The following is a 144,179-nucleotide window of genomic DNA, read 5'->3' as shown; positions in this document are numbered from 1 at the left end:
TTGATACCAGTGAATGGCCCCCACGCTCGCCTAAACTAAATCCAATAGAACACCTTTGGGACATTATGTTTTAGTCCATCCGACGCCGCCAGGTTGCACCTCAGTCTGTTCAGGAGCTCAGTGATGCCCTGGTCCAGATCTGGGAGGAAATACCCCAGGACACCATCCGTTGTCTCATTAGGAGCATGCACCGACGTTGTCAGGCATGCATACAAGCATGTGGGGGCCATACAAACTACTGAGGACCATTCTGAGTTGCTGAAATTAAATTTCAGCAAAATGGACTAGCCGGCTGCATCATTTTTTCACTTTGATTTCGGAGTGTCTTTGAACTCAGCCCTCTGTAGGGTGATAATTTTCATTTCCATCAAATGATGTGGCATCCTTTCCTTCCTAACACATTACCCAGTCCATACCAGTATAGCTCCTAACACATTACCCAGTCCATACCAGTATAGATCCTAACACATTACCCAGTCCATACCAGTATAGATCCTAACACATTACCCAGTCCATACCAGTAGAGATCCTAATGCATTACCCAGTCCATACCAGTATAGATCCTAACACATTACCCATTTCATATCATCCTAACACATTACCCAGTCCATACCAGTATAGATCCTAACACATTACCCAGTCCTTACTAGTATAGATCCTAACACATTGCCCAGTCCATATCATCCTAACACCTTACCCAGTCCATACCAGTATGGATCCTAACACATTACCCAGTCCATACCAGTATAGATCCTAACACATTACCCAGTCCATACCAGTATAGATATCCTGTATGATATTTTTTCAACATTCAGATCTGATGTGTTTTCAAAATGTTCCTTTGATTTTTTTGAGCAGTGTATATAGATGTATATGATTTAGCAAATGTGATTAAGTATGTGGAAGCAGCGCTAAGTTAAATTTTTTGTTGATCGTTTATGTTAAGATATATGACATTTTGTTTATATGCCCTTATACAGCTTATCCATTGATCTACAGTCATATGAATATGTTGTCTGTTTGTTAACCAGGAAGTGTTTAAATAAAGTTGCACTCACTAAGAAGAAAAAAAAAAGAGAAAAGAGGCAGCAGAGACTGCAGTGTGTGTTCCTGAGGAAACTAAAGCATGGTGCCTGTGTGAGTTTTTCCTCCATCAAAGATCTGCTATAATCCGGTTATCCTATCTCTTAAGTAAAAAATGGCAACAGGTTATGGGCCCAGGAGAGAGGGAACAAGCCGATGGAACAGGCTGCTTTTCGATGGAGATGAGAAAAACTATGAGCTGTGGGAGACAAAATTCCTAGGCCATCTGCGCTTGATGAATCTTAAAGAAACAATCCTGCAGGAACCATCAGAAGGAACAGACCCTGTGCAAGATAGGAATAAGAATGAGGAAGCTTATGCTGAGTTAATACAATTCCTGGATGATAAAAGTCTATCTCTTATAATGAGAGAAGCAACTGATAATGGAAGAAAAGCGCTGAAAATCCTGAGAGATCATTATGCTGGCCAAGGTAAGCCACGTATCATAAATTTATACACAGAACTAACATCTCTTCAGAAGTCTGAATGTGAAAGTGTCACAGACTATATCATACGCACAGAAACAGCGATTACAGCACTTAGAAATGCAGGAGAGACCCTCAGTGATGGACTATTAGTGGCTATGATTCTTAAAGGCCTGCCTGAATCATTCAAACCATTTGCAATCCACATAACACAAGGTAAAGAAGATATGACGTTTACTGACTTTAAAACCCAGTTAAGGATTTTTGAGGACACTGAAAAATATCACAGCAGCACAAGCACTGATAATGTAATGAAGATCAGCACCCCTGTTGTACCAACAAGGGAGAAAGACATCATTGTCTGCTACAGTTGTCATCAGAAAGGTCACAAAGCTAATGCATGTCCATGCAGAATAAATAAAAGGAAAACACAGTGGTGTAATTATTGTAAGAGCTCCAATCACAGTGAGACATTGTGCAGACGAAAAGCACGAGACAATGTAAAGCAGGTAGTGGATGATACAGAACAAACATTTGCTTTTAAAATAAGCGAAGACCAGTTAAGCAATCCCAAAACAAAAAGCCTAATGGTAGATACAGGAGCAACATCGCATATTATCACAGACATCAAGAAATCTAAAAGATTTGACACCTCGTTTATGCCAGAGAAACACTACATGGAGTTGGCAGATGGGAAAAGAACTTCCGGTGTAGCACTCAAGAGAGGCGACGCTGAGGTGTACCTAATGGACAGTAAGGGAAGACAAAGGAGGACATTGCTACAGAACGCATTGTTTATCCCCACATATCCACAAGACATTTTCTCTGTTGAAGCAGCAACAAGAAATGGGGCGTCTGTTGAATTCAGACAAGATGACAGTATTCTGATCCATAAGAATGGTACAAAATTTGTTATAAAGAAATACAACAGGCTTTACTATTTGAACACCTATAAGGAATGCGATGACAGTTGTTACGGTTGTTATGATATTCAGACATGGCATGAAATCCTAGGTATTGTAATAACGATAATGTCTTGAAACTACAGAATCTAGTAGATGGAATGAAGATCCAAGGTAAGGTTGACAAGTCCAACCTGAATTGTGAGATTTGTATCCAAGGAAAATTTGCTCAGAGTAGAAACAGGGAGCCTGACACCCGTGCAAAATACCCACTTGAACTAGTACACACAGATTTAACAGGTCCTATAGAGCCAGTTGCAAAGGACGGATTCAAATACGTCATAGGATTCACTGATGATTATTCTGGTGCAGTGTTTGTATACTTTCTGAAAAACAAGAGTGACACAGTTCTAGCCACAGAGAAGTTTATCGCTGATACTGCCCCCTATGGGATCATCAAGAGAATGAGGTCAGACAATGGTACCGAATTCACATCGAATGACTTCCAGTCACTACTCATAAAGAAGAGCATAAGACATGAGACTTCAGCACCTTATTCACCACATCAAAATGGAACAGCTGAAAGAAACTGGAGAACACTGATAGAGATGGCAAGATGTATGCTAATAGAGAGCAAAGTATCAAAAGAGTTATGGACATATGCAGTGATGACAGCAGCTATGATTCGAAATAGATGTTTTAACAATCGTTTGAAGCAAACGCCATACAACATACTGACAGGGAAGAAACCAGACTTTTCAAAAATGAAGATTTTTGGGTCAGAATGTTTTGCATACAAACACGATAAGAAAAAGCTGGATCCAAAATGCACAAAAGGAATTTTTGTAGGATATGACAAAAATAGTCCCTCTTACCTAGTGTATTACCCTGAAACTGGCAAAGTCTTCAAGCACAGACTAGTAAAATTCATTGAAAAGGATGTAATCGAGAAACAAACTCAGACTGAGCTGTTGGACAATAATGATGATTTCTATGAGGAAAGGAGTGTAATTCCTGTATCAGGTCCAATGACTAATGAGACCCCAGATTCTTTAGAGGAGATTGTAGAGGACAAAGATGAAGACCATGGTACAAGATACCCTACAAGAAATCGAAAAACTCCTCAGTATTTAAATGACTATGTACTAGAATCTGTTGGTGATGATCAGATACTGATGAACATAGATTACTGCTATAGAGCACATGATGTACCTCAGACCTTCAGAGCAGCTATGGAAACACCCCAGTCACAAAGTTGGTTAAATGCAATGAAAGATGAGATGGAGTCACTAAAGGAGAATGATACCTTCAAATTGACCACATTACCAGAAGGCAAACATTCAGTGGGGGGTAGATGGGTGTATGCAATAAAAAGCAATGCAGATGGAACTGAAACGTACAAAGCCAGATTTGTGGCAAAAGGTTATAATCAAGTAAAGGGAACCGACTACATGGAAACTTTTTCTCCAACTGCGAATTTTACTTAATTACGCATTTTGATGCAAATGGCAGCACAATATGATTTAATCTTGCATCAAATGGATGTGAAGACAGCTTACTTGCATGCCCCAATTGATTGTGATATATATATATATATATAGACCAACCAGAAGGTTTTGAGATCAAGGATGACACAAATAAAAAGCTAGTTCTCAAACTAAAAAAGTCACTGTATGGTCTTAAGCAATCGGGAAGAAACTGGAACAAGATGCTACATGATTATTTATGTTCAAATGCATTTATACAAAATTCTGTAGACCATTGTGTTTATGTCAAACAGAACAGAGATGAACAAGCAATATTACTAATATGGGTGGATGATCTCATCATTGCTGCAAGCAATGAAAAACTACTCAATGATGTGAAGTCAACACTTGCGACAAAATTCAAAATGAAGGATCTTGGAAAACTGAGCTATTTTTTGGGCATTGATTTTAGACAGACTAGTGAAACGGTGAAGATGAATCAGAAGAGATACATTTTGAAAATGATAGAAAGATTTGGTATGTTAGATTGTAAACCGAGATCTACTCCTTGTGAACAAAAATTAGATTTCGACGACAAAAGTGAACTTGCAGATGTAAAAAGCTATCGGGAGATAGTAGGCAGTTTGATTTATGTGGCTACGTGTACAAGACCGGATTTGAGTTGGACTATAAGCAAACTGTCACAACACTTTTCACAACCAAGTGTACAACACATGATCACGGCCAAACACGTACTGAGATATTTGAAAGGAACTGTCAATTTTGAACTATGCTACAGAAAATGTAAAGAGAAGTTAAAACTAGAGGCGTATAGTGATGCCAGTTGGGCCTCAGACCAGATTGATAGGAGAAGCACAACAGGATATTGTTTTAGCCTGACTGAAAATGGACCTCTGATTTCTTGGAAATCAAAGAAACAACCAACAATTGCACTATCTTCATGTGAAGCTGAATATATAGCATTAGCTGCAACCACACAGGAGAGTCTATATCTTGCACAACTGCTGAGAGAATTGGACAGTGAATGTCAGTTTGAGCCAGTGAAGATTTTTGAAGACAATCAGAGTGCGATAGCTCTCGCAAAGTACCCAGTTTACCATCAGAGATGCAAACATATTGACATTAAATTTCATTTCCTTAGGTCTATTCTGAGTGAAGGCAAGATAGATCTTGAGTATTGTTCTACGGATAAAATGGTAGCTGATGTTATGACTAAACCAATAACAAAGTTTAAGCTTGATAGGTTTGTGAGTTATATTTTTGGAGTATAGAGAGTAAAATGATGTAACTGTACTAAACTATTTTTCATAAGCAGTATAAGAGCAAGTGGGGGTGTTAAGATATATGACATTTTGTTTATATGCCCTTATACAGCTTATCCATTGATCTACAGTCATATGAATATGTTGTCTGTTTGTTAACCAGGAAGTGTTTAAATAAAGTTGCACTCACTTTTCTGCCTAATCCCTGATCCCCGCCCCCTCCCATATATCCCTGCCTTCATCTCCCCCAAACCACCCCTCACTTCCTGTGTTGGTGATGTAAACCAAAAAGAAAAAAACAAGCCCAAAAATATATACCATATATACTATTTTAGATGATTGAGGGGGAAGAACCAGGAGTTATGCCACGTACACACGCAACGATTATCGGCCGACCGATCGGCCGTCTTTTGTCCAGTGTTGTTGTGTTGGTTGGAATGTGCTCTAGACTGCACACAAATTTTCTCGGCCAACAAAAACCAACTTCAGAAGTGATGTCATGTGCTGGTTTACTTTCCGTGTGTTTTTTCTTCTCTGAGCATGCCCAGTCTTGCTCATCAGATTTTTGTCTGCCGAAATCTGTACTGACTGACGGAAAATCGGCCGTTCTGTTGACGGCCAACAAAAATTTAATAGCATGCACGCCAGATTTTGTTCGGCCGAAAAGTCGGAGTCGGTTGTCGGAAGCATCATACTAACAAGCCGAAAATCGGCCGATCGAACGTTGGCCGAAAATTCACGGCCAACAATCGTTGCGTGTGTACGAGGCTTTACTCTTAGCTGCCTCCCCGATTTTACCCTTTCCGTCCCACACCTATACATCCCCCCCTTCCCCCCCTCCCTCATAATCACCAATTCGGGCCCAATATGGGCATTCTATATCCATAAGCATATTCACTATTCCAAGATACTGTGAATACAAAAACATTTTTATCTTCCACCAATTAATCCCATACCATAAAAAGGATGAAGGGAGGAAAAAAAAAAAGGATATATGTGATGTCGTGGAATCTTTTACTCTCAGGTATTCAGGAGTCAAGGAGTTTGAATCAGAATGATCTGAATTTTATTTTTCCACGTTTGAGATAAAATATACAACATGACGTATATAAAATAGGTTGTATCAAAAAATATCGTTTGACCAATCAAAGGTTAGTAGAAAAAACTTCAGCAAGCTCAGAGTTAATAGTTAATAGTCCTGTGTTTGCAGTTTTTTTTTTTTAAGGGGGTCTCCATCAAAGATATAAATATATTGCGGTAATGATTATAGACACGCCATTTGCCGTTGAATCCAGAGAAGTTCCCTATTTCCAGATCAAATGTTTCAGCAGTCATCAGATTTATTGCAAGTGTGCATGTAAAACAAAGATAAAGACAAACGATGAATATTCTCATTTAAGAAAGCCATTTTGTTATAAGCAGCCATCTTGCCACCTCAGTGATTAAAATGCTGACTCTTTTGAAAGCTCTTTTTATTTTCCAGGCTCTCCCGATAAATATACCGGGGGTCTATTTTAACCAATTAAGCCCCGGACGATTTGGCTGCTCAAAGACCAGGGCCTATTTTGCGATTCGGCACTGCGTGAACTTAACAGACAATTGCGCGGCCATGCGACGCTGTACCAAAATGAAATTGACGTCCTTTTTTTCCCACAAACAGAGCTTTCTTTTGGTGGTATTTGATCACCTGTGCGATTTTTATTTTTTGCGCTATAAACAAAAAAAATAGCGACAATTTTGAAAAAATAACAATATTTTTCACATTTTTTTTATATGAAATTCCCCCCCCCCCCAAAAAAAATGGAAAAATCTAAATTTTTTAACATTTTAGGCCAATTTTTTTGGTAAAAAAAAAATCGCAATAAGCGTATTTTTATTGGTTTGCGCAAAAGTTATTGCGTTTACTAACTAAGGGAAAGATTTATGTAGTTTTTATTGTTTTTCTTTTTTTTAACTAGTAATGGCGGCGATCTGTGACTTTTTTTTGCTTGACTGCGACATTGCAGCAGACAGATCGGACCCCTGACTGACATTTTTGACACTTTTGGGGGTACCAGTGACATTACTACAGTAATCAGTGCTATAAATATGCACTGTTACTGTAAAAATGACACTGGCAGGGAAGGGGTTAACTTTATTAGTGATCAAGGGGTTAAGTGTGTCCCTAGGGGCATGATTCTAACTGTCAAGGGGCGTGGCTCATGATGTAACCACAGAGACATATGATCCTACATAGCAGGATCGTATGATCTCTGCAGTTACACCAGGGAGAATGACAGGCGGCTTTGTTTACATCAGCCGCCTGCCTTTCTCCCTCTCCAGCAGACATCAGAGCCGCCAGTCACACGCGCCGGGATTGGCGTGAACGAGCGGGGTGGGAGCGCGCCCCCGCCGCGCACTCGCTCCCTACAGGCTCCTGGGCGAGCGACATAGTACTACATTTTTTTTATTAGGCCACATTAAAAGCAGCACACTTTTAATGAAGCCTAATAAATAATTTGGAACTTGGAACGCAGCTAATTTCTTCTATGGATAGATGCCTTGGAAGCAAACACTCCAGCCATGAGCACCGGTCCTCAGCAATCTATGTGGAAACAGACCAGTTGAGCGTAGGTAAAGTTTCATTGGGACTCTAATACTAGCAGAGCTGCAGAGTTTGGTCCTGGCAAAGCCAAGACCAGAAGGGTGAAGGCTGTGTAACCTCTCCCGTGGGCACTCCCAGAGGAGGTGGCAGCGGAGGCACAGGGCTGCAGACTAAAGAGGGGCAATGCCTTTTGTGCTGACTGTACCTTCCCCAAACATACGCCCATAATTTGGGCCTCAGCCTGGGGTGGAGCTATGGCTGCCAATGGCAGATATTGACACAGTTTGGCAAACATTTGAACTGGAATAAGTGTGATGTTCACTGGATCCCCTGTGGAATTTAACAAGCATTGTAAACTTCTGGTGATAGTTCCTGTTTAATGATCACATAGCTACATTATTTTTGTATTTGCCTGGGGTTCAACTATAAAGCTTAAAATAAACATAGAAGATGATTAAAAATATATATATATCCACAAATAATTTCTCCTTGGAATCAATAAATCAAAGCAAAATAAACTTCTAAATCTCCTTTTGATTGACAATTGTCCTTTTGTCCTTCATGGTTTCTGCTGCTTGCTTACCATAATCCTAAACTTATTGCAAAGAAGAATACAGGGAGAAGAATGGAGATTTAGTATCATCCTAATCTGACATCCTAATCAACCCCGCCACCGGCAGGCAGGGTTGAATGGGAACTATTCTCTTAGCGATCGGCCAAGGGTAGAGATGAGAGGAAGTGGAGAGCCAGCACGATAATTACACAGAGTGGGGATCGACTGCTGTGACCGCTTTGATTTGAATCGTCATGCCCCCGCAGTCACACACAGTCCTTCCTCCTGGACCAGCTCCTTTGATAGACAGCACACTGGTCCAATGCCGGGACTTGTGACATCTATCATAGGAGCCGATCCAGGAGGCGGGGCTGCGTGTGACTGCGGGCGCCGCGCAATTAAAATTGCAAAGCTGTCACCACGGGTGATCCCCAATCTGTGTGATGATCTGGCTGTCTCTCCTCGTCCTCTTCTCTCTCTGATCCCCTGCACTGGTCAGGCTGTGCTGATGGGCACTGATAGGCTGCATTGAAGTGCACTGGTGAGGCTGCATTGGTGGGCACTGGCAAGGCTGCATTGATAGGCACTGGTGAGGCTGCATTGGTGGGCACTGATGAGGCTGTGCTAATGGGCACTGGTGAGATTGTGCTGCTGGGCACTGGTGAGGCTGCACTGAAGGCATTGGTGAGGCTGCTATGTGTAACGCTCTGGGGTTTGGTTTAGTGAACTGGATTTGCAGCTGCAGAATTTCCACTCAGTAGTCTTGTAGAGATGTGTTGAATCACCTTATCCAACTCTCCTGACTCATCATAGTGGCTCAGCCTGCTTCAGTATGCACATACACAAACACTCAGATAAGATGTTGCTGGAGTGATAGATATCTATGCAATAGTATTGAGGGGATATACTGAAGGAATAGGCTTGAGTAGTGATAGCAATTAATGATAGGCACTCAGGTAGTAATGTTGCAGGAGCGATAACAGATGGTGATAGTTAGTATGCAGGAGAGCTAGCAATCATGTACAAGAAGATGGTGGTAGGTGATAGCAGATGAAGTGTACAGGAGTTGCTAGGTTAATGCAAAGATATAAGTTACAGGTGGTAGTAGGCTCAAGAGCTAGCAATCTAGGTAACGCTGCAGGTGATAGGTATTGAAGAGCATGTATCATAGACTTATCAACAGTTCTTAATATGCAAGAATAGATAGCATGTGGTTTGATAGGAAGGGATCCCCTGCGGAGTACTTATCACTAGCTGGTAAGCGAGGTAAAGGATCAGGTAGCGAGGTAAAGGTTCAGGTAGCGAGGTAAAGGATCAGGTAGCGAGGCTCCGGTCAATCCAGGTATAGGGAAGATAGCTGGAGGATTCGGCAGCGTCAGACAGGGATGTATAACGAGCGGTTGCACGAACACCTTGTGAGTGCACAGCGTCGGTTGAAATAGCCGCTCAGAGCGCCGCCTAGTGATGACATCATCAGATGTTAAAGAGACATGCAGCTATATGCGTTCCACCTACCTGAATGGTGGAACGCAATGCGGAAGTAAGAGGCTAGAAAGGTACTGAAAGTACCAGGATCCTACACTATGATTGGCACTGGTGAGGCTGAATTGATGGGCACTGATGAGCCTGCACTGATGAGGCTGCATTGATGGGCACTGGTGAGTTTGCATTGATGGGCACTGGTAAGGCTGCATTCATAGGCACTAATGAGGCTGCACTGATAAGCATTAATGAGGTGGCACTGATGGGCACTAATAGTCTGTGTTCATGGGCACTGATGAGGCTGCACTGATAAAGTTGGTAATATTTATTTTTGTGACCTTATTGTGAATAAAACATTTAACAGTGTCATTTCATGAGATAATTTATGAGAGCATGATTATGGGTGGGGCAGGGTAGTGGTTGGGTGGGGCAACTGGTGGCGAGTAACCCTAAGGCCTGGCTAGTAGCTCAGGACTTGAAATTTTGAGCCCTAATCCTGATGAAGAGATCACATGTACAAAATATTACCATAGGAGGTGCAATGGTTTAGGAGGGAGGAGTGTTAAATGAGGGATTAAATTTCAAATAAAACACTTCACTTGAAAGTAAAAGATTTAAGGAATTATGTGTGGATGTTAGACTTCTAGAAAATGGCAGCTGTATTAGTAGGGAGCAATGGAGGCCATGAGCATCTCAGTATGTGGCTTCCCTCTTCCTCTCAACCAAGAGGTGAGTACCCCCTTACCCTTTAACCGGGAACACACACAATGTGTACAGCGCCCCCAGAGGCATAATTGCCAAGTGCATTCACCCAGGAAACTCGGGAGACACTGAGTATAGAAGGTCCTCCTACAGGTTTTCCGACAGGTGATGAAAATTGTTTACATCTCTGGGAGATGATCTGCATGTAAGCAGGCTTCCATTTTCCATACACATGTCCAGCACATGCAGGTGGGCTGGACATCCTCACCTACAGACTGAGCTTTAGGCCAATGATTGGCTCATGCGTTAAGCTCACATCTAGTTCATGTGCAGAGATGCAGGCCATGGGCCTCACTGACTTATCCTGCTTGTCCTAAATTCTGTTAACCCCTTACACCCACAGCATGCTTACACACAGGCCTGTGTTTTTTCATGATGCAGATTAGGGCCTGGGGAACTCATCTGACCACACAGGGCCCATGCCATATGGAAGCCCGGGTCACCTGTCACATGATACATGAACCACAGTTTAACTGTAACAATGAGATTCATACCTTAGCGACCGGGGGGAGTGCTGTACCGACTGGGAGTAATACCTCAGCGAGTGTAAGTGAGTGCCTGTGAGTGTCAGCGAGTGCCTGTGAGTGTCAGCAAGTGCCTGTGAGTGTCACCAAGTGCCTGTGAGTGTCACCAAGTGCCTGTGAGTGTCAGCGAGTGCCTGTGAGTGACAGCGAGTGCCTGTGAGTGTCAGCGAGTGCCTGTGAGTGTCAACGAGTGTCAGCGAGTGCCTGTGAGTGTCAACGAGTGTCAGCGAGTGCCTGTGAGTGTCAGCAAGTGCCTGTGAGTGACAGCGAGTGCCTGTGAGTGACAGCGAGTGCCTGTGAGTGTCAGCGAGTGCCTGTGAGTGTCAGCGAGTGCCTGTGAGTGTCGCGGAGTACCAGAGGGTGAGAAAGTAGAGTTAGGAAGCTAGAAAACAGCCACACAGGACAGATTTAAATTACTGAATCCCCATTAGATTTGATTAGTGGGTACAATGCCCGGCGGGTGTGGAGATGCGATTCGATGTACATCTTGTGGCATGTATACTTTCCTTGATCAGGCGATCAGCTGCACAAAATGTAAGTATGTTGCTTCCCTGGAAGCTCAGGTCCTGAATCAAAATGTAAGCATGTTGCTTCCCTGGAAGCTCAGGTCCTGAATCTAGGGAGGCAACTGGCAACACTAAGAAGACTCTTCATACTGAAGGAGAGCTGGGATCGTACCCGACAGGTGCAGGCAGGGAACTGCACAGAGGAGGGTGGAGATACAGGGGTGTAGGCTTCAGAGCAGAGTAGATGGGTGACAGTTAGGAGGGGTAGAAGGGAACAAGGCAAGGAGGCCGGTCCTGGGCTGGAGCACCCCAATAAATTCGCCCCTTTGTGTGATGTTGGGGAAACCAGTCAGGGACCAGCATTGCTGGAGCAGAGCGATGCCCCTAGCTGCCAGGGGAAGAACTCCTCCAGTGAGGGCAGGAGAAAGGGAAAGGAAAAACAGGATCTGGTGGTTGGGGACTCAATTATTAGAAGGACAGACAGGGCAATCTATCACAAAGACCGTATGTACCAAACTGTCTGCTGTTTGACGGGCGCTCGGGTTCGGCACATCACGGATCGGGTGGACAGATTACTGGGTGGGGCTGGGGAAGACCCAGCTGTCATGGTACACGTGGGTACCAATGACATAGGCAGAGGGAGATGGAGAGTCCTAAAAAATTATTTCAGGGACTTAGGAGCTAAGCTGAGGAGTAGGACCTCCAAGGTAGTATTTTCAGAAATACTACCTGTACCTCGAGCCACACCAGAGAGGCAGCGGGAGATTAGGGAAGTTAACAAGTGGCTGAGGAGCTGATGTAGTAAGGAGGGTTTTGGGTTCCTGGAAAACTGGGCCGACTTCTCAGTCGGCTACCAGCTCTTTAGTAGGGACGGATTGCACCTAAATGGGGAGGGTGCAGTCGTACTGGGTGAGAAGATGGTCAGCAAGTTAGAGGGGCTTTTAAACTAGGGGATGGGGGGGGGAGGGTACAGATGTAGAATTAGCCAGCAGGGAGCAAGGTTCAGCGGGCACAAATGGGGACATTAGCGGTATGGTGTTCAGAGTTCCTAAATACAAGGTGGGTATGGGGAAAAATCACAATAGCAGCCTAAAAACAACATCAAAACGAGGATATAGTATGCAACCAGACAAAATTACGAGGTTTGTATACCAATGCTAGAAGCCTCACCAACAAGATGGGTGAACTGGAGCTGCTGATGTATGAGGAGGACTTAGATTTTGTGGGGATTACAGAGACTTGGTTTGACAGATCTCATGATTGGCTGGCGACCATTCAGGGGTATTCCCTTTATCGCCGAGATACAGAAGGTAAAAAAGGGGGAGGGGTATGTCTGTATATTAAGAACAGTGTACAGGTAAATATGAGGGATGATATTAATAATGGATCTATGGATGAGGTAGAATCCCTATGGGTAGAACTTCAAAGGGAACGAAATATGGGGAAAGTAATATTGGGCGTATTCTATAGGCCCCCCAACGAGAGGGAGGAGGGGGAGGTGGACCTCCTTTCACAGATTGGATTGGCAGCAAGGATGGGAAATGTCATTATAATGGGGGACTTTATTTATCCAGATATAGACTGGGCAGAAGGAACCGCACATTCATCCAAGGCTCGGCAGTTCCTAAATTTTTTGCAGGACAATTTCATGGGTCAGATGGTAAATGCACCGACAAGAAACAATGCGGTACTAGACCTACTGATTACCAACAATACAGACCTGCTCACAGATATAGAAATACGGGACAACTTAGGAAACAGTGACCATAGGTCAATTAGTTTCAGTATTAATTACAGTAATAGGAAGCAGAGGGGTAATATAAGGACACTGAATTTCAAAAGAGCCAATTTCCCAAAACTGCGCTCGCTGCTAGAAAATATCAAATGGGATAGAACCGTGGGAACAAAGAACACGGAGGAAAAATGGGAGTGCTTCAAGAGCATACTAAACAAAGGGATTGACCAGTGCATTCCAAAGGGAAATAAATTTAAAAGAGCAAAACTAAACCCTGGGTGGCTAAACTCCTACATAAAAATGCATATTAGTGCTAAAGAAAAGGCCTTCAAAAAAATACAAGGTTGAGGGGTTATTGGCAGCATTCCAACATTACAAAGAGTGCAATAAGAAATGTAAAGGTGAAATCAAGGCGGCGAAAACAGAACACGAGAGACATATAGCGGAAGAGAGTAAGAAAAACACCAAGAAACTCTTTAAGTATATAAAAAGTAAGAAAGCGAGGCCAGAACACATTGGCCCCATAAAAGATGACAAAGGGAATCTGGCCACAGAGGACAGAGAGAAGGTGAAAGTGTTAAATAATTTCTTCTCTTCAGTCTTCACAAAAGATTCGGGGGGCTACACTAACCCAGCTTGTAATGCTAAACTAAATAATACACCTCAGGAAGTGCCGCCATGGCTAACAGAAGATAGACTTAGAACTAAACTAGAGAAACTTAACCTAAATAAATCACCTGGACCGGGTGGCTTTCACCCGAGGGTTCTTAAAGTACCTCACTCCCCTGCTGGCATGGCTCCACCATATTTAAGGGCTGACTCAGCCACCTTGCCATCAAGTTTGCAGATCAGCCCTCCTGGCCTCCACCAAATAACTTCTAGAAGTTTCTCCAAACTTCCAGATCCAGAGGGAGTTACCACAGACCTGCTTCTGTGAGTCATCCTGCCTGACCTGCAGTAAACTCTGACCCAATTTCAGAGTCCCAAAAGAACCATGAGTCATAACATAATTTGCCTGCACTAGCACTGGTAGTACACTAGGGGATGCTACACTTAAAAAGTATGTGTTACAACCAACCTAAAACAGCCTTTTCTCAAACTGAAATTAATCGGGTTGGGCTGTTGTTGCTGTATTTAAGCTAGACTACATGTAAAAGAAAAAAGTGCCAGAGCTAAATCTGTGCTGCCTTTGTACATTTTCACTGAGCCTGTATGTGAATATTGTACCATTGTGTCCCCCAAACATGTTATTTAAATGATTTGTGTATTTCAATGTTGCCCTCAAATTCCCATGAAAAGTCTATCTTCCTACCGTACAATATTTTTTAACCTCTTTACGACCGCCCGCTGCAGATGTACTGCGGCAGGCAGCCGCTCCTGCGTGAATCGCCGTAACTGTACGGCGGACGCGTGCAGGAGGCTAGGGGGCGCGCTCCTACCCCCACTCGTCAGCGGGGAAGCCGATGCAGCGGGCAAACGGCTCCGATTGCCGCCTGGCACCCGCGATTGCTCCCCGCTAAGAGAGAAGGATAGTCGGATGTTGTAAACACAGCTGACCGTTATTCTCTGTGGAATGATCACAGAGCGCCTGTGATCCTTCTATATAGGATCACATGTCTCTATGGTCATTTCACAAGCCACGCCCCCCCACAGTAAGAATCACTCCCCTAGGCTCACATTTAACCCCTTGTCATTAGTACAGTGACAGTGCATATTTATAGCACTGATTACTGTAGTAATGTCACTGGTCCCCCCAAAAGTGTCAAAAATGTCAGTTAGGGGTCCGATCTGTCCGCCGCAATGTTTCAGTCCCACAAAAAAATCGCAGATTGCCGCCATTACTAGTAAAAAAAAAAACAATAAAAATTACATAAATCTTTCCCATAGTTAGTAGACACAATAACTTTTGCGCAAACCAATCAAAATACTCTTATTGAGATTTTTGTTAACCAAACATATGTAGCAGAAAACAAATTGGCCTAAAATGTTTAAAAAAATTTGATTTTTAAATGTTTTTTTTTTTTTTTTTTTTGGGAATGTTATATAGCCGAATGTGAAAAATATTGTTTTTTTTTTCAGAATTGTCGCTCTTTTTTTGTTTAGAGCGCAAAAAATAAAAAAATCGCACAGGTGATCAAATACCACCAAAAGAAATCTCTATTTCTGGGGGAAAAAAGGACATCAATTTTGTTTGGGTACAGCGTCGCACGACCACGCAATTGTCAGTTAAAGTCACGCAGTGTCAAGTTGAAAAAAAGTGGCCTGGTCATTAAGGGGGCAAATCCTTAAAGTGGTTAAAAAAAAAAAATGTTTGCATTGGTGTGGGCCCAATTTCGCATAAATGTATTTCTTTTTTCTTTTTTGCCCATTAGCCGTAAAAAAAAGGCCAGAATTTAACAACAAGAGAAATCCTGCTGTCCAATTTAATATAGCAGGGCTAGGCCCAAATATACTGGAGACAAAGCCCTGGATGAGACCTTGCTATAAAACTGCAGTTTGCATGCATGTATTCATAACCAGCCTTGCTCCCGCTGCCTCTCCTGGGGCTCTCTGGTCCCATTGTGCTGCCTGAGACAGAGAGAGAGGAACTGAAGTCTTTCAACTCACTCTGTAACCCTGGAAACCCGGAGCAACGAGTATTCGTCACTTCCGGGTTCCGCCCCTTTCTTTACCTGGCCACCAGCGGCCAGAGAAGCAGCCGATCAGACCGATCTTAGTCTGATTGGCTGCATGGGGGGGGGGGCAGAGGAGAGATTTGGGGTCTAATAGACCCCAAATCTCTCCATAAAGAGGACCTGTCACGACCCATGCTATCACAAGGGATGCTGTTCATCCCTTGTGATAGCAATAAAGTTTGTGCATAAAAAAAAAAGTAAAAAAAAGTCTAAATAAAAATATTTTTTTGTATAAATAAAAAAAAATATTTAAAGCGCCCCCCCCCCCCCCGTCCCGCCGTGCATACGTACAGATGCGAACATATACTTTACTCCCGCATGCATATGTAAAGGGGGATCGCACCACACAAGTGAGGTATTGTCCCGAACGTCAGAGCGAGAGCAATAATTCTATCACCAGACCTCCTGCACCACTCTAAACTGGTAACCTGTAAAGGCGTTTAAAATGTCGCCTATGGAGAATTTTATGCACCCTAGTTTGCCGCCATTCCACGGGCAGACGCAATTTTAAAGCGTGACATGTTAGATATCTATTTACTCGACGTAACATCATCTTTCATATTATACAAAAAAAAATTGGGATAACTTTACTGTTTGTTTTTTTTGTTTGTTTTTTTTTATTCGTGAATGTGTTTTTCGCAAATACCGTATGACATAAAAAATTGCAACACACACCATTTCATTCTATAGGGTCTCTGCTAAAAAAAAAAACAAAAAAAAAAAACATATAATTTTTGGGGGTTCCAAGTAATTTTCTAGCAAAAAAAAAAAGTAGATTTTCACATGTATGAGCAAATGGCACTTTTCCACTGCAAGTACCGGCTAGTACCGGCTCGGCTCTACTCGGCCCTGCTTGGCCTGGTTTGCTTTTCCACTGCTGGTACCGCATGGTATAGGGTTGGAACGGTTCGGTACGGTACGGTATAGGTTTGCTTTTCCACTAAAGCAGTACTAAAGTTAAGTGGGTGGGATAACAACGGGGTGGGTGGGATTCTCTGACCAATCAGTGGCTAGTAGTGACTGCATGCAAAGGATTGTGGGATATGGTACCAGTTTGGTACCTGTTGGAACCACAATCGAGTAGGTACTGTTTTTTTAGGGCCGTACCGTACCGTACTGTTCGGTTCCATGCAGTGGAAAAGCAAACCTATACCGTACCGTACCGAACCGTTCCGACCCTATACCATGCGGTACCAGCAGTGGAAAAGCACAAAAGGGTGCCGAACCGGTACGGTTCCATGCAGTGGAAAAGCGCCAAAAGTGTCCGAATAGGCCTGGGAAGGAGGTGGTTAATAGGGAAAAAAAGCTGCTGCCTCCACTTAAGGCCCGTTTCACGCTTGTATGACTCCAAAGTTGCGCCGACTCTAGAGTGCTACTTTGGTGCAAATTTGGATGGGTGCAACTTGGATACGACTGTGGTTTTGACCAGTTTTAATGGACAACTGTTGCACACTAGTTGCATTTGTAATGGAAATATTGAATTCTAGTGTTTTTTTTAACTGAAATGGACATTATTCTGATTATTCATATGACAGTGAAAGGCTGTGTGGACATTCTGATACACCAAATGGGTGCCATACACAGCTGTCCCAATTCCTCTTTTACTGAGATGCTAAGGGGGAGGGGGGTTTTGGTTTCACTAGGAGAATGTTTAAAATGTATTGATCAAGTAATTTCCCCATCCCTTTCCTTTCATGGTCAAACCTAGCTGGGGGCTGGATGAACCACAAAGGATGCTGACCATCTGGTTTTTTTGACTATATAGTAAAGGTGACCATAAATGGTAATTGAACCTTTTTAAGTCCTTGACCATACAAGGTATGCAAAGGGAGGGGGTCTTCCCATGAGAGGGGGTAGATATAAGCCTGAGCTGGGGGTCTCATCCCTTCTCTATTGCATTTGAAGGCTGACTAGGACACAAGATGGTAACGTAGAAATTCTGTGTGTGTGGGGTAATCTATATCTGGTCATGTATCCTTTGTCTCGTGTATGGTTCTGTGTAACTTTGTCCATTTGCAACACTATTTGTAAAGATTACTGTTTCTTAAGATCTTATCATCTATGTCATAATTGATTCATCTAAAGTTTATTTTCTGTAAAATAAATAAGATCTTTATTTTTAGCAGTTATCATTCATTATTTATTTTAATGGTAGTGGCTTCAACAACATTGGCAAGATTTTTGTATAGAAAAAGGTTATTGACTAATAAGTGGAAAAAGAGAGGGGACTAGGAAAATTTCCATAACAAATGGTGCCCCGTGTGAGGAGTTTGTTGAGACAGAGCTGATCTATTAAGTGCTAATTGTCTTTGTTTTACTCATCTCTGTCTCAAGATTAGCAAGCTCTTAAAAGAACTTTCATTTTTTTGCCTTTCTTTTTCTCCTATTGTCTATACTAATACCTTGATGAGACTGATATGAACAGTATAATTAAAATAAAATTGTACTGAGAGTGAATGAGAAAACATCCTAACTGCTAAGTTGCGCCTCATTGCAGGAGGGTGCAAGGGTGAATGATAAGGGTTCAGATTGGGACGCTTGGAGGCAGTGGCTATACAATCGGTGTTTTTTTTCTGCCAAAAAGTAGTTTCAGTTGAGCCCTGAAAGAGATTTTGGTCAAGACGCTTCCCAATCTTCGTGATTGAAACGCAACTGTGGGCCGAAGTCGCACTGAATAATCTTGATGTGTATGAAACTATCTTTCTTTGTAATCTACTAATTGGGGATTGTAAGCTTTGTAATTAGACCTGTGAACACTGTTTATATTATAACTGCCTTCTGTACTCCAAGCACTCAAAGGGCTCTGATCATCCAAGTTTGTGCTAATCTTTCGTGAGATAACAGAAGTAATAGTCATTGGTTTTTTTTAGAATACTTTGGAAAAGTCCACGGGGGAGATTTGAACTCGCAGGAAGTTCAGGAATCTCCAGGCTAACTTTGAAGGACTATAGTCAGCATAGGAAAAATTCTATATTGACAAGTAGTGAAAAAGGCAGCAACGGTGACAGGGGCGGTACCTGTCAACCCAATCATTGTCCAGAGATTAGCTACCTCTGGGGGCAACCGCTTAAGGTTGGGAAATCAATTTCAGGGTCCATAATCCGTAAGGATGGGTAATAAAATCGCTTCAAAGAGGGCGTCTAACCGTGGGGAACCCTACCACTTGACCCCGAAGGAAGAGATGATTTATAAATATGGGCCTTGGGTTGTGAAATATATTCAAGATTGGGATTGCTGGACTGGGAAGAAGTATTCTAAAAGAGGGACTTTTAAGCCTAAAGCCTGGGAGGCCTTGTGGTATAGTCACTACAGGAAGATGATACGCCCAAATGAACGAGATGCTTGGAGTGCATGGATGGTAGAATCCATGAATAGGGCTAATGATGTGAATATTTTTACTGTGAGAATTAAGGCGAAAACACACCAAATGCCGCTAAGGATTAGAGAAAAGCAGGAGGCGCTACTAGAGCCAAATCCCCAGAGTAGTGAGAGTGATGAACAGGGAGAAGATGCAGAATTGTCAGGATTGGGGCCTTATGCAATCGCCCAGGCCTTATTAGCAAAGTACTCAAAAACTGATTCAGACTGGAGAGATAAGCCCCTCTCCTCTTTTTTGTCACTTGCAACTGCTATTGAAAGAAATATAGCTGATTGGGAGTCACTGAAACCTCAAAGGATCTGCATTGTCACTGATCAACCGAACAGTGCAGATCTCGGCCTAAAACCAAAAAGGAAGCCTGTCTGCTTCAACTGCAACAGACCAGGACACTTCAAGAGGGAGTGTAGAGCTCCAAGACAAATTAGGCCACCACGACCTAAAAGGGAATCTGTAAGGGAAATCTCTAAGTGATGTGGAGAGCTCCCGGTGTTACCTGTAATCTCAACAAATGATAAAGGAAGTGCTTATGTAATTGGACCCTTTCAAACTGAAGCCTTCCTGCTCTTGAGCGATTCAGTTCCTTGCAATTTGCTAGGAAAAGATTTGCTCTCCCAAATGAAAGCACAAATAAAATTTACTGAGGATGGAGTGGAAGTAAATATCCCTTCAGATCCTGACCAGCACCAAATAGAAACAGCATAATCGCCTTATGTAAATTGGAACCAGACACAAGTTTTGCAGAGAGCTTGCCCAGTGATTTATCCAAAAGCATGAATCTAAAGAGGAGAACACAGGAATTATGATCCACTGCCCCCTTGTTAAGATAAAACTAAAACCAGATGCTATCCTCCCTAGGTTACCTCAGTATCCATTGAAATTGGCTCAATTGGAGGGAATTAGAGCATATTGGTGAAAGTGAGTTCACCAGCTAATACCCCATTGTACCCTGTGAAGAAAAAAAAAAAAGACATTTAAGGTTAAAGCATGGGAGGAGCTGTGGTATGCTCATCATAAAAAGATGACACGCCCAAATGAAAGAGATGCTTGGAGTATATGGATGCTAGAATCATTGAACAGGGCAGAGGAAGTGAATGCTTTTGCTCTGGGATTTAAGGAGAAATCTTTCCAAGCAACACTTCAAAGTAGGGACAAGCAGAAACTGTCCAACAAGTCACAACCCCAAAGTTGTGGCAGTTATGAACAGGGGGAATAGTAAGCGAGCGGGAAAGACTCCGCTGATCTTTGCAGCCAGGTGGATAAGTAGACAGTATGAACATTTGAAATTGCAAAACACATCCCTAAAAGAAGCTCTAGATATAGCCAAAAGTAACATCAGTACTTTAGAAGTTTCTAAGTCAAATTTTGATGCTTGCTACCTTCACCTAGTAATAGAAAACAAGAGATTACAGGAAGAAGTTCATCAGCTGGTAAAAAGACTGAAGGATGCAGAAAGTGAAGTAAAATCCTTATCTGTCAGCTGCCAGGAGCAGCTTGCTCAGTCTTTAAAAAGAGTGGATAACAAAGCAACTGATTTGGTTATGTCCGAATTCAGTGGGACGTCCACACCTAATGTATGTACCAACAGGGATAAATTCATGGAAGGTAGGAGTTCTCACAAAATTGCCCCTATATCTTGTAAAGTATTTGAAAAAGCGTCTAATCCAGTTGGAACCTTTCCTGTCGTAGCCATCGAACATTCTCCGTCATCTAAAACGAAGCCTAATGTTAAGAGACACTGTACAACTCTAGATAAGATAAAATGTTATGTATGTGGACTATTTGGCCACATAGCTCGATTCTGTCTATCACGTCCCATTGAAAACGTAGTGAAACAAAATCTGTACAGGACAACGAGACGTGATTTTGAAGTGTACTCCGCACGCTTTGCAACATGGCCTAGGTGTAATAAGTATGAACAGCCTAGATCATGGGTCCCATTCCAAAATCCTAAATTAGAGAACGCGCCCATACAGGATGAGAATGATGAAATGATTCGGGATGGGTCTTTGAAAGAATTTCAAACTTACAAAACAGATTTTAGAGTAAGTTTGGTCTGTGAAATACATGAACTGTGTGTTGTGTCCTCTGAAGTTTTTTGTCACAGCTGCTGACAGCCCACGACCCCCCTCCTTTCTAGTCAGATCTGTCAGTGTGTTGTCATGTAAATTGCCTGGTAATTCATTACAGTGAGAGGTGAGATCTCTAATAGTGAACTGAGATGTGTATTCACTAACGTGTTTTGTTTTCCAGAGAGACAGTTCTAAAGAGTGTCATTGTGAGGTATGATTTGTGAATATATGGTACCACCTAAATATTTTTTTTATGAGCTGCTCATTTTTGACCATGGTGAAAATTTTTTTTTTGGGAATTAATGGTATACCTTAAACAAAATCCACGTGGCAATTAGTTTGAGCTCAACAGTTTTTGGTTTTTGAAAAAGTGCACTGTTCCAACTTAGGAAAAATGTTTAAGTCTTTCCTTATGGAATGTAATGTATTGTATAATTGTGTGTTTCATATGCTAATTTTTGTCACATGTACCTAATCATCGGTTTATTTTTAGGAGGAAGAAAAATGTAATATTTATTTGTAGTTCTAAATTTATTGGTGTTTTATCCTTCAGATTCGATAATTGGGTTTCATGGCTTTCAGAACCAAAGGAGATCACAGCCTTCAGAGACAACTTTATATAAAATTAATTTTTCCTTTTTAGGTTTATTTGGATGGGGCTTCTGATGTCAGTCCATTTGGCTGTGCTTGGTTCTAGACCTTGTGTAGTGTATGTTCTGATCCGACATATGTAGAGCCCTGGTATTAATGAGTTTCTTTCCTAAACTGGTAAGCAAAACCAACTAGTTAAAGTCTGCTATGCCATATTTCCACTGACAATATGATTGGTCATCTTCAGTCTTACTTAGGTTCTATAGATGAAAATTTGATTAGGACTGCAGTGGATAATTGTCACTCTAAATACCTATATTAGGTTGAAGAAGTGTTATGAATCTCTGGCAGTGTTACTGCATTTATTGGTAAGGGTATTTTGGAATTGTCCAGAGTTTGAATAGATCTGTTCAGTAACAGATGGTACTTGTAGCTCCATGGATCTAACTTGTAAGGGTCTGCTGTTATACTTGTGTTTATGACTGGTTCACACCCTGCTGTTAATTGAATTAGTTACACACCAAGCCAGTCCAGTCTTTTCAAACTTCGCTCATTGCCTCAGGGAGTTGGGCTAATGTGACTTTGTTCCTAGCAGTCTCTCTGTGTGTCCCCAAGTGTAATTTAATCCTTATTTCCTGCCCAGTGACACCATACAACTATTTGCCCTTAAAGTTTCCTGTTTGTTTTTACATGGCTATTCATTATTGGCCATCTGTGCCCAGTAGCAGAAGTTTCTTGAGCTGGATACACACTACGCAATTTTTTATTGATTCAATTTCTTTTGGATTGTCCTTCAGATATGTGGTACAAGGGCCTGCCTGGTTGCATCCAATTTGAGAGTGTTTAGGTCTGGCCTCATATTGTATGGTTTTGATGACTCTGAAGAAGCATTGTATGGGAAAATTGTATGTGAATTGTATGGTGTGTTGCCAGCTTCGGACTTTGTGCCTTGACCATTCAAAGGGCCCTCACTTTTGTTATATGGGTGGACATGCTGTATTCTCCTCAGTTGGTGCCCATAGGTGTCCTTCCTGTCCTAGACTCCTTTTGTACCTTAACTAGTATTCTGTGTCCTGCATGCCAGTTAGACCAGCGCCCCAGTGCTGTACTATGGTCCTGCCTTCCATGTGAGTCCTATCGGAATAGTGTACGCAGTTTATGTTGTATGGGTGAAGGATAACATTGTCTGATTACCGGATTGACAAACGGGTCACAAGGTGTGCAGCCTTTGTAAAGAAACAGGTGTACATGTTGGAAGGTTAATTTCAATCCGGATATTCAGACTATTCCCATAGTTTGGTTGAAGAGAGGTTTATTGGAGACTGCAGGAGCTGGAGGCATGGCACTGGGTGCTTTAAACACTATTGACCAGAAGGTACTCAGGAACACATTGGGGAGTCTGGAGCTACATGTTGGTGAAGGGGTTAGGAAATCTCACCTACTCTGTCCAGCACCCAGGTACAATGAGAGGTGTTCCAGGACCCAGGAAAAGTGTTTGCCTCTTCCTCAGTGGGACAATTTCCACGTCGCAAACACAGGCAGGTGGGGGTAGTATCCAGGTTTACTATGAGTCATATGGATTGGTGGATGACTCCGTTCCATGGCTGTCAAAACCAGATTTGCACTGTTCTCATCCCTGATTGCAGGGACTGAACATCGTGCGTATACCTTGGTCAATTTGGGTACTATCCTATCCGACTCTACAGTGTTACACCCCAGAGTCCATTATGTTCTGATGGTTTATGAGTCTGGACCACCTCAGATGATTGATGTTGACGGGTGCTGGAGAAAGGAAAGTGTTGTGTTATGTCAAAGGAAATAAGACAGAATCATGAGTGAGCAATTCTGGAAAAGGAAGGGGTCATGTATCATGGATGCCGAGGTATTGTCCCAACCTGTCCTAAACAAAGTTAAAATTATTTGAGACCAGGGCACTGGTGCTGCAATCAAATATTTAGTGATGCACTGTGTTCAGCAACAGGTTAAATTATACTCAGCAGGGTACACTACCTCGGGGATCTATTGCACATCTTCTCTTGTCCTTGGCATGGATATAGCAGGAACACCGGGACGTACCCCTATTACCCCAGAGAAAATACTTCATATCAAACATGACATCCCTTTACATCTGCAGAAACTTCCTTTGGGATTTGGGGCAGAGTTAAAAGTTTGGTAGTTAGACGTTGGGCAACAGGATTTGAATAGCGTCCGCAGTTTCTGCCATGTGTTAATAGAAGGGCCCTACTTAAGGGGTTAATAATCCAAGGGGAGGCGGTTGTAGAAAAAGATAATAGCTGCAGGGGGAAATGATCTGATGGAGTTGGCTACAGTAAAGTTCTTGGTGGAAGCAGAGTAGGCTTCCCTGAATAAATGAGTTTTCAGGGATCACCTAGTGGTGGATGGGGAGTAGGAGCTGGCTGGACATACTGGAGTATGGGCTTCTATAGATTCTGGAGCAGTACTGATAGTGAGCCTGGGAGGAGGTAACAAGTGAGCTGGAGATCAGGATGCCTTAAGAGGAGCAGAGTGGATGATTTGGGTGATATCTTGAGATCAAAATGGATTAATCCAAATATCTCAGGTTACGTTTTTTTTTAATGGGCATATACAGTCCTAGGGCCACAGCTTTAGTGAACTCCACCCTGTAGCTGTCCTGATTTGGGTAACTATTAGGAGACCAATGTGGGGGATTGTGCGAATTTAATAGAGGACCCTAAAACAATATAAAGTTACAGGAAAAACAAACTACATTTTTGAATTTTTGTTTTTCGGGAGAAGCCTCTAAATTGGAGTAATTAAGTGCAGTCAGGTTTACCTAAATTATAAAAGTTTTTTTGATCAACTTTTTGTTAATCTCTCCTTACTGTGTACCTGACCTGCAAATTCGTTCTGCTGATCACTAGTGCGGGAGAGGAGTTGCCCTTTTTGTAAAGTAGTTGCTGCAACGCTTTTTGTTTTTTCTTCTTTTTCAGTGCAGTCAACAATAGATTTCACGGCAACTATGTATTAGTGAATTCCTTTTTTCTTTTAATACAGATTAAATGCTCTGTAACTATCCAAAGTTGAAGGTGGTAAATAAAAATCTTAGTTGGAGCAGCATAAAATCTGTAGTTTTTATATTTTTTTTTTTTTTTAATTTTTATATTTTTAATTTTTTTCTTTTCATTTTTATTTGTATTATCCTTTCTGCTCATTTTTATTACTTATCTATCTTTCTTCCCTTCATCCCTTTTACTAATTTTTCATTACTTACCTATCTTTCTTCCCTTTCCTAGTTTAATATTCTAAGTTGTTCTTTTGATTTCTATCTTCTATTCTCTTAGATAATGTAACTAAGGCACCAGCCATATAATTATTTGTTGTGAATTATAACATTCTTCCCGACTCAGCTTCAAGAGTCCGGTGGGAACCCCCAGAACCATAATTAACAACCAATGAAAAAAGAGTATCCCTATAAATATTTTACATCCCTCAACCTGCCTACTGCTTTGTGTGCAATTTGGGTGGGTGGTGCGCTTCAGAAGTGGAAATATAACTTAAAAAGGTGTAGCTTAAAACATGGCTTAAAATTGTGAATAAATAAAATGCAATACTAAAGACGTGTTCATGTGGTAAAAATGTGTTGTCGATTAAATTATGCCGTGGTGATCAAATTAATTCCATCATATAAATTAAAATGTAAATAAACCATTACAATATATCTTCTATACGAAAAAATTGCTGAGTACTTCAATTTCATAAAAAAACAGTGAATAAATAATCCGTTGACAAAGTATAAATATATAAATAGAACTTCAAAACCAGTTAAAGGTGCTTTGTGCTTTCTGAAATAAATAAAGTGCACTGTTCAAGGTGTCCATTCATAAACATCAAAAGTCAGGTGCAATTCCCTTCAATAGCTTCAAAGAATAATAAACGTGCTCTCATGCAAAAAATAAAGGTGTTGTGACTTGCTGCCTCCACCAGGTGTCACATCTAGGTGTTCTATATTCTCACCTCAATAAGGTGTATATTACGCCTGTATATAAAGCTTAGCCTCCGGGTAACATGTAGGCTTTTGCTAATTCCAATCTCCTGTTACGACCTCCGGGTATTTTCCTGTCCTGTCCTTTCAGCTTTTGGGGTGTTAAGCTTTCTGGCGTCCTTAACTCCTTATCGTAACCTCGGGCTCAGTTAAAATAGAGGGCAATCATGGTGCAGTATATCAAATCAGGTTTATTGTTAAAAACATAGTTGCACTTACAATTTGTAGATCAATCATTCGCAAATAATATATGAATGCAGCGTGGGGAGCGATATCGCTCCGATCTCCAACGTCACTTCCGGTAGTCTGGCGGCTCCTCCTACGCGTTACGTCACATCACGTGACTTCCTCAGGGAGGAAGTCACGTGATGTGACGTAACGCGTAGGAGGAGCCGCCAGACTACCGGAAGTGACGTTGGAGATCGGAGCGATATCGCTCCCCACGCTGCATTCATATATTATTTGCGAATGATTGATCTACAAATTGTAAGTGCAACTATGTTTTTAACAATAAACCTGATTTGATATACTGCACCATGATTGCCCTCTATTTTAACTGAGCCCGAGGTTACGATAAGGAGTTAAGGACGCCAGAAAGCTTAACACCCCAAAAGCTGAAAGGACAGGACAGGAAAATACCCGGAGGTCGTAACAGGAGATTGGAATTAGCAAAAGCCTACATGTTACCCGGAGGCTAAGCTTTATATACAGGCGTAATATACACCTTATTGAGGTGAGAATATAGAACACCTAGATGTGACACCTGGTGGAGGCAGCAAGTCACAACACCTTTATTTTTTGCATGAGAGCACGTTTATTATTCTTTGAAGCTATTGAAGGGAATTGCACCTGACTTTTGATGTTTATGAATGGACACCTTGAACAGTGCACTTTATTTATTTCAGAAAGCACAAAGCACCTTTAACTGGTTTTGAAGTTCTATTTATATATTTATACTTTGTCAACGGATTATTTATTCACTGTTTTTTTATGAAATTGAAGTACTCAGCAATTTTTTCGTATAGAAGATACAGTGGGTACGGAAAGTATTCAGACCCCCTTAAATTTTTCACTCTTTGTTATATTGCAGCCATTTGCTAAAATCATTTAGGTTCATTCTTCTTCCTCATGAATGTACACAAAGCACCCCATACTGACAGAAAAACACAGAATTGTTGACATTGTTGCAGATTTATTAAAAAAGAAAAACTGAAATATCACATGGTCCTAAGTATTCAGACCCTTGCTGTGACACTCATATATTTAAATCAGGTGCTTTCCATTTCTTCTGATCATCCTTGAGATGGTTCTACACCTTCATTTGAGTCCAGCTGTGTTTTATTATACTGATTGGACTTGATTAGGAAAGCCACACACCTGTCTATATAAGACCTTCCAGATCACAATGCATGTCAGAGCAAATGAGAATCATGAGGTCAAAGGAACTGCCTGAAGAGCTCAGAGACAGAATTGTGGCAAGGCACAGATCTGGCCAAGGTTACAAAAAGATTTCTGCTGCACTTAAGGTTCCTAAGAGCACAGTGGCCTCCATAATCCTCAAATGGAAGACGTTTGGGACGACCAGAAACCTTCCTAAAGCTGGCCGTCCGGCCAAACTGAGCTATCGGGGGAGAAGAGCCTTGGTGAGAGAGGTAAAGAAGAACCCAAAGATCACTGTGGCTGAACTCCAGAGATGCAGTCAGGAGATGGGAGAAAGTTGTAGAAAGTCAACCATCACTGCAGCCCTCCACCAGTCGGGGCTTTATGGCAGAGTGGCCCGACGGAAGCCTCTCCTCGGTGTAAGACACATGAAAGCCCGCATGGAGTTTGCTAAAAAACACCTGAAGGACTCCAAGATGGTGAGAAATAAGATTCTCTGGTCTGATGAGACCAAAATAGAACTTTTTGGCCTTAATTCTAAGCGGTATGTGTGGAGAAAACCAGGCACTGCTCATCACCTGTCCAATACAGTCCCAACAGTGAAGCATGGTGGTGGCAGCATCATGCTGTGGGGGTATTTTTCAGCTGCAGGGACAGGACAACTGGTTTAAATCGAGGGAAAGATGAATGCGGCCAAGTACAGGGATATCCTGGACAAAAACCTTCTCCAGAGTGCTCTGGACCTCAGACTGTGCCGAAGGTTTACCTTCCAACAAGACAATGACCCTAAGCACACAGCTAAAATAACAAAGGAGTGGCTTCACAACAACTCCGTGACTGTTCTTGAATGGCCCAGCCAGAGCCCTGACTTAAACCCAATTGAGCATCTCTGGAGAGACCTAAAAATGGCTGTCCACCAACGTTTACCATCCAACCTGACAGAACTGGAGAGGATCTGCAAGGGGGAATGGCAGAGGATCCCCAAATCCAGGTGTGAAAGACTTGTTGCATCTTTCCCAAAAAGACTCCTGGCTGTATTAGATCAAAAGGGGGCTTCTACTAAATACTGAGCAAAGGGTCTGAATACTTAGGACCATGTGATATTTCAGTTTTTCTTTTTTAATAAATCTGCAACAATGTCAACAATTCTGTGTTTTTCTGTCAGTATGGGGTGCTATGTGTACATTCATGAGGAAGAAGAATGAACCTAAATGATTTTAGCAAATGGCTGCAATATAACAAAGAGTGAAAAATTTAAGGGGGTCTGAATACTTTCCGTACCCACTGTATATTGTAATGGTTTATTTACATTTTAATTTATATGATGGAATTAATTTGATCACCACGGCATAATTTAATCGACAACACATTTTTACCACATGAACACGTCTTTAGTATTGCATTTTATTTATTCACAATTTTAAGCCATGTTTTAAGCTACACCTTTTTAAGTTATATTTCCACTTCTGAAGCGCACCACCCACCCAAATTGCACACATTGTATTGACTGGTTCCTGGTGCCAGTACTGTGGTGCAGCAGCAGGAAGGGAAACATATACGACCTCGGATAGCGCAGGAACCACTCATACATATAAGATTGCCTACTGCTTTAACCTTAGCTTTACCTGTTAACATTAATAATCCTTAATGGCCACACAACTGCAACAATCTTGATCCCCCCCATAACTGTGTTCTGACATAAACTCTTTTCTTTTTGTATTCATGCACAACTGTCCGGAGGCCTTCCCTACCACCACCTGAAGAAGCAACAACTACCACCATGCCATAGCTTGAGACAAGGGTGCAAGACTGAACTTTCCTTAACCATGTTGAAAAGTGCCATCTCGCGGTCCGATCCAATCTTTGCAAACATCACACAGCATTCCCTTGTTATGGGGTTAAAAGATGCCAGGATCCCGCCATCGATGTTGGAGTTCCACTCTTCCAAGGCAGAGGAGTGAGTAAACATCGTTGCACTCATGGTCCAGATGTGAGTTCTCAGAGACACCAGGATTTCTATGACGTTTCAGTCTCAAGTCTATGTTGATGTGTTCATAAGAACAGATAAAGAGTTTCGTCGTGTTCAAGAAAAGAAGTGGAGGCCGCCGTGGTGGTGGTGGGGGGGGGGGGGGGTTGGACCTTCTGGGCTGTTGTGGGTGGGTACAAAATTTTAAGTTCAAAGTTATGAACTTCAGGGGGATATGTAATGGAAATATTGAATTCTAGTGTTTTTTTTAACTGAAATGGACATTATTCTGATTATTCATATGACAGTGAAAGGCTGTGTGGATATTCTGATACACCAAATGGGTGCCATACACAGCTGTCCCAATTCCTCTTTTACTGAGATGCTAAGGGGGAGGGGGGTTTTGGTTTCACTAGGAGAATGTTTAAAATGTATTGATCAAGTAATTTCCCCATCCCTTTCCTTTCATGGTCAAACCTAGCTGGGGGCTGGATGAACCACAAAGGATGCTGACCATCTGGTTTTTTTGACTATATAGTAAAGGTGACCATAAATGGTAATTGAACCTTTTTAAGTCCTTGACCATACAAGGTATGCAAAGGGAGGGGGTCTTCCCCTGAGAGGGGGTAGATATAAGCCTGAGCTGGGGGTCTCATCCCTTCTCTATTGCATTTGAAGGCTGACTAGGACACAAGATGGTAACGTAGAAATTCTGTGTGTGTGGGGTAATCTATATCTGGTCATGTATCCTTTGTCTCGTGTATGGTTCTGTGTAACTTTGTCCATTTGCAACACTATTTGTAAAGATTACTGTTTCTTAAGATCTTATCATCTATGTCATAATTGATTCATCTAAAGTTTATTTTCTGTAAAATAAATAAGATCTTTATTTTTAGCAGTTATCATTCATTATTTATTTTAATGGTAGTGGCTTCAACAACATTGGCAAGATTTTTGTATAGAAAAAGGTTATTGACTAATAAGTGGAAAAAGAGAGGGGACTAGGAAAATTTCCATAACACATTGTGTAACATTCAGGTATGACTTTCATGCAAATTCTGAGGGTTAACACTGAAGTTTATGGACCTGAAATTGCATGAAAGTTGGACCAGAGTAGTGCATGAACTACTTCGAAGTTGCTGCAACTCAGGGGCGTAACTACAGGGGTTGCGGGGGTTGCAATTGCAACCAGGCCCCATGCTCCAGGGCCTGTGTGGCTCCCCTGTACACCTAGGGAGGGGCGGGGGCAGCATGTAGAGAAATCACTGTCCTCCTTTTTCCTCCTGTAGCTGCAGGAGGAGAATGGAAGAGATTGGTTCTTCTGTATGCTGCCCCCGCCACTCCTCCTATCCAGTTCACTTGTGTTCTGCTGTCTCTGGGCCCCTGTGTGCTCCCCTGCCCCCCCCACTGAGCTCCCTTCTCTCTCCTGCCAGCTGTCACAATAGAGAACCTCCTGTCACAATAGAGAACCAAGAAGGGGTTGGTAAATATGTAATTTACCAGCTCCTTCCTTTTCTGAATGGACAGAGTCATAGTCAGTGGCATTGTAAAAAAAAAAAAAAAAATAAAATGATAAAAAATAATACATTCAAAATACCAAAAAATAAGAACTACTGACACCAGTGGGTGAACTTCCAGGATGGCAAAGGTCACACTTGTGACCGAGCCCTGGCATTCCACCCCCGTGGGGAGTCCCCAAGATGGCAGGGTGGGAGCCCACTGCAGAACTTGTGAAAGGGTCCCGCTGCGGAACCGTAATACAGGGCCCTACAACGAGAGTAAAGGGCCCCAGGATCAGTGGGAAGAGCAACAGGCTTGAAGGGAAGGGGTCCGGGGGGCCCCTTCATGGTTTCTTGCACCGGGGCCCTGAAGGTTCTAGTTATGCCTCTTTAAGTTGTGCATATATGAATGTGTGTATGGAAAAAATTGTGCGCAGGATCTGTGATCAAAATAAAGCTGCTACCTTGGAGCCAAATGGGGATAGAAATGTGTATAAAAAATCAGGTGCGCTAAATTGATATATGTCACAAATCAAAAGTGGAAGTGACACTATAATGAGTGTCACTCACACTCCTGGGGTGTGTACCGTGTTTGTTGTACAGTAAAAACTGTATGAACAATGTGAACAAATATACACAGGGGTGCAAGGGGTGTATGTTATACGTGGTGATGGACACTCAAAATAACTGTGTTAACATAATAAAAAAGTGAAAATCCAGGTGGTGAATATATAATGTACATAAACGAACAGGAAAACAAAACCCTCAATGGGGTTGTGACACACAGTTCAAGTGGTAACACCACTGTAAAAGTATACAAAAGAAGACAGGAAGGGTGTATCAAGTCCCAATTCAAATTCCCAAAGGGATGTGGAGAGATCCCAGGAAAGATTCCACTTAAACTTGTCAGGTGCAGAAAGATCCTACCACCTTCCTGTCTTCTTTTGTATATTTTTACAGTGGTGATATCACTTGAACTGTGTGTCACAACCCAGTTGAGGGTTTTGTTTTCCTGTTCGTTTATGTACATTATATATTCACCACCTGGATTTTCACTTTTTTATTATGTTAACACAGTTATTTTGAGTGTCCATCACCACGTATAACATACACCCCTTGCACCCCTGTGTATATTTGTTCACATTGTTCACACAGTTTTTACTGTACAACAAACACGGTACACACCCCAGGAGTGTGAGTGACACTCATTATAGTGTCACTTCCACTTTTGATTTGTGACATATATCAATTTAGCGCACCTGATTTTTTATACATACAGTGGGTATGGAAAGTATTCAGACCCCCTTAAATTTTTCACTCTTTGTTATATTGCAGCCATTTGCTAAAATCATTTAAGTTGATTCTTCTTCCTCATGAATGTACACATAGCACCCCATACTGACAGAAAAACACAGAATTGTTGACATTGTTGCAGATTTATTTAAAAAGAAAAACTGAAATATCACATGGTCCTAAGTATTCAGACCCTTTGCTCAGTATTTAGTAGAAGCCCCCTTTTGATCTAATACAGCCAGGAGTCTTTTTGGGAAAGATGCAACAAGTCTTTCACACCTGGATTTGGGGATCCTCTGCCATTCCTCCTTGCAGATCCTCTCCAGTTCTGTCAGGTTGGATGGTAAACGTTGGTGGACAGCCATTTTTAGGTCTCTCCAGAGATGCTCAATTGGGTTTAAGTCAGGGCTCTGCCTGAGCCATTCAAGAACAGTCACGGAGTTGTTGTGAAGCCACTCCTTCGTTATTTTAGCTGTGTGCTTAGGGTCATTGTCTTGTTGGAAGGTAAACCTTCGGCCCAGTCTGAGGTCCAGAGCACTCTGGAGAAGGTTTTTGTCCAGGATATCCCTGTACTTGGCCGCATTCATCTTTCCCTCGATTGTAACCAGTCGTCCTGTCCCTGCAGCTGAAAAACACCCCCACAGCATGATGCTGCCACCACCATGCTTCACTGTTGGGACTGTATTGGACAGGTGATGAGCAGTGCCTGGTTTTCTCCACACATACCGCTTAGAATTAAGGCCAAAAAGTTCTATTTTGGTCTCATCAGACCAGAGAATCTTATTTCTCACCATCTTGGAGTCCTTCAGGTGTTTTTTAGCAAACTCCATGCGGGCTTTCATGTGTCTTACACTGAGGAGAGGCTTCCGTCAGGCCACTCTGCCATAAAGCCCCGACTGGTGGAGGGCTGCAGCGATGGTTGACTTTCTACAACTTTCTCCCATCTCCTGACTGCATCTCTGGAGCTCAGCCACAGTGATCTTTGGGTTCTCCTTTACCTCTCTCACCAAGGCTCTTCACCCCCGATAGCTCAGTTTGGCCGGACGGCCAGCTCTAGGAAGGGTTCTGGTCGTCCCAAACGTCTTCCATTTGAGGATTATGGAGGCCACTGTGCTCTTAGGAACCTTAAGTGCAGCAGAAATCTTTTTGTAACCTTGGCCAGATCTGTGCCTTGCCACAATTCTGTCTCTGAGCTCTTCAGGCAGTTCCTTTGACCTCATGATTCTCATTTGCTCTGACATGCATTGTGATCTGGAAGGTCTTATATAGACAGGTGTGTGGCTTTCCTAATCAAGTCCAATCAGTATAATCAAACACAGCTGGACTCAAATGAAGGTGTAGAACCATCTCAAGGATGATCAGAAGAAATGGAAAGCACCTGAGTTAAATATATGAGTGTCACAGCAAAGGGTCTGAATACTTAGGACCATGTGATATTTCAGTTTTTCTTTTTTAATAAATCTGCAACAATGTCAACAATTCTGTGTTTTTCTGTCAGTATGGGGTGCTATGTGTACATTCATGAGGAAGAAGAATGAACTTAAATGATTTTAGCAAATGACTGCAATATAACAAAGAGTGAAAAATTTAAGGGGGTCTGAATACTTTCCGTACCCACTGTATATGAATGGGTATCATTGGAAAACACGGGGGAACGACGTGTCGTACAGCTCTGATGTCCAAAGTTGCATTACAAATTGCACAAGTGTGAAAGGGCCTAAACAACTACTTAGGTAGACTTATGATAGGAAATGTCAGTTGGTGTGGCGCTGCTTGTGCTGGGTATGCTCGTTGTGTAGCTAAAACTCTGTGTGCCTCATAATAATAAAAAAATAAAATATGTGCTATATATGAATCATATGCCAAAATCAGGTGCTAAATCACAAAAAATTAAATTGAGTACATAAAAAAAATAAAACCAATAATGGTAACTCAGTGAAAAAAACACACGTGCATACAAACAATGTGATAAAGCCCTTCATTTTGATATTGTACAAAAAAACAGAACCATAAAAACCCAAAAGTTCAAAAAAAATATATATATAAAAAATATGTGCTGTCATAAATCTTTTTGACATTCGTGCAATGTGCCGGTGTCTCCACTCGTGCTCCCCCTTAGACAATTTATGACCGCACATATCTTTTATATATTTTTTTTTAACTTTTGAGTTTTTTTAGTTCTAGTTTTATGTGCAATATCAAACAGAAGATATACTTACTTAATTCTCTGATCCTCCCAACACAAGACCGGTTCCTGCAGTCCCCCCCTCTAACCCCCTGACCACCCCCCCGCGGTCTAGCAGTCTTGTGCGATGGACTGTTCCTGACGTCATCAAGCCAATAGACCTACTCTGGACGTGATGGCATCAGGAACAGTCCACCCGCTGGATCGTGGGGGAGCACCGTTTACCACTGGAGCGGAAGATCGGGTGAGTATTAAAATGAGAGTATCGTACATTGTTAGAAGATTATACAAGAGAAGGAAACATTCTGGGACTGTGCTACAAAGTAAGTTAATCCAGAGAAGAATCAAGGGGAAGTGAGATAGGTTCATTTTATTTTTTTTTTACTAAATTTTCTGTTTATTTAACATTTTTTTTCATACAGAGTATAACAAAAGAAAAAAAAAAAAGAAAAAACATATACAAAATTAAACATCGCACATTGAACATATCCTTTCATATCTTATTTATACTATAATAAGAATCCAGTAGGATCATATATTCATAAATTCAATACATTTTTCTCTCTTGGATATAAATAAAAGTATCCGGTATGCAGTTTAAACGATAAAAAGAAGAGAAAACCCCACACCTCCAGGGTTCCCTAGAGCTCTTATCTATTCATGGTCCTACTGATTATTGTACGATAAAAAAAAAAAAAAAAAGGAGAAAATTGGATTTGAAAGAAAAAGAAAAATTTGAGAAGGGTGGTGGAAACAGACGTTATTAATTTATAAATTGCAAAGGTCTCATTAATATGTTCCTTCTTCTATCATCTACTGTAGCTACTCATCTTTATTCTTATCTTCTTGACATGAAAAATAAGTTCCATCTATCCCATATTGAATGATATTTTCCCATTTTATGATTAGCATTTAATATAAGATTTTCAAATTTATTTACCTCTTCCACTTTATTTATCCACATATTGATGTCTGGGGGTATCTCGTTTTTCCATTTTAATGGAATGCACATTTTCGCTGCGTTGAGTAAGAAAGGGATTAATGAATTTTTATATTGATTTCTTGGGATGTCGGATTTGTGGAGAAGGAATAAGGCTGGTTCCTTTATCACTGGGTAATCTGTTAAGGATTGTATTATTTCATGCACCTTTTTCCAGAATTTTTCCAATCTGGAACACGACCAGAATATATGTAGCATTGTCCCCCTTCCTTCTCCGCATCTCCAACACTCATCCGTATTTATTAATGACATTTTATTCAATTTTACCGGGGTTTGGTACCATCTTGATAATATTTTGTAGTTTACCTCCTGTATTTTTGTACTGATGGATGTCGAAAAGGTCATCTGGAATATTTGCCTTCTCTCTGTTTCTGAGAAGGTACTATTCAGTTCCCTCTCCCAATCTGTCATATATGTCAAATATTGATTTTCCCTCTGGTTATTCAACATCGCGTATTTTTTCGATATGGGATGTGTTATTGTCCCTTTTTGTACAATCATCTCTTCAAATTTTGTATGTAGTAAAGTTATTTGATTAGGCCTTGGTAGAGACCTGAGGAAGTGCGCTAGCTGGATCGCTCTCCAGCGATCCAGTCTGAACTCCCCCTGGGGATCCACCAACTCCCTTTCTTTTATCCAGCCCTCTTGTGTTAAAAAATGGTCCACTTGGAAGATGCCCCTTTCGATTAATTCTTTGAATTTTTTGTCCTTGTAACCTGGCGTGAAATTGGGGTTACCCAATACCGGTGTTAATGCCGAGTTTCTGTTGATCAATTTATATTGTTGAAATGTTTTTGCACAGATTTTAATTGTGTGTCCTATAAGTGGGTGTGATTTCATAATATTTGGCAAACTCTGGCTACAAAACGGAGCTCTTTTCAAAGGGATTTCACATTGTGCTTGTTCCATGTTTGGCCATAGCTTTATTTCCCTATGTCTACACCAATCCATAAATCTACCTAAATGTATGGTTTGGTAATACCTCCTCATATCAGGGACAGACAGCCCTCCTTCTTCTTTTCGTAAAGTCATAACTCTCTTGCTCAATCTTGGATGCTTGGCTGCCCATATAAATTCCTTCCATATAGTGTCCATTTGTTTAACCACTTAAGCCCCGGAAGATTTTACCCCCATTCCGACCAGGGGGTATTTTGCGATTCGGCACTGCGTGACTTTAACGGACAATTGCGCGGTCGTGCGATGCTGTACCTAAACGAATTTGGCGTCCTTTTTTTCCCACAAACAGAGCTTTCTTTTGGTGGTATTTGATCACCTGTGCGATTTTTTGATCACGCGCTATAAACAAAAAAAGAGCGTCAATTTTGCAAAAATAGCAATATTTTTCACATTTTTTTATATGAAATTCCCCCAAAAAAAAAATTTAAAAATCAAAATTTTTTTACTTTTTCGGCCAATTTGTTTTATGCTACCTATGTTTGGTAAAAAAAATCGCAAAAAGCGTATTTTGATTGGTTTGCGCAAAAGTTATCGCGTTTACTAACAAAGGGAAAGATTTCTGTCATTTTTGTTTTGTACTGCGACATTGGGGCGGACAGATCGGACCCTTGACTGACATTTTTGACACTTTTGGGGGTACCAGTGACATTTCTACAGTAATCAGTGCTATATATATGCACTGTTACTGTAAAAATACACTGGTAGTGAAGGGGTTAACTTTATTTGGGAGGGAGGGGCTGTGTGTATCCCTAGGGGCGTGCTTTCTACTGTGATTGGCTGGGGCTTGAGCTGTATGGACACTGATCAACGGATCTACATACTAGATCCGAGTGATCAGTATCCTAACAGCAAGGAGAATGACAGGTGGCTTGTTTACACATTCTCCCTCTCCCCCGCCGATCGCCGGGGGTCCGTGACCACGCGGGAGCGGGAGCGCGCCTCCGGGGGCGCGCGCTCGCTCCCTAGACCCTCACAAGCTAGTGACGTAGCCCTACGTCACTTTGCCTGTGAGGGGCTGACTGCCGACGTAGATCGGCGTTAGGCAGTCGGCAAGTGGTTAAAGAATTTCTGTGGTATATATATCGGTAAAGTTTTTGGAGGAGATATAAGCATTTTGGTAGGATAGACATTTTTATGATATTACACCTGGCTAGCCATGAAAACATTCCCTTTCCCCATTTCTGAAGCAGGGTTCGAATAGATTTCAGCAACATAGATTTGCAAGCCTAGATATTTGATTGCTCTATTTGTTCATTTCAGACTAAAATTTTGTTTTAATTGTTGCAGCAATTTTTGTTCTATCCCTACTCCCATCGCTACTGATTTGTTTACATTTATTTTAAGGTTGGATATTTCTCCATATTCCTCAAACTCTCTTAAAAGATTAGGGAGTGAAATAATTGGGTTGGTGAGAGTGAACAGCATGTCGTCTGCGAAGGCAGATATCTTATGTTGGTGTTGACCGATTCTAATTCCTGTGATGTCTGAATTTATTCTTATTTTACAAAGGAAGGGTTCCAACGTCAAAATGAATAGCAGGGGTGAAAGGGGACATCCCTGCCTAGTTCCATTATGAATCCATATGTCTTCCGACAAGGTGCTGTTCACTCTCACCTTCGCCGATGGGTTTGAGTAGATCTGTGAGATCCAATTCAGTACTGTTTCGTTCATGCCCACATATCTCAATACTGCCATCATGAACTTCCAGCTCACTCTATCAAAAGCTTTTTCAGCGTCTGTACTTAAAAATACACTTTTTAACTGTTTTTGCTGCGCTACATATAATAAGTTAATTTTATTATTTAATAAGATAAAAGATTTGGGACTTTTGGAAAAGACTATAAAGGCTGAATGCCCTTTCCCTTTATATACAGTATCTCACAAAAGTAGGTACACCCCTCACATTTTTGTAAATATTTTATTCTATCTTTTCATGTGACAACACTGAAGAAATGACACTTTGCTACAATGTAAAGTAGTGAGTGTACAGCTTGTATAACAGTGTAAATTTGCTGTCCCCTCAAAATAACTCAACACACAGCCATTAATGTCTAAACCGCTGGCAACAAAAGTGAGTACACCCCTAAGTCAAAATGTCCAAATTGGGCCCAATGAGCCATTTTCCCTCCCCGGTGTCATGTGACTCGTTAGTGTTACAAGGTCTCAGGTGTGAATGGGGAGCAGGTGTGTTAAATTTGGTGTTATCGCTCTCACTCTCTCATACTGGTCACTGGAAGTTCAACATGGCTCCTCGTGGCAAAGAACTCTCTGAGGATCTGAAAAAAAGAATCATTGCTCTACATAAAGATGGCTTAGGCTATGCCAAGACCCTGAAACTGAGCTGCAGCACGGTGGCCAAGACCATACAGCGGTTGAACAGGACAGGTTCAACTCAGAACAGGCCTAGCCATAGTGGACCAAAGAAGTTGAGTGCACGTGCTCAGCCTCATATCCAGAGGTTGTCTTTGGGAAATAGATGTATGAGTGCTGCCAGCATTGCTGCAGAGGTTGAAGGGGTGGGGGGTCAGCCTGTCAGTGCTCAGACCATACGCCGCACACTGCATCAAATTGGTCTGCATGGCTGTCGTCCCAGAAGGAAGTCTCTTCTAAAGATATTGCACAAGAAAGGCCGCAAACAGTTTGCTGAAGACAAGCAGACTAAGGACATGGATTACTGGAACCATCTCCTGTGGTCTGATGAGACCAAGATAAACTTATTTGGTTCAGATGGTGCCAAGCGTGTGTGGCGGCAACCAGGTGAGGAGTACAAAGACAAGTGTGTCTTGCCTACAGTCAAGCATGGTGGTGGGAGTGTCATTGTCTGGGGCTGCATGAGAGCTTCCGGCACTGGGGAGCTACAGTTCATTGAGGGAACCATGAATGCCAACATGTACTGTGACATACTGAAGCAGGGCATGATCCCCTCCCTTCGGAGACTGGGCCACAGGGCAGTATTCCAACATAACGACCCCAAACACACCTCCAAGACGACCATTGCCTTGCTAAAGAAGCTGAGGGTAAAGGTGAAGGACAGGCCAAGCATGTCTCCAGACCTAAACCCTATTGAGCATCTGTGGGGGATCCTCAAACAGAAGGTGGAGGAGCACAAGGTCTCTAACATCCACCAGCTCTGTGATGTCCTCATGGAGGAGTGGAAGAGGACTCCAGTGGCAACCTGTGAAGCTCTGGTGAACTGAATGCCCATAATAAGAATATTATCATATCTATGTTTACTATAATCCTTATCATAAGAAATATGTGTGTTTTATAATCTATATGTTTTCAGGAGTAAAATGCAAAATGTATACTAAATATTTTTAAGGGGGAATCATTAATATTTTCACGTGGATTGCTGGATAAAATAACACCTCTTTAGCCAATGTTACAGGATCTAGATGATAATACACCACAGATTAATATCACAAATATTGCCGCACACCCCAGGAATTTGTCTATATACCCTCTAAGTAAAGTGAAATATTTAAATTAATCTAGAAATAAAACTATTTTATTCACTATAAGATCGAATCAAATAAAATCTAATTAAAATTGGAAGAAGACAGACATAATACAGAGCTTTCTAGTCTCAGAGTGCCATCTGGTGGACAAGTTAGCCTACTAGCTGTGCAAACAATTAGTTAATCAGTAACATTACTTCCCAATCAGAAGTGAGTAAATATTCCAAACTACACCCTTCCCCTATCATTAAAAATATTTTTAATAAAAAATAATTTAAAAAAAGTTTAAAGCACCCCCACCTCCCCATGCTTATGCACAAAAGCAAATGCATACATCAGTCCCACACACAGGCCTTTTTTTGTAGCAGGAACGTGGGGGAATGCAGTTCTGGAACCTCTAGAACTGAATGTATGTAATGGCAAGGGGTGCTGGGGTGTGCTGGAGGGTCTATTGATGCTGTGTCAGGAGAATTGTCAAATGAGAGCTGGAAATTCTGCCAATACTGCATGGCTGCATCAGGCACAATCCCGTGCGCATTGACGCACGCAGGTGCGCGGTGTTCCAAATCGAAGAATGCACAAGCACAATGGCACATGCATAACATGACAGACACTAACGCCCACTGGCACTGGCCCATAAAAGACTGCTGCTGTGCTCATCAGATTGATGGATGATCGTTAGACAACCCACACACCCCGTGTTCCTGTGCCTCTGTGTATTCTCATCTGGATTTCCGATTACTGACCCAGCTTGCCTTTAGCCTGTCTCATCTTGATTCCTGGATCTGATCCATGGCACTACTGAGCTTCTGCTTTATTCACTGTGTTGGACCTCGGCTTGGCTCATGGACTCTGTTATTACCTGTCTACCCGTGTCATCTGTCAAGATACACCTAAGCACAGCTTAAGGACACCTGCCCTGCAGCACATCCTGCTTGTTCCTGCTACAATCTGGTGATCAACTCTACAGACTTCCACAACTGGCAGCCCGTGCTTATTTGGGCACTGCATTCCCTGTACTACCACAAGGGCAGCTCTCTCAGCACTTCAGCCTCCAACCTGGTACGTGACATGCTGGCTGCTTGGAAATCTATTGTTGCTGGAGGGGATCTATTTTTTCAGAGGGGAGGCCCATTTTTGCTAGGGAGGTCTTCTGTTGCTTGTGGGGGATCTATTGTTGCTGGGGGTGGGTATTACGTTTTTGGCGTGTCAATTTTTTTTTAGGACGGATGTACTGTTGAGAGAGGGGTCTATTATTGATGGTTGTTGGAAGGTGTATTGTTGTTGGAGGGGATCTATTTTTGCAGGGGAATCTATTGTTGCTGAGGAAGTCTATTGTTGCTGGTGGGGGATCTCTTGTTGCTGGGGTGGATTTTATGTTGCTATGGGGTCAATTTTTGCTGGGGTGGATCTGCTGTTGAGGGGGGTGGTCTAATATTGCTGGCTGCTGGAGGGTCTATTGTTGTTGGAGGGGATCTTATTTTTGCAGGGGGATATATTGTTGCTGAGGAAGTCTGTTGTTGCTGGGGGGGATCTCTTGTTGCTGGGGGTGGATCTTATGTTGCTAGGGGGTCAATTGTTGCTGAGGTGGATCTGATGTTGAGGAGGGGGTCTAATATTGCTGGCTGCTGGAGGGTCTATGGTTGTTGGAGGGGATTTATTTTTTGCAGGGGGATCTATTGTTGCTGGGGAAGTCTATTGTTGCTGGGCAGGGATATCTTGTTGCTGGGGGTGGATCTTATGTTGCTAGGGGGTCAATTTTTACTGGGGTGGATCTGTTCTTGAGGGGGGTCTAATATTGCTGGCTGCTGGGGGGGTCTATTGTTGTTGGAGGGGATCTATTTTTTGCAGGGGGATCTATTGTTGCTGAGGAAGTCTACTGTTGCTCGGGAAGTCTACTGTTACTGGTGGAGGATCTCTTGTTGTTGGGGGTGGATCTTATGTTTCTGGGGGGGTGTCAATGTTTGCTGGGGGTAATCTGTTGTCGAGGGAGGGGGTCTAATGTTGCTGGCTACTGGAGGGTCTATTGATACTGGCTGCTGAGAGTCTGTTGTTGCTGGGGTGGATCTATTGTCACTGGGGGGGGGGGTAATTTGTTGCTAGATCTATGTTACTGTTTTTCTTGTTGTTATTATTAATAAATTCCCTACTCATTACTTAGCATAAAAAAAAACAAAAAAAAAATACTTGGTTCTGTATTCTCTAAAAAAAGGTGGTAATGGGAGGTGGGTAAGGGGTGGAACCCAGGAATGGTGCTCGAAGGTGAGTAGAGGGCGCAGACAAGTGGTGACTCGGAAGGGTGGAATTCCTGCACCTCTGAGAAAAATAATTCTAGTGCTAGAGCCCCTCTGTACCTCTAAACTGGTTACCTGTAAACATTTTCAAAGTGTCACCTATGGAGATTTTTAAGTCCCGTAGTTTCTCGCTGTGACGGGAGTCACTTTGGGTGGGGGGCCTGCAGAACCCAGCTGACCTAAAAGAGGTCGAGAAACTCAATTTTCAGCTCCCCAGGTCCCTCCTATGTGTAAGTCATCCTGTGTCTATATTGGGGGCACAGGGTGCCCGAGAACCCCAGTTGGGTCTGTGATAATCAGACTCACCGTACAACCACACCGGGATCAGCATTTCCTGTTACCTCTGTTATCCTGAGTCTTATATGTGTGGTTTGTGGTAAAAGTTGGAGAGGCTCCTTCACTTGGGACAGAAATGTTCATCAACGATATCCCTCACGAAATCTATGAAGATAAATTAATTCCACTTTATCAGACTGCTGGGACATGGTTTGTTTTCTATTGACTTGTCTAGTGGACAGAATACACAAATGTGTGTCTCTCCCATTGTGTGTCTCCTAGGGTGCAGACCCATTGGTAATTGTGTTAATTAAATCGCCTATTGTTTCTGTCAGTCTGCTCATCCCTTGAACAGGTTATTATTATTGTGACCACTTTACCTTGTAATAGGACCGTTGTGAAATGTTTATGTTTATGTTGGTTGTTGTTCCTTAGTTATGTTAATTACATCCCTCTATACAATTTCCTTTGCATACGATAATGTGATCACAGTGCCATCTTAAGAGCATTAAAGGGCCCCGGGCAATGCAGTGCACTGGGGCCCCGCCCACATAATCACCCACGAGAAAAAAATGCAAATTATGGATAAGGTGATATTTATTGGTACAGCAGTGCCAGGCTAATGACAGCTTCCAAGATGGGCGGCTGGGTCCCGTGAACACACACACAGATGGGAGTCAGACTCAACTGTCCTGTGTGCGGCTGTTCCCGTGGAGGCAGAAAGCATTCCTGCAGTTGTGGGCTCCCCCTCCACAAAAGTGGCCTGACAGCAGCGCAGGGCCAACTGGCACTTGCCACCTGCTAAGCTTGGCCGCCGGATGCACATCGGAATCGGGACTAATGCTTGACTGGGGCTGGGCTGCTGGGCAGATGGGGCCCCTGGGCAACTGCCCAGCATGCCCATTCGGTAAGATGGCCCTGTGTGATCAGGCTCACCCGACCTGGGGTACTATAAATTCTGTGTGAGTTTTCAATAAACAGTTCCAGTTCTCATACAAGCTATTGTCGGCTAGTCTTGTATGGTCAGCTATAATATCTGGTTCCTATCTCCAGACTGGGGGAAGCTGTATACTGACGGAAGCATTTACTGTAAGCGGGGTGCTGGACGGTTCCATCACAGCCACCGTTCCACAAGTGTGGGCAATTTTAACTGCTTCTGGACCGCCCGCCGCAGTTTTACTGCGGCAGGGTGGCCCTCCTGCGCGAAACGTCGAAGAACCTACGTCGGTCGCACGCCTGCAGCTAGGGGGCGAGCGCACGCCAGCGGTGCCACGATCCCACCCCCACTCAGCAGCGGGGACTCCGATGCACGGGGCAGGCGGTTCCGATTGCTCCCCGCTGATAGAGAAGGACGGTCAGATGTTGTAAACACTGCCGACCGTTCTTCTCTCTGGAATGATCATAGAGCTCCTATGATCCTTCTATATAGGATCACAGGTCTCTATGGTCATCTCAGAAGCCACGCCCCCCACAGTTAGAATCATTCCCATAGGTTCACATTTAACCCCTTGATCACCCACAATGTTAACCCCTTCCCTGCCAGTGTCATTTTACAGTAACTGTGCATATGTATAGCACTGATTACTGTAGTAATGTTACTAGTACCCCCAAAAGTGTCAAAAATTGTCAGTTAGGAGTCCTATCTGTCCGCAGCAATGTCGCAGTCCCGCTAAAAATCGCAGATCGCTGCCATTAATAGTAAAAAAATAAAAATGATATAAATCTTTCCCGTAGTTAGTAAACGCAATAACTTTTGCACAAACCAATCAAAATACACTTATTACGATTTTTTTTTATGTGGCAAAGAACAAATTGGCCTAAAATATTAAAATATTTTGATTTAAAACATTTTTTTGGAATGTTATATAGCAGAATGTGAAAAATATTGTTTTTTTTTTTTCAGAATTGTCGCTCTTTTTTTGTTTATAGCGCAAAAAATAAAAATCGCACAGGTGATCAAATACCAGCAAAAAAAATCTCTATTTGTGGGAAAAAAAGGACGTCAATTTTATTTGGGTACAGCGTCGCACGACCGCCCAATTTTCTGTTAAAATAACGCAGTGCCAAATCACAAAATATGGCCTGGTCATTAAGGGGGAAAATCCTTCCAGTCCAGAAGTGGTTAAAAGCATAACATGTTCGGTATCTATTTACTCGGCGTAACATCATCTTTTTTATTATACAAAAAAATTGTGTTAACTTTAGTATTTTGTTTTGTTTTTTTTAATCCATTAAAGTGTATTTTTTGCAAAATAATTGTGTTTGAAAGACGGTTGTGCCATTTTATTCTCTAGGGTCTCTGCTAAAAAAAAATATATATATATATATATATAAAATATTTGGGGATTCCAGCAAAAAATTCTCATTTAAACTTGTAAACAAAAAGTTCCATAAAAGGCCTGGTCAGCAAGTGATTTAACCACTTCAGCCCCGGAAGTATTTACCCCCTAATGACCAGCCCATTTTTTTTGCAATTCGGCACTTCGGTATTTTAATGGACAATTGCGCGGTCATGTGACGCTGTACCCAAAAAAAATTGATGTCCTTTTTTCCCCACAAATAGAGATTTTTTTTGGTGGTATTTGATCACCTCTGCAACTTAAATTTTTTGCACTATAAACAAAAAAAAGTGACAATTCTGAAAAAAAAAACAATATTTTTTACTTTCTGCTGTATAACATTCCCAATAAAAAAAATGTAAGAATTATATTTTTCATCATTTTAGGCCAATTTGTTTTCTGCTAAATATTTTTGGTAAAAAAAAATCCCAATAAGTGTATTTTGATTAGTTTGCGCAAAAGTTATCGCATCTACTAACTACGGGAAAGATTTATGTCGTTTTTATTTAATTTTTTTACTAGTAATGGCGGCGATCTGCGATTTTTAGCGGGACTGCGACATTGTGGCGGACAGATCGGACCCCTGACTGACATTTTTAGCACTTTTGGGGGTACCAGTGACATTACTACAGTAATCAGTGCTAAAAATATGCACTGTTACTGTAAAAATGACACTTGCAGGGAAGGGGTTAACTCAGGGGTGATCAAAGGGTTAAGTGTAAGCCTAGGGGAGTGTTTTCTAACTGTAAGGGGGAGGGGCTTGTGGAATAAACACAGAGACCTGTGATCCTGTATAGGTGGATCACAGGCTCTCTGTGTTCATTCCAGAAAGTTTACAACAATAGCAGACCGTCGTTCTCTGTCGGCGGGGAGCGATCGCGGGTGCCCGGGAGCAATCGCAGCCGACAGTCCCGTGGATCAGCTTCCCCGCTTCCTAACGGGGGCGTTCCCAGGTGCGCTCCCGCTTTCCCAATGTACCCATACGACGGTTCACGCAGAGGAGCCAGCCTGCCGCAGCATATCTGCGGTCGGCGGGTGGTTTACATTGTATTTTTTTTTTCCAAAAAATTTGCATTTCATAAACGGCTGCCCAAATATTGAGTGACATAAAAAATTTAAACTACCAGCATTTTTTTTTTTTCTCCAGGGCCTTTGCTTTCAATAAATCTACAGTGAGGGAAAAAGTATTTGACCCCCTGCTGAGTTTGTAAGTTTGTCCACTGACAAAGAAATGATTAGTCTATAATTTTAATGGTCGGTTTATTTTACCAGTGAGAGACAGAATAACAACAAAAATATCCAGAAAAACGCATTTCAAAAAAGTTATAAACTGATCTGCATTTTAATAAATGAAACAAGTATTTGATCCCCTATCAATCAGCAAGATTTCTGGCTCCCAGGTGTCTTCTATACAGGTAACAAGCTGAGATTAGGAGGACTCTCTTAAAGGGAGGTTCCTAGTCTCAGCTTGTTACCTGTATAACCACTGAAGCCCCGGAGGATTTGGCTGCTCAAAGACCAGGCCCTATTTTGCGATTCGGCACTGCGTGAATTTAACAGACAATTGCGCGGTCGTGCGACGCTGTACCCAAATGAAATTGATGTCCTTTTTTCCCAAAAAACAGGTATTTTATCACCTGTGCAATTTTTATTTTTTGCGCTATAAACAAAAAAAGAGCGACAATTTTCAAAAAATAACAATATTTTCACATTTTTTTATATGAAATTCCCCCCAAAAATTTTTTTTTAACATTTTAGGACAATTTGTTTTCTGCTACATATGTTTGGTAAAAAAAATCGCAATAAGCTTACTTTGATTGGTTTGCGCAAATGTTATTGCGTTTACTACCTACGGGAAAGATTTCTGTCATTTTTATTGTTTTTTTTATTTTACTAGTAATGGCGGCGATGTGCGATTTTTTTTGCGGGACTGCGACATTGCTGCGGACAGATCGGACCCCTGACTGACATTTTTGACACTTTTGGGGGGACCAGTGACATTACTACAGTAATCCGTGCTATACATATGCACTGTTACTGTAAAAATGACCCTGGCAGGGAAAGGGTTAACTTTACTGGTGATCAAGGGGTTAAGTGTGTCCCTAGGGGTGTGATTCTGACTGTCAGGGGGCGTGGCTAGTGAAGTAACCACAGAGACATGCAATCCTATATAGCAGGATCGCATAGCCTCTGTGCTTACTTCAGGGAGAATGACAGACGGTTGTGTTTACATCAGCTGTCTGTCTTTCTCCCTCTCCAGCGGGAGATTGTGAGTGGCCGGCGGACATTGGAGTCGCCGGTCACTCGCACTGGAATGTCAGGGAACGAGCGGGGGCGGGAGTGCGCCTCCGGGGGGGGGGCGCTCGCCCCCTAGAGCCTCGTGGGCAAGCGACGTATCCCTACGTCGTTTTGCCTGTAGGGGGCTGACTGCCGCAGTAAATAGTCGTGCGGCGGTTGGGAAGTGGTTAAAAGACACCTGTCCACAGAAGCAATCAGATTCCAATCTCTCCACCATGGCCAAGACCAAAGAGCTGTCCAAGGATGTCAGGGAGAAGATTGTAGACCTACACAAAGCTGGAATGACCATCGCCAAACAGCTTGGTGAGAGGGTGACAACAGTTGGTGCGATTATTCACAAATAGAAGTAACACAAAATAACTGTCAGTCTCCCTCAGTCTGGGGCTCCATGGAAGATCTCATCTCATAGAGTTTCAATGATGATGAGAAAAGTGAGGAATCAGCCCAGAACAACACGGGAGAATCTTGTCAATGATCTCAAGGCAGCTGGGACCATAGTCATCAAGAAAACAATTGGTAACACTACGCCGTGAAATCCTGCAGCACCCGCAAGGTCCCCCTGCTCAAGAAAGCACATGCACAGCCCTTCTGAAGATTGCTAATGAACATCTTAATGATTCAGAGGAGAACTGGGTGAAGTGTTGTGGTCAGATGAGACCAAAATCCACTCAACTCGCCATGTTTGGAGGAGGAGGAATGCTGCCTATGACCCCAAGAACACCATCCCCACCGACAAACATTTTTTTACTGTGAAGAAGGAGCGCGGCTGCCTCCCTCCCCCCCCCCCCGGCAGTACGTACGCTCGGAAACGCGTCGCACCTTCATAACGTCATCCGCATCCGACTGCTAACCAAGCCTCGTTTCCACTGACTGACTTCGAGCCTTGTTCCTGTTTCCAGCTCCGCCGTCACTGCCTGGCCACGGCAAGGAGAGCTCAGTCCCAGTGGGATGGCTGCATAGATCGGATGACTACGTTTACCACCCACCTATCTCGGAACCACCGGAACGGGTCTTTCTTATGAGCACCTGTTTACAGATGTGAGTGCATATTTTTTACCAATAAATTTGTATACAAGTCTACACTTAGAGGAGCCTCTGTTTTCTCTGTGTTTTTAGCCCTGTGGAACCCATGGCTTTGGTTTCTGGACGACTGCTCTAATTTGGTGGACTTTCCCTCCCATCCCACTCAATGACTTTATTGATCCTTATGGACTTTGGCTTATTTGTGTGACTCATGCGCCGGTTACATGTTTGTTGCCACCGACAAACATGGAGGTGGAAACATTATGCTTTGGGGGAGTCTTTCTGCTAAGGGGACAGGACAACTTCACCGCATCAAAGGGAGGATGGATGGGGTCATGTACCATCAAATCTTGGATTAGAACCTCCTTCCCCCAGACAGGGAATTGAAAATGGCTCCTGGAGTGACCTAGCCCGTCTCCAGACCTTAATCCCATAGAAAATATGTGGAGGGAGCTGAAGGTTGGAGTTACCAAACATCAGCCTCAGACCCTTAATGACCTGGAGAGGATCTACAAAAAAGAGTGGGACAAAATCCCTCCTGAGATGTGTGCAAAACCTGGTGGCCAACTACAAGAAACGTCTGACTAAAGCCTCGTACACATGCAACGATTGTTGGCCAGGAATTTTCGGCCAATGTCCGATCGGCCGATTTTCGGCTTGTTAGTATGATGCTTCCGACAACCGACTCCGACTTTTCGGACGAAAAAAATCTGGTGTGCAGGCTATAAAATTTTTGTTGACTGTCAACAGAACGGCCGATTTTCCGTCAGTCAGTACAGATTTCGGCAGACAAAAATCAGATGAGCAAGACTGGGCATGCTCAGAGAAGAAAAAACACACGGAAAGTAAACCAGCACATGACATCACTTCTGAAGTAGATTTTTGTTGGCCGAGAAAATTTGTGTGCAGTCTAGGCACATTCCAACCAACAAAACAACACTGGACAAAAGACGGCCGATCGGTCGGCCGATAATCGTTGCGTGTGTACGAGGCATAAGTACTAAGTCATGTTTTGTGAAGGGATCAAATACTTATTTCACTCATTAAAATTTAAATACATTTCTAACTTTTTTGAAATGCGGTTTTCTGGATATTTTTGATATTATTCTGTCTCTCGCTGGTAAAATAAACCGACCATTAAAATTATAGAATAATCGTTGGCCAAATGTAAAAAATCAGCAGGGGATCAAATACTTTTTCCCCTCACTGTATAATGTTTGGGTGTTCTAAGTAATTATCTAGTAAAAAAAAAAAAATGCTGATTTTTCCATAGATGAGAGAAATGTAAGAATTTGCTTCGGCAGCCGGTGGTTGAAGTGTATGAAAAGGCAACATGGGTTTGGAAGCTTTTGGATGGAGTAGGGAGGATTAGGCCCTTTGTTCTCTTTTCATGTTCCCGTAGGAGAGATTTAGCCTCTCTGATGACCATTGTTAGAGAGAGCGATGGAAAATCCAAAACTAGATTCCTCACTAGAGCAAGAGGTGAGGGAGAATCCTCCACCCGTCTATCCTGCCTTTCCCTCCCCCATCCATCCAACCATCCCCTCTCATATCCATCCAACCATCCCCACTCATATCCATTCAACCATAACTTCTCCCATCCATCCAACCATCCCCACTCATATCCATCCAACCATCCCCACTCATATCCATCCAACCATCCCCTCTCCCATCCATCCAACCATCCCTTCTCCCATCCATCCAACCATCCTATCTCCTACCCATCCAGTCACCCTCTCTCCCACCCATCCACCCACCCCCTCTCCCACCCATCGACCCATCCCCTCTCCAAACCCATCCAACCATCCCATCTCCCATCCATCCAACCATCCCCTCTCCCATCCATCCAACCATCCCATCTCCCACCCATCCAGCCACCCCCTCTCCCATCCATCCAGCCACCCCCTCTCCCATCCATCCTGCCACCCCCTCTCCCACCCATCCAGCCACCCCCTCTCCCACCCCTCCAGCCATCCCCTCTCCAATCCCATCTCCCACCCATCCAGCCACCCCCTCTCCCATCCATCCAACTATCCCCTCTCCTATCCATCCAACCATCCCCTCTCCTATCCATCCAACCATCCCCTCTCCCATCCATCCAGCCACCCCCTCTCCCATCCATCCAGCCACCCCCTCTCCCATCCATCCAGCCACCCCCTCTCCCATCCATCCAACTATCCCCTCTCCTATCCATCCAACCATCCCCTCTCCCATCCATCCAGCCACCCCCACTCCCATCCATCCAACTATCCCCTCTCCTATCCATCCAACCATCCCCTCTCCCATCCATCCAGCCACCCCCCCCTCTCCCATCCATCCAGCCACCCCCTCTCCCATCTATCCAGCCACCCCCTCTCCCACCCATCCAGCCATCCCCTCTTCCATCTATCCAGCCACCCCCTCTCCCACCCGTCCAGCCATCCCCTCTCCCTCCCATCCAGCCACCCCCTCTCCCACCCATCCAGCCATCCCCTCTCCCACCCATCTAGATACCCCCTCTCCCACCCATGCAGCCATCCCCTCTCCCATCTATCCAGCCATCCCCTCTCCCACCCATCCAACCCTCCCCTCACCCACCCATCCAGCCATCCCCTCTCCCATTTATCCAGCCACCCCCTCTCCCACCCGTCCAGCCATCCCCTTTCCCTCCCATCCAACCTTCCCCTCTCCCACCCATCCAGCCATCCCCTCTCCCACCCATCCAGCCCTCCCCTCTCCCATCCATCCAACCATCCCCTCTCCCATCCATCCAGCCCTCCCCTCTCCCACCTATCCTTTCCAGAGTTTCACTAACTGAACTCTGTTCTGTCCTTGATCTGAATTTTAAACTGACCAGAGGTTACTTATCCTCCATCACCAGGGAGGGAGAAGAAAAATGTCTGCAACAATTATAAATGAGACTCCCTATCATTTCTCCTACTGCTATTCATACCAAGTTGCAGTGAACAGTGTTAAGGTAAGTCCATCTGATTATGTAAGATTGTGAGATTTGTTGTTTACCACTTCAGCTCCGGAAGTTTGTACCCCCCGTCATGACCAGCCCATTTTTTGCTATTTAACACTACAATATTTTAAATTGATAATTGCGCGGTCATGCAATTTATATAATTGTTTTTACACAAACACAGCTTTCTTTTGGTGGTATTTTTTATTTTTTTTTTTGCAATATAAATGAAAAAAAAAATCCAAAATTTTGAAAAAAAATTTTTTTTTTACTTTCAGCAATAAAACCTATCCAATATTTTTTTCTTTTTTTACATAGTGTTACAAAGTTAGTGAGGTTAAAAAAAGACACCAGTTCGTCCAGTTCAACCCATAATGTGTGTTTGCTGTCAACTGTACATTGTATACCCCTGTACAGGGGGGGGGGGACCACCAGTCATCCTGTAGGGGGCCCGGGCACCGAGAATAAGTGTGGTCCGTCAGAGGGGCAAATATAGAAGGAAGCCCTGTGCAACAGCTGAAGGCCAGTTTCTCCCCCTCTTGCCAGCTTTCAGCTGCAGTCGGGAGAGACATAGACACGGGGCATGATTCCTGTAATTGCTTCTCCGACACCGATCCCCCCTCCCTGTTCTGCCTGCAGGCTTCCTTGTCCTGTAAAAAAAATAACAAATTGTAAAAAAAAAAATAATAATAATAATTAAACACTGTAATAAATAATTCTAAAAAAAATTGTCAAATAAAATAATTTTAAACATTTTTAACTTTTTAAAAAAAAATTATATATATTTTTTTTAAATGTAAAAAAGAATTAACCACTTCTGGACCGGAAGGTTTTACCCCCTTAATGACCAGGCCATTTTTTGCTATTCGGCACTGTGCTACTTTAACTGGCAATTGGCCAGTCGTGCGACACTGTACCCAAATAAAATTGATGTCCTTTAAATATATATATAATATTTGGGGATTCTACGTAATTTTCTAGCAAAAAATACTTATTTAACCACTTTACCACCTGCTGATTTACCTGCTTTACGTCCAGGCCACTTTTTGCAACTTGGCACTGCGCGACTTTAACTGACAATTGGGTGGTCATGCAACGCCATACCCAAACAAATTTTTTTTTAGAATTATTTATTACAGTGTTTAATTATTATTATTATTTTATTTATTTTTTTTACAATTTGTTATTTTTTTCCCACAAACAGAGCTTCCTTTTGGTGGTATTTGATCCCCTCTGCGCTTTTAATTTTTTGCGATATTAATAGAAAAAGAGCGAAAATTTTGCGAAAAAATTGACATTTTCTACTTTGACAGTTAAAAAATATCCAATATATTCAATTTTTGTCATATATTTAGGCCAAAATGTTTTTAGCTACATGTCTTTGACAAAAAAATCCTCAATGAGCGTATTTCTAACCGCTTTAAGACCGGAAGATTTTACCCCATTCCTGACCAGGCTATATTTTGCGATTCGGCACTGCGTTATTTTAACTGACAATTGCGCGGTCGTGCGACACTGTACCCAAATTAAATTTATGTCCTTTTTTTTTCCACAAATAGAGCTTTCTTTTGGTGGTATTTGATCACCTGTGCGATTTTTAATTTTTGAAAAAAAGAGCGACAATTTTGAAAAAAATATATATATTTTTTACATTCTGATATATAACATTCCCAAAAGAAAATGTAAAAATCAAAAATTTTTAACATTTTAGGCCGATTTGTTTTCTGCTGCATATTTTTGTTAAAAAAATCCAAATAAGCGTATTTTGATTGGTTTGCGCAAAAGTTATCACGTCTACAAACTAGGGAAAAGATTTCTGTCATTTTTTATTTATTTTTTTACTAGTAATGGTGGTGATCTGCGATTTTTAGCAGGACTGCGACATTGCGGCGGACAGATCCATTTTTGACACTTTTGGGGGGACCAGTGACATTACTACAGTAATCAGTGCTATACATATGCACTATCACTGTACTAAGGACACTGACAGGGAAGGGGTTAACACTGTAGTTGTTCAAAGGGTTAAATGTATGCCTAGGGGGTGCTTTCTAACTGTGAGGGGGATGGGCTTGTGGAACCAACAAAGAGACCTGTGATCCTAAATAGGAGGATCACAGGCGCTCTGTGCTGATTCCTGAGAGAACAACGGTCTGCTGTGTATACAACAGCAGACGGCCGTTCTCTCTCCACGAGGAGCGACCACACCTGCCGACCCCGTGAATCAGCTTCGCCGCTGGCTAATGGGGGCCTGCGCCCCCAGGATCGCTCCCGTGGATTGCCATACATTTATACATACAGTATATCTACAGCGGGCGGTCGGCAAGTGGTTAAGGGCTAATTCACACGGGTTCTCTGTTATGTTTGTGTCCGCTAATAATGATTTTTAGTGTATTTTTTGTGAAAATATTGTCTTGATATATGCGGGGGAGGGGGGGAGGGGCTCTGTCAGGTAGGCTGTATGGGGCCCTGTGATTTCTAATAACAGCCCAGCTCCCTGGATATCTCAAAGACACCAACCACCTCCTTTATATTATGGAAAATTTCAGGTGGGAGGAAGATTTGTCTTGGGTCACTTTTGATGTCAGTAGTCTCTACTCCTCTATTCCTCACAAGAAGGGTATAGCAGCGGTGCTTTTTTACCTTGAATTGCTGACCGATCTATCAATGGAACATCGATTGTTCATTGCTGATGTATTGGATTATTTGTTGTCACACAGTTTCTTTGTTTTTGATGGGGTTTTCTACCTCCAGAGGTGTGGGGCAGCTATGGGGGCCAAATTTTCGCCCTCATTGGCCAACCTCTACATGGGTTGGTGGGAGCGGTCCCACATCTTTGGGGGTGGAAACCCCTACAGAACAGAAATTGTGGTCTATCTTAGATTCATAGATGACCTCTTGCTGGTGGTCCGCAGGGGAGTGGAAATCATGCCATCTATGTTATCGTATCTCAACAATAATAATTTAAATCTTTCATTCACTGGCGCAGCGGACAGAAACTCCATGTGCTACTTGGATGTTTGTCTGACAGGTGCAGATGGCAGGGTGTACACCACTCTCTATAGGAAACCTCTCTCGGGCAATTCTCTTTTACTCGCCCAGTCGGGCCATCCCAGACACACCATTAGGGGTATCCCTGTAGGTCAATTCCTGCGAATCAGACGTATTTGCAGTAGTAATGAACGATTTGAAAGGGAGGCACGGTCCCTTTATGTAAGATTTTTACAGCGGGGATACCCCAAATGGATGTTGAATAGGGCACTTACCATAGCTAGAAACAAAGATAGATGTGAACTAATTGGGAAAGACACTCGGCCACGAACCAACAAAAGTTACCAGCTTACACTTTCCACCCCCTTCAGTAATGAATTTAATACAATAAAACAGATCTTCAACAGGCATCTGCCTATTTTATTTTCTGACGATATCTGTTCCAAGATCTTGAAGGGAGGGGTGAATGTTGTCTCACGTAGAGCCCCATCTCTAGCGTGCTCCCTGGCTCCCAGCTTTTTCCACACTAAGGTTCCCCAATCAGTTACATGGTTACACTGCAAAGGGAATTATAAATGTGGGGCTGTGGGATGTGCCTGTTGTGGTCATATCCAGAATGGTACCACCTTTAGGTCCTCCGTTAGTCATAAAGTGTATGACATTAGTTCCTTCTTCAATTGCAATACCAGTTACATCACTTATTTAATCACATGTGCTATTTGTAAAATGCAATATGTAGGCAGGACCACGAGACGGCTCAGGGACCGGTTCCAGCAACACATTTATAGCATAGAGAAAAATTTGTCCACCAATGAGGCCAGACATTTTAATGGGTGCCACAATGGGGATAAAACAGCCATGTGGGTTCAAGTCATTGAAAAGGTCAGGACACCTAAGCGAGGGGGCGATGCCTTTCGATCCCTTTGCCGTAAGGAAGTATTTTGGATTTTCCATTTGCAGAGTCGCATCCCGCTCGGACTCAACTTTGAGTGGGATGTTAGCCATTTTTATGAGTAAATTTAGTGGTTGCCTTTCCCCCACCATTCTGCGATCCAGGTACCTATTTAGATCTGATAACATATCCAGTCATGTGTTGTGGCAGCTCCCCTCTTTTTCTTCCCCCTCTTTCTCTTCCTCCCCCCCCCTTTCTCACCCTTTCCCCTCCCCCATTCTCCCTTCCCTGTTCCTTTTTTCCTCTTTTTTCACATTGCTCTATGCCATGTATTTTTCAGTATTTTTATAAGATCCATATTTATGATCATGCTAGTGTTCCGTTATCCACATACATTTCTGTATGGGCACATTTCCACAAACTATTTTTTTGGGTATACTTTACATTATGGTTTATTCTCCTTTTAGGTGGATTACATGTGTCGGCATGGTTAATGCGTTGGGGATAGTTTCCTTGTAATGTATACATGGATGCACGAGTTCAGGCATCCTTCTGTGGTGATAGTACACCATATGGAAGACACAATGATTTTATGTACCTATTTTTGTATTTTTGTATATTCATGTAGGAAGTGTATTCAGGTGTGTGTGGGTGTATACCGACATACAGGTACATACACATACTATGCGAAGGTTCTTACATTTGTTATAGTCATTATTCTTCTCTGTTTGTTACGTTGTATGTATTTACATTTTTTCCAATGATTTTCATTGGTACTTTTTACACGTTTTTTTAAACGTTTTTCTATGTGATTGTCGGTCCAGGTCTTTGTGTGTATGGGTGAGTTCACGGTACACACGATGGGCTGGAACTTCAGCTTGATTTTTATATTTAAATCACCACTGAGATGCCCTTTGGGGCTGAGGTTAGGTGATTAATTGAGTTGTACACAACTGCTGATTGTCACCGCCCCCGGTACACCTGTTTTCATTGGGGCGGTCTATTTAACCACTTGCCGACCGCCGCAAGTAGATTTACTGCGGCGGTCAGCCCCTGCCAGGCAGAGTGACGTTAATTAACGTCACTAGCCTGGGAGGGTCTGGGGAGCGAGCGCGCGCCCGCGGAGGCGCGCTCCCACTCCCGCGCGGTCACGGACCCCCCCCGCGCATGTGACCAGCGGACCCGATGTCCGCCGGCCACTCGGCGATCGGCGGGGGAGAGGGAGAATGTCAGGCAGCTTGTGTAAATAAGCTGCCTGTCATTCTCCTCGCTGTAAAGACACTGATCACTCGGATCTAGTATGTAGATCCGTTGATCAGTGTCCTTACAGCTAGAGCCACAGCCAATCACAGTAGAAACCACGCCCCTAGGGACACACACAGCCCCTCCCTCCCAAATAAAGTTAACCCCTTCACTGCCAGTGTATTTTTACAGTAACAGTGCATATGTATAGCACTGATTACTGTAGTAATGTCACTGGTAACCCCAAAAGTGTCAAAAATGTCAGTCAAGGGTCCGATCTGTCTGCCCCAATGTCGCAGTACCGCAAAAAAAATCGCAGATCGCCGCCATTACGCGTTAAAAAAAAAACAACAAAAATGACAAAAATCTTTCCCTTTGTTAGTAAACGCGATAACTTTTGCGCAAACCAATCAAAATACGCTTTTTGCGATTTTTTTTACCAAACATAGGTAGGATAAAACAAATTGGCCAAAAATTTAAAAAAATTTTGATTTTTACATTTTTTTGGGGAATTTCATATAAAAAAATGTGAAAAATATTGCTATTTTTGCAAAATTGTCGCTCTTTTTTTGTTTATAGCGCGTGATCAAAAAATCGCACAGGTGATCAAATACCACCAAAAGAAAGCTCTATTTGTGGGAAAAAAAGGACGTCAAATTTGTTTAGGTACAGCGTCGCACGACCGCGCAATTGTCCGTTAAAGTCACGCAGTGCCGAATCGCAAAATACCCCCTGGTCTTTTAGCAGGAAAATCCTCCGGGGCTTAAGTGGTTAAGATCTATAGTCAGCTACAGTCATTGTAATGATTAAGCACAAGATGTATGTGTGAAACGCATCTACGAGACTTCATGCTGGTGTCTTTGGTGTCATCACTTGCAACTTTTTGGAAATAAAGGTATTTGAAACCTATTGGAATCCCTGGATGTGCGGCTAATTCTTTTCCTACAAGTGTTCCCACGGAGGCGGGCCGGGGCCAGCACTCTATTGGATATCCTATCTCCTGGCAATCACCACACAATATACACCTGGAGCAGTGTCTTTCTTTTCTTCAACAGCCCTGCCCCTGTATGTGGTCGTCGTTAGATGCCCATCTAATAGTTTTTTGAAACTATCAATGCTCCCTGCTGATACCACTGCTTGTGGAAGAGAATTCCACATCCTTACCGCTCTGACAGTAAAGAACCCTTTACGCAGTTTAAAGGTTAAACCACTTTTCTTCTAGTTAACTAAAATGTATTCTGCTACATGTTTTTGATTTAAAAAAAAATCCCAATAAGTGAGTATTGATTTTATTTGCTTGAAAGTCATAGGGCCTACAAACTAAGTGTATATACACTTTTTTTTTTTTCGAAAAATTTTTTATTGTATCAAAATAATATAACAATACAAAGGAGAAGGGTCTTGATTTACATAACATTATGCCTTATACAGTACATCTTCTCGTCAATGGTAATTTTTTTTTTTTATACTCCTAATGGCGGCGATCAACGACTTATAAAGGGACTGCGATAGTACGGTGGGCAATCTGACATTAACTGACGCTGGGGGGGAACTGACTAACTGACACTGACACCCAGGGGTGTATTTTGGATTGCTGTTGCTGTGATACCTCACATGTGTGGGGCGATCACTGTTTGTGCGCATGGGGGATCCACATGAGCCTTTGCATGCGAGCACAGGAGGACTGGGGCACCTTACTTTTTTTATTATTATTATTTATTTATTTTTACACTGTTGCTTTATTTTGTTTTTATTTAGCACTTTTATTGCGGTCACAAGGAAAGTAAACATCTCTGTGACAGTAAATGGCAGTGACAGATACTCTTTATGGAGAGATCTGGGGTCTAAAAGACCCCAAATCCCTCCTCTGCATTTAAAAGCATTTAAAACACCAAGATTGGCGTTTTTAAATGTTTTAGTTTTTTAAAAGTGGCGCCAATGGTTTCTGCGTAAACCGGAAGTGATGTCATCCCATCCAGTTTACTGTTAGGAACAGCTGAGAAAAGCCGTTCCCAGCTTTGCTTGGCTGTCTGGCCAGTTGGCGGATGTGCCGGCTGGTCGCTTGGGTCTCCCGATGGAAAAGGAGAGCCTGGGGGAGTTGTGGAAGGCGGCAGCAAGGGGAGGGGGTACCGGGACGTCCCCTCCGGCTGCTTGTAATAGCAATCAAGGGGCTGGTAAGCTGCCGGCTGCCAGCTCCAAAAAGACGGTATCGGACAGACGTCGTCCCCGTAAAAATGCCGCCTCAGGCAAACGCCTTGTTTGCCTCCCAATAGATGCGCCCCTGGTGACATCCCCAGTGACACTAATACAGTGATCAGTGATAATACTGTAAACTGAGCACAAGGGGTAATGGTCTAGTTCCCGCCCAAGCACGCCTCCATCCCAAATTAACATAACAATACAGAAAAATGGCCCGCGGGACTTTAAATGAGGTTGGTGCTATTGGCTGGAGATTGAATAAATACCAAATTAAATATGTAAAACAATGTATAAATTTATTATTACACTGTATAAACAAGTTAAGCAAATAATAATGACATGTAAAAAATATCACATAGCACGGCTCGATGGCCATAATGGCATAGTGTAATAGCATGTACAATATTAAACGTTGATAGATATCCTGGTGTGACCACTTGGTTGGACAATAGCCTGGATAACATGTTGATAGTTCCATGATAGTGGAATACAATACAAATTGATCTGACGCGTTTCGGGAGCTACATCTCCCTTCTTCAGAGATCTATGTATTTGGATGTATCTACAAAAGAACAATAAGTTTGAGTATATGTGAAAGGCTGTAAGGCTAAAGTTAACAATTCAAAAGGGATAATGATGATACCAAGGAGTGTGGATTACTCACAGGTTGAACTACATGGAGATTGGATTCCCGTGTAATGGTGGCGGACCGAAAGCCTGACCCGGGAGCTGAAGGGTCCCATGGAGAGCAGCCAGAGAAGGGGGGTCCGCGGTAGGTGGGTAGTGAGAGAGTGATGGGAGATTGGACCTACCAAATCTGTTGTATATGTGAAAGGAAAGAAAAATGATAATGATGTAGCAAAATGATATGGATAGGGTGAGATAGAAATAGCGGTGTGATGAGCAGGAGCTGGTGTGGAAAGTGAGAGGGATACAAGCTGAATAATGGAAAAAGGTGGGTGTGAAGGACAAGAAAAGAAAGAAAAAGAAATTGAAAAAGTGCCTGGGGCAGGAGTGAGTGTGCAGGGGTGGATGAGAGATGGGTATGACAGGTGGCCTGGAAGGGGGAGAAGGGGAAGAAGGAGGGGGAAAGGGGAGAGAGGAAAAGGGGGTGGTGTGACATGGTGCTGACCCAAAGGAGAAGGATGCCAGGGGGATGGTGAAATGGTGAAGAAAGGAGAGACTGAGGATGTGGTGTTAAACCTACCATGTGTCCCCAAAACTGGCTGATGCGCCTGGGATCCTAGCGTCATGTGAGTGGGCAATGGCGGGTCCGGACAGGATCATCCGTGACCTCGTGGAGGAAGGAACGCTGAGGGCGGACCTCCCCCTCCCGCAGATGTAGGGCACGCAGATGACGTAGCGGCGTCAGTGAAAGCACTGACACGCCACGTCAGAGGTGCAACATGGCGCCGATGTGAGGGTGGACCCGCTCGTCCCGGGTGGGGGAGGAGCGGGGACAGCAAGGGGGCGGAGCCACCCTCTTTACACATCGCAGCTCCCGGAGTCAAGACAGCCGTCGCCTGCAAGCACAAGAGCCCAATGGCCGAAAGGGATGTAGCATCAGTGTGAAACATTCACACATAAAGAAATATGAATATAAAATCAATAAAATTGCCTAAGGATGTTAAGGAGTATATAGAAAGATGTTTCAATTGAAAAAAACCAAGGAGATAAAACACCAGGTTAGAATGTCCAGCCAGGGAAAGGAGCCAGACCATTGAGTGGGCACTTGTGGGTGTCTTCCACCCTAAATCATGAGCACAAGGGGTAATGGTCTAGTTCCCGCCCAAGCACGCCTCCATCCCAAATTAACATAACAATACAGAAAAATGGCCCGCGGGACTTTAAATGAGGTTGGTGCTATTGGCTGGAGATTGAATAAATACCAAATTAAATATGTAAAACAATGTATAAATTTATTATTACACTGTATAAACAAGTTAAGCAAATAATAATGACATGTAAAAAATATCACATAGCACGGCTCGATGGCCATAATGGCATAGTGTAATAGCATGTACAATATTAAACGTTGATAGATATCCTGGTGTGACCACTTGGTTGGACAATAGCCTGGATAACATGTTGATAGTTCCATGATAGTGGAATACAATACAAATTGATCTGACGCGTTTCGGGAGCTACATCTCCCTTCTTCAGAGATCTATGTATTTGGATGTATCTACAAAAGAACAATAAGTTTGAGTATATGTGAAAGGCTGTAAGGCTAAAGTTAACAATTCAAAAGGGATAATGATGATACCAAGGAGTGTGGATTACTCACAGGTTGAACTACATGGAGATTGGATTCCCGTGTAATGGTGGCGGACCGAAAGCCTGACCCGGGAGCTGAAGGGTCCCATGGAGAGCAGCCAGAGAAGGGGGGGTCCGCGGTAGGTGGGTAGTGAGAGAGTGATGGGAGATTGGACCTACCAAATCTGTTGTATATGTGAAAGGAAAGAAAAATGATAATGATGTATCATTGATGATAATGATAATGACGCCATTGCCCACTCACATGACGCTAGGATCCCAGGCGCATCAGCCAGTTTTGGGGACACATGGTAGGTTTAACACCACATCCTCAGTCTCTCCTTTCTTCACCATTTCACCATCCCCCTGGCATCCTTCTCCTTTGGGTCAGCACCATGTCACACCACCCCCTTTTCCTCTCTCCCCTTTCCCCCTCCTTCTTCCCCTTCTCCCCCTTCCAGGCCACCTGTCATACCCATCTCTCATCCACCCCTGCACACTCACTCCTGCCCCAGGCACTTTTTCAATTTCTTTTTCTTTCTTTTCTTGTCCTTCACACCCACCTTTTTCCATTATTCAGCTTGTATCCCTCTCACTTTCCACACCAGCTCCTGCTCATCACACCGCTATTTCTATCTCACCCTATCCATATCATTTTGCTACATCATTATCATTTTTCTTTCCTTTCACATATACAACAGATTTGGTAGGTCCAATCTCCCATCACTCTCTCACTACCCACCTACCGCGGACCCCCCTTCTCTGGCTGCTCTCCATGGGACCCTTCAGCTCCCGGGTCAGGCTTTCGGTCCGCCACCATTACACGGGAATCCAATCTCCATGTAGTTCAACCTGTGAGTAATCCACACTCCTTGGTATCATCATTATCCCTTTTGAATTGTTAACTTTAGCCTTACAGCCTTTCACATATACTCAAACTTATTGTTCTTTTGTAGATACATCCAAATACATAGATCTCTGAAGAAGGGAGATGTAGCTCCCGAAACGCGTCAGATCAATTTGTATTGTATTCCACTATCATGGAACTATCAACATGTTATCCAGGCTATTGTCCAACCAAGTGGTCACACCAGGATATCTATCAACGTTTAATATTGTACATGCTATTACACTATGCCATTATGGCCATCGAGCCGTGCTATGTGATATTTTTTACATGTCATTATTATTTGCTTAACTTGTTTATACAGTGTAATAATAAATTTATACATTGTTTTACATATTTAATTTGGTATTTATTCAATCTCCAGCCAATAGCACCAACCTCATTTAAAGTCCCGCGGGCCATTTTTCTGTATTGTTATGTTAATTTGGGATGGAGGCGTGCTTGGGCGGGAACTAGACCATTACCCCTTGTGCTCATGATTTAGGGTGGAAGACACCCACAAGTGCCCACTCAATGGTCTGGCTCCTTTCCCTGGCTGGACATTCTAACCTGGTGTTTTATCTCCTTGGTTTTTTTCAATTGAAACATCTTTCTATATACTCCTTAACATCCTTAGGCAATTTTATTGATTTTATATTCATATTTCTTTATGTGTGAATGTTTCACACTGATGCTACATCCCTTTCGGCCATTGGGCTCTTGTGCTTGCAGGCGACGGCTGTCTTGACTCCGGGAGCTGCGATGTGTAAAGAGGGTGGCTCCGCCCCCTTGCTGTCCCCGCTCCTCCCCCACCCGGGACGAGCGGGTCCACCCTCACATCGGCGCCATGTTGCACCTCTGACGTGGCGTGTCAGTGCTTTCACTGACGCCGCTACGTCATCTGCGTGCCCTACATCTGCGGGAGGGGGAGGTCCGCCCTCAGCGTTCCTTCCTCCACGAGGTCACGGATGATCCTGTCCGGACCCGCCATTGCCCACTCACATGACGCTAGGATCCCAGGCGCATCAGCCAGTTTTGGGGACACATGGTAGGTTTAACACCACATCCTCAGTCTCTCCTTTCTTCACCATTTCACCATCCCCCTGGCATCCTTCTCCTTTGGGTCAGCACCATGTCACACCACCCCCTTTTCCTCTCTCCCCTTTCCCCCTCCTTCTTCCCCTTCTCCCCCTTCCAGGCCACCTGTCATACCCATCTCTCATCCACCCCTGCACACTCACTCCTGCCCCAGGCACTTTTTCAATTTCTTTTTCTTTCTTTTCTTGTCCTTCACACCCACCTTTTTCCATTATTCAGCTTGTATCCCTCTCACTTTCCACACCAGCTCCTGCTCATCACACCGCTATTTCTATCTCACCCTATCCATATCATTTTGCTACATCATTATCATTTTTCTTTCCTTTCACATATACAACAGATTTGGTAGGTCCAATCTCCCATCACTCTCTCACTACCCACCTACCGCGGACCCCCCTTCTCTGGCTGCTCTCCATGGGACCCTTCAGCTCCCGGGTCAGGCTTTCGGTCCGCCACCATTACACGGGAATCCAATCTCCATGTAGTTCAACCTGTGAGTAATCCACACTCCTTGGTATCATCATTATCCCTTTTGAATTGTTAACTTTAGCCTTACAGCCTTTCACATATACTCAAACTTATTGTTCTTTTGTAGATACATCCAAATACATAGATCTCTGAAGAAGGGAGATGTAGCTCCCGAAACGCGTCAGATCAATTTGTATTGTATTCCACTATCATGGAACTATCAACATGTTATCCAGGCTATTGTCCAACCAAGTGGTCACACCAGGATATCTATCAACGTTTAATATTGTACATGCTATTACACTATGCCATTATGGCCATCGAGCCGTGCTATGTGATATTTTTTACATGTCATTATTATTTGCTTAACTTGTTTATACAGTGTAATAATAAATTTATACATTGTTTTACATATTTAATTTGGTATTTATTCAATCTCCAGCCAATAGCACCAACCTCATTTAAAGTCCCGCGGGCCATTTTTCTGTATTGTTATGTTAATTTGGGATGGAGGCGTGCTTGGGCGGGAACTAGACCATTACCCCTTGTGCTCATGATTTAGGGTGGAAGACACCCACAAGTGCCCACTCAATGGTCTGGCTCCTTTCCCTGGCTGGACATTCTAACCTGGTGTTTTATCTCCTTGGTTTTTTTCAATTGAAACATCTTTCTATATACTCCTTAACATCCTTAGGCAATTTTATTGATTTTATATTCATATTTCTTTATGTGTGAATGTTTCACACTGATGCTACATCCCTTTCGGCCATTGGGCTCTTGTGCTTGCAGGCGACGGCTGTCTTGACTCCGGGAGCTGCGATGTGTAAAGAGGGTGGCTCCGCCCCCTTGCTGTCCCCGCTCCTCCCCCACCCGGGACGAGCGGGTCCACCCTCACATCGGCGCCATGTTGCACCTCTGACGTGGCGTGTCAGTGCTTTCACTGACGCCGCTACGTCATCTGCGTGCCCTACATCTGCGGGAGGGGGAGGTCCGCCCTCAGCGTTCCTTCCTCCACGAGGTCACGGATGATCCTGTCCGGACCCGCCATTGCCCACTCACATGACGCTAGGATCCCAGGCGCATCAGCCAGTTTTGGGGACACATGGTAGGTTTAACACCACATCCTCAGTCTCTCCTTTCTTCACCATTTCACCATCCCCCTGGCATCCTTCTCCTTTGGGTCAGCACCATGTCACACCACCCCCTTTTCCTCTCTCCCCTTTCCCCCTCCTTCTTCCCCTTCTCCCCCTTCCAGGCCACCTGTCATACCCATCTCTCATCCACCCCTGCACACTCACTCCTGCCCCAGGCACTTTTTCAATTTCTTTTTCTTTCTTTTCTTGTCCTTCACACCCACCTTTTTCCATTATTCAGCTTGTATCCCTCTCACTTTCCACACCAGCTCCTGCTCATCACACCGCTATTTCTATCTCACCCTATCCATATCATTTTGCTACATCATTATCATTTTTCTTTCCTTTCACATATACAACAGATTTGGTAGGTCCAATCTCCCATCACTCTCTCACTACCCACCTACCGCGGACCCCCCTTCTCTGGCTGCTCTCCATGGGACCCTTCAGCTCCCGGGTCAGGCTTTCGGTCCGCCACCATTACACGGGAATCCAATCTCCATGTAGTTCAACCTGTGAGTAATCCACACTCCTTGGTATCATCATTATCCCTTTTGAATTGTTAACTTTAGCCTTACAGCCTTTCACATATACTCAAACTTATTGTTCTTTTGTAGATACATCCAAATACATAGATCTCTGAAGAAGGGAGATGTAGCTCCCGAAACGCGTCAGATCAATTTGTATTGTATTCCACTATCATGGAACTATCAACATGTTATCCAGGCTATTGTCCAACCAAGTGGTCACACCAGGATATCTATCAACGTTTAATATTGTACATGCTATTACACTATGCCATTATGGCCATCGAGCCGTGCTATGTGATATTTTTTACATGTCATTATTATTTGCTTAACTTGTTTATACAGTGTAATAATAAATTTATACATTGTTTTACATATTTAATTTGGTATTTATTCAATCTCCAGCCAATAGCACCAACCTCATTTAAAGTCCCGCGGGCCATTTTTCTGTATTGTTATAATACTGTAAACTGTCACTGCACTAATGACACTGGCTGGGAAGGGGTTAGCATGCTTTAGGGATGAGTAATTGACAGATCGCTCCCTCTGTAGAGAGCTCTGTATTCTTTACCAACACCAGAGCTCTGGGCTGTGATTGGACACAGCTGATCAGAAGGTCCCAGCCGTGAATCATTGGCTTGGGACTTGCTGACCAGCCCCTGCTGTGTACAATCACAGTGGGCGCTGAGCGGGGGGCGCGTGTGCGCGTGCCCTAAACCCGGAAATAGGAAGCGATGGACGTTGGAAGTTTCTTCAAAGGGTGGTATATATCAATGGTTGGTATACATAAATGGGTGGTATATATCAAAGGGTGGTATATATCAATGGGTGGTATATATCTAAGGGTGGTATATATCAATGAGGGGTATATATCAATGGGTGGTATAGCAGTGGCTGAAAGGCTGTGGCTCAGGATTGTGGTGCAGCCCCGCTGAACTCAATGGGAGAGTTTGACAGGCGGTGCCACCTGTCAAACTCTGCAGCCTAAGTTAAAAATGTTGTGACATGAGTACAGTACAGCCCTGTCAGGCTGTATGGCTAGGATTCAGGTTGGTGGCAAAACTGCAGCTCAGCTGTCGGTTTTTACTGCCCTCCGGCTGCCCATGTAAATGAGCCCCTAATGCAGCCTGCAATAGTTTTATTTATTATGTTGCTGCTAAATACCAAATTATCTCATTTTGGCCCCTGGGCACGGTGCTCAGATGTACAGGATGCCATGCTGACATGCCGTGTACCTGTACTTGTGTTGTCCATTTGGCAGCCTATCTCTGCCCTGCTGCATTAAATGACAGCAACCATGCCCACCCATCCAGCCCTACTTTTTTAAATGACAGCATCCACCCCCCCTCCTAGCCCTGCTCTGTTGAATGACAGCAGCCACTCCCCTGCCCAGCCTCGCTCTGTTGAGTTACAGCAGCCCCTCCCCCATCCAGCCCTGTTCTTTTAAATTAAAGCAGCCACTCCCCTGCCCAGCGTGCTCTTTTGAAATACAGAGGCCAATCCCCTCCCAGCTCTGTTCTTATAAATTATAGCAGCCACTCCCCCATCCAGCCCTGCTCTTTTGAATTACAGCAGCCAATCCCCCACCCAGCCTTGCTGTTTTGAATGATAGCAGCCACTCCCCCGCCCAACCCTGCTCTTTTGAATGACAGCAGCCACTCCCGCACCCAACCCTGCTCTTTTGAATGACAGCAACCACTCCCCCGCCCAACCCTGCTCTCTTAAATAATAGCAGCCACTCTCCTGCCTAGCCCTTTCAGATGAATGACACCAGCCACTCCCCCGCCCAGCCGTGTTCTTTTAAATGATAGCAGCCTCTCCCCTTACCAGCCCTTCTCTTTTGAAAAAAGCCAATAAATCCCCCGCCCAACCCTGCTCTTTTGAATAATAGCAGCCACTCCCCCGCCCAACCCTGCTCTTTTGAATGATAGCAGCCACTCCCCCGCCCAACCCTGCTCTTTTGAATGATAGCAGCCACTTCCTCGCCCAACCCTGCTATTTTGAATAATGGCAGTCAATTCCTCGCCCAACCCTGCTCTTTTGAATAATGGCAGCCACTCTCCTGCCCAGCCCTGCTCCGATGAATGACACCAGCCACTTCCCCACCCAGCCCTGTTCTTTTAAATGATAGCAGCCACTCCCCTGCCCAGTCCTGCTCTTTTGAAAAAGGGCAGCCACTCCCCCGTCCAACCCTGCTCTTTTGAACGACAGTAGCCACTTTCCCGCCCAACCCCGTTCTTTTGAATGAAAGCAGCCACTCCCCCGCCCAACCCTGCTCTTTTGAATAATAGCAGCTACTCTCCTGCCCAGCCCTGCTCTTTTGAATAATTGCAGCCACTCTCCTGCCCAGCCCTGCTCTTTTGAATAATTGCAGCCACTCCCCCGCCCAACCCTGCTCTTTTGAATGATAGCAGCCACTCACCCGCCCAGCCCTGCTGTTTTGAATGACAGCAGCCATTCCCCCCGCCCAACTCTGTTGAATGACAGCAGCCACTCCCCCCGCCCAACTCTGTTAAATGACAGCAGCCACTCCCCCCGTCCAACTCTGTTGAATGACAGCAGCCACTCCCCCTGCCCAACTCTGTTAAATGACAGCAGCCACTCCCCCCGTACAACTCTGTTGAATGACAGCAGCCACTTCCCCCGCCCAACTCTGTTAAATGACAGCAGCCACTCCCCCCGTCCTACTCTGTTGAATGACAACAGTCACACCCCCGCCCAGCTCTGTTAAATGACAGCAGCCACTCCTCCCGTGCAACTCTGTTGAATGACAACAGTCACACCCCTGCCCAGCTCTGTTAAATGACAGGGGCTCCAAGCTAGAGCGTCATTGTCTGTCAAAAGTACACCTGTTGAATCACAGCAGCCACTCCCCCACCCAATCCTGCTCTTTTGAATGACAGCAACCACTCCTCCGCCCAACCCTGCTCTCTTAACCACTTAAGCCCCGGAAGATTTTACCCCCTTCCTGACCAGGGGGTATTTTGCGATTCGGCACTGCGTGACTTTAACGGACAATTGTGCAGTCGTGCGACGCTGTATCTAAACGAATTTGACGTCCTTTTTTCCCCACAAACAGAGCTTTCTTTTGGCGGTATTTGATCACCTGTGCGATTTTTTGATCACGCGCTATAAACAAAAAAAGAGCTTCCATTTTGCAAAAATAACAATATTTTTCACATTTTTTTATATGAAATTCCCCCCAAAAAAAAGTAAAAATCAAAATTTTTTAAAATTTTCGGCCAATTTGTTTTATGCTACATATGTTTGGTAAAAAAAATCACAAAAAGCGTATTTTGATTGGTTTGCGCAAAAGTTATCGCGTTTACTAACAAAGGGAAAGATTTTTGTCATTTTTGTTGTTTTTTTTTTTAACGCGTAATAGCGGCGATCTGCGATTTTTTTTGAGGTACTGCGACATTGCGGAGGACAGATCGGACCCTTGACTGACATTTTTGACACTTTTGGGGTTACCAGTGACATTTCTACAGTAATCAGTGCTATATATATGCACTGTTACTGTAAAAATACACTGGCAGTGAAGGGGTTAACTTTATTTGAGAGGGAGGGGCTGTGTGTGTCCCTAGGGGCGTGATTCTAACTGTGATTGGCTGTGGCTTGAGGTGTAGTTACACTGATCAACGGTTCTACATAGTAGAACCGTATGATAAGTGTTTCTACACAGGGAGAACTGACAGGCAGCTTGTTTACACAAGCTGCCTGCCTTTCTCCCTCTCCCCCGCCGATCGCCGAGTGACCAGCGGACATCGGGTCCGCCGGTCACACGCGCGGGGGGGTCCGTGACTGCGCGGGAGCGGGAGCGCGCCACCGGCGGCGCGCGCTCGCTCCCCAGAGCCTCCCAGGCTAGTGACGTACCGATACGTCACTCTGCCTGTGAGGGGCTGACCGCCGCAGTATATAGTCGTGCGGCGGTCGGCAAGCGGTTAAATAATAGCAGCCACTCTCCTGCCTAGCCCTGTTTAGATGAATGACACCAGCCACTCCCCCGCCAAGCCCTGTTCTTTTAAATGATAACAGCCTCTCCCCTTACCAGCCCTGCTCTTTTGAAAAAAGCCAATAAATCCCCTGCCCAACCCTGCTCTTTTGAATGATAGCAGCCACTCCCCCGCCCAACCCTGCTCTTTTGAATGATAGCAGCCACTCCCCCGCCCAGCCCTGCTCTTTTGAATGACAGCAGCCACTTCCCCGCCCAACCCTACTCTTTTGAATGACAGCAGCAGTATGCTCTTTTGAATAATGGCAGCCACTCTCCTGCCCAGCCCTACTCATATGAATGACACCAGCCACTTCCCCGCCCAGCCCTGTTCTTTTAAATGATAGCAGCCACTCCCCTGCCCAGTCCTGCTTTATTTGAAAAAGGGCAGCCACTCCCCCTTCCAACCCTGCTCTTTTGAATGACAGCAGCTACTTTCCAGCCCATCCCTGTTCTTTTGAATGATAGCAGCCACTCCCCCGCCCAACCCTGCTGTTTTGAATAATAGCAGCTACTCTCCTGCCCAGCCCTGCTCTTTTGAATAATTGAAGCCACTCCCCCGCCCAACCCTGCTCTTTTGAATGATAGCAGCCACTCCCCAGCCCAACCCTGCTCTTTTGAATTATAGCAGCCAATCCCCCGCCCAGCCCTGCTCTTTTGAATGTTAGCAGCCACTCCCCCGCCCAGCCCTGCTCTTTTGAATGATAGCCACTCCCCTGCCCAACCCTGCTGTTTTGAATAATAGCAGCTACTCTCCTGCCCAGCCCTGCTCTTTTGAATGATAGCCACTCCCCTGCCCAACCCTGCTGTTTTGAATAATAGCAGCTACTCTCCTGCCCAGCCCTGCTCTTTTGAATAATTGCCACTCCCCTGCCCAACCCTGCTGTTTTGAATAATAGCAGCTACTCTCCTGCCCAGCCCTGCTCTTTTGAATGATAGCCACTCCCCTGCCCAACCCTGCTGTTTTGAATAATAGCATCCACTCCCCTACCCAGCCCTGCTCTTTTGGATGATAGCAACCACTCCCCCGCCCAACCCTGCTCTTTTGAATGATAGCAGCCACTTCCCCGCTAAGCCCTGCTCTTTTGAATGACAGCACCCACTTCCCCGCCCAACCCCTACTCTTTTGAATGGCAGCAGCCAATTCCCTGACCAACCCTGCTCTTTTAAATAATAGCAGCTACTCTCCTGCCCAGCCCTGCTCTGTTGAATGACAGCAGCCATTCCCCCCACCCAACTCTGTTGAATGACAGCAGCCACTCCCCCCACCAACTGTGTTAAATACCAGCAGCCACTCCCCCCGTCCAACTCTGTTGAATGACAGCAGCCACTCCCCCCACCCAACTCTGTTAAATGACAGCAGCCACGCCCCCCGTGCAACTCTGTTGAATGACAGCAGTCACACCCCCGCCCAGCTCTGTTAAATAACAGCAGCCACTCCCCCCCATGCAACTCTGTTGAATGACAGCAGTCACACCCCTGCCCAGCTCCCCAGCTCTGTTAAATGACAGGGCTCCAAGCTAGAGCCTCATTGTCTGTCAAAAGTACACCTTCTGGACTTGAGACATTTCCTTACAATGGGGAAAAGAGAAAAAACAGAGACTTTGTGGTCATGTGACCATAGAATAAAAACTCAATTAAAGGTAACAAACATTTTTTTTCCAATAGATGCTGTTCATACATAAATTATTTGCAGAATTATATTGCACATTTTTTGTAGAATCTTCACCAAGACTTAGTATGATTGAATATATTTTATAGGATGAATAGAACATCATATTGGAAAAAGGCCGTATTTTGGCTTTAAAGTGGATGTAAATCTGATTCATGAAATAGACCACATCTATCTGTAGTGTTTACTTATCTCTCTTCAAATCCCTATGTCCCGTAGCTTTCTCCTGCTCCGTTCTTCTGTTATCAGCATTATAACTTCTGGCAAGTTCTCCGTCAACTGAGATAAAACCAGGCTGAGTTTTATGTCAAATGGAAGCTATAAATAGATTAGCAGACAGCTAGTCTCTTCACAGCACAGCTCTGCATTATTTGCCTATGTGGAAAGGGGGTTGTGTGCCTTTCCTCCAATTAGCTGTCTCACAGTGTATGGCCAAACTTCCCTCCTACAGGTGAATCAGGAAGAGAAAATTCGAACAGGACGTCCATTTTTTAAACAGTATAAAAAGCTGAAGACAGCACATATACAATGTGATGGTACTCACCGTCACTGGGAGTGAAAAACAGATACTTAATGGTTTGGATTGCTTCAAATGGGACAGTAATATTTGTCAGAAATATCTCTCAAGAAAAAATGAAGATTTAATCCCACTTTACACAGTGAGCCATGAAGTCTGACTAAATAATCATAGCAATACATAGATGTGTATTCCTACTTCTATGTAGGAGACGGACAGACTGTCATTGGCAGTCATGTCCTATTGTCTATCTATTGAGGTGGAATGTGGATTGTGTTAAGTCTTCCTGTCCCATTGTTAAATGTTAATGAGCCCACATTGTTCTGTCCAGATGGCTAGATAATTAGTTCAGGATAATTCGGTTTCTGTATACAATTTCATCTGCATATTATAATGTAATTGGGCATCCCCTGACCTGTATGTGGTAATATGATCAGGAGGGGGGATGTCCATGCTGTATATAAATTCTGTGTGACTGTTCAATAAAGTGTGATTCCAGTACAAGCTAAGTTGTTGGCTAGCTTTGCATGAGGGCGGCTGGGAAAATCTGGTATATATGTTCATGACTGCAAGGAAGCTGTATACTGACGGAAGACCACAAGTACAGTGTGGGTCAGAGTTCTGTTACATACAAGTAATTCTTATGTAGGAGGATATGTTTAATCTCCGTGTATCATCAGAGGCTGTTCACTTCACTGGGTATATGTGAGGGTTTTTATATCCACTTTAAGTATCACGCACAGGTGTCAAACTGGCGGCCCTCCCGCTTTTGCTGAACTACAAGTCCCATGAGGCTTTGCAGTTACAAATATGACTCCCATAGGCAGAGGCATGATGGGACTTGTAGTTAAGGAAATAAAGGCATTTAGGAACCCCCTACCCTGGATAAGGGTCCCATTCCCACCTGCAACTTCTACAACTCCTTTTCATTTGGATGTTCTTTATAACTTTTGTTGTGCTTTGTTCCAGGAACACGGCGTTGTAGGACCTTGGTCTACTAAACGAATCAATCAGTTGGCTTTACCTAGTCATATTTATGTAAAATATGGACGTCAGTCACAAAATGACACCCGTCACCATGCAGATTTGCACCGAAGTTACAATGGCATCTTCCATCACACCTTCTATATCCGGGAATATGGCGCGGACAGATCTTTGCTGCAGCTAACAAGTAACAAAGGAGGAGATAGTCCTACATGCCCAAACTATGGTAAGCATAATCAACAATAGTAATGGGCCGAACATCCCCCGATCCAGTTCGCACCAGAACACAGCGAACAGGGGAAAAGTTTGTTAGAACATGCGAACTCCATTTAAGTCTATGGGACTGGAACGTGAAAAATCAAAAGTCCTCATTTTAAAGGCTTATGTGCAAGTTATTGCCCAAAAAAAGTGCATGGGGACCCAGGTACTGCCCTGGGGAACATGTACCAATGCAAAAAAATTTTTTAAAAACAATTGTTTTTACAGGAGCGGTGATTTTAATAATGCTTAAAGTGAAACAATAAAATTGAAAAATTCCTTTAAATATCATGCCTTCAATAAATAGAATTTAAAAAAAAAAAAAAAAATCATGCCTGGGGGGTCTTCCTAATGTGCCTGTAAAGTGGCACATCTGTACGATGTATGGAGCCTGCTGCAGCAATACTGACATTTCTAAAGGAAAAAATGTCATTCAAACTTGCTCGCGGCTGTAATGTATAGTTAGCTCCCAGCAATACAGATAAAAAAATGAAAAAAAAAAACGGCAAAACTGAAAAACAAAACGGCGTAGGGTCCACTCCAGAATCCATACCAGACCCTTATCTGAGCAAGCAGCCTGGCTGGACAGGATAAGGGGGGGACAAGCAAGCACCTCCCCCCCTTAACCATACCAAACCACTTGCCCTCAACATGGGGAGGGTGCTTTGGGGTGCCCCCCCCAAAGCTCCTTGTCCCAATTTTGATGGGGACAAGGGTCTCTTCTCAAAACTCTGGGTGTCATGGACATGTAATAGTGTCCGGCAGCTTACCTTCTCCTCCATGTCTCCATTAGAGGCCTGACTCTCTTTCTGGCTGCCTTTTATCGTCTCTCCTCCCTGTATGGCTCCACCCCAGGCCATTCCAGGAAGTCTATATTAACTAGTGCACTGCAGGTCTGCTTTGCTGTTCAACTTTGTTTGTTAGCTTGTGTTCCTGTCTGCCATGTGCTATGTCTACCTTGCTGTGTACCGATATTTGGCTCGTCTCTGACTACTCCTGTTTGCCTGTGACCCTGACCTTTTGGCCTGTCTCTTGGTTACCCTCGTCTGCATGTTTGCCCCGACCTTGGCTGACCCATCACTATCCCTTGTGTCCTGAGTGGCTTCTGCCCCTATCTTCCTACGGAGCATGACCTGCGGGACTCCAGGGGCCGCGACCTGGGTTCAGCTGCAGCGAAGGCCATCCTCACCATTAGAGGCTCTGGTGAAAACGTGCTGGGCCTTAGACTCTGCACCCTGGGGAATCTTGGGCTCACGTTTCCTGTCCATCCGCAGCAGTCAGCTATTGGGTTCACTACCTTGTGGTGCACCCCTTTCTCCAACAGGGTGCAGTTGTCACCTGGCCACAGGTGACCTGACACTGGGCTGTGGTTGTGGGGATCTGCGGGTGGGGGGCTTATCAGAATCTGGAAGCCCCCTTTAAGAAGGGGCCCCCAGATCCCGCCCCCCTCTATGTGAATGGATATCGGGTACATCGTACCCCTACCCATTCACCAAAAAAGTGTACAAAAAATAAAGAAAAAAGACAGTTTTTAACAAGTCCTTTATTAAAAAATAAAAATAAAAAATAGCGTCCCCCGATGTAAATCCATCGTCAATCATGTCGCCTGCCGCACCCAAAAAATATAAAACAAGCTCCCACCTCTTCAAACGCCACTGGCGTAATGAGCTGCTGGAGCTGTGAAAGCTCTTTTATAGGAAAGGGGCGGGGACACCACCAGGTGGCACCGCCCCTTCTTACCTTACGTCAGCAATTTATTCAGTGCACCTGAGCAGTGCATTGTGGGGCACACGTGACGTCAAATTCCTATAAAAGAGCTGTCACAGCTCAAACAGCTCATTGCACGGGAAGCGTTCGAAGAGGCAAGAGTTTCTTTTTTTTATATATTTTTCGGATGCGGTGGAGACCGACGTGATTGACGTTGAATTTACATGGGGGGGACACTATTTTTTATTTTTATTTTTTAATAAAGGACTTGTCAAAAACTGTAAGATGTACCCGATATCTATTTACATAGGGGGGAGCCGGGATCTGGGGGCCCCCTGGCTTCCATATTCCGATAAGCCCCCCACCTGCAGACCCTGACAACCACAGCCCAGGGTTGTCAGGAAGAGACCCTTGTCCCCATCAACATGGGGACAAGGTGCTTTAGGGGGCACCCCAAAGCACCCTCCCCATGTTGAGTGCAAGTGGCCTGGTATGGTTAAAAAAGGGGGGCGCTCACTCGTCCCCCCCTTATCCTGTCAAGCCAGGCTGCTTGCTCGGATAAGGGTCTGGTATTGATTTTAGGGGTGACCCGACGACCAGTGGCGTCCCAATAGGCGGAAGCGTTTTTGTTTTTTTTTCGGGTGCAGAATTTTTGGAATTTCCCTTCTTTAACCACTTACCGCAAATCGATGTAGGTCTATGTCAGCTGCAATAAGTGGCTGTACCAGGGTGATGCCTGCAGCTAGAGGCATCATCCCGGTACCATTTTTTAGAGCCGGCGGTTGGCTTTCAGGCAGTAATGGCCGATGCAGCTCGGTAGCCGCTCTGCGTCCCCTCCCAGCGAGCGGGAGGGGATATCCCCCGCCCCCCCCTCCCACCGCCTTCCTCAGCTCTGCCTGAGCATCCGCAGGCTGGTTGGAGTCCCGATCAAAGCCGGATTCGGCTTTGATCAGGTCTCCGATGACGTAACTCGGAGGCGGTGTCCATGACGTCACGTCCGGGTTACTTGGCAGCTTAAGGCACCGATTTTAAAAAGTGACTGTATTCAAAAATGCAGTTTTCAGCATTTTGAATACATGGAAATGCAGAGGAGGGGTTTGGGGTCTTTTAGACCCCCGATCCCTCCATAAAGAGCACCTGTCACTGCATATTGCTGTCACAAGGGATGTTTACATTGCTTGTGACAGCAATAAAAGTGATCAGATTTTTATTTTTTTTTAAAAAACCTGTGCTAAAATTAAATAAATTAATATAATAAATAGGAAAAAAAAATTTAATCGCCCCGTCGCCGTGAGCTCTCGCACGAAAGAAAATGTTTACAGAAGTTATGCCCCCAAATGAAATCGCTGTTCAAACCACATATGTGAGGTATCCCCACGATCGCCAGAGCGAATAATTAAAAAAAGAGCTACTCTGTAACTCTAAACTGGTAACCATTAAAAAATTTGAAAGCGTCACCTATTGAGATTTCTATTGACCGTAGTTTGTCGCCATCCCACGGGGGGGGGGGGGGGAGGGGGCGCAATTTTAAACCGCAACATGTTGGGTGTCTATTTACTCAGCGTAACATCATCTTTCACAATATACAAAAAAATGGGCTTACTTTACTGTTTAGTTTTTTTTTAAATGCAGTGAAATGTGATTTTTCGTAATTTTTCCAAAAAAAGGGCGTTTTAAAGACCGCAGCACAAATACCGCGTAACAAAAAATATTGCAATGACCGCCATTTTATTCTCCAGTGTCTTTGCTAAAAAAATATATATAATGTTTGGGGGTTCTAAGTAGTTTTCCAGGAAAAAATACTGATTTTAACTTGTAAACAAAAAGTGTCCGAAATAGGCCTGGGGCTTAAGTGGTTAACATACTACACTATGGAAGCATGCTCTTTTATATGATGGCTGCAACGAGGAGATGTAGAGGAGGTTACCCTGGAATATAAGATAAGACCCTGGAGTGGCCCCCATCCCTGGAAGGAGGTGCATAACTACCCCTGTGGAAATCTTAAAGGCCCAAACCCTACCTACCTGTGGTAAGTAGGGAGGAGAGAGGGGAGCACGATGTGGAAGACTGATCACAGTGAGAGATCATGAGTGGATTAAATCTGCACAGTGGACACTGGTCACTTTATAACTCCTATGAACTGTATTTCGCAAAGACTATAGAACAGATGAAGAAATTTGAAAAGTCACATTAGCACTTGTCACTTTATATATTTATTTATTTATTCTTTGAGTTATATTTTACATAATTCACTGTCGTTTAAGGATATATAGCATAGCTATTGATTATTTATATTGATTGTATAGTATAGGGAGAATCATAAGGTTGCAAGACACAGCACGGATAAGCACTGTCATGGACATGCAATAGTGTCTGGTAGCTTACCTTTTCCTTATGTCTGCATTAGAGGCCAGACTCTTCCTTCTGGCTGCTTTTATCATCTCTCTTCCCTGTTTGGCTCCACCCCAGGACATTCCAGGAAGTCTATATTAACCAGCGCACTGCAGGTCTGCTTTGCTGTTCAACAGTGCTTGTTAGTTGTGTTCCTGTCTGCCGTGTGCTTGATCTACCTTTCTGTGTACCGACTTTGGCTTGTATCTGACTATTCCTGTTTGCCTGTTACCCTGACCTTCAGCCTGTCCCTTGGTTACCCTCGTCTGCCTGTTGTCCCGACCTCAGCTTACCCATCACTATCCCTTGTGTCCTGAGTGGCTGCTTCCCCTCTCTCCCTATGGAGCGTGACCCAGGGGAGCCCAGGGGCCGTGACCTGGGCCCAGCTGCAGCCAAGTCCATCCTCACCACTAAAGGCTCTGGTGAACACCTGCTGGGTCTTAGACTCCGTGCCCTGGGGAATCTTGGACTCATGTTCCGGTCCATCTGCAGCAGTCAGCTATCGGGTTCACTACCTTGCGTTGCACCCCTGCCTCCAACAGGGTGCAGTTGTCACCTGGCTACAGGTGACCTGACAAGCACTTTATAATTTATTCATATTGACATCTATTTATACATTATATGCACATTAATTTAGATAATTTATTTAGGGCAATAATATGATAATTTACATAGTTACATAGTTACATATAGTTACATAGTAGGTGAGGTTGAATAAAGACAATAGTCCATCCAGTTCAACCTGTGTAGGTGTGTGTGGCTGTAATCATCTCACATACCCCTGAATGTTCTGATCCTTGAGATGTAAGTCTAAGAGTCTTTTGAAAGCCACCATACTACCCGCAGAAACCACCTCTTGTGGTAGAGAATTCCACAATCTTGTAGCCCTAACAGTAAAGAACCCCCCACGTTGCCTGAGGTTAAAACGCTTCTCCTCTAATCGCATTGTATGCCCTCGAGTCCTCATGCAATCCCTTCGAATGAACAGCTTTTTTTCTAAGCTGGGATCCCCATTAAGATATTTATAAATTGCTATCATGTCCCCCCTCAGACGTCTCTTCTCCAGGGAGAATAAATCGAGCGATTGTAGACGCTCTTCATAGTCAAGGTCCTCCAATCCCCTAATTAGTTTAGTTGCCCTTCTCTGGACTCTCTCCAGCTCCAACACATCCCTCCTGAGGACTGGCGACCAGAACTGGACAGAATACTCCAGATGCGGTCGGACCAGAGTTTTATAAAGTGGAAGGATTATAGTCTTATCTCTGGAATACATCCCTTTCTTTATGCATGCCAATATTCTGCTGGCTTTGGCAGCTGCCGCTTGACATTGCATGCTGTTGCCTAATCTATCATCAACCAAGACTCCCAGATCTTTCTCCATTTTTGATTCCCCCAAGGGTTCCCCTCCTAACGTGTATTGTGCTTTTATGTTTTTAGTCCCCAAGTGCAAAACCTTACACTTCTCCACATTAAACCTCATTTGCCTAATATTGACTCATCCTATACCTATAACCTATATTGCCTAATATTGACTCATCCTTTTATTGGGTTGTTTAGGATTATTCCAAAAGCCCATTTAAGGCAGCGCTGATCCATTTGTACTTAGTCACTTTAAAAGGAATTTTTCCCTTTTTTTTTCAGCAGCAGCCTTTCTGCCTAGCTCTTTCACATAAGTTTAATTTCCTAAGTGCAGGTATACCCCTATTTTCCATAATATCAGCACTCTAACCTACATTTTTTGGTTATTTTTACTCATAAATTCTTTTATTTAGTACTGGGCCTACAGTGACGTGCAAAAGTAGTAGTTCAAAAATATTTGTAACTTTTATCTTATCAATTCACCGTAGACAGTTGTGTTTGCATGAAGTGTCCACGGGCCTCAATGCTAAAAGGAGACATGTTCCTAAACAATTAGAGCTATAGCCCCAAGGTATTTTGGTGGCATTGCCCCAGGCCTGAATGAAGAGACACATCACAGAAAGGGGCCTTTATAAAAAATGAGAACTATGGTCATCAGGTGTGGGTGGATAAGACTGATAAGTTCTCACCATGGATTGCAGTGCCTCAGCATTAGAGGTTTCTCATTATATAAAATGTCCTCTTTTAAAGGTAAACAAGAAGAGGACAGAAAGGAGATGGACAGTAGAAGACTTCAAGAGGAAGAGAGGAGGAAGCAGCAGCAGATTGAGCGAGAGAGGAGGATTCAGGAGGAGATTGAGAAGGAAAGTAAGGCTCTAGAAGAAAAACAAGCCCAGTTCAATAAGAAGCTGGAGATGAGAAGAAACAGAAGAATGCAAAGACAGAAGCAAACGTATATTCTTTGCCACGTGGCGGCAGGCGATCCCCTCCACACCCAAACCACTGAGGTAACATCACATTATTATAATATAAATACTTACATACTCATTTCAGTATTTACTTCTGGTATGCATTCAGAATAACAGCCCTCTGGTGCCTTCATAAAACAGATAGGGGTAGTGAGATGGCATCATGCTCCTGAGATATTACAGAACAATATTACTCTCAGACTCCCAACAATGCATCTGGGTATATCGATGACTTCAAGACATTGAATTGTAACAAGGATTCCTTGCCAACCACTTTAGCCTCGGTTCACACTGGTGCGATGCAGAAATCCCTGCGATTCAGTGCTGGTTCCTGAATCACAGCAGAATCACACAGTGGTTAACACTGAGATATGCGAATCGTTGGGTGGGGGTCAATGTAAAGTTAATGACACCCCTAGATTGGTTCACAGATTGCAGTGCAAATGGTGCAGGAATCGGATCGCATATGTGTGAACACCCATGCGATCCGATTCCAGTGCGAACCAAAAAAAGTGTCTTGCACCATTTTGGTGCGAATGCGATGCGATTTCAGCCATACAGTTTGGCATCGCACTAGCGTGAACTGGCACTAAAGCAGGGATTTCCAAGCAAAAAACAAAACAAACAAAGAGCCAATTCATTATCTGTTACACTCTTTGGGGTGTCAGTGGAAGTAAAAAAAAAAATGCCCTGGCTTTAGTATGTGTAATAAATTCTCAGGAGTAATAAATGACTAGGCATCAGAGGTCAGGGGGAGTAATAAATGCCCAGGCATTGGAAGTCAGTGGTTGTAAAAAATACCCAGGCATAGGAAGTCAGTGGGAGTAATAAATGCCCAGGCTCCAGTGGTTAGTGGAAGTAATAAATTCCCAGTCATCAGAGGTCAGCGGAAGTAATAATGCCCAGGCATTGGAAGTCAGTGGGAGTAATAAATATCCAGGCATTGGAAGTAGTGAGAGTAATAAATGCCCAGATATTGGAGGTCAGTGGGAGTAATAAATCTCCAGGCATTGGAAGTCAGCGGAAGTAATAAATGCCCAGGCATCGGAGGTCAGTGGAAGTAATAAATGCCCAGGAAGTGGAGGCCAGTGGGAGTAATAAATGCCCAGGCATTGAAGGTCATTGAAAGTATTAAATGCCCAGGCATCTGAGGTCAGTGAGAGTAATAAATGCCCAGGCATCAGAGGTGAGTGGAAGTAATAAATGCCCAGGCATCGGGGGTCAGTGGGAATAATAAATGCCCAGGCATCAGAGGTTAGTAGGAATAATAAATGCACAGGAAGCAGAGGTCAGTGGGAGTAATAAATGCACAGGCACGGGAGGTCAGTGGGAGTAATAAATGCCCAGGCATCAGAGGTCAGTGGGAGTAATAAATGCACAGTCACGGATGATCAGTGGGAGTAATAAATGCCAAGGCATCAGAGGTCAGTGGGAGTAATAAATACCCATGAATCAGAGGTATTTGGGAGTAATAAATGGCCAGGCATTGGAAGTCAGTGGGAGTAAAAAATGGCCAGGCATCGGAGGTCATGGAGAGTAATAAATGCCCAGGCATTGGAGGTCAGTGGGAATCATTTTTGCCCAGGCATTAGAAGTCAGTGGGAGTAATAAATGCCCAGGGATCGGGTGTTAGTCAGAATAATAAATGCCTAGGCATTGGAGGTCAGTGGGAGTAATAAATCTCCAGGCATTGGAGGTCAGTGAGAGTAATAAATGCCCTGGCATCGGAGGTCAGTGGGAGTAATAAATCTCCAGGCATTGGAGGTCAGTGGGAATAATAAATGCCCAGGCATCGGAGCTCAGTGGGAGTAATAAATGCCCAGGGATCAGAAATCAGTAGGAATACTTAGCCCAGGCATTGGAAGTCAGTGGAAGTAATAAATGCCCAGGCATCAGGGGTCAGTGGGAGTAATAAATACCCAGGAATCAGAGGTATTTGTGAGTAAAAAATGGCCAGGCATCGGAGGTCAGTGGGAGTAATAAATGCCCAGGGATTGGAGGTCAGTGAGGGTAATAAATGCCCAAGTATTGGAGCTTAGTGGAAGAAATAAATGCCCAGGCATTGTAGGTCAGTGGAAGCAATAAATGCCTAGGCATTGGAGGTCAGTGGGAATAATAAATACCCAGGCATCAGAGGTCAGGAGGAATAATTTTTGCACAGGCATTGGAAGTCACTGGGAGTAATAAATGCCCAGGGATCGGGGGTTAGTGTGAATAATAAATGCCTAGGCATTGGAGGTCAGTGGGAGTAATAAATCTCCAGGCATTGGAGATCAGTGGGAGTAATAAATGCCTAGGCATTGGAGGTCAGTGGAAGTAATAAATGCCCAGCCAAAGGAGGTCAGTGGGAATAATAAATGCACAGGCATCAGAGCTCTGTGGGAGTAATAAACATGCCCAGGGATCAGAAATTAGTAGGAATACTTAGCCCAGACATTGGAAGTCAGTGGAAGTAATAAATGCCCAGGCATCGGAGGTCAGTGGGAATAATAAATGCTTAGGCATCAGAGGTCAGTGAGAGTAATAAATCTCCAGACATTGGAGGTCAGTGGGAGTAATAAATGCTCAGGCATCGGAGGGCAGTGGGCATAATAAATGCCCAGGCATAGGAGGTCAGTAGGAATATTACATAACCAGGCATCGGAGGTCAGTGGAGGTCTGGATGGAAAAAGAAAAATGGTGTCAGTCAGAAATGAAGTACTACAAAAGCAACAGCATATTGGTGGAAAAAAAAGTAAAATATATGAATAATAAATTGTGCTGCTAAAAGATGTGCCTGGATAATTAAGCTAAAATAAAGGAGACCTATCTCCAAAGAAGTAATTGCAAGTGAGGAGAAATGCAGCTACCTTTCCACCATCATATTTGCCAAGGATGGGGTGAGTGCAGTAAATCCCGGGCTTAGACGACTTGGGACCCCTATTTGTTTATTAATTATAACACTGAATCCCATAATTTCTTAAATTGCAGTTTAAAGTAAACTTTTCAATGATTAATATGGCTCAAATAGAAAATATCTGTAAATCTTGCCTAAAACTGTTTATTTTTCGTTTTTTCACAAAGGTTAAAGATGTAGAGGAGAAATTCCGCAAACTCTTGACCATGCATGGAATTCTGGAAGATGGAATAATGCAAAACAAAAGTTTAGCTGAGAGGATCATTGCACTGCAATATAAAATGGTACAAGTCTATGCTCTAAAAAAGAACTTACCTCTTCATGCCTTCCATAATTTGGATCATGTGTTTCGTTATGAGAATCTGTCTCTAACAGAACAAGTTAGACTACTGAAGGCCTTGATAGAGATCACCATGACATATGCTACAAAGGAAGACACTCTTATCTCATCTGAAGCAACACAGATGGAAGAGAAGACGGTATTTCTGCTCCATGTGATTAAAAAGCTCTACCAAGACAGTAAGACCACAGCTGGGAACATTGTCCTGAACATGATCCAAGAGTTTTCAGATTTCTGTAAAGAACAGCTGACTCTGATCCTGTTCAATGGAATTTGGAATCCTGTCCAGGCATTAACATTTTACTTAGAGGCTTGCAAAGCTGGAACCTCCCAGGAGAACATACAAACAATTCTCCATCAAGTAAAGACCTTCCAGCTTGGACTGGATATGCCAGTCAATGTACTGCAAAAAAAGGAGCCCTTGAAACATCTGAACACAGAAATTAATAAGGAGACTGATAAAGATGTGAAGACACTCGTACAAGAAATGAAAAGTTTAAGTCATCCAGAAAACATCCTAAATTTTCTTGAAAATGTCTTAGAAAAGTTGATGCCTGATCTTCCCCAATACACACAGAAAGATCTTGATGCTAAGATGAAAGAAGAAGCAATCCAAATGATAAGGGATTTTGACCTGACCAACCCACGTGTGGAAGTTATGGTGAAAATTTTGATTATATTATCAGTAGCAGTTGAAGACACCACAACTGTTATTTCGACAGATCCTGAAAAGAATGTGAAAGGTTATTTTCCTCGAGCCACTCAATTTGCTTCTGTAATAAGTCTGCTCCTTTCAAATTTGCAGGATGTTAAAGGTTGTCTGCTGGAAATTGGTACTGGAGAAGGAAAATCCTGTATTGTGGCATTGTTTGCCTTGATACTGGCAATAAGAGGAAAAATGGTAGATATTATCACCAGTTCTCCAGTCTTGGCTCGTCGAGATGCAGAAGAATGGAGTAAATTATATGAAAAATTTGATATAACCTGCAGTGTTATTCCTCCAGTTCATTTAGATGTATCTGCTGATTCCAAAGATCCAACTGCAACCATTCGTAAGGCCTATAATTCACACATTGTATATGGAACGGTTGAAGACTTTGCTGCTGACGTTCTGAGACAGGAATTTGAAAGGCAAAAGACCCGAAATGAACGTAAGTTTGATGTCGCCATCGTTGATGAGGTGGATTATTTGACCCTGGACAATGGAGTGCAAATTACTTTTCTTTCTCACGATGCTACCGGGATGAGACACTTGGACCAGTTACTTACTGCAATTTGGGCAAAACTCCATAAGTGTCAAAGAATCATGGCGGAATCAGGTGAGGTGTACTGGACTCCAGGAATACAATATTTTCACAAGCTTGCAACAGACGCCGTTTTTGGACAGGAAACAACTGAGCATTTCAGTTCTATTCATATCCTAGAATTTGGGGTGCAGCTCGGTCTCCTCAGTGAAGAAGAACTACAAGAGGTTAAAGTTCAGACATCTTCTGAAACAAGTGACCTACAACAGGCTGAGCTAGAAAAGCTGATAGTAAAATTTGGGCCACAGCAAGAGAAAGATTTGCTGAAAGTCTTTGGCAAAGTTTTGGAAGATTCCATCCAGTTTAGGTTTTATGAACTGAAGGATGACAAAGCTTCTTTTATTGAAACCAGTTGTGAATCCGGAGAGCCAATCAGTGTCCTCCTCCTCCCACAAGGACAAGCATGTTTGCTGATGACAACAAAACAGCTGGTGAATATCACCGTTGAAGAACTATCTCTGAAAATTAAATACTCTGATGACTACAAACCAGAAAATATCACTGATAAAGAAAATCAAAGCGTCATTGTAATCCCTAAACACCTGAAAGAGTACATCAAGAATAGACTTCCTGTCTTTGTGGAGAATGCCCTTCAGGCCATCATAATGGAAAAGGGTAGAGAATACACCATAGACAGCAGAGACAAATCAAATTCACCCGAGCATCATAGCATTATTCCAATTGACTTTAAATTCACAGGTGTGTTGGAGAAAAGCAAGTGCTGGGGAGATGGTCTGCAGCAATTTCTGGAACTAAAACATCGACTAGCCCTATCTCAAATATCTTGTGTCACCAACTTCATGTCCAACTTCCATTTCTTTCAAAGATACATCTCTGGTTCTGGAATATATGGGGTGTCAGGCACTCTAGGGGATGAAGTTGATTTCCACTTCCTTAAAAAGCATTATAAAACGTATTGCTACCCTATGCCCACTCATCGTTACACTAAAAGGTTAGAATTACCAGTTCTGCAAGTGGTGGGAGGTCAGGAGGCCTGGATTAAGGAAATCTGTATGTTGGTGGAGAAACAAACAAGTCCAAGATATGGGACCAAAGGACAATGTGTCTTGGTGGTTTGTGAGGATGTAAAAACTGCAGAAAAACTTCAACGTCAGTTGATCAATCTTAGGGCAGTATCCAATCCAGAGAAAATTACTATGTACACCAGAAGTGACAAACACAATGTAGAAGCAAAAACATTTCAGTCAGGTGAAGTAATTTTGGCGACAAACCTTGGTGGTCGAGGAACAGATATGAAAGTTACCAAACATGTCAACGAAAGCGGAGGTCTAAGTGTCATTCTCACTCATTTTCCCAGCAACAGAAGAGTAGAAAAACAAATATTTGGGCGTACATCACGTAAAGGAAATACAGGAATGGTGCAGATGGTGTTAAATCAGAATGATCTGGCTGCTTTGTATCAAGGACAAACTGTTGAGGAGATGAGAAAACTGAGGGAAAGTTATGAAAAAAAACGTATTGCAGACATGGAAAATGATGAGCTTGCAGAAGTCAACACACGCCATGAGCTCTTTACTTTGTTTTGTCAACACCTAAAGAAGTTTGACAGTCATTATTCAGAGAAGGAGAAACAGGAATCTTACAGTCAACAAAGCTTCGAAGCAACCTCCAAAATGGATTACCATCCTGCCCTAAACTCCTTAAAAGAGACCTGGGCTTTATGGCTCACCACTCAGGAAGATGACATCAATAACCACAAGGAGTTAGGGCCAATGAAAGATAATCTTAGCTTAATTCTGGAGGCCAAGTCTGAGAACCTCCTACAAGGAAGAAGTGAAAATTTTTATGACTATGTTAAGGCCGCTGTGGATCGGACATGTTTACATATCAAAGACAAGAAAAATGATTATGGTGCATTATCTTGTTGGGACAAAATGGAAAAAGCTGACAATATGTATCGGGCAATCTCCCTGTACAATCGTGCCTTCATCACTATTAACATGGCCAAGAAAGACTATAAACCAAATGCTATTACCTTACTGAGAGAAGCCGAAGCAGCTCTAGACATTTATGCCTCTGAAATTTGCAACATAATTGTTTTTGGAGACTTGACCCAATGCTCAAGATTTGAACAACACAATTATGAATCAAATTTCACCTTGCAGAAACAAGCGAAGATGCAATTGCTGAATTCCTGGAAAAATAATATTGAAAATTCAATAAAAAAATTGGAGGATTTGGACAGCAGAAATAAAGATGCAGAAACCGAGTTGACCAGTGTGTTCACACTCTCTACAACTGAGAACAGCAGTAAAGTAGAGACAGATGAGATGTACCTTCTCTATGATTATGGACTTTTCTTTGTCTATGAGGTGAAGCTAAAGCCAAAGTTCTGTTTTAGTGCCCTCATTTGTTTTTTTCTTGGAGCAGCACAAATTCTAGCTGGGATATTGATTTGTGGATTAACATGTGGAGCAGCAAGTCAGTTTGGATTAGGTCTTATCTCTGAAGGTGTTAGTGACATGGTGGCAGGCATAGTAGGTATGATCAAGGGTACTTTTAATTGGGTGCAATGGGCAGTATCAAAAGCTATAAGTATTGGATTGTCTCTTGTAACAGCTGGGCTCAAACTCTTTATAAAAGGTTCTAAAGCAACGTTTAGCATCACCAAAGACCTTCTCAATGGGACACAGACATTCAGCTCACTGGCTAATAATGCAATTCAGTCAGGAAATATTGTTTTTTCATCAGCCACTTCTGGTCTGAAATCAATAACATCTTCAGCAACAAGGGATGCAATCACTAAGTCCTTCAAGGGACTTGCCACCAACTCAGCTGCAAAGAAAGCCATGCTTGAGGGTGCAAAATATGCCGGCAAGGAACTGATGAAGCAGGGAATATCAAAAACATTAAACTTTGCAATTGACGCAGCTTTTAAAGAGGCACTAAAAAATAATTTTGAGGAATGCTTTTTAAATAAAATACACACCACTGTGAAGAACAATAAAGATCTGGAGGAGGGTCTCATCAACTTCATTGTATCACAAGCTGTTCCAGAGACTGCAAAGGGACAATCTGAGGATTATGTGATACAGCTAGTAAACAAAGAACTTATTAAAGGTTCAATGAAAAAACTGGTTCAGTCAGCTGTGGAAGACATCTTCAGTCATCGTGAGACCTACAATGAGGTTCGATCACACTTAGATAAGACTACTTACTTTATTATACAAATACTAGAAACACAGGTTTCCTCATCAAGCCTGGAAAAGGTTAAACTGTGCACATGCATTACAAATGCAGGACTAGAAATTGCAGATCTTGTTAAATCTGTTCCCATTGAGCCAATAATCAATAAAAAATTAATACCTTATATCATCTCTGATATGTCGGAAGGCTCCTCCAATGTGAAAGATGCACGTAGCAAATTCAAAGAGGTTCTCAATGTCAAAGAAGAAATGCAGGACATAATATCAGAAGATGTTTCCAGAAGAGTCATTGGCCTACTGGTTGACCAAGTTTCATCCCTTGTGCAAATTACATGGGAAATCCCTTATGTAAACAAAAATGTAACAACAATGAAAGATAAAGCTGTAGAATGGTTTGAAAAGACACCACAGAAATACTTTCATATCCACCAAAAAATGAACGTGGAGCAAAAGAACAGGAATGGAGAGCAAGACGCCAAAATAAAGCCAGAGGAAGCTGATTCACATATAACAAAATTACTAATAGACAAGGACCGAAATCTTTATCTGGAACTCAATGTTCTAACTAAGAGTGACCTAATTGATGGTCGAGGAGTAAAAATGATATCTATAAAGAAGGATGGAACAACTGTGTCCACAGAATATTACCCCGGAAAGAACTCATCATCTGAAACCATTGTGCTTCAGATGAAGAGGTAAGGAATACATTTCTCTTTTTTAGTTTATTGAATTGAACCTGTGCCAATGTCATAATAATGAAGAGAACCTAATGACTGCTAAGCAGCTACTAAAGGGTTGCCCACACATGTTAGTGCCCAGGTTCATTATGGAAGTTTAGCTGAAACAATTTGCCAACTCACTGATGTGACTGGTTCTCCTCTCCACAGGAGCCATTCAGACTCAGGAAAGGTAAGAAATATTAATATAATTGCCCAGTAGGAACAGGGGAGGACTGTGAACCTTTGACCTGGGGGAGAAGACTCAACCAAGTGTGCTTTTCATGGGAGGGACAGATTTATGTGGGCTAGGTGTGCCATGGTCTTGCAGTGCCAGGTCAGCATGGTGTAAGTGGGGTGATCCTAAGCTTTATTAAGACACAATGTCTGCAGGTTTTTTAGCTTCATCTTCCTTTGTGTCCCTTGTGATTTGGTAGCAAGACTTCCCCCTGTCAGATGTTGTCAACCCAAATCTAAAACAGGAAGCAGGTAGCTTTATAAAAGCTACCATGTGCCCTTGACTGAGGGCCCCATTCTGATCAATGTCTCAATGACGAATTATCTCCCCTCAGGGCCATCTTAAAAACACTGGCCCAGGAGGCAAATACCTGCCTTCCTCAATAGCCCTAGTTGAGAAGCTCTAGCACAACTAAAAAGAAGAATCTGGCCATCAGTAACCCGACTCAACTGGAATAGTGCAACTTGACTGCTTACAATATACTGTTTTACAAGCAACCATTAAGGGGTTTCTCAAAACCTGCAGGCTCCCCTGTCCTGTAAAAAAAAAATAACAGATTGAAAAAAAAAAGTCTTTAAACATTGTAATGAATCATTTGAAAAAAATGTAAAATAAATCAATAGTAAAAAATTTTAACATTTTTAAAAAAAAAATATAATTTTTTTTTAAATATTAAAAACTATTAAAAAGCGCTAATTCATACAGGTTCTCTGTTATGTTTGTAATGATTTTAGTGTATTTTTAGTGAAAATATTGTTTTGATATATTTAGGGGGCCCTACCAGATAGGCTGTATGGGGTCCTGTGATTTCTAACAGCAGCCCTGGTTACAGGAACCAAGTTGGAATGGGACAACAAAATTAAAACGGGAAAAAAAGGGTCCAAGTGACTTGCCTATTATTAGGCTGTTGACCAGACTGGATATGTTGTGGGTTTTTATGATCAGTCAGTGTCAGGGTGCCAGGAAACCAGACCACACAGGAATGCAGGTAAAATACAGTAAAGCAAGAATATTGAAGAGAAGATGCACACCACTCAGGCAGTTGGAACTCCACAGCCAACTATGGGTGCAGGACCTGGGATCGCCACCGCAAACAGGAATACAAGAAAAGTGGCTGCACACCAAACAATGGCTTCACGATGAAAGGCTTTGTAAGAATATTTAATAATAATATCTCGCGCTCATACTTCATTATGTCAGAATATTTATACTGCTCTGAATATAGCAGTGTCTATTTATGGTTAATAAGCAAAGATCTATGAGAAAGGAGAATCTCCACTTATTCCACAAATCAATATGTAGTGAATTATTTTTAATTGATTAATTTCTTTTTAAAAGCATATATCAATCTTAGTGAGTACAGTCTACAGTATGGAATATATATAAATATTTATTCACCAGACATGTAACCACAATAAATTATCAAACAAGAAGTGACACAAAAAGATAACTCTTACATAAACTACTAACTTCAAACAATCAATAAAGAAAGTGTAACTGAAACAAAGTGAAAGTGAAAGCAAAAAGAAAGCAAGATTACCATTTCTCCAGGTATAGCAAAAACCATATGTATGTTCTATATAAACAGACCACAATTGTCTGCGAGTCACATGGCCGAAAGTCATTCCACTGGAGATGGAGCGAGAATAAGCCATGCAAAATGGAAGACTAAATTTGCAATAATGCGCTAAATCTGATATTAATAAAAATGTATAACAACAAAAATCAGCTTTTTAGAGAAAAATCTACCATGGTTTATACGGCTGGGATTGTAATCTTATTACCCTTAAATATGCAATATAAAACATATAAGGAAGGAATAAACAATATTGAATAAAATCAAATAACATAGCAAGATTATATTTACCACACTTAAGATGGCTGCTAGCTCCAAATAGTCGTTACCAGAGTCTTAAGATGGATGCCAGTGAGGGAGGAGTTTCGTTTGGCGTCCCTCAAAGTTTCAGATGGATGATGGAGCAAGATGGAGTATGTCTGGATGAGTCTATAGATGGACGTAGTAGCGTATGTGATGTAAGTGTAAGGTGTGTTGTCAGTAGTGTAATGTGATGTAATGTGTCCTATCTCTCATCTGGGTTGTTCTTTTATATGGTATGAACAAAGGGCTATAAAAATTACCATAAGTTAAACCCAGAGGGATGAAACATTATCCCCATTGGTTGGGATATTCTATACCTTAACTGGTGAGGTCATAGACACACCTCTCCTGATAATTAACCCAATGTTTGATATAATAAAGTTAAATGATGATTTCTCTATGTTCAAGATTAACTATAAAAGCACAACATAAAACGTTGTCCATACTCCCAGCACATACATAAATGTCCATCTGTATCTCCATCATTCACCTTGGCAGGTAATGCCATTTCAACAATTATATTTTTAATACAATATAATATTTCTATATGGGAAATATCTGAATTATCTCAAAACTGCATTTGGTATTTCGTCTATAGAGGGCAGTATCGTACCGTTCATTAGATTTTGTATGTAACAATAATTAGAAACAATTACCATTATTCTTATCTGATGACCTCTTTGACCTCTGACTAGTGAAAGTCCATTACTTATTTGAATTCTGACATAACTGTCAGGCATTTAGTCTAGGACTGGTATTTATGATACCTTTGAACACTTAGACACGAACTTCTCTGAAATGAGGTAATTAGTGACGAGATACATATGTTCTTATACTTAATAGAAAGAATTCTAAGTAAGATTACTACTGTAAGGATATAAACCCAAAATGTGATATAACATTCCTAAATATATATGTATATGCCTTACATAATATAATGACATAATTATGGCTAATATCTTCTCATGCATAATAATGTATCTATAAAAACCTATATAGTTCATTTTAAATGTCTGCTAGAGTATACTGGGGTATTGTCCATTGTTATATACAGATAAGATTACAAGCTAGACTAGTATGGTGTCTCGCTAATTGTCCCTTATCTGATGAGATGTCAATGTATTACCTTATTTACGATCTTAAAAGAAATACAAAGACCTCTGTTGAAACTCTATTCTCTCTTGTAAGCTTGTAAGAGACATTTTGAAAATGAACATATATGAACTCTCATTCACCTTAAAACGAGATGGACGCTGCACCATTCAGAATCTTATATGCATAACATGAAATATACATGGCTTTTTAAATCCATTTTTTTTAACCTATTATTATTTTAATCACCCCCAATAATCCCGACATATCCCCCCTTTCTTCCCAGTAGGCAAGTGACCAGCCTAGCCATACCTGGGGAGAAAGCTTTTAGAAGGAGTAGCAAAAGAAAAAAAATGTCTTGTCCTCTTTTTTTATAAAAGAATAGTTCATATTGGGAATTGTTCATGACTTTTAAATTTGTGCCTGTGTCTCTCTTTTCATCCAAACAGATAATGGGATGGTGTTATCTTTGTTTGACTTTCTTAAATTACGGATTTTTTTAGACAACACTATTAATCATATGAGACAACCTATAGTCAATATATAGATACCCATATCGGAAACCAGGGGTCGTGAGTTCATATCTCACTGGGGCCTCCATTATATGTAAGAATATTTAATAATAATATCTCGCGCTCGTACTTCATTATGTCAGAATATTTATACTGCTCTGAATATAACAGTGTCTATTTATGGTTAATAAGCAAAGATCTATGAGGAAGGAGAATCTTCACTTATTCCACAATTCAATATGTAGTGAATTATTTTTAATTGATTAATTTCTTTTTAAAAGCATATACCAATCTTAGTGAGTACAGTCTACGGTATGGAATATATATAAAATATTTATTCACCAGACATGTATTCACAATATATGATCAAACAAGAAGTGACACAAAAAGATAACTACATAAAATACTAACTTCAAACAATCGATGCAATGTGATGTTTAGCTCAATAATGAAAGTAAAACGAAAGCAAGTTTACCATTTCTCCAGGTATAGCATGAACCATAGGTATATGTTCTATATAAACAGACCACAATTGTCTGCGAATCACACGGCCGAAAGTCATTCCACTGCAGATGGAGTGAGAATAAGCCATGCAAAACGGAAGACTTAAAATTGCAAATAATGCACTAAATCTGATATTAACCACTTAAGCCCCGGAGGATTTGGCTGCTAAAAGACCAGGGGGTATTTTGCGATTCGGCACTGCGTGACTTTAACAGACAATTGCGCGGTCGTGCGACGCTGTACCTAAACAAATTTGACGTCCTTTTTTTCCCACAAACAGAGCTTTCTTTTGGTGGTATTTGATCACCTTTGCGTTTTTTTGATCACGCGCTAAAAACAAAAAGAGAGCATCAATTTTGCAAAAATAACAATATTCTTCACATTTTTTTATATGAAATTCCCCCCCAAAAAAAAGTAAAAATCAAAATTTTTTAACATTTTCGGTCAATTTGTTTTATGCTACATATGTTTGGTAAAAAAAATCGCAAAAAGCGTATTTTGATTGGTTTGCGCAAAAGTTATCACGTTTACTAACAAAGGGAAAGATTTTTGTCATTTTTGTTGTTTTTTTTTTAACGCGTAATGGACCCTTGAATGACATTTTTGACACTTTTGGGGTTACTAGTGACATTTCTACAGTAATCAGTGCTATACATATGCACTGTTACTGTAAAATTACACTGGCAGTGAAGGGGTTAACTTTATTTGAGAGGGAGGGGCTGTGTGTGTCCCTAGGGGCGTGATTCTAACTGTGATTGGCTGTGGCTTGAGCTGTAGGAGCACTGATCAACGGTCCTACATAGTAGAACCGTATGATCAGTGTTTCTACACAGGGGAGAATGACATATAAATATATATGTATATGCCTTACATAATATAATGACATAATTATGGCTAATATCTTCTCACACATAATAATGTATCTTTAACATTTATATTTCAAATGAACTTAATGAATACACTATTGTTAAATACAGACAGACTAATGTCTAGCTAAAATCAGTGACTAGTATGGTGTCTCGCTAATTGTCCCTTATCTGATGAGATGTCAATGTATTACCTTATTTATGATAAAAGGAATACAAAGACCTCTGTTGAAACTCTATTCTCTCTTGTAAGCTTGTAAAAGACATTTTGTTTAACAAGTACATATGAACTCTCTTTCACCTTGAACAAAATGGACGCTGCACCATTCAGAATCTTATATGCAGAAGATGAAATATACATGGCTTTTTAAATCCATTTTTTTTACCTATTATTATATTAATCACCCCCAATAATCCCGACATATCCCCCCCCCCCTTTCTTCCCAGTATGCAAGTGAGCAACCTAGCCATATCTGGAAAGAAAGCTTTTAGAAGGAGTAGCAAAAGAGAAAAAATGTCTTGTCCTCTTTTTTTATAAAAGAATAGTTCATATTGGGAATTGTTCATAACTTTTAAGTAAAGCTGCAAAAAAACGAGAGAAGAAAAAAAAATCATCAGTTCAAAATGTCAGTTCGTAGCAACTTTGCTAGTGTTATCTATGTCACAAACTGTTCATTGTTAGTCTTTTTGAATTTCGATCTCCTGGTAAAGAAACTCAAAATTTTTTTTTGAAATCTGCATCTCCAGTTTGCAAAGTTTTAATGGAGACAGAAATTAACTGCTGCAATGGCATTAGCAACCCCCATTCAAAGCGCAGTAAAACAATGTTGGCAATCAGGAACCAGAGAAATCTGTTTGGACGTTCAACCTTGGATGTTGGTTGAACAATGAATGGTTTCAGCATGGCCTAGAGTGTCATACACCTAGACTGAGGTTTGCTCACATGTGCAATGCACCATTCTCACGTCTCCTTCAATTGAAAACAGGAGGTAGTGCGATTCCTCTTAATGGATTTCCTCGGATCAAATGCACAAAGATCTGTTGAAACAACTCTTCCTTTCCGTCAACAAGAATCTGGGGCGTCTCGTGGCATGATTCCTGAAGAGGGACCCGATTCAATGAGGGGTTCCGTCCTGAGCTGGACTCTAAGGAATGAGATGACCCATCCGATCGTTGTGCTTTTGGCAAACATCATCGTCTGTACCACTCAACAACCTGGCATGGAAGGTTAATCTCTTCCTATTGGATGAAACATACAGTATGAATATACATTCTTATCAATTGACATTTCAATGCGATGTTGGGACCCTAAGCTTTCTCAGAGTTCTCTTTTAATCCACCTTGTGATCAGCCTTTTATATGACACCAGGGAAGGTGAGACTATATATGCGACCTTTACTAGGGCGACTGATTTCTGGGGCTTATTAACATGGGATGTATTTATTGCCATGGATACTACGCATTGGACAATAATATAATGATACAATATTTTGTTAAAATGTAGCTACTACTTGGGAAAAAAATATAATATCTCCCCCTATGGGGCATCAATGCAATTTATTGTAGGCAACAAACTACCTGACATTGAGGATTCCTTCTTGGTTACCGTATACAACCTTTAACCTCTTGACTTCATTACGTCATTAGGGTTTGATCCTCCTTGATTTTACTGTCATTGGCGATTTTGAAATGTGTCCGCTTTGAGTGACCTGTTTGAGTCAAAGGGATAAAGTGACCACCTAAAGGAGGGTAGTTAGTATCTAACAACCAAGATCCCCTGACAGGATTTCAGGATCCTCAATGCTGTGACCTGGGGATAAAATGGTGTTAGCACCTCTGTATCCTATGCCTTTATTTAGTGTATCCCTTTGATTCCTGCCACTTGGGCATTTAAAGATTTTATGGCCTTTGGCTGGCCACAGGATTTGTTCCTAAAGAGGAATTATTTTATTTTTGGGCTGCAGTGCCCTGAGTGAACCAAGTGATCATCTGATCCAACTTGGCTTCTACTCAGCTGAAAATCTTTACTTAAATTATTGGCTCTGCCTCCTGTGGTGCCTATGTCTCGGGTTCAGACAGATGGGACAGATCCCCATCAGAACCAGTTGCTCGGTTCTGGCGTGAGGTCTGGGCCTTAATGTCACTCGATCTTCCCGAGGATTTTGGGGAGCCCTAGGATGGGACAAATCCCTATTTATTTGTGGGTGTCCCCCCCCCTTGTTAATGGGATGTCCGGTGTCCTCCTTAAGGTATCCGGTGTCCCCCTTGGGGCCTAGGTGGCATGTCTTGCTCCTTTGCCTAACTTATTATTATGTACATGGGCAATGCCTCAAAGCACAGGGATTTCAATTCCGGGTGGTTGTACTCAGGCTCCTACATTGAAGGGTGTTAGGCACTTTTGAGTACAGCAAAAATTCAGTGGGGCCTTGGTGCTGTGTACATTTTACATTGTAGATAACAGCTCTAGCAGCGTTGAGGTTTTTTTATGGGCTGCATTTTTAAATGACATCCTGCAGGCACAACACAGAAAGTTGTTTTCATAGGCCTCAAGATGATCAATAATCTTTAAGGACCCTTTTCATGACAAAAATCAGGACAGTACTCTTTTTAAACTTTTTAAATTCTGGAGGTGTCCGGTATCTTTTTAGGGGTGCTAGTTTTTTTTTTGCAGTGACCTGATATGACTCATACATATTTATGCATGGCTGCCCAATTTCTGCCCTCCTATTTTTAGAAGATGGCTGGGGTAGGACATGGACTCATTGCCTGACTCCCCCCCTGGTCTGGGTCATAACCATCAGACTGGGAGTCATATCTGGGTCTATGAATAATTATTTCATATTTAATAAATGTAGGACTAATTAAGCATTACCCTTTTGCATGGACACCATGACCTTTTGGAACTCTCCTATTTATTTACTAATGAGTTCCTGTCATGAATTGAACAGTTACACTTTTATTTTATTTATTTATTTTAAATTTCCACTGCTGATTACTCGGCAACTTTTGCTAGAAAACATTTTTACCTTGCTCAAAACTTCCTAATTATTGCATTAATCATTTACACTTCTCTTTCAAATGGTTACTTTCATTATGGCTTTCTTTTGATAAGACTTCTGCCACAATTCTACTTCATTTTACAGTTTCACGCTACATTCTCTTAACTGATGTGTCCAAATAGAGGTTACTTTCACCTGCTCAAGGAGGTTCCTTATCTCATTCTCTCATTTATTTGGAGTTGAGATTGGAACTTTACTAAATTCCTTTTTACTGAGCCTTCTGGTGCAGTTCCTCACAAAGATACAGTAAGATTGGCCATGACACTAAAAGTATGTGATCACACTTCCTGACGTCTTTTGGTGTTAGATAATCTTATTGGTGAGTTCATACAGCGGGTTTTCCTCTACCCAGTCAGATGCCCATTATTGGCCCGACGTTTGAGGATTTTGATATATGACTCTAACCAGCATTTACATATTCCACCATTTCAGACTCAGAGAGGTGTTTCCACACATTTATGATCTGTGCCGAATCTACTGGAATTGTGGCATTACCACTAGGGACTCACACCTTGCCAGAGTTGGCAGCGTGAACATTACCAGCTGTAGACATTTTTAAGGCATTTCTATCACATTCACATTTTTTTTTTTCAAAGTTATTGATTATGTCACCTGATCATAATTATGATTGGCATATGTAAGAAATCAATAATTATCTCAGCAGTGCCTCCATTATATGTAAGAATATTTAATAATAATATCTCACGCTCGTACTTCATTATGTCAAAATATTTATACTGCTCTGAATATAGCAGTGTCTATTTATGGTTAATAAGCAAAGATCTATGAGAAAGGAGAATCTCCACTTATTCCACAAATCAATATGTAGTGAATTCTTTTTAATTGATTAATTTCTTTTTAAAAGCATATACCAATCTTAGTGAGTACAGTCTACAGTATGGAATATATATAAATATTTATTCACCAGACATGTAACCACAATAAATGATCAAACAAGAAGTGACACAAAAAGATAACTCTTACATAAACTACTAACTTCAAACAATCAATGCAATGTGATGTTTAACTCAATAATGAAAGTGAAACTGAAACAAAGTGAAAGTGAAAGCAAAACGAAAGCAAGATTACCATTTCTCCAGGTATAGCACAAACCATATGTATGTTCTATATAAACAGACCACAATTGTCTGCGAGTCACACGGCCGAAAGTCATTCCACTGAAGATGGAGCGAGAATAAGCCATGCAAAACGGAAGACTAAATTCGCAATAATGCGCTAAATCTGATATTAATAAAAATGTATAACAACAAAAATCAGCTTTTTAGAGAAAAATCTACCATGGGATTGTAATCTTATTACCCTTAAATATGCAATATAAAACATATAAGGCAGGAATAAACAATATTGAATAAAATCAAATAACATAGCAAGATTATATTTACCACACTTAAGATGGCTGCTAGCTTCAAATAGTCATTACCAGAGTCTTAAGATGGATGCCAGTGAGGGAGGAGTTTCGTTTGGCGTCCCTCAAAGTTTCAGATGGATGATGGAGCAAGATGGAGTATGTCTGGATGAGTCTATAGATGGATGTAGTAGCGTGTGTGATGTAAGTGTAAGGTGTGTTGTCAGTAGTGTAATGTGATGTAATGTGTCCTATCTCTCATCTGGGTTGTTCTTTTATATGGTATGAACAAAAGGCTATAAAAATTACCATAAGTTAAACCCAGAGGGATGAAACATTATCCCCATTGGTTGGGATATTCTATACCTTAACTGGTGAGGTCATAGACACACCCCTCCTGATAATTAACCCAATGTTTGATATAATAAAGTTAAATGATGATTTCTCTATGTTCAAGATTAACTATAAAAGCACAACATAAAACTTTGTCCATACTCCGAGTACATACATAAATGTCCATCTGTATCTCCATCATTCACCTTGGCAAGTAATGCCATTTCAACAATTATATTTTTAATACAATATAATATTTCTATATGGGAAATATCTGAATTATCTCAAAACTGCATTTGGTATTTCGTCTATAGAGGGCAGTATCGTATCGTTCATTAGATTTTGTATGTAACAATACTTAGAAACAATTACCATTATTCTTATCTGATGACCTCTTTGACCTCTGACTAGTGAAAGTCCATTACTTATTTGAATTCTGACATAACTGTCAGACATTTAGTCTAGGACTGGTATTTATAATACCTTTGAACACTTAGACACAAACTTCTCTGAAATGAGGTAATTAGTGACTAGATACATATGTTCTTATACTTAGTAGAAAGAATTCTAAGTAAGATTACTACTGTAAGAATATAAACCCAAAATGTGATATAACATTCCTAAATATATATGTATATGCCATAATATAATGACATAATTATGGCTAATATCTTCTCACACATAATAATGTATCTATAAAAACTTATATAGTTCATTTTAAATGTCTGCTAGAGTATACTGGGTTATTGTCCATTGTTATATACAGATAAGATTACAAGCTAGACTAGTATGGTGTCTCGCTAATTGTCCCTTATCTGATGAGATGTCAATGTATTACCTTATTTACGATCTTAAAAGAAATAAAAAGACCTCTGTTGAAACTCTATTCTCTCTTGTAAGCTTGTAAGAGACATTTTGAAAATGAACATATATGAACTCTCATTCACCTTAAAATGAGATGGACGCTGCACCATTCAGAATCTTATATGCATAAGATGAAATATACATGGCTTTTTAAATCCATTATTTTTTTACCTATTATTATTTTAATCACTCCCAATAATCCCCGACAGCTTTATTGAAAAATAGGATGCAAGGTACAGCAAATGGATGGTAGACGCGTTTCACACGACCCACATCGTGCTACCCACCTTGCTACCTAGCAGTGAACAAGAACGCTGTGGGTTGTGAGTGAACAAGAACGCTGTGGGTCGTGTGAAACGTATCTACCATCCATTTGCTGTACCTTGCATCCTATTTTTCAATAAAGCCTTTCATTGTAAAGCCATCGTTTGGTGTGCGGACACTTTTCTTGTATTCCAGGTAAAATAATGCAGTTTATTGGAGCAAACAACAATAAACGCACAGCAAGAGTGAGGAAGTGACAGCAGGAACAAACAGAAAGAAAGCCGCTCAGGTGTATGTTCAGAACCCGGTGCAGGTCAGATCCGTCATCCAAGAGTAGAAGAAATCCAAGTTGAGCCCGCACTCAAGGTTATATGATGAAATAGATAAAGCAGACAGACAGTGTACAAACAGACGTGTCGGGTTGACGCGTTGGGTGATCGGATCTCCCGGTGGGACGGGAGACCCAGGCAAAGCCGCGGAAGGCGGCGGGAGGGGGGGCGTCCCCTTCCGTTCGCCGGGGTAATGATTGAGCGGCTCCCGAGCCGCATTGGTCATTACCACTGGAAAGCTGACCGCCAGCTCTAAACAACGGTACCGGGGTGATGCCTCTAGCTAGAGGCATCACCCCGGTATAACCCCGCAAAGTCTGCCGACGTACCCATACGTCACTTTGCGGTAAGTGGTTAAATAGGAACAAATTGATTAAACTTTCTTTTACGAGTCAGACTGCTTTTTTTGCATAGAGTATGGAAGGGCTATAACCCCTGTCATTTTCCCATGTGTGTCAAAATGGGGATATTTTCCTTTCATTTTCTGTCCCATAGACAAAACAGAAAGTGGGAGCAAATTGTCTCGAAGAGAGGGAATCCCTGGTTGTCAACAGAACTAGTTTCCCCACTGGAAGGTTTCCTCTTTTTTCCTGTTCAAGATTTTCTTTTAATGTTACTCTTAGTTCTAATGGGCATATATCAGGGCAAATAGAGAGGGTGAATCTCCCTGACAGGGGTATAAACCTAACAGGAATTCTAATCCCTCTCTGCTTTTGTTTAAAACTAAAAAAAGTTTTGCATTTAGGTATACGGCTCAGCTCATCACTTTCATCTGCAGATGGAAAAAATACAAATGTACAGTATCAATGTTACTTTGTATCTTTCTATCTCCCATCGTATGAATGTTACTTTGTATCTCTCTATCTCCTGTCTGATTGTTTATAAACAATGTTACTTTGTATCTCTCTATCTCCTGTCTGATCAATGTTTATAAACAATGTTACTTTGTATCTCTCCATCTCCTGTCTGATCAATGTTTATAAACAATGTTACTTTGTATATATGTACTGTCTGATTTATAAACAATGTAAGACCATTTGCTGAGCTGCTGAGTCACTAATGGGAAGGGGGATCAGGTTGAGCGGAGCTGCTGATTCTCTGATGGGAAGGGGGGTCTAAATAGCTGAGTCATTGCTGTGAGGGGGAGCTGAGCTGCTAAGTCACTGATGGGAAGGGGGATCAGGTTGAGCTGAGCTGCTGATTCTCTGATGGGAAGGGGGGCAGGTTGAGCGAGGCTGCTGATTCACTGATGGGAAGGGGGATCAGGTTGAGATAAGCTGCTGATTCTCTGATGGGAAGGGGGGCAGGATGAGTGGAGCTGCTGAGTCACTGATGGGAGGGGGCAGGATGAGCGAAGCTGCTGAGTCACTGATGGGAAGGGGGGTCCGTTTGAGCTGAGCCGCTTATACTCTGATGGGAAGGGGGGGCAGGTTGAGCGGAGTTGCTGATTCACTGATAGGAAGGGGGATCAGGTTGAGCTGAGCTGCTGATTCTCTTATAGGAAGGGGGATCAGGTTGAGTTGAGCTGCTGATTCTCTGATGGGAAGGGAGGCAGGTTGAGCTGAGCTGCTGATTCTCTGATGGGAAGTGGGGGCAGGTTGAGCGGAGCTGCTGATTCTCTGATGGGAACGGGGGCAGGTTGAGCTGAGCTGCTGATTCTCTGATGGGAAGGGGATCGGGTAGAGCTGAGCTGCTGATTCTCAGTTGGGAAGGGGGATCAGGTTAAGCTGAGTTGCTGATTCTCTGATGAGAAGGTGAGGCAGGTTGAGCGGAGCTGCTGATTCTCTGATGGAAAGGGGGTTAGGTTGAGCTGAGCTGCTGATTCTCTGATGGGAAGGGGGATCAGGCTGAGCTGCTGATTCTCTGATGGGAAGGGGGGAGGGCCGGTTGAGCGGAGCTGCTGATTTACTGATGGAAAGCGTGATCAGGTTGAGATAAGCTGCTAATTCTCTGATGGGAAGTGGGGGCAGGTTGAGCGGAGCTGCTGATTCTCTGATGGGAAGGGGGGCAGGTTGAGCTGAGCTGCTGATTCTCTGATGGGAAGTGGGGGCAGGTTGAGCGGAGCTGCTGATTCTCTGATGGGAAGGGGGATCGGGTAGAACTGAGCTGTTGACTCTCAGTTGGGAAGGGGGATCAGGTTGAGCTGAGCTTCTGATTCTCTGATGGAAAGGGGGGCAGGTTGAGCGGAGCTGCTGATTCTCTGATAGGAAGGGGGGCAGGTTGAGCTGAGCTGCTGATTCACTGATGGGAAGGGGGATCAGGTTGAGATGAGCTGCTGATTCTCTGATGGGAAGGGGGTTAGGTTGAGGTGAGCTAATGATTCTCTGATGGGAAGGGGGATCAGGCTGAGCTGAGCTGCTGATTCTCTGATGGGAAGGGGGGGAGGGCCGGTTGAGCGGAGCTGCTGATTCACTGATGGAAAGGGTGATCAGGTTGAGATGAGCTGCTGATTCTCTGATAGGAAGGGGTTAGGTTGAGCTGAGCTGCTGATTCTCTGATGAGAAGGGGGTTAGGTTGAGCTGAGCTGCTGATTCTCTTATGGGAAGGGGGATCAGGCTGAGCTGAGCTGCTGATTCTCTGATGGGAAGGGAGTGGCAGGTTGAGCGGAGCTGCTGATTCACTGATAGGAAGGGGGGGCAGGTTCAGCAGAGCTGCTGATTCACTGATGGGAATGGGGATCAGGTTGAGATGAGCTGCTGATTCTCTGATGGGAAGGGGAATCAGGTTGAGATGAGCTGCTGATTCTCTGATGGGAAGGGGGTTTGGTTGAGCGGAGCTGCTAATTCTCTGATGGGAAGGGGGATCAGGCTGAGCTTAGCTGCTGATTCTCTGATGGGAAGGAGGGGGGCCGGTTGAGCGGAGCTGCTGATTCGCTGATGGGAAGTGGGATAAGGTTGAGATGAGCTGCTGATTCTCTGATGGGAAGGGGGTTAGGTTGAGCTGAGCTGCTGATTCTCTGATGGGAAGGGGGTTAGGTTGAGCTGAGCTGCTGATTCTCTGATGGGAAGGGGGATCAGGTTGAGCTGAGCTGCAGAGTCTCTGATTAGAAGGGGGGAGGGGCAGGTTGAGTGGAGCTGCTGATCCACTGATGGGAGAGGGGAACAGGTAGAGATAAGCTGCTGATTCTCTAAGGGGAAGGGGGGGCAGGTTGAGCGGAGCTGCTGATTCACTGATGGGAAGAGGGATCAGGCTGAGATGAGCTGCTGATTCTCTGATGGGAAGGGGGTTAGATTGAGCTGAGCTGCTTATTGTCTGATGGGAAGGGGGATCAGGTTGAGCTGAGCTGCTGATTCTCTGATGGGAAGGGGGGTGGGGTCAGGTTGAGCGGAGCCGCTGATTCACTGATGAGAAGTGGGATCAGGTTGAGATGAGCTGCTGATTCTCTGATAGGAAGGGGGTTAGGTTGAGCTGAGCTGCTGATTCTCTGATGGGAAGGGGGATCAGGGTGAGCTGAGCTGCTGATTCTCTGATGGGAAGGGGGTTAGGTTGAGCTGAGCTGCTTATTGTCTGATTCGAATGGTGATCAGGTTGAGCTGAGCTGCTGATTCTCTGATGGGAAGGGGGGTGGGGGCAGGTTGAGCGGAGCTGCTGATTCACTGATGAGAAGTGGGATCAGGTTGAGATGAGCTGCTGATTCTCTGATAGGAAGGGGGTTAGGTTGAGCTGAGCTGCTGATTCTCTGATGGGAAGGGGAATCAGGGTGAGCTGAGCTGCTGATTCTCTGATTAGAAGGGGGGTCAGGTTTAGTGGAGCTGCTGATTTGCTGATGGAAGAGGGGAACAGGTAGAGATAAGCTGCTGATTCTCTAATGGGAAGAGGGGGGCAGGTTGAGTGAAGCTGCTGAGTCACTGATGGGAAGGCAGGGGCAGGTTGAGCGGAGCTGTGGATTCTCTTATGGGAAGGGGGGCAGGATGAGCAAAGCTGCTGATTCTCTGATGGGAAAGGGGGCAGTATGAGTGGAGCTGCTGGGTTACTGATGGGAAGGGGGTCAGGTTGAGCTGAATTGCTGATTTACTCCTGGAAGGAGGAGCAGGTTGAGCCAAACTCCTGAGTCACTGCTGTGAAAGGTGATTATGTTGAGCTGAGCTGCTGATTCACTGCTGATAGGGGGGAGCAGAGCTAAGCTACAGCAACTTCAGTGCTTCTGCTGTAATCTTTAACAATGAATTGTTCCATGGTTCCTGCAGCTACATAGGTCAGTTAGGGGTTGTTTTGAAGATTATTTATTGCCTGTTAAGAATACGCTGATAATTAAATGACTGACTGCTTTAATTTAATAACTTAACCATAGAACAATGATGAGACAACATTAAATAGAGTCTAATATGTGAGATAATTGTATGTATAATATTGTATATTTATTATTGTCATATGCTTTTTCTGTGTGTACCTTTAGTTCTCACTCAGGACAATTAAAGTTCCGCACTGTCCATTCAGAGGGCCATGAAGTCAGCAGTGAGTGGAGCGGACTGTATGATGTCATATCACAAGCCAGCGGAGGGAAGATCAGAGGTGATGTCATTCAGACATCCGTCCATAATGAGGTAATAGTATTAGAGCGTGGTGCTGTGATCCACTGTGTGCATCAAAATAAAAGTAAATGACAGTAATGCTTGAAAGGAACTGGTCAGGGCAACTAATACTGTAATGATGTCCTGCCCGGAGTACCCTAAAAGCTGTCGCAAGCAGCCATCTTGTTCAGTGACACAGGCAGCATTCCAGTTTAAGCTGTAGCAGCAGATGTGTACTCAGCAGAAAAAATTTCCTTCCCCCCTCTCTCTTACTCAAAGTAGCCCCCACCTTCCCTTTGGCATTAGTATGCAAGGCCTCAAAAGAGTGCCTTATCTCCAAACACAACCTGGCTGGCAGGTTGTAAAGTCTTATCTGCCTTTCTAGCAGGAGTTGGGTCTCTGAGAACAGTATGGGATCTGAGCAGATGTCCAGTGAAGCTGCCTTGTAAATTCCCCAAGTCAAATTGTTAATTTACATCTCACAATCCATGCTCAAATCATACCTTTTTACCCGAACATAACACATTGACAAAAAGTAGATATTTGGATGCCCCATAAAATACCGATCTAATTAAGATCAAACATGAACACTTTCATGCCTAGGAAAGACAAGCTAGTGATCAGATGCCTTACAGGTCAGAGGGTTTTCCGAAATAACCCGTGTTTAGCGTCTGTAGATAATAGATTAAATATTGTACAATCCAATGTCAGTTTCAAGCATGTAACCATTACATATTTCCAGATATGAGTTATTTTAATACTCTGTCTAAACGGGATGTGTCTTAGCATGTGTGAGCTCCAGGGGGACCGCCCATGGACCCAGAGCCTATTGGCCAAGTACTTTTGGTGACACCCCCTGGAGGGTCAGAGAAAAAGGACAGTAACTGATAGAGAGTCAGTTCTCATCCTACCATCCAGGCCATAACATCGCTCAAGGGGAACCAATCATACCTGTTCAACTTCTGAAACTAAGGTAATACCAGGACCGTTTTAATGCAAGTATTTTCATTCTTTATTCTCATATTTCTAAATTGCTGTATTGTGTCTCTATTTCTTTGTAACCCATTTTTCTGTAAATATTTTTATTCGCACCAATTTTAACCTTTCTTATAATTAAACCTTATTTTGAAAAGTGTTAACTTTGTCTCTAAGCTCTTAAACACAAACTGACCCAAAAGAACCTGTCTCCTGAAAGAGCGCTACTGTTAGGATAAATCCTTCGGACATTCCTGCCTGCATGTGACAGGGCGTGTTACGGATGATTATTGATAGGTCATAATTGATATTTCTAAAATCACGAGCGTCCGCTGGGCTCATTCAAACATAGCGGTGGTGGCAGAGAAAGGGTTAATCGTTTAATCAACCCGGTGACAATCGCTCTCAGTCTGCTGGCATCTAGATTGTGGTCCCGCAATCTGGACAATCTGTGTGCTGGGTGCAGCTGAGAGTGGCATTGTTACGCAAGTGACGGCAGGGTGTGAGATTGCTTGGTCTTTGGTCACGAGTTGGATGAGAAGGCCAGGGGTCTGATACCCGCCACCGTCACAAATACCATTCAGTGTTGGGTGTTACCATGGTCTGACTCCTGGAAGTAGTGTTAGTTCCGGGGCAGGACACCCCTGTGCTGAATTACATACAGTGACCTAACTACCCTGGAAGTGGCATACTTTCAAGAATTGGGCAATAACAGCATCCAAGGACTGATGGGAGCACCCATGTCAGTTATCAGTATGTTAAGTATTTAATTAATCTTTTATTTTTTACAAAGAATTCGGTGATCATATTGTTTTACTGAAAATTTTCCACTTAATAACATATTGCTTGAATATTGTATGGTAAAAAGACTAGGAAAATATTCAACTTTACTGGTACCAAGAGAAGGACGGCCACATTTTGTTATGATAAAACAATAATAGTTTATTGCAAAGATATAAAAAAATTGTAAAACCATGCATTCGTATTAACATAGGATAATATCCGCCATATATTGAGAAACCAACATGTCTTTGCTATATGTTCCTGGAGTATGACGTGTTTCACTTAATTGCTTCCTCAGGACCTCAAAATCATGGCAGCAAAGAAATTGGCCTATACAAAAGGAAAACACATTTTTTTATATAAGCAATTAATAATTTAACATACCGTATGTCAGATATCTCTGCACAAGGCTGCATCTCACATATCGTCACAAGAGTGTTGCACAGAGATGGTGGGACGTCCTATAGTGCGGGCAAAATATATTATGTAGGGCAGCGGAATGGCATACACCAAATGGAGATTTAGACAACAAACCTCTCATATTTTGTGTATTACTTCTTTATGCGCCATCTACAGATAAGTAAGTCTTACAACTATTTGGGTATGGTTAGCAGCATTTAAACAGGTGGCTTGTTAGCTGATGGTTGTTTACCTGTCTTTGTCTCCCCATGTATAGAGCTATATCGGTGTATGCCATTTCGTTGCCCTACATGATATATTTTGCCCCCACTTTAGGATGTCCCACCATCTCTGTGCAATGCTCTTGTGATGATACGTGAGTTTATAGATGAGATAGAGTATGCTGCAGGGATATCTGACATATGTTAAATTATTGATTGTTTTTACAAATAAAAAAAAAAAAATGTTTTCCCTTTGTATAGGCTAATTTTTTTGCTGCCAAGATATTGAGGTCCTGAGGAAGCAAGTATGCGAAATGCGCCGACCTCTTGGAACATATAGCAAAGACATGTTGGTTTCTTAATATACAGTAATACCTTGGTTTGCAAGCATAATTTGTTCCAGAAACATGCTAGTAATCAAAAGCACTCATATATCAAAGCACATTTCACCTTAAGAAATAATGGAAACTCAGATGATTCATTCCATAATCACTTATTCATATAAAAATTATTTAGGCAATACAAAATACAGTATAGAGTGTACTGTAAAAATAAAAAAAATGAACCTGAACTTCAAAATACAGGACTGTACCTCAGCTCTGACAGCTCTGTACACTCCACGATCCTCCCCTCCTGCTGCTATCAAAATCTATAGTACAGTACTGTATAAGCATGCCATCCCCCTTAAATAACATTATGCGTCCCTGTGCTGTTTATAAAAGATGCTGATTTCTACCTATACTGTATCATAGCGTCCCCCAGAGCTCACGTGACTCCTCGGCTCTCTGCTCCTCTGTAGCTGCATACAGAGGAACTGATCTCTCTGTTTTCCTCCTGCAGCCGCTGAATGCCTGCTTCTCCTCCTCTCCCTTCTGCAGGCTTTCAGCGGCTGCAGGAGGAAATGGAGAGATCAGTCCCTCTGTATGCAGCTATCCCGCTGCCCCTCCTATCCAGCTTTTTCCTGCTGTCCACCTGGGTGCTTTCCAGCCCCTCTGTGCTCTCCTGGCCCTTCATCCTCTCCTGCAGCTTTGACGGTTTACCCCCCCCCCCCACTCCCGCCGACTGCTGCGGGGGATGCTGTCAGAATGGAGAGCGAGGACGAGGCCATTAAATGTGTTATTTACTGGCCCCTTCCTTGTCTTAATGAATAGAGTCAGTGCTCTGTACCGATCACTGACTCTGTTTATTTATGACTGTGTAAACTGTGTTTACTATGCTTCAGTTTATGAGTGAACGGGAAGCTCCGTACAGAGCTATTCCTGTCCATTCATTCTGTGCACCTGAGGCTGTAGAGATGGAGATTGAAGGTTGTGTCTTCAGTCTCCTTGCCCTGTTCCAAAGGTGGAACATCAGAGGTCTATTTAGACCCTTGATATCTCACCAAAGCCCCCCAACGAGGCTCCTAAAAAATTGAAAAAAATAATAATAAAATAATAGTTAAAAAAAAATAACAAATGGTAAAAAAGTAATAAAACAAATAACAAAAACAAAAAACTCCTGACACCAGTGGCGGAATTATCATTGTCACAAAGGTTGCACTGGGCTCTGGACTTCCACCACCAGACTCGGAGGGAAGAGCCCCGGCCAGGGATGAGAGGAGCCCTTCATGGTTTCTTGCACCGAGGCCCTGAAGGTTATGGTTAAGCCACTGTCTAGACAGGAGCTATGTTTGAGGGCAGATTGGCTCCACTTTTATTCAAAAGCAAAAGACAGTTCAAACAACAATAGTTGCCCTCACAGGGGGTTTTCAGTGTTGTATCAGTTCAAAAAAAAATTATTCCTGGCTAACAAAATGTTATCATCTTTGCATGTAGAGTCTGAGCAGAGACTGACTCGGTCTCCTTTAACATGCCAGCAAACAAATGCCCACTTAACTGTACAGGCTTCTTCCTTGAGACAGCCCTGCCCTGGGTAGGCCTGTGGGTAGGCCCATGCCCTGACCTCTCTAGAGAAGCCCACCTGATTCCTAGGCTGAGACCTCCAGGTGAAACCCTGAACTACTGAAATATGCTAGCTTATAATATACCTGCAGACTCACATAACCTGCAGGTGTCCAGGAAGACCTGGACTCGACCCATCCAAGACTCTTTGAAGCCTTTGGACTGAAGACCCTGATTTGGGATTATCAAGCCCAAAGATCACTGAAGAAACACTCAGAAACAATATTCCGTAGACCCACAAAATGCAATCTTTTAGAATCCTGTGTATCTTTTTGATTATACTCACACAGTGGAAGGGACTAGCACTGTCACAACATTAACAAGGAATGTAAAGCTCTGGCCCTCACAACAGAGACCCATGCATGGCACTGGAGCATGGGGTCATGGATGGCCCAGCAATCTAACAGCTAGAGACTTCCACTAATGCATTGAGTGAGACCTGAGGTTCATGCCTCTAGGGATCCCTGCACCATAAAGATACAACAGTGCATCTATAATTACATGTCTGTTTTTAAGGTGTAGCCTGTTCATAAAAAGTGGGTAGAGATTGTCTATAAGAATATCAGGATTCACCTTGGAGGTCCATGACTTTTAGAAATGCATTGTGGCCTTGTATGTATATAGGGTCACTGAACTCTGAGATTAATCCTATCATGTTAAGTAGTTACAGCAGGGAGTACATTATTGTTACATTATGTAAATATTTTCCAGATCCGGGAGAATTCGGAGGAGTACTTACCGCAGATCAACCGGGAGATCCAGCGACAGAAATGGAGGGACATGGCAGAATGTTACACAATCAAGAAGGAAGAAAAGGGGGAACAAATGAAGACTTAGTGGACTTTTGTAGTGACTTTAAAGCCAAACTCCAGGCAAACAGCTAAATATACAATTAAATACATACAGTATCTCACAAAAGTGAGTACACCCCTCACATTTGTGTAAGTATTTTATTCTATCTTTTCATGTGATAACCCTGAAGAAATGACACTTTGCTACAATGCCTGGCAACCTGTGTCCCAACCCTAGGGTTGAAACAAGAGGGGGGGGGGGGTATGTGACAGGAAGTCAGGTAAATCTGTGGATGTTGTCACAGACAGGAGATACATTTCTGCTTGGTTTAGACAATTCACCAATTACTATAGGGTGTTGGCTGCAGAGGTAGCCAGGAAGGTGTAAGGAAGTTGAAAAACCTTCAGCTATTCAGAATGAGGCAATTAAGGCTTCTATAAGTTATCAAGAGGATGACCACTGATTGCTGCCTCCTGAAGTGATGTGCACTGAGCTGTGAAGAGAAACAAATGGACATTTTCTGTATGAAGAGAAAATAAATGGACTATTGATTGTCTGCTGCAGCAGTGTCTGCCCAGCAGTAGGTTGGGACAGACTCCCTAGGTAGGTTCCTGTGTGTGAAGGTAGAAGCCCACAGTGGCAAGGGTTTATTTTATTTTATGTTTGTTTTGAATGATGCTGTTTTTGATGCTTGCACTTGTGTGAAGAAAATTGCAAGAATAAACCATAGACTATTGTTTTCAACTACTCCTCGGCTATCTCCCTGTGTAACGACCCCCCTCAAGGGGTCACCCTCTCTCGCTACCGAGCTAATCCCTCACAATATATATATATATATATATATATATATATATATATATATATATACACTGTATACATACAGTATCTCACAAAAGTGAGTACACCCCTCACATTTTTATGTAAAGTAGTGAGTGTACAGCTTGTATAACAGTGTAAATTTGCTGTCCCCTCAAAATAACTCAACACACAGCCATTAATGTCTGAACCGCTGGCAACAAAAGTGAGTACACCCCTAAGTGACAATGTCCAAATTGGGCCCAAAGTGTCAATATTTTGTGTGGCCACCATTATTTTCCAGCACTGCCTTAACCCTCTTGGGCATGGAGTTCACCAGAGCTTCACAGGTTGCCACTGGAGTCCTCTTCTACTCCTCCATGATGACATCACAGAGCTGGTGGATGTTAGAGACCTTGCGCTCCTCCACCTTCCTTTTGAGGATGTCTTACAGATGCTCAATAGGGTTTAGGTCTGGAGACATGCTTGGCCAGTCCATCACCTTTACCCTCAGCCAAGAAACATATATAAGCAACTAATCCGCTATTGCGGAAAGTAACAGCAACTGTATGACAGAGTAAAATCAAGAGAGAGATGTTCTTCAAACACCAATAATATGAAGACAAAGGACATGGTCAGTGTAGACAGATACAGAGTTGCCATTAGCAATACTAGTAGTAGTGATTAAAGCCTTTGAAGAGGAAGGGGGGGGGGCAGCCATTTTAGTTCTAAATAAAATATATATTTTAATATAAAATGCATTGGTAATGAAGCAGATGGTCAAACATTCTTGTATTTCTGCTTTCTGGATGAGAACATGAGTTTCCCACCCCATCATTTGCAAAATTGCTCTCTCCACCTTTGAAGACTTGTTCCTCCAAGGAGCCAAACCACTGGAAGTAACAGGCTATTCGCATATCAATGAATGTCATCAGAGACACATATGAAACTTTGGAGAAAGCCCCCCTTTAGGCTATATAAATTGCATTAGGTGTCCTAGCCAGTTAGAGAGCAATTGTTTTAAAACCAACACTATGCACTGTATTGCTCTCAAAACATGCTTGTATAATAAATACATCTAATTTTCAAAATGGCTTCAACACTCTGAGTGTCCATTTGCACATGCAGCCGCGGTTCGGGCCCGTCCCCCTCTTTCTCTTGATTGGCTCACTGGCTGCCTTCGAGAGCAGCGAGAGCCAATGGTTCTCGCTGCTGCCAATGGTCAATCAGGGGTGCGAGTCACCAGAGAGGGAAAGGTTGTCGTGGACATCACTGGATTGAGATGGGGCGCAGGTAAGTATTAGGGTGTGTTGGGGGGGGGGGCTGCTGCCCACAGAAGGTTTTTTACCTTCATGCATAGAATGCATGAAGGTAAAAAACATTGTGCCTTTAAAAACACCTTAAGGCTTCATCACTACTACTAATATTGCAAATGGCAACTCTGTATCTGTCTATGCCAGTCTTTCTCAACCTTTTAAACACAGAGGAGCCCTTTCAACAAATTTCTGGTCTCGGGGAACCCCTGCTAAAAATTAAAAATCTACAACTTCTGACACATTAGTGTGACAGTCAGTGGGAAGAATGCTCCTTACCTTACTCTGTCATCATTGGGAAGAATTACCCCCTTACAGATAGCTAAAAGGAACAATGGTGTCATTGGGAACTTATCTGAGAGGCAGAAATTGCCCATTGCTCAAGGAACCCCTGGTTTAGAAAACCTTGGTCTATGCTGACCATTCAGAACAGGGCAATACAGCTAGGGTCCTTGAGTCATGAGACCCATTGGATATAAAATTTGGAGGTGGTGAGATGTGCTTTAGCAAACATATATTCTAATAATTCTAATATTATGTTCAAGTATATTGAAGCTGCTGAATAGTGGGAGAGGAGACATTTTTTCCAATTATGTGCCACAGAGAGGCGGGCAGCTATGAGTACATGAGTTATTGCAGTATAGGACCAATTAGGCCAGGCATCAATTTCTAATCCAAGCAAGGCTAATGGTGGTGAGCAGGGCCGTCTTCAAGGGGGTACAGCCCATACACCTGTATGGGGCCCAGGCATCTCTAGGGGCCTGGGGTGGAATCTCTGGGCACCTTCCCCGCATATTCTCTGAGGTCTGGCGCTGCAATGAAGCACTCTGTGACAGGTGTCGGCCGCTTATCACAACAGCACACCTAGCCGATGAAGCCTAGGCTCCTCTTCCATTCTGACCAGGGGTGGTCTGAGGGGGGGGGACTTGCCACTGTGGACTGTGGGGACAGCAGTAGCGTCAATGCTTCTAAATACATACACTGCACTGGTGGTGTATGTATTTAGAATCTCCAAAGCTACTTTCTCCCCCGTTCACCTCCTGCACTGTGAGATCTCTGACTCAACACCCCCCTTTCTCCACAGAGGCATAACTAGAACCTTCAGGGCCTCAGCTCAAGAAACCATGAAGGGCCCCCGGGCCGGGGCCCTTCCCTACAAGCCTGGGGCTTTTTTCCACTGATCCTGGGGCCCTTTACTCTCGTTGCAGGACCCTTTCACAAGTTCTGCAGTGGGCCCCCTTCCTGCCATCTTGGGTACTCCCCACGGTGGTGGAATGCCAGGGCTCGGTCACAAGTGTGATCTTTGTGATCCTGGAAGTTTACCCACTGGTGTCAGTAGTTTTTATTTTTTGGTATTTTAATTGTATTATTTTTTATCATTTTATTTTATTTTTTTTACAATGTTACTGACTATGACTCTGTCCATTCAGAAAAGGAAGGAGCTGGTAAGTTACATATTTACCGACCCCTTCCTGGTTCTCTATTGTGACACATCCCCTGCAGCAGCCGGCAGGAGAGGGGAGGGAGCACAGTGGTGAGGGGGTGGCAGCACAGTAGGGGGGGAGGGGACCAGGGGAGCACACAGGGGCCCAGAGACAGCAGAACACAAGTGAACAGGATAGGAGGAGTTTTGGGGGCAGCATACAGAGGAACAAATCTCCTCCATTTTCCTCCTGCAGCTACAAGAGGAGAAAGGAGGACAGTGATTTCTCTACATGCTGCGTGTACAGGGGAGCCGCACAGGCCCCCTGGAGCATGGGCTCGGTTGCAATCACAACCCCTGCAACCCCTGTAGTTACGCCCCTGTTCCTCCGATCACCAGTGCGGTGTGCTGAGAAGAGGTGGAGCGCACTGGAGCTACTGTTGGCTGGGACGGCTGCTCACACTACAGGGAGGAGGTGAGCTGAGTATTTTCTGAGCAAAGTCTTCTTGGATTAAAAGCTGCCAAAGTTTCTGTTAGGATTTGTCTTGCAGGTATTGCAGTGATAAGGAGAGGAGTAGAACCAAGAGACAGGGAGTGTGACAGATATCTCCCAAGCTGGCACACAGCCCTATCTATATAAACATCCCCAACTACTCTGTCCAGATAATGTGAAGGTAATTTATGACCATTCGTTTAACCCTGTGTTTATGTGGTGAGTTTACACTTCTGATTGTGCAAGCTCAGAACTTGGATAACATTTAAATGAATTGTCATAAATTAATTTCACATCATCTGGACATACAGAGTGCTGTGGGCTGGATTATATAGATAAATGTGTTGCGCTAAATCATAAATAAATACATGTAATAATATGGTTCAACAATATAAAAAAATTTGAAAAAAGTCCATAAATTCCAAATAAGTGATGATAGAGCTAGATAAGCCACTTAGGGTAAATATTATAAAGTCCACGTGTAAAAACAAATAATAGTGCTGTGATCAAATCTTTTTTCAATTATATATTTTTATTAAATTTTGAAATAACAGACATCCAGGAAAGCAAACAATATTTGTTATAATCACGTCTTATTCTTAATTAGTTAACTTTCTTTCCTATTCTCGTAAATTCGTCTCACCCTAATATTCTATCCCTCTAAACAAAATCAGCCTAAAAAAAAAAAGGGGGGGGGTATTTATTTATCTCATCCTCATCCTGTCGAGTTCAACAGCTTATTTCTCACGGGTCTATCAAATCCTCTTCCACAGAGATTCTTCCCTGATTTATTGCTAAAAAGTTATTCCATGTTTCTAAGTATTTTTCTCTTTTATGTTGAGCCGTCAGGACTAGATCTTCCATTTTATTTATTTCTTCTACTTTACTTATCCAGCATTCTATTGTTGGTGGTGTTTGTTTTTTCCAGTTAATGGGTATACAAGATCTTGCTGCATTTGCTAAATTATATAATATGGATCTCCTATATCCGGGGTCCTCAATAGGCGGACTCCGGGCCGCCTCCGGACCCACACGGACTTAAATCTGGACCGCCGAAGCGGTCTGCTTCCTTCTGTCTCAGCGGGGGGCAGAATTGAGAGGATCGGGAGGATCGGAGTGGCTGTGTGTTACACTTACAGCGCTGCGGCTGCGTGATTACAAAAAGCCGAGTTCTTCTGCGGCGGAGAGGATGTCCTACAAAGTCCCGCCTCCTGGGCCAGCTCTTACCTATGATAGACAGAACACTGGTGACGTCTATCATAGGAGCCGGTGTTCAGGAGGCGGGACTTTGTAGGACATCCTCTCCGCCGGGTAAGCGGAACATCTCGGCTTTTTGTAATCATGCAGCGCTGTAAGTGTAAAACACAGCCACTCCGATCCTCCCGATCCTCTCAATTCTAACCCCCCCGCTGATGACAGAAGGAAGCAGACCGCTTCGGCAGTCCAGATTAATGGGGGCACGCACATGGTCACTCTGCATTATTGGGGGCACGCACATGGTCACTCTGCATTATTGGGGGCACGCACATGGTCACTCTGCATTATTGGGGGCACGCACATGGTCACTCTGCATTATTGGGGGCACACACACTGGTCACTCTGCATTATTGGGGGCACGCACAATGGTCGCTCTGCATTATTGGGGGCACGCACAATGGTCGCTCTGCATTATTGGGGGCACGCACAATGGTCGCTCTGCATTATTGGGGGCACGCACAATGGTCACTCTGCATTATTGGGGGCACGCACATGGTCACTCTGCATTATTGGGGGCACACACACTGGTCACTCTGCATTATTGGGGGCACGCACAATGGTCGCTCTGCATTATTGGGGGCACGCACAATGGTCGCTCTGCATTATTGGGGGCACGCACAATGGTCGCTCTGCATTATTGGGGGCACGCACAATGGTCGCTCTGCATTATTGGGGGCACGCACAATGGTCACTCTGCATTATTGGGGGCACACACACTGGTCACTCTGCATTATTGGGGGCACGCACAATGGTCGCTCTGCATTATTGGGGGCACGCACAATGGTCGCTCTGCATTATTGGGGGCACGCACAATGGTCGCTCTGCATTATTGGGGGCACGCACAATGGTCGCTCTGCATTATTGGGGGCACGCACAATGGTCACTCTGCATTATTGGGGGCACACACACTGGTCACTCTGCATTATTGGGGGCACGCACAATGGTTGCTCTGCATTATTGGGGGCACGCACATGGTCGCTCTGCATTATTGGGGGCACGCACATGGTCACTCTGCATTAATGGGGGAACGCACATGGTCACTCTGCATTTAAGGGGGCACGCACAATGGTCGCTCTGCATTAATGGGGGCACGCACAATGGTCGCTCTGCATTGGATGGGGACATGTTTTGGGGAATGCCTTTTTTTGTTGTTGGCGTTCTGTATTTGGAATTTGACAGTCACTTTTCCGGACCTCGGACTGAATGGAAAATTTGTAAGTGGACCTTTCAAGTTTACATTTGAGTACCCCTGTCCTATATCTTTCCACTGATATTTTACTTAATTGTAGAAGGAAGAAGGTTGGCTCTTCTGGTATCTTTGTTTCTGAAAATTTTTGCATGATTTCCTTAACTTTTTTCCAAAAGTTTGATATTTTAGGGCAGGACCAGAAGATATGTATTAATGTACCTTCTTCCACTAGGCATCTCCAGCATCTATCTGTATTATTTATCATCATTTTATGTAATTTGTATGGGGTATAATACCACCTTGTCAAAATTTTAAAATTTAATTCTTGATATCTAGTACACATAGATGATTTAAAAACCAAATTAATTATTTGTTGCCGTTGCTCCATGGTGAAGGTACAAGATAACTCCTTCTCCAATTTATCAAAGTAGTGTATTTGATATTTTACCTTAGGAAGATTTAACAGGTTATATGTTTTAGATAACACTTGAGATATACTTCCTAACTCTGAACAATATTTTTCGAATGTCGTTAATTGACGATTATAATTCTGAGGGTTAGGGATTGACTTTAAGAAATGGTATAATTGGAGTGCGTTCCAAAAGGGTAGTTTATAAGTCTCTCCTTCGTTCATTAATGTCTCTATCAAAGGCCAGTTATTCTCTCTTATGAAATGGGAAGCTTGAAAACAATCTGCATTACTGAGATTTTTGAAAGGTTTTGCTTCTAATCCCATCGGAAATTTTGGATTTCCTAATATTGGATATAGTGGTGAGTCATAAGAAGAGATAGAGTTCTGGAAACAAATTTGTGCGCATATTCGTAAAGTTATGCCAATCAATTGGTGTGCTTTTAATTTTTATAACACCATAATGCCCTTTTTAATGGGCAAATAAACAAATAATAGTGCTGTGATCAATTCATTCCAAAAGACACCTCCGTGATTATCAGGATCCGCCACCAGATATACAAATCTCTCACCTCAGTATCTGACCCAGGAGCCACCCAGGGTCAGAAACAGCAGTCCCCTGCAGGGGTGATATAAAGCCAGCAAAACGATATCTCAGGCGAGTCCAGGATCATGAAGCCCATAAATCCATAAAACCGCATGAATACGAGGACAGAAAACAAACACAATCTAGTGCTCTCTGTCTATAAATCAATCAGCAAACGTTTATTTGAAGAAAGGGGTACTCACAATACACTCAATGGAGTCAGGCAAGGCAAACAAACAAGTCTCCAAGCGAGAGAGGAAAGGGAGTGATGTCCGCAGCACGGCTCCGCCCCCCTGTACGCGTTACGTCGGCGCTAAGGGCTGTGACTTCTTCAGAAAGGGTAGAAAAGAGGGGGGTTTTTTGTTGAGCTAACCCTTGTGTGCCATAATCCTATTAATTAGAAAAAAAGGGAACTCCATGATACAAAACAAGTTTGCTCAGAGAGATAGAGATTTAGTGGACTTTAAAGGCACATATTAAGTGGGCAAAAGACTACCATAGGTATAAAAAACATATATTCTTTTATTTAACCAAAGTTTTTTTTAAAAAGAACAAAAAGTTCAAGAAACAAAATTATACAATGACATACATATTTTTTTGGAAATAAGAACATTCATCGTATCTATAGGTCAAGATATTAGATATACAGATATTGTAGTAGTTACACTTTGTGAGTATTAGGATAGTGGTCTGAAGAGGTCGACGCGTTTCGCCTTAGCTTCTTCTGGACCTCAGACGCAAATATAATTTATCTCTTTTAGTAGAAACAGAAACATGCAATTAGTACAAGGCATTTTATGTTACATTTTATTCCTTATCTTTTTATCAAATTGTTAGTCAAAACAACACACCTCTCAAAATGCAGAAAACCGTGTAATCCGTGGTCATCAGTATCAGTATATCATATTGATCATAGAGTAGTGAAAAATAAGCGGGAAGCGAGGAGGGAGAGCGAGAGCCCAAAAACTGATGGAATGGGCCACCTATATATATAGGGCAAAGGGGAAACATATAAATCTCGAAAGGGTATCTCCGTATCCTCAAATATTAGTAATGGTTTGTGTTATATTTACCTCAATTCCCACACTGGAATCTATCAAGGATTCAGGTCGGGATCAGAGTTGTGATATGGAGGCTGCTATTGGCTGTATCACATGAAGGTCTAATAAAAGAAGTAGTGTATATATTTATTTATATCCCCATATCTCCGTCTCATCCATTCAATAGAAGTGGAGAGAACAAAAACATAAAAATATAAAACCACAAGGTTCTATACATATAATTACATCTCCAAATTGATTCATTTTACCTTTGTATCCTTCTGTCTAATATTAGGCCATATTGGGACCCAGTCCCCTCATAGCAGTAGATATAGGTGTCTTGTAAAGTTAGATGGAAAAATTCCCCCAGTCTTGTAGTATATCCGCTAGGATGTAATCAGATAATAGTGGATTATATTCACATAAAGGGGTATATATCTCGATTTAAGTCCTCTATGTAAATGTATATATTCGTATATATATATATACATATAGATATTTGTTACTTACATAGTAAAGTATACTCCAGTATAAAGCAATGGTATTATGAATATTACAGCTGAAGTTACTTGTGAATATAGTCCCCAAGGATAGAAAAAGTATAACCATCTGGTTCAGAAGGGGGCAACCTAAGACGATTTAAATAGAAAAGCATGTCTAAATTAGTTTGACTATATTGCCAAAATTGGGGTAGATAGTTTTAAAAAGCTCACAAAACTTACTGCGCCAAAAGCCTCCATCAGCCTGCTCGTGTCCCGCCATGTCCAAGATGTGTGTGCATGTCGTATATATACCTGATCATTACCTAATGAATTGTGATCTGGTGTTTGTTTGTTGCTCTCCGCGCATCGGAAGTGCGTCATTTTCCCGCCTTCATCTCTTACCTTAGGACGCGACCGGAAGTGCGTCCTTTGTTTACATCCGGTCATGACGCTCGGCGGAAAAGGCACCCGCCGGAAGCGTCAATGAAGCCAGGAATGATCCGCGGAAGTGACGTGCGCTCACCAACAACCTCCTAAGAGGGTGGGTCATCGCCGCCCTGTCACTAAACGCAGATAGGTCCTTAGTGGCTCTGAATGCAAATGAGATCACTGTGACCACTATAACAACGGCTTCTGCATAAAAGAGAGGGGTCAAATTAACATTGTGTCATTCGCATTTTTATTGCATATTATAATCTATATATCCACTCTATAAGAGAACATTTCATATTTGTTTATCTGAGGCATATATAATACTTTTAGTTATAACTTACATATACATCATATATCAACATTTAAATTAAATTTTTTTAAAAGGTATTTTTATATTGTGAATATGGCTTATATCTAGGACTCTTTACAGGAAGTCAAGGAGAATATTATTGCTACAAATACAAATACAAGACAAGACAGCCATCTTCCTTCCAAATGTGCTGGACCTCCACCCTCCATTGTAGAGCAGAGCCGTGTCATCACCAGATACGTAATATAGGAACATCAGAGACTGGCACCAGAACAGAAGCTTTTTACCTACTATTGGGGAGAAGTGTGCCCCGTAGTAGTCCTGAGTGACTACACACACTGACAGGTAGGACTGTGAATCATGGGAGTCCCAAGTACATGGCGGCACTATTTGCATTAACCACTTAAGCCCCGGAAGATTTTATATGATATTATATTTTATATGATATAATATGAAATTCCCCCAAAAAAATGTAAAAATCAAAATTTTTTAACATTTTAGGCCAATTTGTTTTCTGCTACATATGTTTGGTAAAAAAAAAAATCGCAAAAAGTGTATTTTGATTGGTTTTCGCAAAAGTTATTGCGTTTACTATCTAAGGGAAATATTTTTGTCATTTTTGTTGTTTTTTTTTTTAACGAGTAATGGCGGCGATCTGCGATTTTTTTTACGGGACTGCGACATTGCGGCGGACAGATCGGACCCCTGACTGACATTTTTGACACTTTTGGGGGTACCAGTGACATTACTACAGTAATCAGTGCTATACATATGCACTGTTACTGTAAAAATGACACTGGCAGAGAAGGGGTTAACTTTATTGGAGAAGGAGGGGTTAAGTGTGTCCCTAGGGGCGTGCTTCTAACTGTGATTGGATGTGGCTGTGTGTGTAACTACAGAGATCTACGGTCCTACATAGCAGGACCGTATGATCTCTGCTGTTACACAGGGGAGAGTGACAGGCGGCTTTGTTTACATTAGCCGCCTGCCTTTCTCCCTCTCCATCCGACGATCGCGAGGGACCGGCGGACATCGAGTCCGCCGGTCACACGCGCGGGGATCAGAGTGAGCGAGCAGGGGCGGGAGCACACCTCCGGCGACGCACGCTCGCCCCCTATTGGCTCGCAGGCGAGTGACGTACCGGTACGTCACTTTGCCTGGCCGGGGCTGGCCGGGTCTGACCGCCGCAGTATATGTACTTGCGGCGGTCGGCAACCGGTTAAAGCTGACATTACTCCCAGGCAGGGCTATTGTTACAAATCACGGGGCCCCATACAGCCTAGCTGACAGGAACAGTGAACAAATCACTCATCCATGCAACCAGAATACTTGCCAGAACGAGCCCTTAATTATGTTTTTTTTTTTACAGATTTTCACAGATTCCTCAATCCTTTCCCGGTAGCCTCAGCTGCAGGGTGACTGAACAGGAAGCGCTCTGTACAGAGACTCCCTGTTCATTCACAAACTGACGCATTGTAAACACAGGGAGTGCCACAGGGGAATTGGTTCCTGTAATTGTACCCACTGCTGCTGCTCTGGGCCCCCCGGTTGAACTTATGGGGCCTTGGCCCCATACAGGAGGGCGGGCTCTACCCCTTTATCAGTGGCCCTGCTCCCATGTATGCTGCGTGGTTCCAGAGAAAAGGGGCCCGGACAGGGATTCTAAGGTACCCTGGGACATTAGTGACATAACTTGCTGTCATGTGTTGAGGAGAAAACATATCAACTGAAGGAAAGGGACGGAGATGACTGTAGTAAGCTGATGTTTTATTCCTTTTTTTAGTTTTACTGTAAAAAAAGTACCATATAAATAAACACAAGACACCCCGTAACTAACCGGACTGACCATCTTTTTTATGTGTGGTAGGAAAGTGGGAAAAGCGACATGTCTATCCTATGTAAGTCAATCTACAGTGTGTGTGTAGAACAGGGATTCTTAAACTACGGCCAGAGTTGTACGTATAAAGTACTTGAACTCTAACCTTCGGTAAGTAGAGGGTAAGTAGAGGGTGGAGGAGGGGGAGTGGCCTTGAGAGGGCGAGATGTGAGGACGTCTGAGGAGAAGCTCCCGCTTGCCACGCTCCCGGAACAGCCCAACACGGCATAGCTTGCACGGCATGCAAACAAGCAAACCGGCAAGGACCCGCCCGGTGACCCGCTCGACCAGCGACCGCTTGGCTTTGGACCGGCGCCAACCGCAGAGGAGATCAGGCGACATACAACAGTATTTTTAACATCAGCTGTCTGGAACGCCTGAAGCCAAGATGGCGGCGGCACGTGCGGGCACACAGCCCAAACAGAATGTGCAAGGCACACAACACATAGAGAGAGGTGAGAAGCCGTCAGAAGAAAGCACAAGCCCCGCGGTGATAGCAGCGAAGGAAGCCGGACTAGATCCCACTAAACAGCAAGAGCTGGAGAGCCCGGACATTAAGGAGTTACTGAAAGCGCTCCCCACAAAAACTGAGATAGAGGCACTGATCATGCGGATCGAAGAGACACACCGGACAGACATGCAAGAGCTTCGTAAGGACATGACTCAGCTAACTAATAGAGTCATCTTAAAAGAAGCCGAGATCACTACGGTAAAAGACCAAGTCGCGGATATAAGGAAAACTACAGAGACACTGTCAGAAGTCACTATTAATATGCAACTACACATGGAGGACTCAGAAGACCGGAGCCGCAGGGGTAATCTGAAGTTGAGAGGCGTTCCTGAGGTGGAAGGGGAAAATCTACAGGAGAAGGTGAGAGACATTTTTCTAGAAGTACTAGCCCCCACCTCTCACCCAGCGGCTCCCATGGAAATAGACAGGGTCCACAGAGTGGCAGGGTTCAGAAACACAGACCCCAATAGACCCCGGGACATAGTATGTAAAATACACTATTATATTAAAAAAGAATAGCGCACACATGCAAAAGAAACTACCAAATTTGAAGACAATCCATCAATAAAAATGGGGATTTGGTCCCACCATATGGCCATATAGTGCTCAAGCCCACCACTGTGTCAAAGTACCCCATTGTCAGTGGGTCCTACACTATCCATGAGAAAGAGATGAATCCAGCCTTTTTAACTCTTGGAGATAATACTCCTTGCTGGGAAAGATGTGCAAATGCACTGCAGGGGACTCCTCCTATATCTACTTGATAGTGGACACTGATAGAGTACAGGTGTGTGTGTGTCTATCAGTGTCCACTATAAAGTAGATATAGGAGGAGTCCCCTGCAGTGCATTTGCACATCTTTCCCAGCAAGGAGTATTATCTCCAAGAGTTAAAAAGGCTGGATTCATCTCTTTCTCATGGTTAGTGTAGGACCCACTGATAATGGAGTACTTTGACGCAGTGGTGAGCTTGAGCACTATATGGCCATATGGTGGGACCAAATCCCCATTTTTATTGATGGATTGTCTTCAAATTTGGTAGTTTCTTTTGCATGTGTGCGCTATTCTTTTTTAATATACATGTCTCTTGGTTCATAGCTGCACCAGCTTTAGAAATACATGGGTATGCTCCCCCAAATGTTTTACTTGTTTAAAATACACTATTACATACAGAAAGAGGAGATTCTCCGTAAAGCCTGGGATATAGGTACAGTTGATATTGCAGGGGCCAAAATAAAAATATTCCCGGACCTGTCTAAAAACACGTTATACCGCAGATCTCTACTACGGCCGGTGCTGGAAAGAGCAAAACAGCAAGGATTTAAGTACAGATGGGGATACCCGCTGGCAGTGACCTTTTTTAAGGAACGAAAGTCGTTTGTTCTCCGTACCCCAGCAGACTTACATGATCTATTTGAATTTCTAGGCACTGAACCTGTGCAAGTGCAAGACTGGCTCACTATCTCCCCTAGAACAATGGGGAACCCAAATTGGGGACTCCGCGAAAGGAGGTTGAATGGAAACAGGACATCACAAGCCTAAGAAGTCCGGACAAACTAAGGATCAAAGTGGAGGAGAGAGGAAGGGAGTGAACTGAAGAAAAGTTTATATTTTTTTTCTTTTTTTTCTTTGCTATTGAAGGAAAAGAAGGAGAGGGAAGTTATATATAATTTTTGCTCCTTTTTTTCTCCAGTCTCCCCCCGTATCATTTTATTTTTATTAAAGGGGGTGACCACTATGCTCCCCTATTCGCAGGGGATATATGTATGTCCCCCTCCCCTTCTTTTCTTCTTGGCAAGGGGTATAAAGGAGTCTTCCTGATCCCCCTCTATAGAATTATTACCGAACTTTAACTTGTGTACCTTTTTCATTTAAGCATATAGGTCGAAGGAGAAATTTTTTCTTTTTTCTTTTTTTTTTTTTTTTCTCACTTGGTATAAATATCACTAGAAAGCACGTGACACGAGTGTAGAGTGGGTGTGATGTGATGTGGTTTTTTCTTGAGCTAGGGGGGCTTGTGTTTTTTCTCTCTTCCCCCCCCCCCCTTTTTTTTTTTTTGGTTGCCGAGGGCTTATTCCTAGCACAAAAAGTGCAAATAAATATCTACACGGGGAAATAAGGCATAAGAGAGTAGAAGGAGGATTTCACAGCTAACAATATTAATAGTTGTAACAATCAATTTATTACACAGCACTCTTTTTTTTTTTAGATTCAAACACATTCTTCAATAGGACCGAATTAAGAGGTCCCTAAGAGGGTGATAGAACACGGAGAGTTGGTTCTCTTTTTTTTTTTTTTTTTCTTTCTTTTCATCTTTCTCCTTCGGCAAAATTAAATATTAAAGGCCCCTTCTAAGGGGGAGGGAAGGGCGGAGGAGGAATTAATTAATATTTGCTTGATTGGAGTACTGGGAGTGGGGGGAGGGGAGGCGGTGAATGGAATACGAGACTGACCCTAGGGTCCTTTTCCCTTTTTTTTTGTTGTGTTAGAATGTTGAAATTTTTTTTTCCATTGGCCTATAGAATGGGGAAAAGAGAAAGATGAACAGGGACATGGTAGATACTGGTTATAGTAATGGGTACCCAAAAGGGGGAGACCCTCTATGCCCTGACCGCATTGGACTCTCAATATTTAAGAGATCAATGGCGGGATTAGGGCCCAACTAATCTGTTCCGAGAAGAGAAAGATTTAAGTGGGCCGAAATACCTCTAGGGGGTGGGAGGGGAAAGCCTCCATTAGGAGGTCAGGCAGAAGGGGGTAGTTTTCTTCTTAATTCCCCTCCTTCCTTTTTTTTTTTTTTTCCTTTTCTGTTGGTCTTTTCCTCCCTCTATGGGAGAGGGTTTTTTTTTTTTTTTTTTTTTTGATACAAGGTCTATGTCTTTCACACTTGTGATCTGTGTCGGGATCTGGGAGTGGGAGGGGAGAGTTTTTTTTTCCTTTTATTTTTTATTTTCTAGCCCAATCCAACCATAACCCCATTTAGGAAATTGCTCAAAGAACCAATAATAATTGGAGGAGCAACTCAGCGTAAAGCTACTTTCCCCTTCCCCCCTAATCTCCCGGAGGAGGGTTTTTCTCCTTTTTTTTTTTTCTAACGCAATGGAAAATATACAAATCTTATCTATTAACGCAAAGGGCCTCAATACTCCAGAAAAAAGGAAAATCCTGCTAGACGATCTGAAAAGATCAAAAATCGATCAAAAATTGCTATGGTACAGGAGACACATTTTAGAGAGGACAAGCGCCCTAGGTTAGGTAATAATTTTTTCCCAATAGCTTACCATGCAACTAACTCGGAGGCAAGATCAAAGGGCGTATCCATCCTGCTATCAAGGAACCTGCCTTGGAAATGTACGCAAATCTTGAATGACCCAAATGGTCGTTACCTATTTATAAAAGGGACTATACGCGAGACTGTAGTCACATTAGTCAATATGTATGTCCCAAATATAAAACAAGACAGTTTCTTGAGAAGAGGTATGGATATACTCAATGATTTTAGAGAGGGACAACTAATAATAGGGGGAGATTTGAATATCCCCTTGATTCCATCAGAGGACACATCACGGGGAGTATCCTCAATCCCTCCTAAAACAGTGTACAAAAAAGTTTGCCAAAATACTACAGGAAGGACAATTAATAGATGCATGGCGCCTGAGGCACCCAGGAGAAAGAGACTACTCATTTTACTCCTCCTTACATCAACAATACTCTCGTATAGACTACTACCTAATTCCACACAGCCAACTACATGCTATAAAAGATATAATGATGGGTTCAGTAACTTGGTCTGACCATGCTCCAATTATAATGACTTATGAGCTACCAAACAAAAGAGAAAGGAGGGAGACAACTTGGAGATTGAATGAAAGTCTCTTACAAGATCAGGAGACTATGGCAGAGGTCGAATCAGAAATAGAATTCTTTTTTTTAACTAATACCACCGCAGACTCAGATCCAGGTATAATATGGGAAACTCATAAAGCAGTTATACGAGGAATTCTTATTAAGCATGGGGCAAGGATCAAAAAACAACGAAACAAACAATTAGACCATTTACTTCAATCGTTATATAAAGTAGAAGCAAAACACAAACATGCACCGACAATAGAGGGAAAGGCAGAACTTTTGAGAATAAGAAAGGATATAAATGAACTCCTATCTTTTAGAGCCAAAGCAGCAATTCAGAAAACTAAAAGGATTATCTACGAATCAGGGGATAAATGCGGGAGGGTACTGGCAAAATCACTCAGAGATCAAAACCTGACATCTTATATACCATACATAGTAACTGATGCAGGACAGAAATTTACCTACCCCAAACAGATAACTCAAGAATTCAAAAAATATTACGAAACTTTATACAATCTAAATTCCCCGATAGTCCCACATACTCAATTGAAGGAATACGTACAAACTTCACAAATGCCCCAATTGTCAGAAGAGGAGCGCAAGACTCTTGAATCCCCAATCACAGTAGCGGAGATAATGGATATTATAAAAAATATTAAAGTAGGGAAGGCACCTGGCCCCGATGGATTTACCATACATTACTACAAGAAGTTAATCCCATATCTGAAAGAATTCATGAGAGATATGTTTAATGCATGGGGCGCAGAGAACAGAATCCCTAAAGAAACTATACACGCACATATAACGGTAATCCCCAAAGAAGGGAAAGACCCTACCTCGTGTAAAAGCTACAGACCAATTTCATTGTTGAATACTGATTTTAAAATCTTCACAAAGATCCTAGCAGTAAGACTACAGAAATATCTGACAAAGCTGATCCATTTAGATCAGGTTGGTTTTGTCCCAACCTGAGAAGCAAGGGACAACACGACCAAGTTACTGAATCTAATACACATAATACATCAGAATAAGATACCAACTGTCCTGCTTAATACCGACGCAGAGAAAGCATTCGACAGGGTTAGGTGGGAATATATGTTTGTGGTCCTCCGCTATATAGGAATAGGAGAGAAAATGTTAAAATGGATAACACAGAGTTACTCAACTCCCTCGGCTAGAGTGAGGGTAAATGGAATCCTATCTTCAGAGTTCTTAATTACAAACGGAACGAGACAGGGATGCCCCCTGTCTCCACTCCTGTTTGTATTATCAATGGAGCCCTTCTTGTGCAGAATCCGAATGAATCCCGATATTTCAGGTATCAAACTGGGGAAGGACCAATATAAAATATCAGCGTACGCGGATGATGTCCTATTCTCGATTACGAATCCAACTATATCACTCCCCAATTTGCTACATGAATTGGAGAGATATGGTACCCAATCGAATATGAAGATAAACTTCATTAAGTCCAAAACAATGGGAATAGAACTGTCAGAGGTACTCCAACAACAATTAAGCGTAAATTTCAAGTTGAATTGGACAAAGAAGGCCCTAAAATACCTCGGGACATTGATCACACCAAAAATATCGCAACTATTTACGTTAAATTTCATCCCTTTATTAAAATCTATAAGTTTATTATTGCAAAAGTGGAAAGGAGGAATTCATTCATGGATCGGAAGGTGCAACATAGTTAAGATGAGTGTTTTACCAAAATTCCTGTATATGGTTTAGGCACTTCCCATCCATATTCCACCTCGATACCTGTTACAGATCGAAACCATAATAATGAACTTTATTTGGAAATCAAAACGCCCGAGAATAGGGAAAAAATACTTAATTAAATCTAAAATAGATGGAGGCTTGGCGGTCCCGAACATGAAGAAATATTATCATGCTATCCAATTGGGAAGATCGATTGGTGCCGCCATAGAAAACATAAGACATGGCCAAACCTAGAGCAGGCACAATGTGAGTTTTTGCTGAAAAGAGCTCCATGGTGTTATAAAACTTTACCAGCATCCATGAAGAACCACCCTATCATAGGAAACACAATTAAAACATGCGCAAAAATATTTGAACAGGATAAACTTATACGGGAGAACTCCTTATTGTATCCAGTTTTGGGTAACCCCCACTTCGAGATAGGATATCAGGATAAGAAATTTAAGATATTAGCAGAGAGAGGAATATTTCAGATTTCTGACTTTATTTCAGAGACAGGATGGGTAACCACGGAGGAACTAATAAACGTTTCAGGCCATTTTGGCCTAGATTTATGGAAAGCATATCAATTACATCACTTCCTAGGGACGCTGCAGATCCCTTCCCAGGGTGACAAAATTGAAACACCTTTTGAAAAAATTTGTATCCAAAATGGGATTTTGGAACATACCATATCTAAATTGTACTCCCTGCTAACGACATCATCAGAACGGCGCAAACTTCCTTTCCTGAGGGAGTGGGAAAGGGAAATGGGAACCACCTTCTCAGCAGAACAGGAAAATCAAATAATTAAGTCAGTATTTTCAACCTCAATGTGTGTTAGAATTCAAGAACTGAATTATAAATTTTTTACCAGATGGTACTATACCCCAGTTAAAATGAACAAAATTTCTGTATCAAATACCGACCGTTGTTGGAGATGTGGGACAGAGAGAGGGACAATGTTCCATATATTCTGGACATGTCCTAAACTAGAAATGTTCTGGGAACAGATTTGGAGGACAATACAGAAAATTATGAAATGTTACTTCCTTAAAGAACCAACTCTCTTTCTGCTCCATGCTTCTAGCATACCGGTGCAAAATTACAGAAAATCTATTATGCCACACCTAGTAAACGCAGCAAGGATATGTATACCCCTTAGATGGAGAGAGACTGAGCCACCTAATATAAGCATGTGGCTGAGGAAGGTGGAGGAAATAAGTAACCTGGAGAAACTGGCACTATCTGCCCGCCAACAAACTGACAAGTATGAGAGGAAATGGAAACAGTGGAAAGATTACGTTAACTCAGAGGAAGGCCAATCTGTAAATATACAGTAAGAACTAGACTGCAGGAAATAGATAAATAAGAATAACAGAGTACTGAGTGTTGACCATTGCCCCCCCCCCTTTTTTTTTTTTGCACCTCCGGGGATGAAGGGGGAAGGGGAGAGAGGGAAAAGGAAAGAAATGGGAGATTTGGATTCGGTTATAGAACACCAGGAAAGGTTTATGTCCCGAATACGGGACATGGATGTTTTGTATATTATAATTTTGGAAGCTAAGATGTAATGAATAAAATGTTCATGTAACTGAATTTAAAGAAATAAAGATATAATTTGAAAAAAAATAAAAATAAATAAAGTACTTGAAACCCATACTTGAGTAAAAGTACAAGTGCTCGATCAAAAAGTGACTTGAGTAGAAGTGGAAGTGCTCGATCAAAATGTGACTTGAGTAGAAGTACTAAAGTATTCAACAATTTTTGTACTTAAGTATTGCAAGTAGTTTTTTTAAAAATTTTGCTACTCAAGTACTGAAAGTAAAAGTACCAGTAGTTTTGAAAAAAAATTGCTACTCAAGTACTGAAAGTAAAAGTACAAGTACTGTGTTATGTAGTTATTAAAGAAAGAAGTCAAAAGTTTGAACATCATATTGTTTTTTATTATTTGAAATGCAGCTTTTATTTATACATACAGTAGCATTTATTTTCGTATGCGCTGATAATACACATGTTTTGAGCTTCATGAAACCTGCCATCTACTGTTCTGGCAGTGGTAATTTTTATAATAGTAATGAGTAACTATGCAGCACAAAAAAAAATATCGGAGTAGAAGTATTGAAATCATTGAAAAAATGTAGTGAAGTAAAAGTGGAAGTAGGAGAAAAAAATTTGACTCTAGGAAAGTACAGATACCGCCTTTCCGTACTTAAGTACAGTAGTGAAGTAGTTCTACTTGGTTACTATACATCTCTGACTACGGCCCTCCAGCTGTTGCGGAACTACACATCCCATGAGGCATTGTAAAACTCTGACATTCACAGACATGACCAGGCATGATGGGAATTGTAGTTCCTGAACAGCTGGAGGGCCATAGTTTGAAGACCCCTGGTGTAGACTGATCTCCCTGCCCTTTAGGTCCCCTTAAAACAGCAGCAGTTTTAGGAGCCTGTAAGCTTCTGCTCTTCCTTGGAGCCGCCACCTGCTGGCTGAGAGAGGTCAATACACAATGTTCATATGCATTACTGCATGCTCACCGGATGGTCATTTTTTTATTGTTACATTTCTAATCATATTAAACAATATAAACCTATTTAACGAACCAATAATAATAGAGCTATTTGCTATATAGAGAATTATATGTAGCACCCACCTAGGTAGGTGCTAGGAAAATCATATATTTGGCCCTGTTCTGCTTATCAGGAGGGTCTGATTTGTTAGTTAGCCTGTCCCATGCTTCCAGGTGTGGTCTGTTCAGTCTGGGGAGTCTCCCCACTGTATCCATTGAGGGACATTGTTGGACAATGGAGGAAATCCAACCAATAACACACCAGGGTTTATGAAGGTCCCAGTGGGAGGGCATTGCTGCAATGCATCCTGGGATTGGGAATAAATCCTGAGGTAGCATGTGGCAGAGTGTCTTTTGGTGGGAGCAATAGTCTCAAAAGGAGGTGATGGCTCTTTCTCCTTCTGTTGAAGTGAGGAATGTGGTCCAGGCAGTCGGCCTAGGGACCAGAGGTTGAGCTGGGCTGCAGAGGATCCAGTGTGCTGACCGAGTGGAGCTGCTGGGCAGAGGACTTCTGGAAAAACTGTGTCGTTAGTACTCAAGATCTGCCCAGGGGTCTGCCTAAGAGAGGGGACCACTCCAGAGAGGCCAAGGGGATCAGAGAGCCAGCGAACCCAGAGTGTATAGCAAAGGGGGTGCCAAGTTGTGAAACCCTGAAGATTAGGGAGCAAAGGGGGCTCCAGGAAGGGCCCTGAAGTGTCTCAGCACAGTACAGCCTGCACTACAAGTCAGCTACCTCAGGAAAGAGTACCTTAGGGAGCCTAAAGGACTTTCTCACAGTCAAAGGTGAAGCTAAAGTAAGCGGCCTAGCCTTGATCAGCGTCAGTCAGCGATAGCCAGCGTCAGTCAGCGTTAACCAGCGTCAGGCATCGCTAACCAGCATCAGTCATCGCTAACCAGCGTCAGTCAGCGCTAACCAGCGTCAGTCATCGCTAACCAGCGTCAGTCAGCGTTAACCAGCGTCAGTCATCGCTAACCAGCGTCAGTCAGCGTTAACCAGCGTCAGTCAGCGTTAACCAGCGTCAGTCAGCGCTAACCAGCATCAGTCAGCGCTAACCAACGTCAGTCATCGCTAACCAGCGTCAGTCAGCGCTAACCAGCGTCAGTCAGCGCTAACCAGCATCAGTCAACGCTAACCAGCATCAGTCATCGCTAACCAGCATCAGTCAGCGCTAACCAGCGTCAGTCAGCGCTAACCAGCGCCAAGCAGCAATTCTGTTTAGTCCCTGCCTATTTTGTGAGTAGTTCAGTTGTTGGAGTATCCCACTCACCCCTTCTCCCTTCTCCCATCCAAGTTCTCAATAAACCCCCAAAAAAAATGAAGCTGGACTGGTCTTTGTCTGAGGTACTCACACTTGGGAACACGCTTAAATGCTCTGCTGTTGCTAATGGTAACCCAGGGGGACCCACACTCAGCAGCTCCCTTGGGAGTAGTGCTACATATACATAGCCAGCCTATCCCATCTTTCCTGCAGGTGGAGAAGTCATCTTTTGCTGGAGTTACTGAAGGTGAGTCGGGCTATAGAGTCTCTGCTGTAACATTCCTTTGTGTATGGGAGAGCTCTGTTATCCCTCAGGGGCGTGACCCCTTTTTGTATAAAAACTATTTATTAAATCTGATAAAGAGTTGGAGCGCTGATTCACATTTGGGGTGAACTACTAAAATGTTACATGAAACGTACAGCTAGCTTTTTTCAGAAAAAGTCTCCAGTAATGGTAGCGGCCATACTATGCTATACTACCATAATATGATTCTGGATATATGAACAGTTCTGATACAAAGTGTGTTTATTTATCTTATGATAGAAAAAAAAAATATTACACTAAAATGCATGTAAATGCAACACCTCTGATTGTTGTCCAGCCCCGCCCCAGAGGAGTGAAATCTTTATGCAGAGGGAGGATGTAACCAGCAGAGAGGAGTGACTTAGGTACGATGTAGGTCACTATCTGCTATAAATCCTGACCTGTGTTCAGTCCTTGACGTTCACAGCCCCCGTGTATCTGGTGAGTAATTTAACATCTTGTTTATTCCACAGGTATGACCAGAAAGGGGGCCGACCCCTCCTTCATTGTGTGAGTACAATACCTGACCGATACAAGTCAGCTCTCTGATGTTCTGTGATGATCTGTACAAGGGTAAAATTATAGCTATTACTTATACATCTCATGTATCCCAAGAATATCTTACGCCAGATCCAATTTTTAAAATGTTTCAGCCAAAGTAGCACAGCCTGCCCTAATATATAAATATATATATATATATCAGTGGTGGCCCATCCATTGGGGGCGCAGGGGTGCCACCCCCGTCCATGCGTCTGGCCCCCTAATCTACATGCAGGGCATTGGATGCATGAATTCCAATGGGGTTTTTTTTTTTTAAGCACGTGATTGGAGCCAGAGGCACTAAAAGGCTTCAAAAAAGGGTGAGCTCGGGGCCCAGAGCACTGAGCCCACCCAGTTGTGTGACAACAGCAAATGAATATTCGCTATTGTCACATAGATTCTCCTCCAGGCCAATCAGGAAGCGGGCTGAGGCTGAGACCTGTTTCCCGACTGGCCGAAAGGAGAAGCCATGCTATTGGCCAAGGAGGAGATGGAGGGAGGAGACGCAGGGGAAGCCCGACCCACAGAGGAGACTGAGAGGGAAGCCGCCACTGTGGCTGCCTGCCCTCCACATGTCAGTCCAGGGTGAGTGACCGGGGTGGGGGGGGGGGCTATGGTGTGCGGGCTGAGGCTGGTGTGGTCCAGGGGGGGTGTGGTGTGCGGGCTGGAGCGGTCCATCTGTCACCCCCCAGCCCATGGAGCACCAGCTGCCACTGATATATATATATATATATATATATATATATATATACACACACACACACAGTGGGGATCGAAAGCTTGGGCACCCCAGGTAAAAATTTGTATTAATGTGCATAAAAAAGCCAAGGAAAGATGGAAAAATCTCCAAAAGGCATCAAATTACAGATTAGACATTCTTATAATACAGGGCTCGACAATCCCCGGGCGCCAGGTCGCATTTGCAACTAGAATTAGCGACCTGGCGCCTGGGGGTGCCCTGCAGAAGGTGTCCTGTCATTTTTGCCCGGACTTCCGCGCACGGAGTGCACGGACTTCCGGGCCGTCCGAAAATTGAGGCTCCGGCTTTTCGGCCTACTTGAGATGACAGGCTTCCAATGGGGAACTGGCGCCCTCTTGTGGAGGCCGGGAGTAATGACTGTTGTAATGACTGTTTCCACTGCCTTTTTGTTCTCAATTCATTCATTACCATCTCCCTGTCCAGTTAGTTACCTTTGACAGGGAGTGTGGTTATTATTATTTCATTTATTTTTTAAATGTAAAAAAGTAAAAAAAAAAAAAAAATAATATTTTTTTCTTTTTTTTCCAATTATTATATATATATATCTATATCTATATATCTATATATATCTCCTTTTTTTTTTTTTTTTTTTTTTCCTCATCGCCATGCCACAGCCGAAGGCCCCTTTCACACGGGCTGTCTGATCAGGTCCGCCTGTCAGTTTTTCAGGCAGACCTGATCGGACCCTTGATTCTCCTCTATGGAGCAGTAATCTGCCGCCATCTGATCCTGTCCACCAAAAGCAGACGGATGGTGGTTCTATTTTCTATCCATCCCGTGGATCGGATCAGATGGCATCGGATGAAAAGAGACAGACAGTCTGTTTTCATCCAATTGTGTTATAGAGGAGAGTGGGGTTCTAGTCGTATTTATGTGTAAATTTAGTATCCGTTTTATTAAATAAAGCTTGGTTGTTAGTTTAAAAAAAAAAAACTGGCTCCTTACTTTTTTAGCTGGCTCCTAGATTTCAGGAAAATTTGTCAAGCCCTGTTATAATATGTCAACAAAAGTTAGATTTTATTTCCATCATTTACACTTTCAAAATAACAGAAAACAAAAAAATGGTGTCTGCAAAAGTTTGGGCACCCCGCAGAGTTAATATCTTGTACTGCCCCCTTTGGCAAGTATCACAGCTTGTAAACGCTATTGGTAGCTAGCCAAGAGTCTTTCAATTCTTGTTTGAGGAATCTTTGCCCATTCTTCCTTACAAAAGTCTTTCAGTTCTTTGAGATTTCTGGGCTGTCTGTCACGCACTGCTCTTTTAAGGTCTATCCATAGATTTTCAATTATGTTGAGGTCAGGAGATTGTGAAGGCCATGGAAAAACCTTCAGTTTACGCCTCTTGATGTAATCCCCTGTGGATTTTGAGGTGTGTTTAGGATCATTATCCATTTGTAGAAGCCATCCTCTCTTTAACTTCAGCTTTTTCACAGATGGCATCAAGTTACCATCCAAAATTTGCTGAAATTTTATTGAATCCATTTTTCCTTCTACTCGTGAGATGTTCCCTGTGCCACTGGCTGCAATACAACCCCAAAGCATGATTGATCCACCCCCATGCTTAACAGTTGGACAGAGGTTCTTTTCATTAAATTCTGTGCCCCTTCTTCTCCAAACGTACCTTTGCTCATTCCGGCCAAAAAGTTCAATTTTAACCTCATCGGTCCACAGAACTTGTTTCCAAAATGCATCAGGCTTGTCTATATGTTCATTTGCAAAGTTCAAACGCTGATTTTTGTGGTGAGGACGTAGAAGAGGTTTTCTTCTGATGACTCTTCCATGAAGACCATATTTGTACAAGTATCTCTTTATAGTGGAATAGTGTACCACAACTCCAGTGTCTGCCAGATCTTTCTGGAGGGATTGTGCAGTCAAACGTGGGTTTTGAATTGTTTTTCTCACAATCCTGCGAGCTGTTCTGTCTGATATTTTTCTTGGTCTTCCAGATCTTGCTTTAACTTCCACTGTTCCTGATGACTGCCATTTCTTAATTACATTCCGAACAGAGGATATTGACATCTGAAAACACTTTGCTATCTTCTTATAGCCTTCTCCAGCTTTGTGAGCGTCAACTATTTTCAGTTTCAGTTTTCTAGACAACTGCTTAGAAGATCCCATGGTGCTGATTGTTGGGGCAAGGTCAGATGAGTCTGGGCATTTAAAACCTTTGAGATTGACATCACCTGGTCTTCCCAGACGATGATTGAGAACAATCCATGACACTGGCAGGTCTCAGCCTTGCAAAGGGGGCAGTGCATACTATACATTCTGCAGGGTGCCCAAACTTTTGCAGACGCCATTTTTTTGTTTTCTGTAATTTTGAAAGTGTAAATGATGGAAATAAAATCGAACTTTTGTTGAAATATTATAAGAATGTCTAATCTGTAATTTGATGCCTTTTGGAGATTTTTCCATCTTTCCTTGGCTTCTTTATGCACATTAATACAATTTTTTACCTGGGGTGCCCAAACTTTCGATCCCCACTGTATACATCGGCTATCAATCCTGAGAAAGCCTGAAAAGTATTATAAATGTAAAGAAAAAAAAGAAAAAAAAGGGGTAAGATCAGCAAAAGGAGTAGCGGGCCTCGCCCCTTTTTCTTCATAAAGGGAAAGATGGAGTCTGTGTTAATGATAAAAGGAGGACTCTGTAATAAGTAATGCTGAAGGTGTGTAGAGATTAGGTCCTAAGAGTTAACTCACAGACCGTGATAATTCCAGAGTGTTGCAAAAGGGGAAAAAAAATGTATCACTGAATGTGGACAAAGAGGAGTATGGGGACTGTTTAAGGTGTAATAACCACAATGTCCACAAGATGGTGACAGAGTTGCAGAAGTCCAGATTTTAAATGATATTGAGGTCTCTGTGGAATATTAAGAATAATGTTTGTATTGCAGAGAACAGTCCACTAGATGTCGCCAACAGCCCAACTTTGTGAAAAATAGGGAGATATTCCCTGATTGAAGAGAGGAAAAAAAAACAAAATGGGTAAAAAAGAAGGAGCAAAAGAAAATAATTTAAAAAATACAAAGGGTAAAAGCTTCCCAGGAGAACATGGATGTGCCGCATTGACCATATACATTTTAGGTTTTAAGAATATTTCAAAAATTTAAGACCCGCAAAAAAAAAAAAATATATAATATTGAGCCTTTATGGGTATCTTCAGCCTATTTCATTGCGTGTTCTTCTGCGGCCTCTTCTGGAAGCAGGCGTCTGCCACAATGGTGAGGGACGTGGTGATGGTGAAGGAGCTGGAGCTGCAGCAGGGTCCATCAGACCGAGTTTGATGAGTGTTTCCTAGCCTTCTTCGATAGTGGTAACGACATATGGAGATCCGTTATGTGGGATGATCAGTTTAAATGGAAAGCCCGATCGATATCACAGACGGGCAGATTGCAACACGGGGGTGATTTCCTTCATATTGCGCCTCCTCTCAAGTGTGGCTTGCGAGATATCGGGGTAGATTTGAAGCTTATGTTCGTCTATGAGGATGTTGGGGGTGTTCCCTGCTGCTCTGAGAATTTCTTCCTTAGTAATGAAGTCTTTCATACATAGGATTATATTCCAAGGCGGTTTGTCGGCAGGAGGTTTGGGCCGGAGAGCGCGGTGAACTCGGTCACATGCAAAGTGGTATTCATCAACTTCAGGCAACAATGATTTAAATAGACGGTTAACTGTGGGAGTGAGATCTGTGTAAGATTCTGGGATACCCCTTAATCTTAAATTGTTCCTTCTGTTGTGATTGTCCAGATCCTTAACATGAGATTGTAATTGATTAAAAGCTGAATTTAAAGATTCATGGTCTCTGCTGAGCTCTGTGTAAGCCATGCAGAGCTCATCATGCTTAGGCCCCTTTCAGATCCGCCTGTCCGTTTTTTTGGCAGATCTGAATGGTCCCCCCATGCATCCCTATGGGGCATCGGATGTCAGCGGAGACATGTCCGCTGACATCTGATCCGATCCGTCAAATCTGGATGGATGGAAACCCTATTTTCCATCCGTACAGCGGATTTGATCGGATGGGATCGGATGAGAACAGACCGATGGTCCGTTCCCATCCGATTCCCCCATAGAGATGTATGGGGAACTGACAGCTGTGTCTCCACACACAGCGCAGAGACACAGCTGTCATCCTCCTGCTCAGCGGGGTATCGGCGGATTGATCCCCCGCTGAGATAAACGGAGTCTGTCCGACGGACGGGCTGTGTGAAAGAGCCCTTAGTCTCAAGTCTATCAGTTCTGCCACCTAGTGCAGAGGTTTCCTGAGTGAGAGTGTTGGCTGTTTTGTGTAGCTCCGTTTGGAACTTGGCAATTAATTTGGTGTACATAGCTTCTAGGCTATTGTCTAAGTCTATTTTAGTGAGAGGGGCATGGTACTCACTATTAGATGCGGTGGCTGAGGGAGATTTCGGAGGTGAGACCTGCGTGGTGTTCCCTTTCAGTGCAGGGGAGAGGCCTGCGCCATCTTGATCCATGCCAAATCTTTCCCTGGCTCTGAGGAGGTAGGGAGTTAGGGTCTTTTGCAGGGTTTTCCGGCGTCTTCTGCGGGTGGATGACATGCACAAGCAATAGTTGTGGCAGGGGGTGTTTGTAGCTAGTGCGATCGAAGCAGTATAACGACCCCTTAAGCAAGTATAGTGGCCGCTCTGTGAGGAGTTCTTACATCAAGCTGCCATTCTGTCCCGCGCCGCGCATGCCAAGACACAAGATTTCTGATGAACACTAGAACACAGTAGGCACACAGGAGGACACTGGAGACACGGAGATTCTGGAGAACACTAGAACTCAGTAATGCCTACTAGAGGATGCTGGAGACATGGGGATTCTGGTGAACACTAGAACTCAGTAGACACACAGGAGGACATTGGAAACACAGGGATTTTGGTGAACTCTAAAACCCAGGATGACACAGGAGACATTGGGATTCTTGTGAATACTAAAACTCAGGAGGCATATGGGAGGACACTGGATACACAGGGATTCTGATGAACACTAGAACACAGTAGGCACACAGTAAGTCACTGGAGACATGGAGCTTCTGATGAACTCTAGAGCCCAGTAGGACACTGGAGACATGTGGATTCTGGGGAACACTAGAATGCAGTAGGCACACAGGAGGACACTCAAGACACTCTGTGAGGAGTTCTTACATCAAGCTGCCATTCCGTCCCACGCCGCGCATGCCAAGACACAAGATTTCTGATGAACACTAGAACACAGTAGGCACACAGGAGGACACTGGAGACACGGAGATTCTGGAGAACACTAGAACTCAGTAATGCCTACTAGAGGATGCTGGAGACATGGGGATTCTGGTGAACAATAGAACTCAGTAGGCACACAGGAGGACACTGGAGACATTAGGATTTTGGTGAACACTAGAACTCAGTAATGCCTACTAGAGGATGCTGGAGACATGGGGATTCTGGTGAACACTAGAACTCAGTAGGCACAAATGAGAACACTAGAGACATAGGGACTCTGGTGAACACTAGAACTCAGTAGACACACAGGAGGACATTGGAAACACAGGGATTTTGGTGAACTCTAAAACCCAGGATGACACAGGAGACATTGGGATTCTTGTGAATACTAAAACTCAGGAGGCATATGGGAGGACACTGGATACACAGGGATTCTGATGAACACTAGAACACAGTAGGCACACAGTAAGTCACTGGAGACATGGAGCTTCTGATGAACTCTAGAGCCCAGTAGGACACTGGAGACATGTGGATTCTGGGGAACACTAGAATGCAGTAGGCACACAGGAGGACACTCAAGACACTCTGTGAGGAGTTCTTACATCAAGCTGCCATTCCGTCCCGCGCCGCGCATGCCAAGACACAAGATTTCTGATGAACACTAGAACACAGTAGGCACACAGGAGGACACTGGAGACACGGAGATTCTGGAGAACACTAGAACTCAGTAATGCCTACTAGAGGATGCTGGAGACATGGGGATTCTGGTGAACAATAGAACTCAGTAGGCACACAGGAGGACACTGGAGACATTAGGATTTTGGTGAACACTAGAACTCAGTAATGCCTACTAGAGGATGCTGGAGACATGGGGATTGTGGTGAACAATAGAACTCAGTAGGCACAAATGAGAACACTAGAGACATAGGGACTCTGGTGAATACTAGAACTCAGGAAGCACACAGGATGACACTAGAGACATGGGGATTCTGGTAAACAATAGAACTCAGTAGGCACACAGGAGGACACTGAGGACATGGATATTGAGGTGAACAGTAGAACTCCGTAGGCACACAGGAGGACACCGGAGACATGGAGATTCATGATGAACAATAGAACTCAGTAGGCACACAAGAGGACACTAGAAACATGGGGGTTCTGGTGAATACTGGAACTCAGGAGGTACAGGACCACACTGGAGACACCGGAATACTGGGGAACACTATAACTCAGGAGGCACACAGGAGGACACTAGAGACATGGGGGTTTTGGTGAATATTGGAACTCAGGAGGCACAGGACGGCACTGGAGACACAAGAATTCTGATTAACACTAGAACACAGTAGGCACACAGGAGGACACTGGAGACATGGGGATTTTGGTGAACAATAGAACTCAGTAGGCACACAGGAGGACATTAGAGACACAGGGATTCTGATGAATACTAGAACTCAGGAAGCACATAGGACGACACTGGAGACACAGGGATTCTGATGAATACTAGAACTCAGAAAAGCACATAGGACGACATTGGAATTCTGATGAACATTAGAACACAGTAGGCACATAGGAGGACACTGGAGACATGGGGATTCTGGTAAACAATAGAACTCAGTAGGCACACAGGAGGACACTCGAGATACAGGAATTCTGGTAAATACTAGAACACAGGAGGCACACAGGAGGACATTGGAAACACAGGGATTTTGGTGAACTCTAAAACCCAGGATGACACAGGAGACATTGGGATTCTTCTGAATACTAAAACTCAAGAGGCATATGGGAGGACACTGGATACACAGGGATTCTGATGAACACTAGAACACAGTAGGCACACAGTAACTCACTGGAGACATGGAGCTTCTGATGAACTCTAGAGCCCAGTAGGACACTGGAGACATGTGGATTCTGGGGAACACTAGAATGCAGTAGGCACACAGGAGGACACTCAAGACACAACGATTCTGGTGAAATCTAGAATTCAGGAGGCACACAGGAGGACATTGAAAACACTAGGATTTTGGTGAACTCTAGAACCCAGGAGACACAGGGATTCTCATGAACACTAGAATTCATGAGGCACACTGTAGACATGAGGATTCTGGTGAAAACTGTAACTCAGAATGTATATGTGACAGGAGTCACTTTGGGCATGGGGGTTGTGGATCCCAAATTTCTTTAAAGAGGCTGGGAGACACCATGTCCAGCCTTGTGTGGCTTTCTTATGTTTAAGTCACCCTGCGTCTGTTATGGATGCAGGGTGACCGGGAGGGTGGTGTACACTGAGAATATGGTTTGGACTATTTCAAATGGGACAATATATGCATTACCCATATCTCTCAGGAAATATGGAGATCTACCTTATTCCTGTACACTGTAAGGTACAGGAAATGCAACTCCTAATTTGGGCATCCAGGAAATAGGAGAGACACCGTGTCTGCTAATCCATGTGTATTAGCTGCAGAGAGAGGGGGGATTGTTTCCAGCAGCCCCTCCTAAAGAATGTGCTTTTGTCTAAAATAGGACAGTATGTTAATTGGGTCTGAGACTATTGATAAGCATGTTAATGAGCTCACCTGGCTGTCTACTAAGGGAGGTAATTACACAGTCATTGTTCATGTGGTATCCTCAAAGTATATATATATGCTGTGTTTCTTTCAATAAAAGAGAAGAGAGTTACTCTTGATCGAACCTCACTACAGAGCCTTGTCTCGTACTTGGGGGGGAATTAATGTTGGGCTTCATGTATGGCGGATTGAAGTGGTCGATAGCTGTCCTGGTGTTCGGGAGCGGATTATCCAAATGACTGTAACCCCTTTCATACTTGGGGTGTCGTTACAATTGGTAGCAAGCGACGGGATGATTTCCACAGCCCAGAAGGACAGCTACAAGAGGACACAAGCCATGGAAGCGGAATTCGAAAGGAGGTTGCGAGAGATACCAGTAGATCGCAGGGAACCAGGGTCAGCGCAGTTCCTACTACGTTTGGGTAATTCAATTCGCTGGGAACTCTGGAAAGAAGCACTTGCCCGTGAGCAGCGACGCCAGGGAAAAATACTCCCCTCCTACCAGGAAAGGTACTGGTCACAGTATGAAGTGCGAATGGCGTTTTTGGGGAGACAACCGCATGAGGAATGGAAAGCCGAGTTAAGCAGGCTGGTCCAGGAGGAGATGAGGTTGGATGAGGACTACAGAGCACTCCATTGGTATATAACCCAAGTGTGCCCATGGAAAGCGGATGACAGCCCAACGGAAGGCTTTGGCTACGGTGGCCTGGGGCTGTTATTAGAGAGGCTGTCCAAGGACCCTGACTTTGGGAGCGATTCGGAGTGGCGCTTTGAGGAAATTGCAGATTATAGAGAAGAGTTTCTAGCCAATCAGGAATGGGAGCTGGAGATCGCTTACAGACGGCTGCTTGACTCTGTTCAGCGCCAGGGCTGGGCTCCCCTTGCCTGGGAAAATCCAGAAGTACCAGCTGACAGTCTGGAAATCCTGGCTGAAGATTCGGCAATGTGGCACAGTAAGAGTGTGCTTTGCTCACCTGCAACCCCAGCTTTAAATACAGAGGTTTTATGGCAGATGCAGCAAGTGTTGGCTCACCTGGATGAACCTGTTTCTGCACAGGATGAGATTGGATGGAGGAATGCGTCTGTCCAGCAGCAGGATAAAGGTATGGGAGAAGAGGAAGCCATCTTCATTCCCCAACCACATATTACAAATCTAAGGACTTTCCATCGGAAGATGATTTACTTACCAGGAAAGGTTAAAGGACCTTAACATGTATAGCTTGGAAGAAAGAAGAGACTGAGGGGATATGATAGAAACTTTTAAATACATAAAGGGAATCAACTCGGTAAAGGAGGAGAGCATATTTAAAAGAAGAAAAACTACCACAAGAGGACACAGTTTTAAATTAGAGGGGCAAAGGTTTAAAAGTAATATGAGGAAGTATTACTTTACTGAGAGAGTAGTGGATGCATGGAATAACCTTCCTGCAGAAGTGGTAGCTGCAAATACAGTGAAGGAGTTTAAGCATGCATGGGATAGGCATAAGGCTATCCTTCATATAAGATAGGGCCAGGGATTATTCAGAGGATTCAGATATATTGGGCAGACTAGATGGGCCAAATGGTTCTTATCTGCCGACACATTTTATGTTTCTATGATTTGGATTATAAATCACCTGCAAAAGTGTTGTCACTGGGCCCAAGTGCCACCAGTCTGTGTCCTGGACTTTCAGCAGTTCCAGAGACTGGAGATTTATTAGAATTTTCTGCTGAGGAGGAACCTCCCAGTGAGCCCACAGCAGATGAGCAGCCATCCAGGCATAGCGCTGCTGACCTCTGGAGGCAACAATTGGTGACCCAGGAAGGTGTGTGCCAGGCCACTGGCATTGCAGTTTACTTGCCAGCAGAACCACTGACATCAGGGCCTTATGTCACTGAGCTCTGTCCAACAACAAGAGCAGCATCTGTGGAGTTACAAGAAACTTCTACAGCAGAAGTGCTGACAACTGGACAGAGGGTCCAATACCTCTGCCCTACACCTGTGGTAGTTCTGGAGGCCCAGGGTGAAAAGGTGACGGTCCCTTCCCAGCAGCAGAGTGTATCCCAGAATGATGACACCAACCCAGCAGAAGGGCTGGCAACAGAGCAGAGTGCTGCTGGCCTCTGCCCTCAACTTACTAAGGATGGATTTCCTGAGAAGGTGGATGAGACTACAATCTCCACCTGTATACCCCAGGGAGGCTGGGCAGTTGGCCCAGATCCCCAACAGCATGAGGAAGTGAGCCCAGCCACCCTGTCCTCTCTCCAGCAGCTGAAAGAAATCCTGAGAGAAGGGCCAATTCATGCTTCTTCCCCACAGAGGAGATGTTCTACAAGAGTGACAGAGGTTGGCTGGGTGAGTGACGTTCTGTCCCGGACAATTTGTTTGGGGTACTTTGTGGGTGCACACATTGGAGGACTGGAACTATAGACTAACTTCGAAGTAAACCCGTTTGGGGTCTTCTTCTGTGTTAGTCTCCACCCGAAAGGGGAGAAATGTGACAGGAGTCACTTTGGGCATGGGGCTTGTGGATCCCAAATTTCTTTAAAGAGGCTGGGAGACACCATGTCCAGTCTTGTGTGGCTTTCTTATGTTTAAGTCACCCTGCGTCTGTTATGGATACAGGGTGACCGGGAGGGTGGTGTACACTGAGAATATGGTTTGGACTATTTCAAATGGGACAATATATGCATTACCCATATCTCTCAGGAAATATGGAGATCTACCTTATTCCTGTACACTGTAAGGCACAGGAAATGCAAAAACTCCTAATTTGGGCATCCAGGAAATAGGAGAGACACCGTGTCTGCTAATCCATGTGTATTAGCTGCAGAGAGAGGGGGGATTGTTTCCAGCAGCCCCTCCTAAAGAATGTGCTTTTGTCTAAAATAGGACAGTATGTTAATTGGGTCTGAGACTATTGATAAGCATGTTAATGAGCTCACCTGGCTGTCTACTAAGGGAGGTAATTACACAGTCATTGTTCATGTGGTATCCTCAAAGTATATATATATATGCTGTGTTTCTTTCAATAAAAGAGAAGAGAGTTACTCTTGATCGAACCTCACTACAAAGCCTTGTCTCGTACTTGGGGGGGGAATTAATGTTGGGCTTCATGTATGGCGGATTGAAGTGGTCGATAGCTGTCCTGGTGTTCGGGAACAGATTATCCAAATGACTGTAACCCCTTTCATACTTGGGGTGTCATTACAGCATACATGAGGACACTGGGGACACAGGGATTCTGGAGAACACTAGAATTCAGGAGGCACATAGGACGACACTCGAGACACAGGAATTCTGGTAAAAACTAGAATACAGGAGGCACACAGGGATTTTGGTGCACTCTAGTACCTAGGAGGACACAGGGATTCTGGTAAAAACTAGAATACAGGAGGCACAAGGGCTGACTTTGGAAACACAGGGATTTTGGTGCACTCTAGAACCTAGGAGGACACAGGAGACACAGGGATTCTCGTTAACACTAGAACTCAGGAGGCACATGGGAGGATACTGAATACACAGGGATTCTGATGAACACTAGAACTCAGGAGTCATACAGGAGGATACTGAATACACAGGGATTCTGATGAACACTAGAACTCAGGAGGCCCACAGGGAGACTAAGAAGGGGTTTCTGGGACTCATGTGGCATGAAGGAAACAAAGTGTAACAAGGATACCAGAAAGACGCTAAAAGCAAGGGTGGGGGGGGGGGGGGGTGGGGGTTTCTCATTTTGGAGTTGGTGACATATTCTTGCATTTGCCATAAATGCCAGCTTCAATCAGGTCTCCTAATTGGCGTGGTGACACAAAAACGTTGTGCATTGTATTCTGGCATAATTGGGTCCTTTAGGACGTGGAAAATGATTGTTTATCCAGGGGATATCCGGTTGCCTTTGGGGTATGAAGAAGGATTTTTTCCCCTGGTAAAGCAAATTGGACCATGATTCATAGGGCTTTTTTGCCTTCTTCTGGAGCCCTTCCTCTGGATCAACTGTGGCTAGAGGATAGTATGAATTGAGGTTTTCCATTTTTTTTTTTTATTGCTTGAACAAGATAGATTGGTATGTATTAAAAAAGGAAAGGTTTTATTAAAATATTACATTAACTGAAGATGGAGGAGGTGGTGGGGGGGATGGCAAAATATAAGCAAATTAAACTTTAGCTTTAACTATAGACAAACTCATCCAAACACAAGAATTTCACCCAAACACCACATTTAGAAATGCGCGTCTTTTATTTTGTATCCCAACATTCTCGATGACATGGATATACAGTTAAAGGCACATCACAGTCACATTGTAATGATTAATTCCCTTTTAGAAACAAAAAAAGTCGGACACATTAATACTTTGTTCACTTTGATGGGTTGAGTTTTCCTTTGTGTGTCAGATCCTACGTCTTTATTTTAATTTCCTCTGTGGATAAACATTTGTAAACACGCCTTTTATTACACGCATCACTCTAGATGTAGAAAATGGACAGGACAGAATTAGATGCGGTTATTTTCATCCCTCTTTCCAAAAATAATCTAAGCTATACCAATAATATCTGTAATAAAAATATATAAATCAGTAGAAAACATGTTTTTAGCTTATTACGTTCAACAAAATGAGATTTTTTTTCCTTTGGTTATTCACATTCACATAAAGATTAGTCACCGTGTCTTTTTTAACATGGGGTGGGAACAGCAGCGTCTGGATACGGCTCAGCTACAAGGACCGTCATCATCAGTTTGTGTCACCCATACAAGAGCCTTGTACCATCATTGTCTGCTGGTGTCACCCATACAAGAGCCCTGTACCATTGTTGTCTGCTGGTGTCACCTATACAAGAGCCCTGTACCATTGTTGTCCACTGGAGTTACCCATACAAGAGCCCTGTACCATCGTTGTCCACTGGTGTCACCCATACAAGAGCCCTGTACCATCATTGACTGCTGGTGTCAACCATACAAGAGCCCTGTACCATCGTTGTCCACTGGTGTCACCCATTCAAGAGCCCTGTACCATCGTTGTCCACTGGTGTCACCCATACAAGAGCCCTGTACCATTGTTGTCTGCTGGTGTCACCCATACAAGAGCCTTGTACCATCAATGTCTGCTGGTGTCAAGAGACCCGTACAATCATATCCTTATCAGGCAATTATGGGACCATAACCTGGACTGGTGCTGCCAACATTATATTTATGTTAGGGTCAGTTCATCCAAAATGGACCTTTCAGTCATAGGTGTATAGTCTACTGAGCTGGGCCATCTGTCCATTTATATGTCTTGGGGGCTTCAGGAGTGGGATCTCTCTTTATAAGTTCAGCTCACCTTGAAGTCTAATACAGCTCCAAGGTGATCCTTTGCGTTCTATTGTATTTTCCAAAAATACATCACGACCACAGCTGACCTGGCAACTCAACATAGAGATTTCACCAATGGAGTTCCCAAGAGATAGAATCTGTAAAGTAGATTAATTCCCCAGCA

General features: G+C 43.0%; 1 protein-coding gene across 1 annotated transcript; it reads left to right on the top strand.

Annotated features, from left to right (window-relative positions):
- Positions 1–50,886: 50,886 nt before the first annotated feature.
- LOC309550531 (uncharacterized protein) lies at positions 50,887–107,889 on the top strand (the record flags this gene model as incomplete). Its single annotated transcript, XM_082250890.1, has 6 exons — positions 50,887–50,967; positions 71,797–72,037; positions 78,277–78,533; positions 81,558–86,896; positions 102,620–102,767; positions 107,764–107,889. 6 exons carry the CDS (start codon positions 50,887–50,889, stop codon positions 107,887–107,889), a joined length of 6,192 nt encoding a protein of 2,063 aa, XP_082107016.1.
- Positions 107,890–144,179: the final 36,290 nt, after the last annotated feature.

Source organism: Pelophylax lessonae, assembly GCF_965119305.1.
Source record: "Pelophylax lessonae genome assembly, chromosome: 1".
In the NCBI taxonomy this organism is placed as follows: Eukaryota; Metazoa; Chordata; class Amphibia; order Anura; family Ranidae; genus Pelophylax; species Pelophylax lessonae.
Note: the sequence above shows the minus strand (reverse complement) of the source record. Positions and strands in the feature narration are given on the sequence as shown.